A 108196-nucleotide genomic window follows, 5' to 3' on the forward strand; every position below is an offset into this window, starting at 1 on the left:
GATACAGTATGAATATACTTCATATATATAATATGTAAATACGTGACTTTCTTATCCAGCACCGAACAGATAAGGTTTGTGTGTGTGTGTGTGTGTGTGTGTGTGTGTGTGTGTGTGTGTGTGTGTGTGTGTGTGTGTGTGTGTGTGTGTGTGTGTGTGTGTGTGTGTCTGAATGATCAGAGTGGTTTCCTGCAGCAGCTCAGCTCTCTGGTGAGTGTGCACACGGCTCCCTCTGCTGGTCAGGAGGAGGAAACTACGTCAACGTTTATAATTTAGGGACCGTAGAGGTAATTTATTTAGATTATTGTTAATAAGAATACGTTTCTGTTACTCCATCCTGCTGATGTTTAATATTCTACTTGATTCAATGCATTAGAGAGGAACTGGAAATGTATATTTTGACAGTAAAGCCAATGAAGTATTCATAGATTACACAGTTGATGAAATATGAATATCAATGACGGATCAGTGACGAAGGCACACACTAGATACTGTGTGTACGTGTAACCTACTGTAGCCCAAATCTAACACATTAGTTTTGTTTCCTAAACTTAATCAAACTGCGACTGAAAACTGGAAATAATAATTTAAAAAACTGAAAATAGTGCAAAAAGAGTCTTCTCTGGATTCAAACCCCAATCTCCTGGATTAAAGACGTGTTTATCCACCACAACCTCCTCCGTACTCGTGCATTATCCCTCCTTATACTACTGATACTATTATTAATACTAAATCATGTATATTTTGCCTAAATCTAACCAAGAAGTTTTGTTTCCTAAAATTAACCAAACCAGGACAGAAAACTAAAAATGATAATAATCGAATAAAACAGAAAATAATAAGTCAAACGTCAGTCTTTGACCCGTTCATCAACCACCACCTACTACACACACATTTATGTATATTTCACCACAACATAACCAAATAGTTTGGTTTCTTCAACCTACCCAAACTGCAACTGAAATAATAATAATAATAATAATAATAAGAGAAAATAACAAGTAAACTGAGTGTAAAAATAAGCTTTTCTCTGGATTTAAACGTCAGTCTTCTGGGTTTGAGTCCTGAGTTTGACGCGTTCATCAACCACAACCTATTCCCTGCTTCTCTTTATACTACTGCTATATTACTACTACTAAATTATGTATATTTATCCTCAACTAAAGTTAAGCAAATAGTTCTGTTGCCTAAATCTAACCAAGCTGCAACTGAAAATACGAATAATTGAAAAACTAAAACAGGTTTCTCTTGGGATTGAAACTTCAGGCTCTAGTTTAACTCATTCATCAACAGCACCTGCTCCCTACACATGGATTATCTCTGTTTATACGAGTACTACCATCACTAACACTAACCCTTCCAGTCGGCTCGCTTACTATTGCTAAATTAAGCACATTCGACTTGGCCGGCTGTAAATAGCCGATTAGCTGCAACTAGACACTCCGATGAGCGGATAACTCAAAACCTTTCTTTCTGAATATCAAAACATTTTCCAGCGCCGTCCAGTTAATGTATTATTATTTTCTTTGCTCTTCACAGTCTGCTGAGGGGAGTCGGCTTCTCATGGGCTGACGAACCTGAGATTGAGCCTGAAGTCACCATTCTCAGGTCGGACAGTCCTGGAAAAGAACCGCTCAAAGAGCCAAAGCTGGACTTTATGTGACGTTCAGGGTGCTCCGGGATCCTCAGCACTCAGCGTCCACACATCTGCTTTAAATAAAACAAAAAAAGATAAAAACACTCCATTAAACGCTTGTAATGTCTGTTTGAGGACAAACTCAGGAAGTAAAATGTTCAGATGCACAAAGGTGCACTTTTTAAACCTTAAACGTATCCGTTCAGATAAGCTGTACTCTATGTTTTAGATTTTTATTTGTTATTAAAGCGTTTAAATTACAGGCTAACACAATGCAGCTTCCATACTGTAAAATCATTCCGATGGACGGTTGGGATTTTGGCGCGAAACGAAATTCATCATCTGAGAAAATACACCAAAAAAAACCAAAGTTACAAAAGTGATTTTATAATTTCACTTCCTTTTTAAAAAGAGTTTTGTCGCTCTGTCTTTGTGTTCGTAGGATAAAATAATCCTATATATATATATTTACATTATTACCCACATAGTGGGTAGTGCAAACAAGATACATTGTAAAAACAAGTATTATAAATAAGAAATAAAACTGTAAAGAATATTAAAAAAGTAGAAAATCCACAATGACTGAAATATTATATACAGACAGAATAATTGTGTTGCACAGATTGTTAGTGTTATGTGATCTACATCACTTTTAATCTAATGACAATGATGCATCTGAACAACACATCATGACTGTGTGCAAATGTTCCCATTCAGAGAACAACACATCTGGCTCTCTGAGAGCGATGAAACAGTCCAGAGGAGCTTAATGCACGAACCGAACACACCTCAATCACTCGGCCTGACTTCACGAGGACAGGCCGGTCTCTCAGAGACGGTCCTCTCGTGATAAACTGTGCAGGAACGAGGAAAGAGACGATACTTCTTCAACTGACTCATCCTAACCCTCATCTCATGATTCACAAATACTCCACCGTCTGAATTATTCATCCATCAACTGTCTGCTGCTCACGTCCTCATGGCTTCATTCAGAACGCAGACACACTCACGGACAGACTGCACATTAAGCAAACAAATAGATACATAGTTTCTCTCCATTCCTTTCATCTCCGAGGGTTCCGTGGTAAGTTTGTTTAAGTCGCTTTAAAAGACTTTAAAAGCTTTTAAAATCTCCCCCTTCCTCCCTCCTTCCTCCCCCATGCTTACCCCCTCGGCAGACTCCTCCAGGCCCAGGCGAGGCAGACTTTTGGGGGGAAAACTGATCTCTATCACTGTGAAGACGTGACCCAAAAAAAGAGACGAGGGCAGAGCGACCTGGAGACAAGATAGAAGAAAAAGGCCACTCCTGCTGTGTTTTTACTCAGCTGTGACCTCATCGTGCTCTGTGCTACCAATGGGGATGCAACACAGGCACACACACACACAGGCACACACACACACACACACACACACACACAGCACCTTCCTGTTTGTCAGTGCTGGTGGTAAACTTTCCACTGACACCTTCATTCAAAAGGACCAATATGAAGTTTTCATGCATTTTGACATTTAGGGAAATAAAAAATAAAAAATGCGTCTGCATCGAATTTGAATACTATTTAGGGAAATCTCGTCATGCAATATAAGGTGTGTGTGTGTGTGTGGTTTGTCAAGTTCAAAATCAAGCCAGTTTAACAGATTTCAATAAAGATTTTATGTTAAATGTTTAAGACATGCGTGTTTAACTCAACAGTAGGAGGAACACATGCCGCTGCTGATGTTCCTGATATTCTTAGCTCTTGCACGTCTTTTGACTGTCCTTCTCACGCCCCCCCCCTCTAAAAAAAGATGCCTCTTGTGGGTCAGTATCTGCCGGTTTGTGATTGTCCGTCAGCCTCATCAAACGCCTGTCAATCAAACGTCTTGACAGCTGTCAGGGTGATAATTATGGAAAGTGATGGAAGATTTCAAAGGGTTTTTTTTGCCATGAGAAGAGGACAACCACCACATCCTTCCTGTTCATCGTTTTAAAAGTGTAGAAGAAGTCTGGGTGGTTTTATCAAGGAACAGAACAGGCAGCTGATGGTTTACGTTCTGTGCTTTAATAAAGATGTGACCTCTGTTTAACTGATGAGTAACACCATGACGTACATTAAATAACACACTCAGACACTTAAAAGCTTGACTGCACTTTTATTTAACAAGTAAATATATATATTATATATAAAAGAACACGCAGCAGCAGTGGCAAACACAAAGCAGCACGCAGTCAAACACAACTGGATGTTCAGCTCAGTGACTCACTAACAGGACTCAGCAGCTCGTGTACCGCACGGTAACGGCTGAACAAAGTACCGGAGAGACAACGGCAGTAAGTTTGTTTTTACCTTAATGTTGTGTATTTTAGATTCTTTCAATATGTAAAAAAGTATGTGTGTGTGTGTGTGTGTATATATATATATATCTATGTATATATAAACACACACACATATATATATATATTTTCTTTTACAAATGATCCGTTACAATCTGTATAGTTCAACTTGTTGAAGAGAACGTCCTGTTAAATAAACTGTATAATAAACTCAAAATGAACATTGAGCAGCTGTGATGTTTGGCTGCATTAGCTGACGTGAGCGTAACATGGAGGAGACACCAAACATCTGGCTCACTCTCTAAAGAACAACAAGGCCAGAATAAATAGGCACCAACTTTAACCGACGGATCTCATTCATTTCAGTGCTGACACCGTTTATAAACACCAGGAACCAGCTGTGTGAACACGTTAACATCCAGATGTTCTGAGTTCATGTGTCCTCCACTCAACAGCCCTTTAAATACAAACAGAAGAAGAAGAAGAGCATCTGATGGGGACTGAGATAAACTCTCAATCTACGTTTGTTGAATGCAGATGAGCCGTTTTCTTGGCTGCATAACTATGGAAATGAAGAACACGCTGCATAAATATACACCACGAGTGCATACTCTGAGCTGTATAATGAAAGAGAAGCGGTTTAACACTCGTTTTAACTGGTTCGGTCAGCGTCCACAGAAAGGAAGAGGGTGAACCAGAGAGCTCAGAGAGACGGATACACCCACACACTTCCCGACTAACTGGTCCTTCACAAAGTGCTCGTGGCGATGGAGTGTTGAGCAACACGAGTTCATGTTCTGATTTTTACTTTTGTGAAAGTTGTGAGGAAGGTATACGCGGTGAAACAACAACCTTAAAAGCTTGACGTCTTCTTCTTTTTGCGGCGCGTTTAAATTCCCATTCGGTCGTGTCGTCCACAGCTTAAGGCTTAAAGCAACATGCCTGCTAACGTCAGAGATCGTCACAATTCAAACAATAAAATACAAATAGCATACTGTATATATAAAAATATTTCATACTTCATAAACTTCCCATGAGAGCATTTACATGATATTAAATAATACACGCAGAATGACTGTACAGTTGATTCCTCTGGGCTCCTTGTTTCCTACAGCGTGTACTCGTATCGTCCTCCGAAAGGGGGGCGGAGCCCCGAATCGCCCGATCAGTCGCCGATAGTTCCATCAGTAACTGGGCTCATCCATCTCTTCGTCGCTCCAGTTGGGCGGTGCGTCTGTTCCAAAGTATCGGTCCCCGAAGTTTCCTACAAGAGCCAAAAAACAGCAGTTAAAAGTGACAAACAGTTGAAGCGGTAGAAACACTAAATGTCTGTTGAGTCCCGATCGATCGCTGAAGGAGGTAACACAGCGGTGACTGAGCTCAAAGGAAAGTATTGCAGTATTGCAGTATTTGCAGTATTATGAGGACAGACACCTCGAACATGAGCTTATATCTTTTAAACACTGTGTGGGTTTTTTTTTCTACGTTATCGAAGCTCCTCAAAGTTCTCAGTCTCCTCCGTCCATCAGCGTCTGCGCTGTGAGAAAATGTGGGATGTTTACTCACCGATGCCGGGGATGATGTGAAAGAGGTTGTTGACCTTCTTGTCCACGGCGGTGGTGATGATTTTGACCTGTGGGAACGCGTAGGCCACTGAGTGAACTCCCATTTCTGCCATGAGCAGAGACACCAGCAGGATCTTCTCCTCCTGAACGTCATGGTCCTGCAAATGAACAACACACGCATGAATACGGGCGACATGAGGGGAACCATCGCGGGCTTTTCGTGGACTTGCGGCGCACCCACCAGCAGGACTCGAACGGCCATCATGGCGGCGGCTCCGGTGGACACGGTGCAGTCCATCAGGATCACGTGATCTTCACCGATGTCTTTCGGGAGACGCAGGTAGTGAAGCTGATGACATTTAGAGACGAGATGTTTAACGCCAACATGTCACGTACATGACCGGTACCATCCTGTAGCTGTAGCAGAGTAGTAATGAACTTAAATCCACACCTCTGGTTCTCCCGTGTCCTGGTTGGTCTGGATCAGGATCTTGCCGATGCGGACGTCTTTGCACACGGCCCTCAGAGCCGGCTCCATGGTCTCCCCGGCTCGCAAGATGGACACGCCTGTGATCTGAAGAAAAACAACAAGAAGAAGAAGAAAATAATTCAAACAGAGGTTAATTACATCTGTTTCAGGAGAGAGACGGAAATCCGTCCGAATGAAGAAAGACGGCGTGAAGTAAATGGAGTTCACTCACCCTCTTCCCGTGGAAACTCCTGCCTTCATAATCCTCTCCCTGGGGGGTCTGGACTACGTGGACCTGAGACGATATTAAAGATCACAACAGTGTGACTGTGTGTGTGTGTATATATATATATATATGTATATATATGTACAGTGCTGCGCTGTAGTGTACTATAGGACTTTCAGTCACATGTGTGTGTGTGTGTGTGTGTGTGTAATGCAAAGCCTGTATCTTATGATTCAGGTATGGAAACTTTCCACTGTGGTGACTCGGTAAGTTTCCGTGCTCATGCAGCATCTGATTATCTTTTTTAGCAAATACAAGTGCGTACTACTTTCTTTTTCCTTTCATCTTTATCTCTCTCCGTTTCAAGGCCTCATAATGTATCAGCGTCTGTCTGTCACGCGCTCCTCCTCCTGCAGGTATCTAATGGTTCAGAGTCAATGTCCTACTTCAAACAGAGGGACTACAGAGCATCAATGCAGAGCATGTGCATTCAGTCACGGTGTATCTGTGGCACCTGCGAGGGGAGGAAGGAGAGCGCCCGCTCGATCAGCAGACGCATCAGCCTCTTGGAGTAGAAGATGAACTCGTCCCGGCTGGTCTCCTTGTTCCTACACGAGGCCGAATGGAGGATAAAGAAAGATGCTTCTGTTAGATGCCGGCTAACAGGTTGTCGTGGTGGACGTGGTGAGGATCGTACCTGATGATGGTGTGCATGCCCATGACCTGAGGCGTGCTCTCCAGAACACTGAGCGTCTGGGGGAGGGGATGGGCCTGGTGTGCAGAAGCCAGGGCTGCCCTGTAACCACGGCAACAAATAGCGGAGCGGGGGGCGGGGGCGGGGGAGACGCATGAATACGACTCACAAGCAACGGTTCTCTGCACGCAGTGACGGGCTTTAGTCTGATGAGATGGCCGTTAAGAGGCAGAACAAAGCTCAGCAATGATGTTCATGTTCTGGTTGAAGAACGTTGTGTGGTTAAGTTGACAGATGTTGCGACACACACACACACACCTTTATGTTGCACAGCCTCGTCATTCCAGCAAACCCTGACAGATCCCAGCCAAAGTAAATAAATACATTCGTTAAAGATGCGCCGAGGATCGTTATGATCGTTGTCGGCTGATATTCAGCGAGGATATGCGATCTATAGATTGTCACTGGCTGATCTCTGATCACTTTAAACTGTGAACAACAAATCAGAGCTAGTAATGTTAGCATCACCGGAGCTAACTGCTCCATTATGATGCCTTCAGGCTCTGTAATACAAACATGAGTACTGGGTGAAGGTACATCATAACGCTGTCATGATGTGTTCAATGTAATCTTGTAAAACTTTTGTTTTCACAGCAACATGAAATAGATCTTAGAGAGGAATGATGAGCTGTACCTACAGGAGCTCTAAGCTGCTTAAAATATTACACTACTGACAAGATTTGATTTCCAGATCATTTCAGTTGTGTAGTTTTTCTGTTGCAAATAACCGCTATAGATGACTACAACAAAGTAAAAGGATAAACTCTGACTTCAGTATCTTTGACGGTTGGCATTTCAAAAGCGTGATCAGGGATCTTAATAAGTTGTATTTGTAGTTTTATAATCTGTTAGTTTTTGTAGTCCATTTCCTCAATTCATCAACACATCCACTCTCTGGTTCTGCACACATGTAGACGAAGCCTCTGCCAGCTTTCACACCAAATTTAAGTATATATATCACAATGAGTACATTTTAAGTCTTAAATCTTTTAAGATTTATGCTTAATATGTGTTTTGTAAATTAGCGCTATGTGTCTGCTTTCACAACTTGAAACAGCAAACGCTGTGAATTTAAGAATTTTTATGAAATTCAGTTCAGGTGCATCGTCTCCACTCGGCCGAGCTTTATTTAGTGTCACAACTTCTGTCAATTTAACAACGTTTGTAGCAAAATATTTTTAGACAACAATCCATTCCGTGTGAAGGAGACGAAAAGGAAAGTGTGAAAAACACGATAGTGCTTTGCTCTACTTCCACTACGGGTACATCTAGATGTTGGGTGCCCTCCCACCAGCCTATATGTGCAGATTTACACACAAGCTGTGCACTCACACACTGTACTGTATGCACATTCAGTAAACACACACACACACACACACACAGACGTGTAAGTACGTGCAGAAAAAAGAATACACCACAAATAATTTTTTAGCAGTAGTTAAAGCAAAGTTGATTATGGTCGTGTGCAACCGCTGTTGCTTTGGGGGGAAACGAAGCAGACGCACAGAATTTGCAAAGCACACGGTGCCAGTGTTGAGTATTCAGAGGAACGATTACAGCACAGAGACCACCATGATGGAAAACACCGCGTTTAACACTAATATATATATATATATATATATGGGTTTGAAATGCTGTGTCAAATAAATGCACGCTGCTTATTTTCCATGATAGGTCTCTACTACTTGTAGTGACTCCACACATTAGGGTTGAGTTAGCCTAGCCTCCGTTAGCCTAGCCTGGGCTCTAGAGGAACAGACACAGATGCAGTCGTGTTGACACTACAGTCTCCACCACGTCTCCGTTAGCCAGATGCAGAGAAACAAAGAGAAATCATAGCAGATCTGCTCACATATCCCAGCGAAGTTTCCTCTAAAGAGAGAGGTGTTGTTTTTGTTTGAAACGCAACCACGACAGAAAGGACACACAGAAAGACGACAAACAGATAAGAGGAGGGGGGGGGGGGGGGAGAAAAAACAACATTAGGTGGATGAGGAGATGAAGGGATCATCACACACACACACACACACACACGCGGGGGAGAAAGGGTGACAGCTTTGGGCCTCCAACTGTCAGAGAAAGGTCATTTTAAGTAGAATAGCTGGTTATCACGTATGATCCAGAGGGAGAAGCAGAGTAGCGGGCTGTAAGGGAGCTTTACAAATATTAGATTATCTTTCTAGATCGGATTCATACACAAACCATTGTGTGTGTGTTAGCGTGTTAGCGTGGGAGGTGCGGCTGTCACTCTTTCACCGTGTAGAAACAGCCGAGGTTGGTATTTCAGCTCACAGGCCTCGGCACATCCTGTGTCTAAAGACAGGCACCGAGCTCACTTCCTCTCTCTCTCTCTCTCTCTCTCTCTCTGTGTCTCTCTCTCTGTCTCAGCACTGTGGCCGACATTCAATGGAAAAACTCAGCGCTTTGTAGTAGTAGGGTATTGGAAACTTTCTCTGTGGCTGAGGTATGCGATAGTCAACAATAGCTTCCTCCCGCTCTCTCTCTTCCTCCCTCTCTCTCTCTCTCTCTTTCTGTTCTCTCTCTCTCTCTCTCTGAAAGGAGGGGTCAGCGACTCCGACTCATTGGTGTATCTTTAGACACAGAAGGCATGAAGAGTGTAAGTTGTCATTTCTCTACGAGGTAGAGAGAAGGAACGTCTTTACATGAAAATGCTGGCTGCACCACACCATGTTCATCTTAGCGGCTTGTGTGCATGTTTTTATTTAAATATATATTTCACGCTAGTGTGGACGAAGTCTTTTTGGAGTCTTAACGACTCTTGATCGCCAATTAGCCACATTAGCGCTACAACAGTGCCGCCTGGTGATGTGCCGCGGCAGCCAGCAGATCAGTGGAAGGTAGAGGTCGTTGGTTTTTTCTGGCCTCTTTTTTTCCTCTCTCTCTCCCTCCCAGTAAGAAGCTGGAGCAGTCAGGTGGGAGGTGTGGGGGGGGGGGGGGGCACTGGACAGATGGCGAGAGGAGAGAATGATAGACAGGATAAAGGCCACTCTACCTGACGCTGAGCTCACGCTGTGGGCCGTGGAGGAAGTGGGGTGAGAAAGCAGTCCATCAGGTGTGTGTGTGTGTGTGTGTGTGTGTGTGTGTGTGTGTGTGTGTGTGTCTTTGTTTATACTCGCGTGTGGCACTGTAGCGCGTTTGTTACATTATTTTACGAAACGCCAGAAGGTGAACTAACAAAAATGAACTGTGAAGGATCAAAAAGACGACGAGTGTAACCGGCAAAAAACGCCATAAACCGACCTCCTCACTGCTGAGGAGGGATTGTAACTAACCGTTAACTCATACCTCATATTCATGGACTACTTTATCAGCCCGGTAGAGAAACAAGTCAAGTATTAAATGCATTATAAAGAAACAAAAGGTTGAAGTTGTAAAAAATTGTAGAAGTTTATGAGCAAGACACCCCCCCCCCCCGACCACTTCGCTCACGACACGCCGGCTGTGATTACGTCATTTTCTGCCATGCAAACCATGCTACGGCGAGTATAAACCAAGCTTAAGTGTGTGTGTGTGTGGTGGAGAGAAAAACAGAACTGCATTGTGTCACAAAGTTCCCCCCCCCTTCTGAGAAAACAATCAGTGACACTTGGTGCATGTTGCGCAACAAATCCAAAAGTCCAAACTGAACAGTCTTATTCTGGAGAGGAAGCAGGATGAACCTGTGATGGGGGGTTATTGTTATTAAGGACGTGCAATTATTCATCAATATTAAATGCTATGTGATATTTTGAATTCACCTGAAAACATACACTTATAAGTCTAAATAAAATAGTTGAAATTGAGTTCGATATAGATGAATATCAACCAGGCGTTAATACAAATGTTATTAAAATCAATAATCAAATGTCTGGAGACTCTTCATCAATCTACTTGTTTATTTCCTGTTAAATGTCTGACACAACGGCAGCATTCTCACCCCAAAAATGATCCTTTGTATATTAATTACTCATCATTGTTATTGTCTCATGCCTCCACGTTGAACAGAGAATCCAATAAACAGGCGCTGCTCGTTAGTGTGATGGTTTATTTCAATGGTGAGGTTTTAGCTACGACGCATGATTTTGAGAAGCAGTGAGCGTACAGCTGCACAGATGAGACTCAGATTAAACTGCACGAGTTGTGTGAGAGTTTGTAAACAGATGTTTGGCCTCCGTTCAGCGTGGAGGCATGATGGAGGAACGAGGGTGAGCAATTAATATACAAAGGATCATTTTAGGGATTCCGTTAAGAAGGACAAGCAGAGAAACTCTAGAAAGATGAATTTTGAGAAGATTTAAATAATTACCAAAGTAAAACTGAAACATTTCAGATTCAGACTCTTACTGGATGATAACCATCAAGTATATATTCTATGTTAGGGCTTAAACTCGGAGTAATACATTAATAACATGCTAATATTAGACCTCAATATGACAGAGTGAAATGTATAGTTTGCTACTTTCCACCAAATAAGTTTTTTTTTTACTGAAACAAATATAAGACAACAATCCTATATTTCTATCTTCTATCTCTCTGCTCACACTAACGAGCCCAGTTCATTCATGCACATTCATCCTGCTGTTATAATCTGTGCAGTGCGTCTTCTCTCCACTAGAGGGAGCGATGGAGCCTTTAAATGACTGACAGTAAGAGTTAAGGGACGGTTGCAGCTGATCATTCCAACGGTATTCTAAAAATGCTTCAACCACACAGAAAACTAACACCAGGAGGGATGAATGAAGGGCCATAACACTCCACTAATATGTTTAGTGTGTGTGTGTGTGTGTAGGTCTGTAATACCTCCTCCAGCTGACTGTGGACATGCTGCACGATCAAATCGATGGCCACCATGTTGAAACCGCCTGACGACAAACAGGAAAACAAAGCGACGTGATGTTAACGTAGAATCATGGGAGTTATTCAGGTTGACAGCAGTGCAATGCAAGAAAAAGACTTCATTACAAACACAAAACAATCTTGTGTCATAGTCGTAGTAACCTGTATACTGTGTGTAAACATGTGTGTATGTGGAGTATGAACGCACCACGGGGCACCACGATGTCGGCCAGGCGCATGGTGGGTTCGATGTACTGCTCGAACGCCGGCTTGACGAACTTGTTGTACTGTTTGATGACGCCATCGATGTCCCGGCCCCGGTCCGTGATGTCCCTCCTCAACCGACGCACCAGCCGGATGTCGGAGTCCGTGTCCACGAAAATCTTCATGTCCAGCAGCTGTCGGGGGGAACGTGACACATGAGAGATATAAATGTCAGGGTTAGTGCTGCAGGAACGAGTCCTAAAACCAGGAAGTGAGTCAGCGTAAATGAGAAGACTAAACGTCCTCACTGGAACACTCGTCCTCCTTTAGCTTAGTGCTGGAGACGTGAAGTCACGTGACCGCGGTGGAGTTCCTTTATAGACTAACGTGAAGTCACGTGACCGTGGTGGAGTTCCTTTATAGACTAACGTGAACTCACGTGACCGTGGTGGAGTTCCTTTATAGACTAACGTGAAGTCACGTGACCGTGGTGGAGTTCCTTTATAGACTAACGTGAAGTCACGTGACCGCGGTGGAGCTCCTTTATAGACTAACGTGAAGTCACGTGACCGCGGTGGAGCTCCTTTATAGACTAACGTGAAGTCACGTGACCGCGGTGGAGTTCCTCTATAGACTAACGTGAAGTCACGTGACCGTGGTGGAGTTCCTCTATAGACTAACGTGAAGTCACGTGACCGTGGTGGAGTTCCTCTATAGACTAACATGAAGTCACGTGACCGTGGTGGAGTTCCTCTATAGACTAACGTGAAGTCACGTGACCGTGGTGGAGTTCCTCTATAGACTAACGTGAAGTCACGTGACCGTGGTGGAGTTCCTTTATAGACTAACGTGAAGTCACGTGACCGTGGTGGAGTTCCTCTATAGACTAACGTGAAGTCACGTGACCGTGGTGGAGCTCCTTTATAGACTAACGTGAAGTCACGTGACCGTGGTGGAGCTCCTTTATAGACTAACGTGAAGTCACGTGACCGTGGTGGAGTTCCTCTATAGACTAACGTGAAGTCACGTGACCGTGGTGGAGTTCCTCTATAGACTAACGTGAAGTCACGTGACCGTGGTGGAGCTCCTTTATAGACTAACGTGAAGTCACGTGACCGTGGTGGAGTTCCTCTATAGACTAACATGAAGTCACGTGACCGTGGTGGAGTTCCTCTATAGACTAACATGAAGTCACGTGACCGTGGTGGAGCTCCTTTATAGACTAACGTGAAGTCACGTGACCGCGGTGGAGTTCCTTTATAGACTAACGTGAAGTCACGTGACCGTGGTGGAGTTCCTTTATAGACTAACGTGAAGTCACGTGACCGCGGTGGAGTTCCTTTATAGACTAACGTGAAGTCACGTGACCGCGGTGGAGTTCCTCTATAGACTAACGTGAAGTCACGTGACCGTGGTGGAGTTCCTCTATAGACTAACGTGAAGTCACGTGACCGTGGTGGAGTTCCTTTATAGACTAACGTGAAGTCACGTGACCGTGGTGGAGTTCCTCTATAGACTAACGTGAAGTCACGTGACCGTGGTGGAGTTCCTCTATAGACTAACGTGAAGTCACGTGACCGTGGTGGAGTTCCTCTATAGACTAACGTGAAGTCACGTGACCGTGGTGGAGTTCCTCTATAGACTAACGTGAAGTCACGTGACCGTGGTGGAGTTCCTTTATAGACTAACGTGAAGTCACGTGACCGTGGTGGAGTTCCTTTATAGACTAACGTGAAGTCACGTGACCGTGGTGGAGTTCCTCTATAGACTAACGTGAAGTCACGTGACCGTGGTGGAGCTCCTTTATAGACTAACGTGAAGTCACGTGACCGTGGTGGAGCTCCTTTATAGACTAACGTGAAGTCACGTGACCGTGGTGGAGTTCCTCTATAGACTAACGTGAAGTCACGTGACCGTGGTGGAGTTCGTCTATAGACTAACGTGAAGTCACGTGACCGTGGTGGAGCTCCTTTATAGACTAACGTGAAGTCACGTGACCGTGGTGGAGTTCCTCTATAGACTAACATGAAGTCACGTGACCGTGGTGGAGTTCCTCTATAGACTAACGTGAAGTCACGTGACCGTGGTGGAGCTCCTTTATAGACTAACGTGAAGTCACGTGACCGGGGTGGAGCTCCTTTATAGACTAACGTGAAGTCACGTGACCGTGGTGGAGCTCCTTTATAGACTAACGTGAAGTCACGTGACCGTGGTGGAGCTCCTTTATAGACTAACGTGAAGTCACGTGACCGTGGTGGAGTTCCTCTATAGACTAACGTGAAGTCACGTGACCGTGGTGGAGTTCCTTTATAGACTAACGTGAAGTCACGTGACCGTGGTGGAGTTCCTTTATAGACTAACGTGAAGTCACGTGACCGTGGTGGAGTTCCTCTATAGACTAACGTGAAGTCACGTGACCGTGGTGGAGCTCCTTTATAGACTAACGTGAAGTCACGTGACCGTGGTGGAGTTCCTCTATAGACTAACGTGAAGTCACGTGACCGTGGTGGAGTTCCTCTATAGACTAACGTGAAGTCACGTGACCGCGGTGGAGTTCCTTATCTTGATGAATAAGTATAATAAACATCTGTTTGCCAAAGAGATTATTTTTTAATTATTTGCAATGGGAGTGTTGTGTATTTACACTCCGAGAAAAATGTTTAACTTTGGTTAAACCGCTGTGCTCGTCACTGTCACTTTTTACTCAGCCGTCCAATCACAACAGAGGAGAGGCGGGACAAATACCACAAAGACCAACCGTCACATTACACATTCCTACTGAATGACAACAATGGAGGATAAATTAATCTGTCCTCTCTTTCTCTGCATCTCTCTCTCTCTCTCTCTCTCTCTCTCTCTCTCTCTCAGAAACGCTGCGCCTCGTTCTGCATTTAACAATAAACAAGTATTTAATTAGTTTTCAAACTGTCATCTTTGTCATTCTTGAAAAGGATAATTGAAGTAATTCATTTTCCAAAAAGAAACAGAAAATAAAACAGCAGATCCTGCGGTTGAGCCAATCATTATCACCACGGGGGAAACTCCTTCACCACAGCAGCGTTATGCTTCATATTATAAGACACATTCACACTTAGACGACATGAAAACAATGACGAGCTAAATATACCGTCTTCATTCTATTTGTGCTGATTTAAGCTCAAACTCTAGAGCGTCATTTTGATAATGGAATCGCTGTAAATTTGTTTAAAAGTTCACTGTGCTTTTTCTCAACAATCTGTGTGAAATAATCACACAAAACACTGTCTCTATAAATAAATGATCAGATTGATAATTCATCTTTATAATTGATTCTGTTTTTATATTTTTGTTTTATAGCTTTGTACTGAATGTAAGATTAAAGGGTCAATGAGTTTTAATTAATATCAGCTATAATCACATTAATAAGTGCAGTATCTTTCTCAATAGACAGACTTGAAGATGAAAAATATGTTTTTAAACTCATAATTATTAAAACAAAAACATTTAAGAACCTGAAAGCATTAACTTTGTTGTATTAGTCTGTGTATAAAAAGTTAAGTAAGTGACATTTTACAGTTGAATATGAATCTTGTCACTTTAAACATTTCTGTGCGCGGCACATTTCAGTAAACATTACAAGCATATACATATAGAAGTAATATGAATCCTAATCCAGTGTTTTGAAGTTACATTTCAAGACAATCCTGTTTTTGCAAAGACGACACTGGTCGGTGTGAGTGAATTTAAAATAAGTTCCCTCCCACATTACGCACAGAAACAACATGTTTTGACTCCATGCACACAAACATAAAGCTGACATCAGCACGATAACCTCGCCCTACCTGCAGGAGCTTCTTATCAGCAAAGGACATGATTCCCTCGAAGATGATGACGCTGGCTCCGTACAGGGTTTTCTGTGGAGGACACAACGTTGCATGAGTTGTTACACACGGACATACAGGCAGCACGTCACCATCAATCCTAATTAGACCGCTGAGAGAAAGTCCGAACTGTGAAAAGTACGAGAACGAGCAATCACAACAACGGCTTGTCGGAGGCCATCTGGAGAAGCGGATTTGCGATGTGACTCTGAAGCTCTGGCGGAGGGAGATTAAAAACCTCTTAGGTAATCGAGAGAAAAACTGAGAGTGCACCGCCGTGCGTGTTTCATCCTCACCCACTCCTTCTGCCTCCCGTGGGTCGTGAAGTCGTACACGGGGATCTTCACGCTCTTGCCCTGTTTGAGTTTGTGCAGCGTGTGCGTCAGCAGGTCGAAGTCGAAGGCGTCGGGGTGGTCGAAGTTGTAGTCGTTGCTGGCGGCCAGAGTCTGCTGGTCTGGGGTCAGCACCTGCAGGATCGCCACAACGCCGGGATTATTAAACAACAGCAAAAGACTTTCTGTGCAAAATATTTCATCTGTCTGTTTCTTGATTTTGCCAAGACTCTCACATTAAAGTTTGCATATCAACAGTTTTACACGAATGCATTGTAATAAAAACAAGCACACAGGCTCAGATCGTGGTTTTACGTATCGTTAAACACGAGCTTGTGCAAAAACATTTAGAGACCGTTCAAGAGCAGTCGAAGTTAGGGGACCTACATTTAGGAAGAACATCATGCGCCACTGTGACGTCTGCACCATGTGGTGTGTGTGTGTGCCCTTAGGGTAGCCCAGCATTACAACCTCAGACTTGGAATGTTGGATGATTTAGAAGAGCAACACTAATCCAGTGAACTCATTACACACTTAGTGTGATGAACTGGTGTAACAGGCTCAACACGAGGAAACCCAAACGGGAGATATGAATTCATGTCTGGTGTTGCAGAGTGCAAACTGGCCACTTGGCCACTGGTAAACCCGGGATTACATAACCGCAGAGCGGCAAGAACGCTCCATTTCATTCCACCACTCTTCCCCCCCCAATTCGCTCACCGCTGTGCTTTGACTCTTCTAATATTTGATCCGTTCTGTCTCCTTCCTCTCCTCTTGTCCTCATTTCCCCCTCTGGGGTCCAACGGATCCTAAATCTAACACCTCTGTCTTTTCCTTCAGGCCACTGGAGGGTTAGTTCAAATGTAACTACTACAAAACACCATGAAACTTCCCCAGTTCATTACTGACATCAAGACAAGTTTTATCTGAAATGTTGTGTTTAAATATGTAAATGAGGCATTATGTAAAGGTAACTTTTGGTGAATTTAGTAGTAAAATAAACACCTGAATGTGTGTTTAGGATGTTTTCTTTAGACTAGTCTGACAGAAGACGTGTTATTGAACACACACCTGTTTATGAATGTTGTGATGTGAGGTTGTGTGCAAATGGACACACACACACAATCATTACTTGAGCTGCACCATTATGGCCAAAATGATAATTAATTGATTTTAATTAAGGAACAAAATATTTGTATTGCTCCTCTACGTTTAAATAAACCGAGCACTGCTTTCACTTCCATGTTGAGCTACGTTACTGCTAATAAACCAATCTTTGCATCAAAATAAAATAAGTGTTTTTTCTTCACCTGAATTGTTTTTGTTTTTTGCTTTAATGGCTAAAGAATGAGTGCGGCCCGCATTTTAATAAAACGTCAACATCGCAGGCGATCGTGTTCATGTGACTGTGGGAAGCCAAACATGTATGTGATTGGTGCTTGTTTAGTAAATACACACTGCACACACATGCACACCTTGTAAAAGGAGTCCATGGAGAGCAACACGACCCACGGCACGTCCAGAGCTTCGATGATTTTCCGAGCTACCGTCGTCTTTCCTGAAGCGCTGCCGCCGCACAGACCTGTGACACAACATGAGACACCTGTCAGGCTGCAAAAGTAATAAAAAAATACCTTTGCTTGGTGGGAACGCACTGTGCAAGCGCTAGCTTGACGAGGCACCCTAATAACATGCGTGCTGAGAGCGCTGTAGGCTATCGTTGGCATGCAGGGACGCAGGCTGAAACAGATACCAGAGCTCTCTTCAAGGTAAAGCAGAGACACTTCTAACTCTGTTACAATGTCAATAACAATGTGAAAGAGCTCGTCGATACACATTAGCAGTAAATACAGTGTTCACTTATTACTGTAAAAAACACTTCTTATCTGCTTGTAGAGGGTATCAATACAAAATGACCTTTAAATTCAACAGTGTCCTAGTAGAGGTACTCAGTTCTTTAGACTCAGACTTTAGATTTAGACTCAGTTCTTTAGATTTAGACTCTTACTCAGACTTTAGATTCAGACTTGGAGAACGTACTCCTAAAAGGAAAGAAAACACGAGTCCTACCGATGACGAAGGCCTCTTTGGACTGCGCTCCGTGCTCGTTGTACCACGGCGGGCGGCCCGCGGTGTAGATGGTTCGTTTGGAGGTGCGCAGAAGAGGAGGCTCGGACTTGCACTGACTGGTGGTCCTCTTCCTCGGGGAGAGGCCGGTGCTGACTGTGGGGAGAAGCCGGTCCAGAGACCCCTCGCTGCCTCCGCTGCAACGCAACAGAACATGTCGTCACCGTTTGTTTTGTTGCTCAAATTACTGGTTTTGCGTACAATTCTCTAACTCTCGCAATTTCTCATTGTTTTATTGCGCAGACATGAGCTAAATCACCCTCATTACAAACAGTGACATGTAATCAGGGTTTGTAATCTGCAGGATTGCCTTTGAGCAAAGCTCCTTCCTGTGACACAAACAAACACAAACGGTCAGCTCGTCTTTGGGATGGAATACAGATGAACTTCAGAGAACAGTGACCTCGTTAGCCTCCTGTGGGTTAATGTTTAACAGGTGAGTTTTGTCTGATCGTGTACAGTAAACTGCTGCAGATACCAAAGTGCACTATATGTTACTACCTCTGTGGAAAAAAATTATGTTGACTCGATAAAACTACAGCAACTACGGCCCCTCCCACTCATGCAACTGAATCATGCAGCACTGAGAGAGTTGCAGTGACTAAGACCTTTGTGATGAAGTGTTTTGACAGATAAAAAGTGACGAGTCGTTCAAAGCAGGTACGAGAGTCTCGTAGGAAGCAGGCACAATGAATTTGCATTCACTATTCAAACCAAACATGTTGGTGGATCAACATATTCTACACAACACCGATACTTCTTCCACTCAGAGAACTTCATGTACGACTCACCTGTATTTCAACACGCACACTTCTGTAACAGAATCTGGCAACCGAGCGCTCAGAGTTTAATTGAGTGGCACGTCGAGAGGACGGTGAAGAAGAATGAGTTAGTTTATGGTCGTGACTAATTAAGATTAGGTAAGAACTGGTCTGACCCGTTGCTGAGTACAGTAACCTGCTCCCCCTCGGATGAAGTCTGTGGTGCTGTACAACATATTATAGCCTGAAGAAAAGACTGCTTGGACATAATCTTAATCACTGATGTCATAAATAATCACCAATGTCTTTGAGCCAGAAGTCTTGAAACAATACTCACTGCAGTATTCTAGACATCCGCACTTCACCCAGTGAAGATTGTAAAACGCCAGATGCCATAACTACAGTACGTTGTGTAAGAGAGCTCCTAGATGTAACCTTTAGTCTCTTTCTCTGTTATTCAGGAGAGACAGAGACAGCGAGAGAGAGAGAGAGAGAGAGAGAGAGAGAGAGAGACAGAGACAGAGAGAGAGAGATTCTGCTGGTTATCAGTAAAAAGTCAAACCAGGGTGCCATAAAAGATAAGCCTGTTGGACTGTGCGGAATCACTCCCTTGTGCAATCTATCAATGATTAGGTTAGGTTAACTTCTAAACCCCCCCGACAGTCAATGGAGGTGTGGAGGTATTTTCCATTTTTAAAGATACATCCCATCATGAACGGTTCTGCATCGATGTGGTGACGAAACAAAACATAATCGAGAGTTTGGTTTCATTTCAGCTCAGTGTGAGTCCTCTGTGTTTCATCGAGGGCGGAGCCAAGAGACGGCTAACTGGTTGCGCTCGCTAACAATGTTAGCTGCTCGCCTTCAACAATGTTGGGCGGAATAAAGAATTTTAAAAACCTGTGCACGCAGGCTGAAAGAGATGCAGTGACTTCAAACCAAGTAATAGTAGAAGAGCTTTAGGTTTGTATTAGCTGTGAGTTACTATCAGTAATTAAAGTCCGCTAGTCGTCTTAGAGCTGCTATGTGAAAAGCTTTATTTTTTGTAAACAATGAGGGAGTTCAGATTTACCGAACCGCTTGAAAAAGTAAACATAGCAAAATTGCAAATAGCGGATGAGATGCATTGGGACTTGTTGGAGGCCTCTAGTGGTCGATGATAACAGCAGCAGTACATAAGACGGAGGGTTAAACTACATCTTGAGTCTTTTTCCCTCCATAGAAACCTCTCTACGTTGTGGAGGATCTTATGGATTAAAGGCAACACATGGCATTCATTGAGAAAAACCCAACCATAAATCTACTGAGCATGACTACAACTCCTCAGTGCAGCTTGGGTTATGAGGAAAACAATCCAATGAAGTGAGAATATTTCTTCAGCTAAAGACATATTTCTGAAAGACTAAATATTAAATAATTAAATGTATTTGTCGAAACAAACAGTACAAAACTCCTCACACACTGAAGCAACTCTTTACTTTTTTTTTTACTCTTTACAAGTTGTGTCGAATCATTAATTTCTCCATCAGAGATGTGTAAAACAACAACACGATATGAACGTAATCGTCACGATATTTCGACGAAACCACAAAAAAACACCAGTGTAGTCACTCATTTTCAACCCGACATGTTACTAAGTGACAGATGTAAAGTTTGCCAAAGCAGTTCAACAAGAACCTGATATCAAAGACAGCAGCCGTCTCTCCTGTTCATCCACAAAAAAACAGAAGCTCCGGAGACAAAATATCCACAAATCCATAAATAAAATGCACTTACCTGCCATCAGATCTCAGATTCCAACAGCCAGATATTCTAGCTCCTGAGTAGGATGGTAGAGAGTTCATGACTGGAGGAAAACACAAGGGAGGCTCCCACTGTGCGTACTCCACAAGTTGTGTTTTAATCCCAAATTACTGCCAACAAGTACACTCCAAGTGTATGTATACACACACACACACACACCCGCACAGTAAAGTTAATGGCCGTGCCCTCTGGTACAACACATCCAGAGGGCAAAATATAGAGAGGGGGGAGTCAGATTAGATGAGAAACTAAACTTTAAAGCATCTGTTCAGCTTTCTGTTTCTTCCATTCAGTGGAGCAATATAGAAAGAGAGACAGAGAAACAAAGAGAGAGCGAGAGAGAGAGAGAAAGAGAGACAGGAGGCACTGCAGCTCGATGTGGAAATTCAGCAGCTTTTTCCCTCCCCTTTCTCTCGCTCCACTCCTCCCCTCAGCCGCCCGGCCAACAAATGTAAGAGGATAACCTCCCCTTCAGATTATGTTCATTAGGTGGTATTAATAGCATCAGGTTAGAGCCGGCCCTTCCCACTCCTGACACACACACACACACACACACATATGTATGAACACACACATGCCACGCTCGGGTCATCTGCTTTTGACAGTCGGTGTCGCAATATAGTGACTGGAGCTGCAAGAGGGACGAGAAGAGGCACCAATAAACAAACTTGAAAGAAACTCCTCCTCTTCTTCAAGTTTGTGTTGAGGAAGCGACAGAAAGGGAAGGGCAGAGTGGAGGCTCCCCCCCCCCCCGCTGGGACTTGCTATGTGTCTCTTAAACCGAGTACACCAGAGCCTGGAGACGTCAGCACGACAGCAAACACACACACATGTGTTCCCTCCCTAACTTCACTGGAGGTGGAGGGTGGGGAGTAAACAGCATGATGAAACCCAACACTACCGCTACTATCAGCTGACAGAGGAACCACCCAAGGCAATGCACACATACGACACATAAACACACGCATGCACTCGCACCAGACAAACAAATCATTATTCTCAGAGATCAGAGGAGACAGACGAGGCAAATTGTTTCCAAAACCCTAAACTCAGCAGGCCAACAGCTCACTAACCCACACTGCTTAAGGGGAAGTTAAACCAACATTTAGAGCAATATTTGTTAAAAAACCCACAGGGGAGAGGCACAGATGCAGTGTTTATCCCTCCAATGTTCACTGTAGTTTTCGGGACTGTTGCTTTAAAAGCTGCAGCCAGAAGACAGCTGCTGTAGCAAGAAAGCCACATGGAAACAAGAAGCCTGAACCGGTTACTATGCCAAACATCCAGCTGTCTGTCTCTCTGTGGCTGCAGACAGACAGACAGACAGACAGGTCAGCGGACACAACTCAAGTCACATTAACTAATACTGTAAGTACAGCGAGAGACATGTGTAACTACTACTTATTAAACTTCTCATTTAAACTTTGATAATTTCATCATTAAAGAAAATGAATGTCTCTAAATTAAAAAAAGTCACATTTCACAAGAGGCCATAACGATATTTCAACATGATCCAAAGTCCACACGCTTTATTCTTATCTATTTAAGAAACTAGGACAGAGTTATGTAAGCAGATACTATATATACATTAAGGTATATATGTAAATACTATATGTACATTACGATATATATATAGTATATACAAAATAACTGACCATAGCCATGCAGCTAAATACATTTTTTTTTTGAGGCTGTAGTTTTCTGGTACTTGTGAGCTGTACCTGAGTTATCTTTTTGCAGCAATAGCAGTGCCAACAAGGCTTTGGCATGTTCTATTTAATCACGTGAGTCTACCAAAAACAAGGAAGAAACCCCCTCAGCGGATAAACCAATGCAGCAACACCCTCTGGTGGCTCAGTAGGGGAACCAAGTGGAACCTGTGAGACAGCTGACTAACACAGCATGACACCATGTATATTCAGATCAGAGCATTAGCCACCTAGCTAAATAATATGTTATTCTGTAGCCTTGTATTTCATCAATCAATCAAACTTTATTTCAGACTCAGTGTCCATATAAGACAAATACTCAAAATGACATACAAGAACAAGTACAAAAGCCTATCAATGCCTTACAAAGAGACAGCTGTACCAATGTCTCCACAGCTGGACTGGTAGCTGTGTCTCTTTAGTAGTATCATCATGGCGTCATTTTAAGCTACTTGAAGCTTTTATTTTTTGTAATTTGACCACAAGTGTGTGTGCAATATGCTGTGAACAGACATCTTCACTCCATCTGTACACGTACACTATTCATCCTGAGAGGAGGGCATTTTTTGTTTGTCAGAAATCAGCATTTTAATCAGCAGAAAAGAAAGCCCATGCTTCTCTTCTCTGTCTTTTTCCTGCTTTATTCGAGCTATGAATGTCTCTCTTTAAGCTAATGCTAACGCTACTCCAGTCACATGTCGCATATTTTAGGAGACATTAAATATACCTGTTTTTTTATTTTTTTTTATTCTAGTTTTGAGGATGATGACAGTGAAGCTAAAGCTATGTCAGGGGGGCACCGCGTGTGAAATATGTTGAAAACCAAGTGAGACAGTTTGGGGCAAAACACTGCGGTCATGTGGTCCGTCATCCGCGGAACCTCGGTCACGTCAGCCGGCACTTGAAATGTAATGCTCGTCTATTCGAGGTGCTACGGTACGGGTGCTTATAGCCCAAAAAGCCCCGAAATAGACCTTTATTTCATCAATAATTTGTCCAATTTGATATAACAAGTCAAAAACAACGTCATTTTGTACATTAAGTGAAATATAACAATAATAAAATCTGAAATTACACTGCTGTATAATCTTTAATTGAAAAAGGGCTCGAAAATTATAATATTACCTAATAATCATCTTTGATCTCTAAAAAAAACATTTCCTTCATTGGTTAAGGATTCATTTTTATAAAATGTCAAATATAGGGAAATTATGAATATCAAAATGTCATTTGAGCTGACTTTACATCTAATTTTCTCAAAAACTGTACATTAATATTTTATGACAATATTCATGTACATAGTGAGGGTCGTCATTAACAAGAATCCAGTGAAATATTGACATAACCTCTTAAGGATTCATTTTTATAAAATGTCAAATACAGGGAAATTATGAATATCAAAATGTAATTTGAGCTGACTTTACATCTAATTTTCTCAAAAACTGTACAGTAATATTACATTACATTTGACATGGAGATACATGGGGTCATCATGAACATAACTCCAACAGAAATTTTAGCTAACCAATGAAGAAAATGTTTTTTTTAGAGATCAAAGATGATTATTAGGTAATATTATAATTTTCGAACCCTTTTTCAATTAAAGATTATACAGCAGTGTAATTTCAGATTTTATTATTGTTATATTTCACTTAATGTACAAAATTACGTTGTTTTTGACTTGTTATATCAAATTGGACAAATTATTGATGAAATAAAGGTCTATTTCGGGGCTTTTTGGGCTATCCAAGCACCCGTACCGTAGCACCTCGAATAGACGAGCATTACATTTCAAGTGCCGGCTGACGTGACCGAGCTTCCACGGATGACGGACCACATGACCGCAGTTGCAAAACGACGGTTTGAAAGTACGATGTGACATTTTTGTAATAAACGGTTAACGTCGTTACGGTGTAATTAACGTCCCGCCTTCCGTAATAGCGACACGTTAACTACTTTTACATAAAAGATGACGTTACTTGAGTGACGGGTCGTGTTTCACGTAAAGATGCTTAAACCAACTGACAGTTTTAAATGTCAAAAAAAAAGTCCCCTTCCAAAAACAAAAACCGTTTTATGAAGTCCGTGATTTCCGTTTTAAAAAAAAAGACAACGTTTTACCTGGTCGACACAGAGGAAGCTCTCTCTTCGGTCTCCATCTTTGAGAGCCGTTCTTCCCTGCTAACGGCGGACATTGCTTCTCTGTTGACAATTAGGTGTTGAGAGTAGAGCGAGCGTCAACGTTTTCAGGCATCATGGGACTTGTAGGCGCATCGTATTTCACTGTCGCGACGTTACAACTCCTCCCCAGACGGACTTCAAGACCCAGAATGCACGCGGCTGCCGTCAGCCTATACAGCCGTGTGCATGTGTGGGATTTTACATCTGAATACTGTATGTATTACATACATAGATATATTTTATTACACGTGTGTGTGGTTCAGTTATGTATATTATAATTATAAATAGATAAGATAATAATAGAAAAAACTTTAGATAACACAATACAAAAGTAAATTACAACTGACAAGAATATAGGACAATACATGTGTTAACACAATTACTAACTGCTGTTACAAATTGCACGTATAGATCTAAATCGTTGTAATATTAATAATAATCATTATTACTTGATAGTAATCATGTTAATAATAATAAGTATTATATATGTGTGTGTATATAAGTATATATATATGTGTTATATATATATACACACATTTATATTAAAAGCTGACAGTTAACACCGTTTTAGTCAACAAACTTTTATTAATTAGTTGAGGGATACTAATGCACAGGTAATACAACAAGTTTGGGAGAAAGAATGTAACAGCTCGGACTCGGTGGAGGCGCTGATGCCTCCTACGTTAGGTTCTATACAGCTTAACTTCAGATACATCTTTAACACACCATTAGTCTCATTTCACCTGTTACCTAAATATCATAACCACGTGTGAGCTACAACATCGCCTCTTAAAACCCTCAACGGTTTTAAAGTAGGTAGCATACAAAACGAACCATTGTTCTTTTTGTCCAAATAAAAGGGTGAAATCCTCAGGCTGTCTTGGGGGCGTTTCTAAGGTTTTTGGAAATAACATCGCTGACAGAGGGAAGACACTTGAGCCTGCTGCTTTTCCCTGGGTACAAAAGTCACACCACACACAGTCAGGGTAACTAGAAAGCTCCAACAACACTCCTATGTCAAGCCTATTTCATGGTATAGTAAGTGCACTAAATACAGAAACAAACACACATACATATGCCTTGTTGTCCCATATTGAGTAGATAATAACAAAGGACTCTCTCACTGTGTTTGTCATCGTGTACTGAAAAAGAAAAGCTCAAGTCATGTGCAATCGTCAGAATGGATAAAATAACAGTGGAGCCGACACACGGGCCGACAATGTTTGTGGTCTACAAATGTTTTTAATCAACTTTTTTTTAAAAACTTTTTAGATTTCATAATGTGTAAAAAGCATTTTTCAAAGCAAACAAATAAAAGTAGGGGGTGTGAAAAAAAAGAAAAGCCGTACAATTTTTGAGAAGACAATATCAAAATATCAGCAAGCCAACAAAACCAGCTGAACATGGTGTATTGCTGTTACTCTCTAATACACATTGTTGCAGTCAGCTCACACTGCGGGATAGATATGTGTGTTTTCCACATCGTAGGAAGACGGATAGTAAAGGGTGTGATAAAATATAAAATACCCACTGTCATAAAAGCAGTGCCTAGAACTATCATATTGCAACACCGAAGCTTGTCAGGTAAACACGGTCAATGTGACGTCATTGATGAAACGAGTAACAAGCAGCTGATGAACCCTTTCTGTGCCAACGCTGACATCCAGTCTTTTACAAAGGTGCTAACTGTTTATCACACACACGCACGCACGCACACCCACACACACACACACAAGGTCTGGACAACTCCATATCGAGGTCCACAGACCGATCAGTGCTTGTCTAACTCGTCCCGTCGGTCAGTTTGAACCTGGATAGAAGATAAAAGGTCCATCAGAGACGGAACACATGCATAATCATCCCCACCTGAACTTAAGCTCCATCAGTTGATTAATGATGGAGTGAATTCAGCTCCAATCTTTGCTCTACAATATAAAAAAAGTCGGTCACGGCGTAGGGATGACACCACCTGGGACACATATTATTCTTTTTAAATGTTCTGCTGACATCAGTGCTCGATTTTTAATTTTTTTTAAATATTTTTGTTTAAATGATGACATTGACATTTGTTGGTGCAAAAAATTCAGACGACGTTGCCAGTGAGGAGCAGACGGCAGGATGGATTATCGGACTTCAGGTCCATTAAGGTAGAGTGGCAGATGAAGCACCCTTTGTTATCTCACCAGGACATCCCCACATCACAGCCGTGTCCACAGCTATCAGATTGCTATATCTGGGTAACACACACGAGAGAATATAAAATAGATTTATGATCTGTCAGGTTTTTATTTTACGCAAGCAAGTCATTATTTCTATGGACATAGACTCCAAATATAAATCAAATATTTGTATCCATTTGCACGAATCGTTAATATAACTGTGGTTTCAAGTACTTTAAACACGTTAAAGTGAAAATATTCTCTGATTGCACACATTTTAGATGTTAAAATTAATTTAATAATAATGGATTTCTATTATTTTTTAAATATCTGAAGCTAAACTAACTCGGAGCAGTTATGGCTTTGTGTGGCGAGTCATAATTATTACAGATTCTATCTAGAGAGAGTTCAGCGTCATCCATGTAAAGAGAAATTTAGTTATTTTTTAATTCTCTAGAGTAAAATATTACTCCTGGAGTGCAAAAATACAAGAGGGGAGCGAGAGGGGTTAAGGGTTAAAGTGCAAGGCGGTAACTTTGAGCATCCAGGAATTAATTCATAAACATCGTAATAAGTGAATCTTCATTTGCGATTATTTTTTTAATAAAAGATTATTTCCCCTCAACCTCTCTATAAAAAGATATTCTCTCCTCAGCTCTTTGATTCAAGCTAAAGCAGAAGCCCAAACATGGCCTCCTTTTTAAAATGGTGTCGCATCTTTTTTCTTTTGATTGTGCTGCGACGGTGCAACAAGCTTTCAAGCTTTTTTAGGGGGAAGGGGGTGTCCCACTTATTAACTTAAGCGTAAAAGAACTGTGGAAATAATCTTTTGACACTTCGTCAAAAAACCAGATACCTTTCATCGTCATGTGATGCAGATTAAAAAACAAAATCAAATGTCATAGCTGCAGGAAAAACAGACGGGAATTTGATTAAGAACTGACCAACATTTTAGCTTATGTGACATTTGCTTACTTGAAACATGAAAAGTTAAAAAAAACAAGAAAAGTAAAACCAGAAAGAAATTCGGAAAATCAAGTTCATTGCACTACAGCACACACTGCAAAAAGAAATAGAATCTGACTGCTCATGATCCGATTGGACGTGTCAGGCTTTAAAAAGGACAGATGGCATCATTGCTTTGAGTATATAGATATATAGATATATATATTGTTTATGTACACAGTACAGTATATCTGTGGAAGAAAAGAAGGAAGTGAAAACACTAGCTATCATTAAATGACTTCACCATGCTAATAGAATATCCTTTTCTTTTTTAAAACCTCTCAAACACAACATGAACATCGCAGAGAGAATCTGCATCCGTTTAGAAACCGCTGCCATCTTTGATTTACTACCGACGCCCCCCCGCTGTGAGTGCAGAAACCCAAATGTGAGCCTTTAAAAAAATAAAAATAAAAATAAAAAAAAGGAGACAAAAGCGGAATGAAGAAATAAAACGCTACCGTTACAAGAGCGTTGTTTATAACGGTAGACACTCTGGAAAAAGTCAGTACTAAATGTTTTACTTCTTAAGGGTTGATTTAGCTTCTCGGTGCCGAGTCCCTGCGGAGGTACAAAGGTCTTTTTGAGCTTCCTGTCACCACATTTACAGCGAGCGTCCTCTCTGACAACAGCGCCCTCTAGGGTTTGCTTCGTCTGGCAGCGCAGAGCACGGGCTGTCTGTTTGGGCCCGGATTGGCACCGTCCGTTGGGTCGGGGATCCGGGCGGGGGACTGTGAGGGGGTCACGGCGGGGGTTGAGTTTTGAGTGGCGGGCGACGCTTCAGTTTGTGTGTGGAGAGGCTCGGCCACAGGGGGGCGCTCTTTGGGCTTACGGCCCCTCTTCTTGCCGGTGGTGGTGGCGCCGTTCCTCACCTCGGCTTTGAGCCCGTTGTTCTCCAGCGCTTTGCTCTTCGTGCTGGAGGCCACTTGGCTGGCCGCTGCTCGAAACCAGTTCTGAGGAGATAGAACTCACAAGTCAGGCCGGTCTCATCCAGAATACAACCGCCGTTTGTTCCTCGTGTGAAACGAGAAGTCAATCGGTGTGTTTGTCACGTAACTTGCGTACTTCAGTAACGGCACTTACCGTGGTTATTTTAACCCATAAGACGATCTTTTCCTCACCCTAAGCAAGTATTTTTGTTGCCTAAACCTGACTGAGTTTCCTGTGAAGACGGAAGTATATTTTGAAAAGACCGCATGCGTTTAACGAGCAGAAATTGACACGTGTTGTTGGTTTTCGTGGGGAAACGCACCAAAAAGGAGGATAGCACTGGTCCACCTTAAGGGTCAGGCCACCTTAAGTGCACCTGTAAGTTGTTGCTAACTTCTGGGCTAACCCCTTCCAGCCGTCTAGTTGGTCAACTGTTAACGATCAGTTAAGGAGGGTCGTCTATCGATCAGAATATAAAATAAAATTAGCATCCCAAATATAACTATAACTTTTCTACTGTGTCTACCTTTAGCTAAGCCCCGCCCCCACTGCTACTCTATCAAGCTGTCAGAGCTACGTTACCATGGAGCCCACACTGTAACTAACTTCACTTTGAATAAATATTATCTACATTTTCGGGAAAAAAGCGATTTTAGAGAGACGCAGACAGAAGGATATGTCCATTCAGTACAATGTCAGTAGCTAGCGTTAGCATAGAAATGCTAACGCTAGCTGCTAATCTTAGCTACACGATGTTTTACGTGGAAACGTAACGTTTTTAGAAACGTATATCGGACCCTGGTCACAGCTGGCTGATGCTGCGCTATGATTGGCCAGTCTGCATCCAAGGGGCGGGGCATAGCGAAGAGTCCATTAGTTGGGGTAAGCCACCTCGTCTGAATACAGTAATATGAAGCCCCATAAGACGTTAATCATTTCAGATTTTAAACATTTTGGGCACCAGGCTTTTATGTGTGGGAATTTTTAGTGGCAACAAAATGTGTGTATCAACAAAACAAATTATTGTTTTACACATATTTCTGATGTGTTGACAAGATCTGTGTGAATTTGTTCCCACAAGTAATGCACTTGTTTGCACAACACAGGCGTAACACCTTGTTATCTATCTATAGACCAACTTCTGTAGGGTTTTATTTTATGTTAACAGAAATATGCCCATGAGAGAATACTTTCAGTAATCATAAATAATATAGAGGTTTGCCGCTGAGGCTGACCCACCTGTGAGTGTGTCTTGCTGATGTGGTACTTCACACCGCTCTCCGAGCTAAAGTCCTTCTGACAGATCAGACACGTGTACTTTCCCAGTTCTCCACCACCCTGCAACACAGACACACACGCACGCACACACACACACACACACACAGTATATATACGTGTTATGTAGCTCAGAACAACGTCTACATCACTACATGCTTTTGTGAATCTGCAGCCATTATATAACATTTTTCTCGTACATTTTAGTTTGTATTGCTTTCATGTGTTGGTGCAATAATAACAACATTTTCAGCTATTTTAAATATATAGTTTTCCCGAATCAGGTGAGAGAAGTCTGTAACGTCCTTTATGCCTCTTCTAAATAACTCATATTTATATGAGTTTATTTATATAAATGTGGGTTAAAGTTCTATGTGTATGTGCGTGTTGTTATTTCTACTACAGTAGACACAGAGACAAATGTAACCCGGTTGGTGGGTTTTATACCTGGCTGCAGTTGGCAAGGTGTGCTTTTAGTCCCGATACACTGGAATACACCGCTTCACAGTTCTGAGACAAAACAAACAGAAATAACACGAGAGAACAAACTCAATCCACAGTCCTGTGAGATCAACCGGAATATCATGAACCTGGTGCTCAATATCAAGACAAATCTCTGAATCTGGATTTAGGAGACGCGTTAAAACAGCCGGTGTTCTTACTTCGTTGATGCAGCAGATGAAGCCCTTCTCCTTCACTTGGTTCTTCCAGGTCTCTAGAAGCTCCTGGCTGAAGTTGGGGAGGCCGGGACGGGTGTAGTTTAACTACACACAAAAGAAAAACATATATATATATATATACATATACATATATACATATACATATATATATACATATACATATACATATACATATACACATACACATACACATACACACATACATATATATATATATATATATACATATATATATACATATATATATCAGTATTCCTGGTAGTCGTATGCTGTCAAAGTACGGATATAAATTAAAAAGGGCCGCCACATTTACATCTGTTTTTTTTCTTTGTGGAACCTCCTCATGGAAATGTTGGCTTTGATTCGTAGCGATGTATAACCCAGGCGGCAACCTCTCGTGCTGCCGATGCTTCATGTGTTAAAGCTGCATTCTCTCTAGTGTCCACCAGGGGGCGACTCCTCTGGTTGTATAGAAGTCTATGAGAACATGACTCTACTTCTCTCTTGATTTATTACCTCAGTAAACATTGTAAACATGAGTTTATGGTCTCAATCTCTAGTTTCAAGTCTTCTTCAATACAGCATGATGTTCATTTAGTACATTATGGTCCATTTAGAGTCAAACAGACCATAAAGCAGGGGATGCTTTAGGGCGGGGCTACACGGTGATTGACAGATCGCTGCCGCTACCAGATACCTATACATATATATTCATGTTTACTCATCTTGGTTTGTTGTGTTAAAAGTCTGAACAGGAACTAAAATGACACGTATCATTTTCCCCCCTTTTGTTTCGGACCAGATTTGCACATAACCTCTGCATTATTTACAGACTATCAGAAGATCAGGATCATGTCGACTATGTTCAAGTCTGCACGTGATGTGGACTACGTGTGCTTCATGGATCCGCCCTCCGTCCTCACCCTCTTGCTGTCCGGCACCAGGTCGTCCTTGATGCGGCGCTTGGTGCCCCAGTCTTTGGCCAGCTCGTCCTCGGCGATCTCCTGCAGGTGGAACACCGCCACCTGAGCCGACCGGCGCCTCACTCTGCCGCTCGGCGTCCGTTCAAAGTCGTCCCCCGGGCTGGCGGTCTGCGGCGCTCTGTCTCTGACTCGCTCCCTCTCCTTGTCCTTGTCCGCCCCGGCTTCTCTTTCCCTGTCCCTCGGCTGGCCGGGCGGGGCACTCTCCTGCCAGTCCTTCTTCTCCGGCTGGCTCGGCTCCTTCTTCCCCAATGATGGAGACTCCACAGACACCACCTGGGGGAGCAGTAGCACACTTCTTTGAGTGGGAAGTGTTTGTAAACTAGTTATTACAAGAGATGCACCGATACCAACGCTGATATCGGTCCGATACCGAAGAAGACAATTTAATTGTTACTAAAATGTCTTTTAAAAGCTTAATAATGTCCATAAAAAACATTTATTCACAAATATGAATAGTGAGTACAAGAGACGATTTTCAACCATAAACCACAGCCAGCCAGAGCCTCAACAGGTCGCACGAAGCGAGCCGGTCTTCAGCTCTGTTTGTGGACCTAAGCGGGCCCCCTTTGGACAAAGTTGATCCAGTGCCTTGTTCTTAAGAACCTGGATTAAAGCATGACATCGTCTCTCCTCTTCTAGGAAGAAGCCGAGCCGAGGTCCGTGTGTGTCGGTTAAAGAGAGAGGCGAGTGTGTGTACGTGTGAGTGGCCTTATGGCGTGTTAACGTGTGTACAGCCTAGTTGTCTTGGCTTGCATCCATAAAATCTTGCATATTGTGTATCGAGTCTGTGTAGGACTTCAGCCCATCGGGCTTCGTTTTCAGTTTCAGTCCCGGAACAGAAAGAGTCTGCTCGGGCCATCCCTATTTATTACAGTAAAATCAAGTTTAAAAAATGCTTCATCAGTGGGGAACTGAAAAAAGGCCCGTCTCCTACAACAAAGACCGTCTCCCAGGATGATCTTACCCTCTCTTTGCCAGTGTTGTTGTTGGTGTCGGTGGTAATGTCCCTGTTGTTGGCGGCCGTCACGGCGGCGGCGGTGTTGACGATGGCCGGAGAGTGTTCGGTACGCACGTGGTAATCCCTGCCAGCCTTGGAGTGGTAGGTTTTCCCACAGTGCTGGCACAGAAACACAGGCTTCTCAACGTCAGAGAACTCTCTCCCACAACGTTTCTGGTGGTACTGGTAGCCCATCAGGCTGGAAAAGTGGGCCGAACAGCCCTGCATGTGTGTGTGTGTGTGTGTGCACACATAATGTTTGTGTGATCGAGTGGGGCCAGTGACAGAAATGAGACAGAATGAAAAACACACATTAAGCAGGAAACTGGGTTAGTGTGACGGCATGTAGGTGTAATGGAACAATATTACAGGAAACTGCTCATTCATCAGCGTGAGGACACGTCACAGGAGAGGAGAGAGTCTATTTATTTCTTCCTCTCTGTCTTTTTGCACTCTAGTGTGAGTAAAGTGTTGATGTGGTTTTGGGCAACAAGTCAAGAACGAGGCATGAAGGAAAAAAGGAGAGAGAGAGAGAGAGAGAGAGAGAGAGAGAGAGAGAGAGAGAGAGAGAGAGAAATAAAATCCAAACAGACAGATGAGGAGAGTAAGAGTGCCCCCCCCCCCGTCCTGAAACTCGGTTCTAAACAGGAACTGGTTCTAAATTAGTAAAAACACGGAGTATCGTTGCAGTCCGGAGTTATCGGTTCTGCTATCGGTACTTTTTTAGTTCCTGAGTGAGACGTCTCGTCTCAAACGTCCTCTCTCTGTCTCTCTGTCTCTTTGTCTCTCTGTGTCTCTGTCTCCTCTCAGTATAGCGTGAGACTCACATCATGATCAGAGAGAAGGAAACATTGTAGAACTCTGGTCGTCTCAAACACAATAAAACCCTCATAAGTAAGTTCATCACAACATGTGACCAACAAGCAGAACATCAGTCTGTCTGTGGAGCAGCCAGCAGGTAACGGCAGTGATGTCATACGTTAGTGATGTCATACGGAGTTTGATCAGAAGAACAGGATCATCAATGAAAGATGATCACTGAGCTCATTGTTTAGCTGAGATTGTAGTTTAAAGATTTTGGGACATATTTTCTTAATTAATTGTCTTTTTTTCTCACAAAATAACCATAAAGAACCGATAAAAGTATCGATAATAGTACTAATATCAATAAAATCCTAACGATACCCGAGAGGAGAGAGTAACATGTGACATGAAAGACAGAAAAGTTGGACGAAGGAAGCAAAGAATGGGAGAAAGAGAAAAGGACACGAGGAGACAAACAGAGTGTGTACCTCGCTAGGACACTTGATTCGTCCCATCTGTTTGAGAACTCGCCGCAGACGTTCTCTCTCCTCGTGCTTGTCGCCCATCTGGCCTTCGCTTCCCGAGGGCTGAGGAGACAAACACAACGTCGCATTAGAGCATCCCATCACAACAACACCCCCCCCTCTGCCTCTCTACCCCTTGTTTTAAAAAGAAACAACAAAAATGGTGACGAAAATGTGTTTTCCATCTCGGCAAACGCACAGCGCCAGGATCATTGAACGTTTTCATGGCGAGGCCGTTACTGAAGGCATATTTCTAACAACTGTCAAACTCGTGTTTTCACTCGAGTGCTGGCTGGTAACGACAGAACGCCGCAGCCAAGACCAGAACAACAGATGGCGGCGCTGCCAGGAGAGAGTCTCACCGAGGAGTCCCAGAGGAGCAAAACCTCGTGTGTTTCCTCCCGTGTTAACGCTCGGAGAAACAATTGAGATGACTTGAGAACACGAGCGTAGCTCTCCGGGAAGGTGAGAAGGAGATGAGATATGCCGCCAAACGTGCTTCGCTTAAAATCCCGCTCAGCCACTGATTTACACCGGCGGGAGCAGAGAGCACGACACTGCATCGGCATGTATTCTTAATGCCGCCATCAGAGACAGAGAGCAACAAAAAAGAAAAAGAGAAAACACGAGAGAAAGAGGAGTGAGAGGAAGAGGAGGCGGTGTCGCTGCAGCGATGCCAACAACAAGGTCAAACCCGGTGGGTGACCCCTGTCCCTCTGTTAGCCCGGGGCACCTGGGGGGGGGGGGGGGGGTGTATATAAGATAAACAACAATAAATAGCATGATTTATTGTATATCTGTTAACTAGATATACAGGCATCAGAGGTACGGGTGTGTCTTAATATTCTGTAACTCTGATTCCTTCTCATTCTTTGATTTTTGAATTTACTCCCGTTGAAAGTTTTCTTTTAGATAGAAAAACGAAGAAAGAAAAAGAAGCAGTGTGACACGAGTCAAACCTGCACATGATGCTGAGTCTGGAGCACAATCACAGCTCAGCACAGCTTGTCACAAAAGTTTTAATTATCTAATCTGAAGAAAATGTTGCGGGAAAGTTTGCCGACGAAGAGAAACCTCTGAGCATCACACACACACACACATCGTGCTGCATGCTGTTTCCACATAAACATGCATGTTCATATACTGTATGTATATCATATACTATGTTCTCACACAAGAACACAAAAACGCTACAAGGTTTGCCGCACGCACATCCATTCATCAATCTTTCACGATACTTTTTTTGAACCGGGCATCGCTGAATTATTTAGCACACTTTCATAGCCGTGCCGTCGCTCTAATGCAGGAGTGTCACGATACTTTCCTAATGAAGCTCTCTGCTGTCACGAGTGAAGACAGCTGCAGAGAAGAAATGTGAGCGCTTCAAGGACGAGAACACCATCGGCAGTTCAAACGCATGATCGTCTACAGACATTCAATTTATTTTCGAGACGGGCGCGGCGGGCCGACAGTGAATATGCAACACATAGGATGTGATGTAGCTCACGAGGGAAGATGCGGGTTTTTTTGCCTGTGGATGCATACCTATCAGGGAACATGTGTACATGCAGGACACCGCTCACCAAACACAGGGAAAGCTGACACTAGCAAAGTGTAAGTCTGACCGCCTCCTGAATGGGTGTTGTGCTTTGGTGTCTATTAATAACTAACTACCCTGTTCAGTGGGTCAGCGTGACAGCAGTGAAACATTAGATCCCCAAACGCATCCTCATCCGGACTACCGAGTGATGGTTTAAGGGGCAAAGACCAGTTTTAAACAAAGTCAGACAGCAGAGTTGGGTCGGCTGGTTCCGGTTTTGCCTGTTGTTCCTGGCGTACAAGCTTAAAACCGGTTTGATTTTGTGCAAACTGGCTAAATGTCCCTCATGACACGTAATTTAAAATGTAGCCCACATCAGCAACCGTGTTCCAACGGCTTTAACTTTTACTGCATTAGTAATTTATTGGCAACCGAGATGAAAGAGATCAAGTTTCAGTAGAGTGAGGAGAGGGAAGATGTGCACGCTGCACCGACTGTGTTTGTTTACTAGGAAGTTCACGAGTTCTTTTGGGGTGACGCGACTCCTCTGGTTGTATAGAAGTCTATGAGAAAATGACTCTACTTCTCTCTTGATTTATTACCTCAGTAAACATTGTAAACATGAGTTTATGGTCTCAATCTCTAGTTTCAAGTCTTCTTCAATACAGCATGATGTTCATTTAGTACATTATGGTCCATTTAGAGTCAAACAGACCATAAAGCAGGGGATGCTTTAGGGCGGGGCTACACGGTGATTGACAGGTCGCTACCAGAGACGTCACGATGACTACGTCCACTTCTTAAATACAGTCTACGCTACAGAGCCTCCGTGTTGTTGTACGTACTGAATATGACATCGCTCTTTCGCCTCGTAAAATTCGCGTTCTGAGTCAACATACACATGAAAAAACCCAAAATAAATCGGACAAATTGTTACGTGGTGGCGCTGCAGTAGTGGCATTACCGTGGACTGACTTAATGGACTGGAGTCGCCACACTGTCGTTCATGGTCTCGCACGTGAGCGCTCCTCTGAGGATGTACCTTGGTGCTGTGCTCAGCCATGGTGTGGTAGTTGAGGCCGGCCTTGGACCTGAACTGTTTGTGGCACTGCTGGCACTTCAGGGCATCCTGGAGCTGCAAGGGGTTAAAGGCCAAAGAGAAGATCAAATAACATTTCTATTAACAAGTAACCCAACTATCGCTGGCTGTGCTCTTTATTGGCTCCATCAATAAAGCACTCTACTGCTGTAACCCAATAGAGTTTGTTATTAGTGCGCAATTCTGGTGGAAACAAAAAGGACAAAGGCCACGTCAAGCAACTTTTGGGAAGCAGAAAAGCCAATTCAACACCAATTTAACACTTTTTTGTAGATGACCCTCCTCGCCTCAGTATTGATTTGGAGACAGAGGTGTTTCGACGGTGACTGACCCGGTGGTAATGCGGTGATTCTGCCATTGCTTTACGGCAGACTGTCACCTTAATAGAGTCACACGGGTCTCTGGGCCAAGCAGCCATTAACACAGCTGTAGGAACACGTCTGTCCGAAGGGCCCGGAGGCTGCTGCACCGCTCCGGCTGGTTTGTCCTCGAGAACGCTCAATATAACGGTCACCACGACCTCGTTTATTGCTGCTATTCACCACAATCGAGTCCAATGGAAACAAAACCGCAGGAGTGCACAGTGTCCTTTCCCTTGATCCATTTCCACTGATATTAGCTTTCAAAGCGGCGCAGATGAGTGAATGATATTACACGAGAACGCTGCACCGCCTGATGTTATTTCTACAGCCGTCTAATCGATATCATTACTGTAAAGGCTCCCTGGACTCTGCACAGTGGAGTCCTCAGGGAGAGGTGTCCAATAACGTTGAAGTGAAAGTTACAATCCAATGTGGAAATGACAGCTCTGGGTCCAGAGAGCTTTATTTCATAGAAAGAAAAGCATTGTGGTTCACAATTTGTAAACTGTATTTTGAAATAAAGTTTTACTGACAATCATTCTCCTCCAATATTCAGTAGAACATGCGTTTCTAGTCTCTGATCTCTGATCATGTTTCATTGTAAACAACCAATCAGTGTTTAAACCAACAGGAGGAGAGCTAGTAACGTTAGCAGCACCGCTAATGGCTAACCAACAGGAGGAGAGCTAGTAACGTTAGCACCACCGCTAACGGCTAACCAACAGGAGGAGCGCTAGTAACGTAAGCAGCACCGCTAACGGCTAACCAACAGGAGGAGAGCTAGTAACGTTAGCAGCACCGCTAACGGCTAACCAACAGGAGGAGAGCTAGTAACGTTAGCACCACCGCTAACGGCTAACCAACAGGAGGAGAGCTAGTAACGTTAGCAGCACCGCTAACGGCTAACCAACAGGAGGAGAGCTAGTAACGTTAGCACCACCGCTAACGGCTAACCAACGGAGGTTCACTAGGTACATTATGATGCCTTCAGGCTCTGCTCAGTGAAAATGAGTACTAGATGAATGAATTATGAATTATGAGCTGTTTACAAAACCTCTAATAACACATCATTAAAACTACTAAGTTAATGACAAGATTTGTTTTAATTTACCTTTGCCCAATGCCCATTTTTAGTGTTTGGAGCTTGAACTGAATGGAACTTCCGTACATTAGCTGTTAGCTTCTTTATTAGCAGTACTGTGCTGTGATTAATCTGAACAGTATTCATGGTAATGAATTACAATATAAAGTGCCTAAGTGTCTGATTAGGTTAGTTTTTTCCAAATGTTGCTATGCTGTTAGCTCATTTAGCTAAGCGAAACTGCTAAAAGCTAACTTTAACTAGCTCATCTCGTTCTTTTACAATGTAACATTATCAGGGATCCACAAGTACAAAGAATCAACTAGTCTGATAGGAAAACCTTCAGACAAGCTCCATCAGAAGTTCCAGTCTGATGGACATCTGCTTCGCCCACTGACCTTCTGGCAAATCTCCATGTGTTTCTTGAGGCCGTGGATTGTTTTCCTGGTGACGATGGAGCAGGTGGGACACACCACCTCACCTCGCTCGTGGATCGCTCGCTGCCATTGGGTGTCGGCCCCTTAGAAAACATGTGGAAACAAGTGTTACTCCGTCAGATGGCCCTCTGAGGGGTATAACATTTCCATTTGTGTACTTAGTGTTCATGTTTACCTCACAGGTTCATTCAATCCTTGTGTTCACAAGTGATAATGTGTTGGGATGTAAAAGACTCCCTGCTAGGATGAAGCCTAAAAAGAGGTTCTTGATAGTCTGGAACAGGCTTATTTGTGTATATAGTGGCCATTTACTTATCAAACATATTTATAATTTCACAAAATAATGTCTTCTTATTATTTTTGGGGTCATAAATTGCTATCTCTGTTTGGCACAAGGTGTCAGCATTTTAACCAGGACATCCAGCAGGTATCACATGTCATCTTGAATTACACTAAACATCACTTTGGTTCATCAAACCGCGATACTGTTAGTTGCAGACCAAACCTTTTCCATAGTACCAAGTATTAAAACAGTCAGCTGCGGAAAGTTGGGGCTTGTTAAGTTATTCTTAGACAAATATCATAATAACAACAACAACGGTAACAATTAGTCGATTAATCCATTAGCTGATAAGCAGAAAATAGATTTTAAACAATTTTGATGGTAAAATGTACAATACAAGTGTTTTAAATTGGTAAATATTCATTGGTCTCATTTATCAAATGTGAGGTTTTGTTGCTGTTTCATTAAATAATAATACATTTTAATTAATTCAATTTGGACTTTTTGTTAGACAAAACAAGAACAATAATCATATTGGGCTCTTAGAAATTATGGGACATTTTTTACTATTTTCTGAAATTTGTTATACTAAATGATTGATTGACAAAATAAAAGAAACATTGTTCAATAATGAAAATAATTACGGTTTAGTCCTATCTCACTATTTTGTTTATCATACATCCTATTTAGGCATAAGAAAAGGAAGGCAACATGACATCATCCATGAGTGATGGATTTGAGTTAAAAACTGGGTTTTGTAGAGAAATGACCAGATATTTGTACTGGTATCACTGGTAACAATACCAAGATCTAAAACTCTGCATTTATATTTGTGAATTGATTTATTTAAAAGATCTAGGTGTTCACCAGAGCTGGTTGCAGCTGGATCTTTCTTGGAGGACTGACTTGAAGTCGGTCTTCTCTGGGGCTCCTCACTGAACCCACTCCCTTCTGACCTCTTCACACGACCCGCCTTCAGCTTCTCCTCCACCTTAGTCATACCTGCAACACACACACACACACGGGCGTGGAAGTAATTAATACTTCCATTGAACGTATTTAAGGTAAAGTGAGCGATACAAGCAGAGAGGGACAGATGGAGGAGAGGGCTGAACAAGAGAAAGTTGATACTGGATATGAAAAAAGAGGTAGTAACTGAGAAGAGGAAGTTGTTTTGAGTTATACTGAATCAGTGACAGATGCACTGAGAGAGAAGAGAGTCCTGCAATCTGTGGTTGGATTGTTTGATACGTGGTGATAAGTAGTTTACAGCGCCGCTATATGAGTCATGAGACATTTTCAGCATATGAATGAGACAGAAAGAGAAAGAGAGATGCTGGGAAAGCTGTGTGTACGTGATGTCTGCTCGGTGCGTTCAAAGACCAGCACCATTGATCGGCAGCAGTGGGGAATCACTCGTAATCCCTCACAGAGCCCATTACACGATGTTCTTCAGTTCTTCTGAACGCCTCAAACCTCTCCATATGTAGGTATGAAGGGCTCATTCTAAGCTAAGCAAAACAAAACAACTCGTACACCGATGGACCCGTGGCTATGAATGGACTTGATTAGAGTCTCCAACATCGGCCAAGCGTTTCAGAGATGGAGAGAAAACATTGCTAATAGTTTAGCTTAGCCTTCCGCTAACCACCTCAACCGGGAGATGAAGAGATGGCCTGCTGTTGGGCTTATTTTTGGTAACCAGTGTGAAACCATTGGTGGAATTAGTGATGTAGCGCGCTAACTAGCCAGCAGCCAAATGGGTCAAATTAAACAACTTGCTTCATCCACAAAGCACATTGCTATCGCCAGTGTTTTCATATTTTCTGTAACCAGTGTAGCACAAAAGTATGGCGGCATTACCAAGCGTCATCATGTTCACCTCCAGAAAAGGAGTCTATACTATATTCCATTTCTGCCAATAGATCCCCCTAAATCCTACACGCCGGCCATTTAATATCACACCCACAGGAGATTACTTGATTACATCATTTACCATCATTTACCTTTCAATCCAAATGTTCCGGATATGGAAGGCTGCTCTCCGGTGAACTTCTTCGGTGTTTTCTGCTTCCGTCCTGGCTCAAGAGACGGAACGGTCAAACACACACAGGCGTATAACGAGAACACGTGGTCCATCACGAAAAAGATATGTTGTAATCTTACTGTGCCTCATTCGCTCCGGGTCTTCGTCGGGGAAAGAAGTGGGGATGCTGTCCCCTTCGCTGTCGCTGCCCTCCCCATCGGACGACCCGCTGTGGGACTGCTGGGACTGAGGCTGGACCGGCTGGGACTGGTGAATCTGCTGCGAAGGCTGGCTGTGGCTGTGCAGTTTCCTCTCACTCTTCTGGTGGGCCAGCTCTCCGTTGTGGGAGGGCGTGGACACCTCGTGGGTCTTTTTCACTTTGAAGAACACGGGAGAGGGGGGACTGTTCTCCATGGGCCTGAAAGATTTTGGGCGGTCAGCATTACGACGTCACTATAGCACCAATTATGTGGGTGGGAATTTGAGCTCTAAATCCCATGTCACCTTTTCTTGGTGTTGGACTTGACGGGGGCCTTTTGAAGCTTAGGCTGCTCGTCCTTGGGCTCCACGCCGGCCCTGTCCGGGTGGTTCCACAGCTTGTGCTTCTGCAGGCGCACCTTGGTGGCAAACACTGCCTCACAGTAGGGACAGCCATGACTCAGCTTCTCGGCTACGGTGGCCTGATAAGACACGAGGAGAGGGGATTTAAAGTGAGCTCACTCCCTTACGCAACATAAAACCACAGTGGGAAGCTGTTACTGGAAGGATCCTGAAACAGCCATGGAGGGGCAATGACTACGTTTACCTGCACACTCATATTCCACTATTATTCCGAATCCGACAACATTCTGAATTTGATGAGGCTCGTGTCAACATCATATTCCAAATGGAGCATTTTCTGGCTAAGACATGTGAGATATGCCGATATTATTCAGGTTTTAGGAGCATGTTTTGGACATGTATACAGCTCATTCAGAATATGCAAAATGGCACAAGCGGCTCCTGTCGTTCCACTTTTCGATATTGTGACGTGATCGAGCAACATGTTAGGACATCGACCCATCAGACACATCCGAGAATGGAGCCGTTTTACGTTAATCTGAATATGCACGGCTGCGTGTAAACGGGATTATTAGTGGAATATTACTTTTCATTAGCCTTGTAAACCAAAAAAAAGCAAAATATTTGGTGCATGTAAACGTAGTCAATGACCCCTAAATATTTAAGGTGTGCGTATTTTGAATTATCTGGAAGTTTTAAACCCTGATTTAAACTAACCTTACGGGTAATTTGATCTTTTTTACTGTGATCAAGACTACTCTGAAGCACAAGGTGGAAACATCCGCATAACAGGAAAGAACAGAGGTTAGTGACTCACCCCCTGGCAGCGTTGATAGTGGTACTTGACGCCATAGATGCTGGGAAACTCTAACCAGCAGCCCGAACATGGACACTTAACCCTGGAGCGGCGCTTAAACTCTTCCTTCCATTGTACTATCATATGGGCCTGCTCAAGGGGTGAGGAGGAGAGAGTTCAATGCATGCACGGATTATCGCTAGAACTGTACTGTATATGTCGTGCATATTCATGGGGAGCTGCCTACTCTGCAGAAAATAAATAAATAAATGAAACCCACTTCAAAACACCCACTCAGTTCAAAGAGAGATACTCACAGGGATGCTTCTCAGTTCCTGCACTTCTGCTTTAGGGCGACCTTTCCTCTTCCCCTCTGCTGGCTCATCACACACCGGACCTGGTATAATAAGAGAGGGAGAGAGAGAGAAACATTTCTCAGTTAGTACCGCAATGGCTTCATATTCATGGCAGATAAATATGAATTCATTCTAACTTTGTATACAACTTTCTAGATATGTTTCTTGACATTTTCGGGAGCGACACAAATCAGAATCAGCTTTACTGGCCCTGTATGCGTACGCATACATGGAATGTGACATACACAGAATATACAAAATAAACAAAAAAGATAAAAACAAAAACAAGGTAGATGCAAATACCCAAACTTCAGTAAAATACATTTTCTTCAAAACCCCTGAATCCACTCGCATATTCAAGCTAAATACGGACATGAACACGTACGATGAAAACAGACGTATACGGCTGTGGTGATGGGTTTGAATATTGAGAAGATGTCAGGTGTGATTGTGGCATAAACAGAGGAAGATAAAGTAGAGAGGGCAGTGTGGGTGAAGGCCTTCTGTTGAGCCAAATGGATCCGCTATAAATCGCTAGCGGCCTGTGTGAACCTCTGACACAGCACTCATCTCTCTCTCTCTCTCTCTCTCTCTCTCTCTCTCTCTCTCTCTCTCTCTCTCTCTCTCTCTCTCTCTCTCTCTCTCTCTCTCTCTCTCTCTCTCTCTCTCTCTCTCTCTCTCTCTCTCTCTCTCTCTCTCTCTCTCTCTCTCTCTCTCTCTCTCTCTCTCTCTCTCTCTCTCTCTCTCTCTCTCTCTCTCTCTCTCTACCTCATGTCTCTTTATCTTGCCTTTTCCCCTCCAAACACCCTTCCCGATCTTTCTCCATGCGAACTTCGCAGGCCATGCTCATTACTCTCTTCTCTGCTACAATTAGACCTCTGCACTACTATCCGCCCTGCGCTCTATTTCCTCTGTACAGCGCTGCTTGAGAGAGAGAGAGAGAGAGGGAGGGAAAGATGGAGGGAGCTGAGGACAAGTGTATGCATGTGGAGGAAGAGGAGGGAGGGGTGGAGAGAGGATGGTGAGGGAGAGAGGAGAGAATTGCAGAGGCAGAGGACTTCGTCATCTGACCAAGCAGAATTGTGAATGACGGTGCTGCAGGTCGGAGCTGAGGCTGTTCTCTCTGCTCCTTTTGAGTGATGTATCTTTACATCCTCGACTCCCCGGTATTGATCCGGCAAGACCGGATAGCGGCAGCAGAGACGTGGCAGGCAGGAGACGGAGGCGCCGCTTCAGTCATATCAGATGTAGAAAATGTCAAAGGGAAACTCCTTGAAGTAGACGTGACAGTCGTTTGCTGTGAAGTGCGGCAGTGGATTACTTTCAATATACATACTACCATACTATGGCAGGAAACGATTTAGTATGTCTCAATACATAGTGTGTCACATGCAGTATGCCAAAAATACCAGGATGTCCTGCTGCATCTGGTTGTATTTTGCAGTAGGCAAGCCAGCATGCTTTTCTGGCTAAACTGACCCACAATCCTTTGCATAACAGATATATGAGCAAGAGAGTCAAAGCTCAAGTTGCAATGTTATGATCAGGCTGCAAACTCCGGTTCTGAAAAGTGAAGCCAAAGCTTCACGCCTTAAACCTGCATTCTCTCTAGTGTCCATCAGGGGGCGACTCCTCTGGCCATAAACTCATGTTTACAATGTTTACTGAGGTAATAAATCAAGAGAGAAGTAGAGTCATTTTCTCATAGACTTCTATACAACCAGAGGAGTCGCCCCCTGGTGGACACTAGAGAGAATGCAGCTTTAAGACACTTCCGCATTAGCTTCACTTTTCAGAACTTGCCACCTGGTCCCAGTTGAATGCATTACTGCATGCATCAGTGCGTACTTTGTAAAGGCAGCTGTAGTTTGCACTAAAAGTGAAAAAGTATGTGCTTTTGGAACGCAGCTCGTGTCTGCCGACTGCTTTCTCCTCATTGACAAGCAGCGACAGGATGCACACAAGCTTGCTGCTGGTGGCGGATCAGAGCACTCAGTATAATCCTTGTAGGGATTTTTTTTCATCAAATAAATGAACTGACTTCCTGCCATCGTCGCTCAAAAAAAGGATGGCCTTCAACCCCAAAAACCCATCTCTCTCTGTCAGTGACGTTAATGTGTATAAAAATGCAATCCAGGCCTAACCTGCCGTGACCTCCCCGTCTCGTTCTCCTCTGTTTTTTTATTACACAGTATCAACTTTCCCCTTCTCCTCTCATTTGTCTTCTTTTTGTTACTCACTGGAGACACAAACACATGACCGACGGGATTACACGTAATCTTTTACTTCAGCGTCACCACAATAAGGTAGAAGGGAGAATAAGGCCGGGCTGAAGAAGACTCAATGAGAAGTAGTAGCACAGTATTGCTGGACCGTGTTTCGGGGAACAGCTCAAGACAAAAACACACACCGAAACGCACAAACAAGTACACAAAACCCTTACCAGTTTGTGTGATAATGTGTGTGCATAGATATGAGTGTATTAATATTCTGCAGGCGGCAGAGCATTTCTCTATTAGCTGTCTGGGTAGCAGCTGGGGAGGTGATGCAGTCGGCGGTGCAGCTCTTGTGCTGAGGAGGAAATTGAGCATGCATTCTAATTCCTGTCTGAGAAAATAAAGGTCTCGCAAAAGAAAAAGGCGTAATTAATGAATTCTGCTCTTGGGAAAGATATGTTCTTGTTGCTATGGGAATAAGACCCACTTGTCTTAGTTACCATTATCAGAGGCTTCAAGCAGGCGGGACTATTAGTCCGGCACACACACCTACACACACACACACACACACACACACACACACACACACACACACACACACACACACGCGTACACGTACACACAAGAGCTAAGGAAGCACAGGTGCCCATTTAACTGTAAAAAAAATGAAATATATAACAACAGAGTTGTCTTTCCTGGGGTGAAGTATGCAAACGCAATTTAATGTGTTCAGTATCTTTTACTTTGCTCTGATTGCTTGAATATAGGGAAGCTCACAGGAGGCAACCTGCAGGTCTGAAATGTGTAGTTCCGTAAAGCTGCATTCTCTCTAATGTCCATCAGGGGGGACTCCTCTGGTTACAAAACAAACGTGTTATTGTATAGAGGTCTATGAGAAAGTTACCTTACTTTTCACTTTGTTATATAGAGAGCTGCTGTGATGATGCATTTTTGACAAAAATCCAATGAGATTTTTCTATTGGATTTTGGATTCTTGCAGAAAATATTCTATGTGGCAAACACAAGTTTATGATACTTACAAGTTTTGTTCAGCAAAATAATCTTCACAAATGGACAACACTTGTATTACTTTTGAAGCATAAATGCTTAAATAGGCAGAAGTAAAAAGCCAACGTTAGGTTATAAAGGAACTCCACCACGGTTGCATGAACACGAGTATAAACACAACGAGGCTGTGAAGGCGGACTAGTCGGCGTGATGACGTTTTGTTGTTTCATTTTGACACTTTCGTTCGCAACCGACTATTATAAGACACGTTAAAGCTTCAAAACTCACCAGAGGGGTGTTTACAAAATGAAGTGCAAAAATGCTGAGTCATTTATCGCTTTTTCGGACTCATTCCTGCAGCACTCTAATGGTCATCAGGAGGAGACTCATCTGGTTGTATAGAAGTCTATGAGAAAATGAGTTGTACATTGCTCCAACCTCTCGTGTCACTTCTGGTTGCAAAAAAAAACAACAAGATGGCAACAACCAAAATGCCAAACTTCCACTCCTTATATACAGTCCATGGTGGCAAAAATTCTGGCGCCCAGCAATCGCAACCATTGTCTTGGTATGAAACAAAGCCGGCCCATTGTGTCAGATCTAAACCTCGGTTACTCAGCCACAGAGGCCACGGGGATAAAACAGCTGTTCAATAATGTCAAACTATGACTCGCTCCCAGCTGTCTGCAACTGTTGCTCCACACAGAAGAGAAGACGAAGAGAAGAAGAAGAAGAAGAAGAAGAAGAGTCGGGACCCAGGAGTGCTGGCAGCTGCCGAGTGATCTCAAATAACCTCCAACTTCTCCTAGCTACGCCTGCAACCGCTCCCCCTGAGTGCAAGGGTGCACACACACACACACACACACACACACACACACACACACACACACACACACACACACACACACACACACACACACACACACACACACACACACACACACACACAGAGAGAACAGTCATTTGTTTTCCTCAACAAACACTCACACAGGAGCCTTTGTCTGCGCCTGCACAGCGGGGTTCGCACATACTGTAGATTAGAGAGAGACGACGCACACAGACACAAACACCACTCGCCACTGACAACTCCACGGGAAAGAAGACACTACTTCACTACTTCCTCAATCTCAACAGACAACGGGGGGAGAATTTGATACGGCCGGAGTGTAACCACCTCTTTTAATGTGTTAAGCTAGAGTGGTTTACAGTGAGAGCAAGCACCGGACCTCACTGACGCCTCTACTGTTTTTCTTTTCTTTAAAGTTCATCCATTGTGTGTTTTACTTCTTCACAACTTTCCTTTTTCACACATTCTGTTTAGTGTAACGTCAGCTCTTTCGCACACACACACCTCCTACTACATCCTATTTTCCTACATGTTATTTGTCATCCTGTGATCTTATTCTCTCTCACACACACACACACACACACAGTACAAACCTTCCCATCACATACGCACCTCTCTTTGACGATGTCCCCATAATTCCCTCCCAGTCGGGCCTGGTTCCAGACAGTGAGTAAGTAGAAGGAGAAGGAGAGAGGGGTGGAGTAGCACCAGAACAGTCTTCTGACCTAGAGACTGACTAACTGAAAGAAAACCTCAGTGAGGCTGGCTCTCTCTCACTCTCTCTCTCTGTTTTTCCTCTCTCTCTCTTGCTTCACTCTCTCTCTCTCTCTCTTTTTGTATAACTGTGTATCTATGCAAATCTCTTACACAAATACACTTGTTGACAACCCATGCAAACATGTTTTGACTAATTAATTTTCATATTCTTTGTATTTTTTCTAATGATCCCATGCCGGCCACAGCTGTGGCCGGAGGCATTTTTGGGTTGTCTGTAAATCGATCCGTCCCACAGACTGTATATAAGAAGTGGACGTAGTCATCGTGATGTCACCTATTGGTTTGTGGACTGATGTTTGGAAGCCTCGAGTTTGGCGTTTTGGCAGTCGCCATCTTGGCTTTTTGCAACCAGGGAACGGAAGAGACCATATTTTGACTGAGGAGGAGTGACGTAGAGACGCCGTTACGTCTCTGGTAGAAACCTGTCAATCACTGTGTAGCCCCGCCCTAAAGCATACCCTGCTTTATGGTCCGTTTGACTCTAAATGGACCATAATGTACTAAATGAACATCATGCTGTATTGAAGAAGACTTGAAACTAGAGATTGAGACCATGAACTCATGTTTACAATGTTTACTGAGGTAATAAATCAAGAGAGAAGTAGAGTCATTTTCTCATAGACTTCTATACAACCAGAGGAGTCGCCCCCTGGTGGACATTAGAAAAAATGCAAGTTTATGACACTTTACATTACATTACATTACAGTCATTTAGCAGACGCTTTTATCCAAAGCGACTTACAATAAGTGTATTCAACATCGGTATTCAAGAGAACTGCTATAGTCACCAGAAGTCATAAGTGCATCTCCTTTTTTAAACAAGCATCTAAGAGCATAAACCAGAGCATAAGTACAGTGCAGAAACAAACTAGTATGAATACAATAAGTGCTAAGTGGAAGGCTCAGGGTAGTACTTCTTGAAGAGGTGAGTTTTTAGCCTGATGAAAGATGGGCAGCGACTCTGCTGTCCTGACGTCAGTGGGGAGTTCATTCCACCACTGTGCGGCCAGGACAGAAAACAGCCGTGAGCGGGTCGATCGGCCGTAGGGACCTCTGAGCGACGGGGCAACCAATCGCCCCGAGGCAGCAGAGCGAAGTGGTCGGGCGGGGGTGTAGGGCTTGACCATGGCCTGGAGATAGGAAGGAGCTGTTCCTTTCACTGCCCTGTAGGCTAGCACCAGAGTCTTACACTGGATGCGAGCTCTTACAGGGAGCCAGTGTAGAGAACGGAGAAGGGAAGTTGTGTGGGAGAACTTGGGGCTATTGAACACCAGGCGAGCTGCAGCTTTCTGGACAAGCTCCAGAGGTCTGATGGCCGACGCCGGGGCTCCGGCAAGAAGAGAGTTGCAGTAGTCCAGGCAGGAGATGACAAGAGCCTGGATTAGCACCTGCGCCGTCTCGTCAGCATTGGCTTCACTCTTCAGAACTAGATACACCCCCTGGTCTGTCCGCCCGTCCTATTCTTTTGAACGTGATATCTCTGGAGGGAATCTCCAGGGCTCTCAGATTAACTGATTATATTTTGGTGGTCAAAGGGCACTGTAATTTACCAAAGCAAGTTTTTGGCCAAGAATTCCTATGCTAATTATGACAATTTCACAGAAATGTCGAACAGATGACATTTTGGACAAACATGGATGATGAGGCAGTTATTCTAGTTCTGAAAACTACAAAATACATTTTGTTTGCCATTACACTTCCACTTCTAATCTCTATAAACAGATTCATTCGCCAACTCTTTAGGCAACGGGACAAGATTTTGGTATTTTAAGCGTTCTGGTTTCTGTTTGTGGTCCGAGTAGCATTGACCAATCGTGTTGGAGCAGGCTTTGTTTTAATGCACGTAAACAGTTCAGGTTGGAGAGCAAAAAAGGCAGAACGCATTGGCCGAAATGCAATCTGGGAACCCACCGGCTATCGTCTGACAACGATTCACAGTCAAACTGATTTAAAGGTTTGTACTACTAACAGACTTGGAGCAGGAGATATTCTTACTAAATAACAGGTATTTAGTGTCCAGTCCAAGAAGTGTGAGTGTCCTAAATAAAAACGATGCGGTGTGAACTACTGAACAGGGAATCACTTTGTGTAAGAGGCCAGGAATCACCACACAGACCTGTAAACTGCCCTCACACAGAGCATAGTCATAGGAAAACAATATGCAACCGAGGACTGAAACGCTAACAAAGCTAGCTTAAATCAAAGGATTATTTTAGCACCCTATGTCTACTATCAGCATGACGATGGGACATGTTAGCTGTTAGCTAGCTAATGTTAGCTATGTGTTAGCAAGCTACTGTAGGGAGCAAAGGCACTTGCAAACATAATACTGCATAGCTTTTTGATTTATCGACATTCCACTGTAACACAAGTTGCATAGAGTCAAAATGCGTTAGCTTAAACAGTAATAACAGAAATATAGTTAGCCTAAAACTGACTTTTGGACAAAATGCTTGCTGCACACGTAGGACATACTGAGTGTCAGGAGCCCACAGTTTTCCCATTCTTCCTGCTGATGCTTGTATAACATAGAAATGAAATAGGAGTAGAACAGACATTCGCATTCAAATTTATGTTGCAAGATCTTCAGAGGGGCGACCGTTTTTATGTGTACAGTTTCCATTGTGACCGCTGTAGCGTGCTAATTTCCAAATCAACTAAACAGACTCGCGGACTCACTGAGGTGAGGTTTTGCAGTAACGACTAATACGAGCAGTGGAGTAGTAACGTTACGAAGCATAGAGAGCCAGAGTAAATGAGTAAACTTTAACAACTTAATGTTTCATCCACACATTGCTTTCAACAGATGAGTGACAACTTTGTTCTGTAACGAGTGTAGCATTAAAGCATGGTGGAATTATCAAGCTAGCTAACTAGAGGACAGCTGGCATGGTTAGCTGGACAGCTGGCTGGTTAGCTAGACTGCTAATTCCACCGTGCTCAAATGCTACACTGGTTACAGAAAATGAGTCAAACAGCTTTGCCTTGCTGTAAGTGCATCCCACCACACAGACACATTTAGGTATTTTTCTGATGTTTGCTACCAGACAAAAGTGACAATCTTCACATAATGCGAAGCCAATGGAGACTTAAATATGCTCTTTCTATATGCCAACAGGAACATTGTATCCTGGGATAAGGTATGGTAGGAGGGAAGGATAATCACACACACACACACACACACACACACACACACACACACACGCCTAGAGTCCACTCATTTATGCTTGCATTAATGTTTGCAGAAAGGAGCCTAATTTCAGGGCTTGCCTAAAGCATTTGGCAGAGCAGCATTAGTTCTGTCCAAATACTTTCACTGAAGGTTGTTTAACAGCTCAGACTGCTGGTGGAGGGGGAAGAAATGACAAAACCAGAGCTCTAATAAGATGTTAATGTAAAACAAATGTGAGAGCAAGAAAGAAATAGAGAGACAAAGACGAGAGCAAGTCACCCTCAAGGACCACATCCTTTCCTGCCAGTTGTCTGGTGTGGCGATGTGACAGCTCAACCGCACCACTTCAGGAAAAGCAAACACACAAACCGGATTTGCAGCGTTCTTCGTTTCTATGCATAACATCACAGAGGGGGTTTTCAGGAAACCACAAAAAAAAACAAGAAGTCGAGGATTTTCTTCATGGTTACATGGAAGGACAAATCGATCAGCGCGAGTACTGATAATACAACGAGGTGGGAAAAGTCCAAACTTTCCATGAACATGGGATAACGAAATGAAACACGAGCAGCGGGAAGAGGGAAGATAATGCGTTACCTGGTTATCTGAAGAGCACACTGTGTACAACGGACATAGAAAAAACCTCCACAGGGAGCCTTGGATATTGATGTCTTTGTTTCCCCAAACCGAGACTCGCAGCCCCCCTCTTGGGATAGACAAGCTAGCGCCAGGCTCATTATGATTAGCACCGTAGCATTTGTCCTCATCATTAGCTACAGGGAGCTCAAGCCAAACACTGATGATTAATAAGCAAAGGAGGCCAGATTTGAAAAGGTTGTTTGAAGAGGTAACGATATTTTGGATGTAGACGGAGTCGATGTTTGTAAGCTGGAGGGAACTGCAGAAAATTAATATATTTTAGCCTCAACTACATCTGAGTGAATCACAGCAGTTATGGTGTTGGTGGTTAGGGAATTACAAATGTCACCGTGATCCAGTGCCCTTCTTGAGAAGAAAATGTAAAAAATTCCTCATGCTCTGCTTCGTCTAAATCAATTCCTACAGTTACTGTTTCCCCTCAAGGTCGCTGGATGTTCTTAGAGAATCTTAAAACCTCATCACGTAAAACTCCAACCAAGACCAACTAAGCCTCTCCAAAGGCAAAGGAAACCCCAGGTAACGTTCTAGATATCACAAACTTTTTTCTTCGACTACAACACAATGGTATTGTAGATTTCTATCTTGTGCAATCAAATTGTGCTGGAAGCTTTCCTTACCACAGACTTGCAAAAACAACAAAAAAACACTGATATAATTACTGCACCGGTATTTTTTGAGCAGCTCCACTTTAATGAGAGTCAAAGCGGATCAACTGTGGGAAAGGAAAACGAAACAAGACGAGCAGAAACGGCAAAGTCTTAAGTTACCAGAAAAAGTCCCGTAAAAACCAGGACCAAGCCTGTTACCTGTGAAAGCATTGTCCACACACACACACACACACACACACACACACACACACACACACACACACACACACACACACACACACACACACACACACACACACACACACACACACACACACACACACACACACACACACACACACACACACACACACACACACACACAGTACTCATTAGTGAATCTCAGCCAAGTGTGTGTCTCTCGTTTCTACCCTCCAGTCTCAAAACTATCAGCTCAAAGCCCACTATAAACTTCACACTGATTGATTTAAGCACATCTTGTTCATTGAGTAATAAAGTGTAAAAAAAAAAATCAATAAAACATAACACACAGAGGCTGCGGAGAAAAACCCTGTCATTCAAACACACGCCGTTCTGCTGGAATCAATTCTTTAGTAGCCAAACAGCCCATCAGTCGGCCGCCTGTAAACAATGAGGAGTTAAAAAACCAATACTGTGAGTTAGTGCTGGAGAGACGCAAAGTCCCGCCCCTTCCCGTGTGACCTAATGGGACCTCATTTCAGAGAGAAATGTGTACGCTAGTCAACGACGAGAGACAAATAATGTTCTGATCCCATTTGAATCGTGACATGAATTAAACATGTGATGGTCGTCAATTCAAAAGATCATTTTTGGGCGTCGAGAAAGTCGCATTTTGTCGTAGATTTGTCGTGAAACCGCTCAGTGAACTACGTCTCTCGTCTCGCACAATGTGCATCACCAACACACAGACGTTAGCTTGTCTTGCTAGCGAGCTAGCTAACTTAATTACATTCCGCTCACAAATGTAGCGTTATCTTACGTGATGCGTTTTCTATCCAGTGAGAGAAAGATGTGTTAGAACATCCTCGTAGGAAACACACCGGCGTCGTAGCTTCAGAGAGAGAGACGTCACTTACGCCACTTTTGGGTGTCTTTCTAACTACGTATTTTCAGTCTTACACTTCATAAATCTTACGACAAACTGATTGTCTTCACTAGCAAAATGATCTGTCCCTCGCTATTGACTACTGTGACTTGACTACTAAAATGAGGTCCTGTGGTGGTCCACGAACGAGCCTCTCTAAACTGCCAACTATTAGAAGATTAAGCAGATTCCCCGCTCCGCTCTGTCTCGCAAAAATAATCTCTGTATTACTGTCCACAGCGGGCAACACACACACACACACACACACACACACACACACACACACACACACACACACACACACACACACACACACACACACACACACACACACACACACACACACACACACACACACACACACACACACACACACACACACACACACACACACACACACGCAGCCCCGGCCTTCAGGGCTGAATATTAATATGGAAAGAAAACAAATCCAAGCACCTAGTCCTGTGCTGTGTGTGTGTGTGCTGTGTGTGTATGTGTGTGTGTGTGTGTGCTGTGTCTGGGAATGAGAGCTATTTCGTAGCAACCAAAACAACTGGGTCATACTAGAGCAGCTCCAGTTTTCCAGGTCCAAGACTCTATTAACAAAGTCCTGATGATCTGCCGGGTCCTGGATTGGAACATAATTCCCTAGCCTGGCTCTCTCTCTTTTCCAAAATCTTCCATCCATCTCCACCCAGATGGCTCGGAGTTTTCACTAATGTCAGTGCTTGGCAATACTTTGTCTGTTTGGTTTTTTTCTCACTGTAAAGGCGGTCTGGGGGAAAAGAATGCTGTAGTTTCCAGGCCCTTCTGTGGTTGAGAGGAGTAAAATTATATCGAGGCTGGGGACCCATTGATTCTTGGTAAAATATAACCCGTTGGAACAAAAACAAAAAAAGCAACAGAGACAGTTCATGTCATTAGTAGTTTTAATGATGTATTATAAGCAGCTTAGAGCTATCGGTAGGAAGTTAAAAAGGTCATAATTCTCTCATATTTATTTTATATTGCTGTGAAAACATCTCCGAAGTGTCGTGCCTAAACCTACATTTTACAAGATTACATCATGATAACGTTATAGTTTACCTTCGCCCGATACTCATTTTTACTGAGCAGAGCCTGAACGCATCGTAATGGGACTAAATGGAACCTCCGATCGTTAGCTGTTAGCTCCGGTGCTGCTAACGTAACTAGCTCTCCTCCTGCAGATTTGAGCATTATCAGGAATCAGCGACTATTAATGTCGATCACCTCACATCATATTTTTATTGACTATTGTCCGATAACCATCAGCAGTAAAACTATTTCATACTATGACGGTAAAACTTTGTAATGAATCCGCGGTTCACATACTGTAGGAAATTTGGGTTTAGAACTGTGTTTAATGATTCATAAATAAGAAATCATAATTAGAAGTGTCTTGGAATACATAATTAGAAGATTCATAATTGTAGAAGTGTTTTAGGATTTGTAGTTTTAGAATTTGTAGTTAGAAGTGTATCTTAGTAGCACCTTTATATTTGCTTGTGAAACTTGTGAAGGTTTTTGCCAAAAGTTGCAAATCCTTATCTTTATATATAATGTTTACCATAGAAGTGTTAAGCCATAAAAGACAGTCATTGAATGTTTTAAACTGTAAAGAATAGTATGTTGGGAGTAAGGGACAGATCGATTTCTAGACAGGCAATTACAGGTCATACCCGTGCGAGGGTCCTGCGAGGAGGAGGAGCCAACTGGATTTAGCCAATAGGAACTACGGACATTATGGGAGGTTTTTTGAACTATGTAAGGCGGGAGAGAAAGAAATTCCGGCCTCTTGCTCCTGTACCACTGGGTGGGTGGTAACGACTTTTGGGGTGAGCAGGTCATATTCGGTGTAACTGTAAATAATGTACTCCACTATGCAATTGTTTTAGCATGAGAGGTATTAAATGCTTTGTTTATAATTGAAACCGGTTCTCTTTGTGTAAGAGGCTGGATTACATGCGGTTTCCACACAGTCTAGAGGTTCCATGAACCTAACAATACGGATCAACGACGGTCCGTTACACCACTATTATTTATCAAAATTCTCATAGTGCATATATTTTATGAAAGTACAAAGGTTCATCCCCACAATATCGTTGCAATATCGATATTGAGTATGTATTAATGTCGTGTATTAATGTTGAGAGCTTTTCTTGGTTCACACATTTAAAAGGACCTGTGAGAAGAACACTCACTGTGTTTGCTGTGGTTTTCCGGGCCTGCTGTGGTCCTGACCGGCTCCTGGGGATGTCCATGTTTGGGGGTCCGGCCCCTTGGCAGCCCCGATGAAGACAGCTTCCCAAGCCTGGGACCACTTGGGCTCTCCATGCCTGAGGGGGGGAAACAAGAACACACAGGAGAGATCATTGTTTTTGCACTTCAGGTTTCCTTCGTCTCGAAGTCAGTGTGTTTTTTTTTTTGTTCTTGCTTAGATGTCTGAAATAAGGTTTGTGTTTAACAAAAGCTGAAGAGATTTTTAAGTATAGTTCTACGATATAAAACATGTCAGTAGATACCTCTCTGGTGGATTTAGATAAAAGCTTCTACGTGTCTTAAAAAAAAAAGAGTCTAAATGAGACGACTAAGCGTCCTCACTAGAACACTCGTCCTCCTTTAGCCTAGTGGTGGAGACGTGAAGTCATGTGACCGTGGTGGAGTTCCTTTATAGCCTAACAATAGCTATTTACTTCTGCTGATTGTATTCCTCGTCCTGTCTTTTTGTCCTGACTCCTCGTCCTGTCTCCTCGTCCTGTCTCCTCGTCCTGACTCCTCGTCCTGACTCCTCGTCCTGTCTCCTCGTCCTGACTCCTCGTCCTGTCTCCTCGTCCTGATGTCTAAATGAGACGACTAAACGTCCTCACTAGAACACTCGTCCTCCTTTAGCCTAGTGGTGGAGACGTGAAGTCATGTGAACGTGGTGGAGTTCCTTTATAGCCTAACAATAGCTATTTACTTCTGCTGATTGTATTCCTCGTCCTGTCTTTTTGTCCTGACTCCTCGTCCTGTCTCCTCGTCCTGACTCCTCGTCCTGACTCCTCGTCCTGACTCCTCGTCCTGACTCCTCGTCCTGTCTCCTCGTCCTGACTCCTCGTCCTGTCTCCTCGTCCTGACTCCTCGTCCTGACTCCTCGTCCTGATGTCTAAATGAGACGACTAAACGTCCTCACTAGAACACTCGTCCTCCTTTAGCCTAGTGGTGGAGACGTGAAGTCATGTGAACGTGGTGGAGTTCCTTTATAGCCTAACAATAGCTATTTACTTCTGCTGATTGTATTCCTCGTCCTGTCTTTTTGTCCTGACTCCCCGTCCTGTCTTTTTGTCCTGACTCCTCGTCCTGTCTCCTCGTCCTGTCTCCTCGTCCTGACTCCTCGCCCTGTCTCCTCGCCCTGTCTCCTCGCCCTGCCTCCTCGTCCTGATGTCTAAATGAGACGACTAAACGTCCTCACTAGAACACTCGTCCTCCTTTATCTTGGTGGTGGAGACATGAAGTCATGTGACCGTGGTGGAGTTCCTTTATAGACTAACGTTAGCTTTTTACTTTACACTTCAAACATCATAAAAGTGGAGTTCACTTGTGAAGATTATCTTGATGAACTAAACGTTTAAGTATCATAAACTTGTGTTTCCCTCAGAGATTACTGTCTGAAATAGAGGGATGGAACCAGTGCGACGCTAACTTCCTGTTTCTCCCTGCAGCCCTCTATAGAGATGTTTTCTGATGCTCATTAATTTAACTGCTTGTCTAACTGTTGTTAGCGTCGTCCACCGTGAGGACGCCGTCCCCTTCACTTTACACTTCCTTCACCGCCGGTGCTGTTGGACTGAAGGTTGTCTGAGTGGAGGCGCACACACATCGTCTGCGCCGGTAATGAGGGCGCGACCTTCCATGTTTCATTTCAAAATCAATATGCTCACTTACACGCTAACTCCATGCTCTGCCCATTAGACAAAAGGTGAGTCAAGGGGAGGGAGAGGGAGGGGGACGAAGGTACTTTCCTGCCTTCTTTCTTTATTATAAAAACAAGTGATGCGTCCCTCGCTCGGGTCACGTGATCAGCAGCAAAACTAGTTTTGCTTTCAGCGACAGTTCATCTTTATTTATTGACTGCTAGATACGATTACACAGCTTAGCCTACCATTTAATAGAGAGGCAAAGTCCCACCATGGGAAAAAATAAATATGTACGGTAGTCAACGGTGAGAGACAAATATTTATTTGTTCCTGTTTGAATTGTGCCATGAATTACACGTTTGTCAATTTAAAAGGTGATTTTGCTTGTTTGTCGTAGTGCCGTTTAGTTTAAACCGCTCAGTGAATTACGTCTCTTCTCTCGCGCAATGTGCGTCACCAACATGGCCGATAGCTTGGCCCGCTAGCGAGCTAGCTAACTTAGCTACGTTCCACGCACGAATGTAACATTATCTTACGTGATGTGTTTTTTATCCAGCGACTCTTTTTAATCAGCCGGGAAGAGAAAGAACGAGCGAGACCTCGTTGTTGTAGTACGAAACACACCGGCATCGTAGCTTCAGAGAGAGACGACACTTACGATACTTTTGCGTGTTAAATCTGTGTAATTACGTATTTTCATGGTCTTATACTCAGAAAGAGACTTATTAGACAAACTTCAGATTCATATTTTAGGGCAAAAATTCAAACAAACAGTCACCGTTGACTATTTTTTCCGAAATAAAGTCCAACAGTGCTCCACCAGAAAGGGGCGGGACGATAACCATTACCCACAGTAACCCTGCTTTATGTCAGTTTTGGGGGGCTCTTTGTAGATGAACCTCTAAAAGTGGGACTGCTTTACGATCCAGCATGCTTTTTCTCTCTTTGCACACATTCACGGCACTCTCCTGATGAATTACAACACACAAAAAGGGTCACTCGTCATGGGGGGGGGGCATTTAATTCCTGTTTACACGCCACGCTACTCGCTCGGCTCATCCGTCAACACGCTCGGTTTGTGATGAGTTGTTGCAGAAGTGTTGCATGCGCCCGACACAAAACACCTTCCTGTTCCTGTGTGAAAGAACTACAGACGGAGCTTTAACTTCTTAAAGACACAGAAAGATGTTAACTTAATGAAATGCCTTTAATGTCCTTTAGAGAACATCGTACGCTGGCTTAATACTTCTGAGTTTCTAGAGTGAACTCTGCTTTTTCTTTTTAAACTTGGGCATTCCTACAATATTCTGTAGGGAAACAAAACATCACAACACTTTCTAGTTTTGCTCTGGCATTTGTTCAGCAATGTTTAAAAACAACAACATTGCAGCTGGTGTTTTCATATACAACATTGTTTCCACATTACCATGCATTTGAGCTAGACACAACAAAACCTGGCTGACACCCACTCACATCTCTCTCCTCACACACAATTCTGCTGACAAACCAAACCTGGAAGAAGTATTCTAGCTCCGCACGTGGCACTCTGCCATGAGTGTGTGTGTGTGTGTGTGTGTGTGTGTGTCAACCACAACAAGGTTACATAGTTGCCTATTTATGTGGTTAAAAGACTCTTTTGTCGGCCACACCTACCTGAGCTGTCGGCACCAAGAGGGCCACCCGGGGTCACCCACGTGAGGGAGGAACGGGGGCACCGAAGTGGGCGTTTTTTTCCACCAATGTTATGTTACATGGCAATCACACCTGCTGTGCGTCAAGGACCGGTCAGACTGGGCTCTTTTTGGGGAGGGTAGGGGGGGGGGGGGGGTTGAGGAAGCAGACAGCAGTCCTGTCCCCCCACTCTGCGGACCGACGACGAGGCGGAAGAAAACAAGAGCAGAGCGGTTCGGTCTGCACATGAAAAAGCAACAAAACAGCAACAATCCTGGACACTTTCTCCTTTTTATTCCCAGTTTTCTCCAGCAGCCTGTGCCCCCCCCTCCTCCTCCTCCTCCTCCTCCGCCACCTTCCTCCTCCTCCTCCTCTCCTGCATTAACATGTAGGCTGAACACCACGAGGCACTTTCTTCATTCACCCTCTTCTTCTTCGTTAAAGCCGCTCCGCAAATAGAAGAAATAGAGCCAGGAGAAAAAAAAAAAAAAAAGATAGGTCCCAACCTCGACTCCTTGGAGGTAAAAAAAAATATTAGAATACGGGATGGTTTATATAGGCAGTGAAGCAAAATGGCGACTTTATTACGAAGGAGGAGTAAAAAAAAAAAAAGAAAAAAAATAGAAATCCTTGCGCGTGCTGGACCTAAAAGGAGGCACAGAAATAAATGAAGTGCAGAAATGTCGACGGAGGAGAAACACTTTGGAAGAGAAGCGGAAGCGAAGGAAAACGTGCAGGAAAAAGAAACGTCTAAACCTCGGCTGTGTTCGGCTCCTCGGGATTATTTCGGCTTTTTTTTTCATACGGATATTATCTCTGCGGCCGTGTACAGTATTACAGTAATGTGTGTTGGGTCATGCGCGTATCCACTCCACCTTTTGACAGTTGCAACTACAGTCTTGGAGGCAACTTGCAAACTCTCGCGTTATTATTATTATTATCTATATCGAGCAGATTCATATTGGGGGGGAGGTTGTTTTTATTCTCACCTCTCCTCCCTCCCTCCCTCCTTCCATGTCTAAATAAAAACTCGCTGCTCTTCCGACGTAACGACGCTCGTTCCTGACGAAATACAAATAAAATAAATAAATTAAAGGGTCAGGGCTGAGAATTCCTCAAATCAACCTTCTCCAAGTGTTTTTGTAAATCTGCCAGATCCGAAGCAGCGGAACCAGAAGATGATCCTCGTTCAGTTCATTTACCTCTCTGTAGTCCAGTCACTGCAAGTAGCACCTCTCCAAAACCACTGGAATATTCAACATGTCTGCTAAATGGAGTTTATCTGCTACATCAGCATTATAATACAGACTTTTATAATAATAAATACCCCCCAAAAATATCAGTATTAAATGTGTTAATCATACAACACAAACACTACAGGCAATACAATATTGGATTTTTGTGAATTTTTAAAAAAGTATATGAACATTTACTCCCATTTCAATGAGGTAATAATAACTGTTACTTGATCACATCCTCCTTGTGTCACAGCTCACTGAATGAATCATTCGCGGCATCGTTGCTACCTCAGAGGAGCCTCTCTTAGTCTGTGATTGGTGCCAGTCGTCATGACCTAATATTTCCTATTAGCTGAAAAATCATCTGAAACCCATGATGTAATGTATGTTAAAATAATAAAATGTTTGAAGCACCACCAGTGGAGGGCAGCAGAGCCTCATTTATTTTGTACCAAGTTTGCTGTGACATATCACACCCAAGGTATTACAAGAGCTTAAATAATAACTTTATTTATTTAGAGTTCACAAAGTGATTTGACAGACAAAGTCAACATAACAACAGAAAGCTCAACGAAAGCAAAATAAACTAAGGTCAAATAGAAACCCTGGTTAAACAGATGCAACAATAAAAAACAATTGTTAAAATAAGGACAAACAAAAATACATAAATAAAATATAACAATGATAAAATAAAGCAAGAGAAAGACGACATCACATAAAGCCAGTCTGTAAAAATGAGTTTATAGAAGTTATTCAAAAGAGATTACTGGAATAACTTACATGTTTATTTTGTTACTTTTAAAACACATTATAAAGTGTTTACACTTTGTAAAACAATGACACTATACGAGCTACATGGAAAGTATGAAAGACTTTTTCATATTAAATGTCCAGTCGATGGTTTGTATTCTCTAGTCCTCCACTAGGGGGCAATGCTGTCCTGTGAGTTATCCAGAGCAGCTCCTAACCAGGTGGCAAGTTTCTGAAAAGTGAAGCCGATGCGGAAGTGTCTTAAACCTGCATTATCTTTACTGTCCACCAGGGGGCGACTCCTCTGGTTGTATAGAAGTCTATGAGAAAATTACTCTAGTTCTCTCTTGATTTATTACCTCAGTAAACATTGTAAACACGAGTTTATGGTCTCAATCTCTAGTTTCAAGTCTTCTTCAATACAGCATGATGTTCATTTAGTACATTATGGTCCATTTAGAGTCAAACAGACCATAAAGCAGGGGATGCTTTAGGGTGGGGCTACACGGTGATTGACAGGTCTCTACCTCAGCGTTGTCCTGTCTGTTAGTTGTCCGTGTTTTCGTCTCACAACTTTAACTCTTTCACAGTTTGTTTTCACTTAATTTAAAAATTTCGGTTGCCTAAAAATGTCTCTTTCAGCATTCGGTTATGCTTAGCTCCGCCCCCTCTCGTGTCACTTCTGGTTGCAAAAAACCAAGATGGCGACTGCCAAAATGCCGAACTCAAGGCTTTAAAAACGTCAGTCTACAAACCAACAGGTGACGTCATAGTGACTTAGTCCACTTCTTATATACAGTCTACAACGTATCCTCATACAACGGTTCCTATGATATCTTGCGAAAAGTTCCTCCTAATTTTTCGTTCGTTTTCCAACAAAAGTCCAGCAACACGATGCCGATATTTGCTCGTTACATCCATACGGTATTTTCAAAATACTTCCGTCTTCACAGGAAACAACTTAGTTAGGTTCAAGCAACTAAACAACTTAGTTAGGTTCAAGTAACTAAACAACTTAATTAGGTTTAAACAACTAAACAACTTAGTTAGGTTTAAGCAACTAAACAACTTAATTAGGTTTAAACAACTAAACAACTTAGTTATGTTTAAGCAACTAAACAACTTAGTTAAGTCTAAGCAACTAAACAACTTAGTTCAGTTTAAGCAACAACACACTGAGTCTTCTGGATGTTTCGCTCTCTCCACTGAGTGACAAACTGCCATTTTTCCTGTAACCGTCTGCCCAACTCATAGACTTAAATCTTTAATGGCCGCTGGTGAGTACTTCATGAAGGGGCCTTGTTTGACCGCTGATTAATCCTTTTACCGTGGCAATGATTAATGTTCCCACTCCTCCTCTGCTGAGCAAGCAAAAGCCTACTTAATATATATATTTTTTTCACCATGGTGCAGTCGTCTGCGCCCCTTAAAAGGCTCTTGAAGAGTCCATCCAGTTGATTGTGTTATTCATCTTGTGACCTTTTACCAGGGAAAGATGAAGCTCTTCTCTCTCCCTTGATTTGCGTTGTAGTGGGTTATCCTGAATATTAACACTTGGGCGCTGGCCAGAGAAACAAAAGCACACTCTTCAGCTGTTTGCGGCACCGAGCGAGCGGCTCCACCGGAGCAGCTGCTTACGGGCCGCTCAACAGAAGCTGATGAGAGCGTTTCTCATCGTGCTTCAGTGCTGTCAGACGACTCCAGATCCGGCTGATCAAAGACACGAGCAGATAACAATAAACAAGCTGGATGGAGTAGCCTCGGAGTTTGGTTTTTTAGAGAATGATGACGAAAGACGAACTTTGAAAAGGAGAAGACACTTAAACAGTAACCAATTAACTGCAATGTCCGACCATCTGTTCCCCCGGATTTAATTCTCTGTCGGGGGGTTGAGAAGGCCACTGTTCACTGAATCTGTTTATCATACGTGTGTGTGTGTGCCTTGTTATCAACTGGTGAGATGCTTCATGTGTCTCAGTAATTGGATCCCAGTGTGTGTGTGTGTGTGTGTGTGTGTGTGTGTGTGTGTGAGAGCTGGAGACAGACTAGGTGTGTCTCTTTAGGGAGGCAGTGCAGCACTTTGCATTTATTTTAGAGTCGTGACCCTGAGTGACTGTCGGAGCACAGGTGCAAGTTTGAGATATGCTCACGCTAATGAATATAATTCCATTTTTATATTCAGTTTAGGATTCATTTTCTTTCTTCATAGTTTAGCCTATTAACAACGTTTCTCTCCATCTCACGAATCATTTAGTCTTCTGAGGAGGTTAGCAGAATGCTACGCTAAACTATCAGCAACATTTCTCTCCATCACTTTAACGCGTTTTCGATATTGTAGCTCGCTCGAGCCTCGAATCCCAGTTCATCATCTCAAATGTATACGGGTGCGGTTGACTTTTTATTTATTTATGTTGGCAAACATTCATACTTACTTCTGCTGAGGGTATCTTGTTGTGTTGATGCTACAAGAATAAAAGAAACAATAAAACATTCTAATACAACGTGAAAATAAGGACCAACACTGAATCTCAATTAGTTTATTCTAAAAAGACAGCGTTCATCATGTTCCATACCATATGTCTTCATATCTGTAAAGCAGATACAATATGTGTTTTTCATTTTTCCCTTTCTTGCATTTCAAACAGCACATCAGTCATCAGACAGAGTAAACCAAAAGTGTTCATATTTACAGTACATCAGGTAATCCAAAAATAATACAGTGAGCTTTTCCTCCCTTTTAACAGTCAAGTACTTACGTTGCCCAAAGACTCCTTGTCAAGGGACATATGGAGGGATGTTGGCAGGGGGAGGTTGTTTGTTTGTTTGATTTATTCATGTATGTGACTTTAACATCTTCCTCATACATAGCTGTCTGCGGCTGTCTGGAGTGACACCAAAGGACGCTCACTTGAGTTGCGCTGGGACTCTTGCATCTGGGTATAGCTGTCATTTTGACTTGTGAGCATTTGAAATCACCGTGTCACACTAGGGGAAGAAAGTGGGTAGGAAACGACAGAGGCCATGTCCTATTTCTTAGTATTTGCGTGCGAGAGATGACGTACAGTGTAGAGTAGAGCGCACACAAAGGACCGAAGCTGCGAGGCTGGCAAACGCTGCCTCGCTGGTAACAGGCAAAATGGACATTTCCCTCAGCAGATACTCGTACTCGCATCTCAAATTATTTCTCCTCTTCACCTTTTATCATTTAAAGTATTGCTTCATCAAGCATAGACAGCCAGTGGTTATCACATTAACTCTGTGCCCTCTGGATCCATTCCATTAATAAAAAGACTACTGTTACAGTAAACGCAGATTTACAGTGACTGTTATTCTACAACGCTCATACTGTATATATTCATATATTTCTATTATTTCTTGCTGACATACTGCAGATCAGTTTTTGCAAAACAAAAAGACTGATTGTTGGAATGACATTCGGCTTAAATTGTTATTATTGATCCTCTGAAACCTATAATTCCAAAACTGAAGTCCTGAGAGGAGATGAAGAGTTGATCAGGATCGTATCGGCATTAGTGGAGACCAGGTCTGAGTCCTCGTGGAACAGGCTCAGTGTTAGACCTTCAAAGGGAAATCAGGATTTCTACACTCCTCGATCCAGTGGCCAAAATGGTGGCACTTGGTTGTATAAAACCATGCCGCAGAGTTGTCCGTGTGATGACCTTGTACAGACGAATCCTGGTTGTGCACATGTAAAAAAAAAAAAAAGTCAAAATAAGTGTTCTGATCCGAACGAGACAGGAAACCAAACAGGAGATTTGCTGCGATCAAGCATATGCCAGTGACAGGCCTACATCATCACTAGGGTTGTGAATGTTACATCTTATCGCTATGTTACAGTGGGTTCCCCTGCCTTGAGCTGGGGGGGGGGGGAGGGTTCTTTGTCGCCGTTTCAGCATCTTGTGAACCAGATTGGCCGCATTGAATGAAAGTCTTCCAGACCGGTTGGCATGTAATCTATAGGCTCGTCGATTCTCCGCTCACATATCTGAAGACGGCAGCTCTTCCATGGCTGCTGGAGATGTATTGTGTCAGGGGGACGAGGGAAAGGGATGCCAAATGGTTCCAGAGAGATGAGCTAAGAGAAGTTTCCAAAAGAGGCTGCAGAAAGAGGGGAGAGAAAGGAGGAAGGGGGGGGGGGGGGGGGGGGGGGGGGTACATAGTTAGGATTCACTTGTCTAAAAGCAAAAGTTTAAGTTGCTACAACAAGCTTTTAACTGGTTATGATACAGTCTCACTTTAAAACGGATGTTTCTATATAACCTGTAAGCAAACAAGACCATCGGCGAGATTATTGTCTGTTTCTATGAAACCTTAATGTTTGTCCTCGGGTCTGATTCCTGCTAAAACCAGAGGAAATGATTCGGGGCACGCAAGTTCACCACAAACTCTTTCACCTCAGACTCCGCTGGGGTGCCGGATTGTTCGTTGGCATGAAAGGAGGCACTAAAGAACCAGAACCAGGTCTACACGGGGCAGACCGTCAGACCCTGCTGCAGTAAAATTAGAGGTTTTCTAAAGCTCCATCACGACTACGTTTTCATTTTAAAACACGTAACTTTGGCTCCATTTTTGCTCTAACATGGATCACAAATGAGAGGCGTGGTTGACCTTGTTTTCTATGCTAGCAGCTGATGCGCTGTTAAATTCTGTAGTTTATAATGCTACTACTGCCTACAAGTACAGCTGCTGTTTTAGCGCACGTGCAGGCCCAGTGTACGTGAATGGTCATGTGATATGCGTTTTTCTTTTAAAAGGTCACTTTGAATGAAAACTTAGTAGTGTGGATAAAGGACTCTGGTGCTCAGAAGCACTGCCGCTATCGTTCCTCGTCGTAGCTTTGAAGTGTAGAAATATTGAGCTCTCACATCATCCCTCATTGTAGCCTCAGTGCACGGTCAAAAGTACATTTCTCTCCATTGGACTGTCTCTGTTAATGCACCATGAAGCAGACACATCCTGCCTTGAAATGCCGTATTTAGTATGGGGCTTACAGACCTTCCTGATTCAGTATGTGACTCCCCCAAACCTCTGAATTATCAAGTAAAGAGGCTGGCCTCTCCTCATGTAACACACTGCACTCAATCACAGATCTACAACAAGTAAGAGAGTCATGGTGGTGCATGGAGATTGTCCCCAGTGTAGGTGGACACAAACTGTGAAAGGAAAATACTGAAAACATAAAACGTCAGAGGACATGTGTACAGCTAGAGTTATAACACAAATCTGAATATTTCTACTCTATCATTCTACTGTGCTGTTTCTCTGGCATGTAATATAGTTTAGGGCAGAAATGATGGCATTAAGCTAATCAGCATGTAATAAAAAGACGTATGTTCGGTGGTTTCCCTGACAGCCAGTTTGCTCTATCCTGAGATGACACCAGGGAAGGCAGCCTTTCCTCTCCCAGACTGTTGGCATTTCAGCTCTAAGCCCTCCTCTGCTCTCTGCTCTCTGGTCTCTAGACAACGCACGGATGTAACGCCGGCGCTGGAGTGAACCTGAACCAGGAAACGACGGAGAGGCAATTGATACGACTTGGGGTTTCTACAGACAGAGAAAACCCACCTCTTTGATAGAAACACTTTTATTTTTAGAATCAGCTCCCGATGGAGTCGTTGGTGCAGCAGGAGGAGGAGAGGCGGAAACAAATGACATGTGCCTTCTTTTTCTCTGTCTATCAAGCTCAAGAGTTTCATTCTTATTCCAATTTGGTGCTAAAGTTCGTTCGGCAGACCACACAGAGCTCTTCAGTAAAGCTCCGTGAGGATGGGTAACCATCGCAAGGTTACAGAGACAACACAGTCTTTAGATTTGAGGCAGTTGGGGGGGGGGGGGGGGGGGGGGGGGAGTGTTGGTCATCCTGTTTCAGCTAATTACCACCGAATCCGAAACGTGGCAGATGGCTAAACACAACGGCATAGACCGACTTTGATGAAAATTTGATGTGCTGAGAAGGAAAGAGGGACTGCACAAAGATAAGACAACAACCAGAGGCTGAGGCGAAGAAGAAGAAGAAGAAGAAGAAGAAGGGCAGATCCCCGACTGGGCTCTGATCTGAAGCCTCCCTCACAGATCTTCCCAGATGTTCCCACAACCCCTGCATGCTTCACACTACCCACCAGAGAGCTGTGGCTCCGGGCTGTGGAAGACATCATCCTTACCTTCCACTGACTGACTGATGTATTCAGCCAGCTGGAAATACATGAAATACTGAAGTTTTATGCACAAAAAATAGCAACGGAATAGCTTTCACAACCATGAAAGGGTTATGTACAGGAGGAAAGAACATACTGTGTAGTAATAATATGCAAACTTGAAGTGGTGGATGGGCCTTTATGCTGTATGTACATTCAACTTAGATTTGAATTTCCACTCTGCAGGCATTTCAGCTGTTAGCGACTTGATGATTTGAATAACTTTATTTTTCACCATGACCTGAATCTTTGCCCTGAGTTTGAAGTGTTGCTAAACAGTTTCAAACACTCCAGCTTCTGTAGACTTGAGAGGTGGCTGTAAGAAGTTTAGAGCTTTGTTGGAGTTACGAGTAGCAAAAGTTCATCAGTTAAAATGCACTCCAGTGTAGATCAGAGCTGAAGTTTGACAGTTTCTTTACTCAGTGAATGGTGGAAGAAGAGATGAGTGATTGATATTAAAAATATATTGAGTGCAGTAAAAGTTGAACCAACAGCAACAGTAGTAGGGTCTCCTGAGGCGACGTGGTCCCAGGTAGAGTTGGTGCAGCGGAGGCTCGTAGGGTCAAACCCCAAAAAATACTGGCTCCTACAATCCCCATAATGCAACTCAACAGCAGCTCCACACTTTCAGTTTGCAACGCAGGTTTTCTGTTTTATATGTTGAGTCTCGAGCCTAACTCCAGACAACCTTGAGGACCTGTAAAACACGTTACAACTGTTTTTACAGGCGTATTAGTCCTCCCCATGACGGGTAACCTTCATGGGAAACATTGCAACGTATCCTCATACAGCTGTTCGTATGATGTCCTACAGAAAGTTACTCCTCATTTTTTGTGCGTTTTCCTACAAAAGTGTAGCAACACGTGTCAATTTCCTCTCGTTACATGAATACGGTCTTTTCAAAATAGACTTTGAGTTCTCGTTTTACTCGCTGATAGATCGCCGTTTGTTGGACCCATCCAGCTCCCCTCCCGCCTGCCCTGTGGGATTTAGCTGTCTTTATACGTACTCGTTTAAGATAACGTGGATAACATATTCAATTACGCCGCATTGTTATTCGTAGGTACAGCTACGAATGATGGACGAGACCTGCTTGAACATTGGTGTAGTTCCTCTAAAATACAAATGCAACTATGTTGTTTAAATCCTTCTCCTGCAATTCTATTTACTAATCAAAAGTCAAATATAGGACTCATCTACGAATAGGCGACACCTTTTCCATATTTTCTCTTTCAGTCACATGCATTTCTTTGAATTCATGTTTTTCTTCCTTTGGTTATCGAGTGGAGACCAACATTTTCAACATTCATTTGAAGCAGAAGTAATGTGGTTCCATGTTAAGTTTGAAATGCTGTTAAAGAAGTGAGCCTGCTGCAGACGTATATTAGCATGGAGCGGAGAGCGCCGGGGCCCCACAGCCGGGGAATGAAAGTCCTATCAGCCCAAGCTCTCATTCGCTATCCGTGTTCTTTCATTAACCTCTTACCGCGTCTCATTTCTTTATCTCTGTGATCTGTCACCCCCCCCCTGTATTTCTCTCTATCCGTTAAACATCTCACCTCTAATCGCAGCTCCGTGTCCTCTTTATTTTCTGCTCGCTTAACTTCCTTTTCTTCTGCTCTCCACATTCAAATCCCTCAGGTGTTTCCGTCCTCTTTTCTCTCTCATTTCTCCTTTTTAATTTTTGCTTCACATATTTTATATTCAAAAGGAGTTGGAGAGACACCGAGCGAGCACTCATTTGCTTGTGAAGGTGTAAGAGATCACCGAAGTGTGCAATTTTTACAAAGTTGCTGACATGAATGAGTGTGAGAGTCCTGTAACGGTCGCGGTAAATCGTGCCATCACGGCTCGGATCAGAGACAAACTTCCCTTCACACTCCAGCTTATTTTGTATTTTCATCCTCTTTTCAACATTTATTGTGAGATCAATATTTAATCTTTGGTGAATCCATTGCAGATGAATCAGACCTGACAGGCGGTACGACTCAAGGCTCCGCTAAATCACAGCAGAATTGTAAATGTATCTGGAGAACCGCTCAGGGAGAATAGCTGAAAGTGTGTGTTGGTTGTGTGGAGTGCAGCGGGAACCAAAACCGCCTGCAGGTGCATCAGCTGCTGTTCAACAAGTCTGGCTCTTTCTTTCTTTCTCACCTCCAGCCCTTTATTCTTTAAACCTCACCTTCACCATTGCTTCTCCACACACATCACTTGCTCGTCGAAACTTTGGCATCTTTTCCCTCCAACACATATCAGTCTCTTTTAAAAGTCCCCTTTCTCGCTTGTAGCTCTATGAGGCTGCTAAACGATAGCATCTGCATGCTAACATGCACACAAAGACAACGTTAACGTGACGGTATTCACGAAGAATAATGCGCCATAATTCGTAGGTATCCCACGAAATCTGTCGTATGTTATGCACGTAATGCACAGGAGTGGAGGTGGATGTGTCCAACAAACAGCGATCTATCAGCCAGGAGACGCTGTTACGTTCCCCGTGAGAAACCAGAAGTCAAAGTTCATTGTCACGGAACTTGTGCACCTCAGTAACGGCACTTTCAGTCATCTTAACCCAAACGTGATCTTTTCCTAAACCAAACTAAGTGGTGTTGTTGCCTAAACCTAACTGAGTTGTTTCCTTTTAAAGAACGGAGGCTTATTTTGAAAGGACCACATGTATGTAACAAGCTGAAATTGGCACGTGTTGCTGGCTTTCATAGGAAGATGACAAATGAGGAGTAACTTTTCGTAAGATATCATGCAAACCGTTATCTGAGGATGGGTTGACCATCGTTTAGCACGTTAGCATACTAACAGTTTCTAATCAGCACTAAACACAGATAACCGCTTGAGCACATGGGACCTGTTTTAGTTTTACAGATATTTGTTTAAAAACTATTGTTCAAATTTAAACTTTGACCTAACGATGGCGCTGTCACGACAATTCACAACGATAGTGTTCATCCTGCGGGGAACATGAATGCATTCATGAATGCATATTCATCCCGATACTTTCTCTCAAAAACCCCAAAAACTATCAACCTCATGGTGGCGATAGAAGAAATGTAAAGGGATCACAAACGTCTGCATGCTTCAACCTCTGGGGACCACGAGTGAGAGAATGAGAGGATGAATTATGTGATCTTATGCGCCTCCATGTTGAGAACCACTGCTGTAGATAATGACAGGACGAGTCATTTCATGGTAAACTGTTTTTTTTAATGTGATGTTCCAGTCCTCGCTCAGACCTTTAGCACCTCTGCCCACATCTACTACCTTATTACCACCTCATCTCACTTAGCACTGAAACAAGCCCCATTATCACCCCTTCAGCTGCTTCCCACCCCGTCCTACTTCTGTCACCTCTGAATACCCTCCAACCCTGTGAACCTCAGGTGTTTTATAAGGCCGCCAAATTAGCCTGCCCTTATAGCTCAGAGTCCGCTGAACTGGCAAATTACATTTGCATCACTCTATTAATAGAAAGCGTCCAACAGCAATTAAATTCTTTGTCCTTGCCAATCAATTGTATTCCATCCCTCAATTTAATTCAGTTTGATTCAATTCATGCTTAATTGGCGTGCGTGTCATATGAAAACAATTTGCACTAAGTGTCTAAGAGGAATGAGCTGGAATGATAAAGAGAGGAAACATTAAATTAGTGAGTTTGGGTTAGAGGTCGACAGATAGAACGTTCTGCAAGCTGTCGTTATCGGTGGAAATGAGCTCCGTTAGAGGCCGATGGCTGACAACCTCCGGTTCTGACGAGTGAAGCCAATGCAGAAGGATGTGTCATAAAGCTGCATTCTCTCTACTGTCCAGCAGGGGGCGACTCCTCTGGTTGTATAGAAGTCTATGAAAAAATGACTCTACTTCTCTCTTGAATTATTACCTCAGTAAACATTGTAAACATGAGTTTATGGTCTCAATCTCTAGTTTCAAGTCTTCTTCAATACAGCATGATGTTCATTTAGTAAATTATGGTCCATTTAGAGTCAAACAGACCATAAAGCAGGGGATGCTTTAGGGCGGGGCTACACAGTGATTGACAGGTCTCTACCAGAGACCTTTACGGCGTCTCTATATTACTCCTCCTCAGTCTAAATATGGTCGCTTCGGGTTCACTGGTTGCAAAAAAGCGAAGATGGCAACGACTGTAATCCAAGATGGCGACGATTGAGTCGCCAACTCGAGGCTTCAAAACGTCCACAAACCAATGGGTGACGTCACGATGACGACGTCCACTTCTTATATACAGTCTATGGTTTCACATCGAGGCTCCATGAACATAATGACATAATCACCTTTTTCCTGCTCCAAACGATGGCTATCATATCGGTTGACCTCTAGTTTGACGTCTGTTATCCTGGTGCTCCGCTGGTTTAAGGCGCATGCGGCTGGTTTGAGTCGGGCCAGAGATTCGTCCCCATTTCTCCTTCGTGATGTTTTTCTGTCACTCTCTTGTGAAACTTCAAAGCCAAATGCTGAAAGATGATCTCAAAAAGTCGGTTCAAGCTGAGGTAATCAGTTTACATACTGATCTTTTGAATCGTTGTTTAGAATATACATGCATTCATAACGGTCTTTGTTAATTATAATTGACTAGCAGCTGAGTTTAGTGCTTTGGCTTCTTCTGTGAGTGCTCCTCCTGTGCTGCTGATCACTTTTACTTTGTCAGTTCAAGAATCAATACCTCGTCTTTTATGTGTTTTCATTCGTCATTCAGACAAGATAAGGTTTGTTTTTTCAATTCAAGTTTGTCATTTCCCTTAATGTGTTTTTGAAAAATGCTTTGTTAAAACTATTCTATATCTATATTCTATATTCAGTGTCTGCAGATGAACTGATTACTTTTCTAAACGTCGTCTCACAGTCGGGAGTTTCTATGACTCGCTTGGTCTCTAGATCACAGGGTTGCAGCACGATGCTCCTTATCTTTTATATCACATCTACCTCTTTACTGTCTCACTCTCTGTAACACACACACACACACACACACACACACACACACACACACACACACACACACACACACACACACACACACACACACACACACACACACACACACACACACACACACACACACACACAGATGTGGGGGTTGTGGAGCTCACCCAAAATCTCTGGTTTCCGAACGCAGTGGACGTTGCGTCTACAAAAACACTCTCAGGTCCCACGGGTGGGTCATGGATAGATTGAAATGTGCATCAAAACCCAGAATTGTTTATATAATTTCCGTCAAGCTCTGACGTCAAAGCAGACTGAGGAGTGAAAAAAATAAAGTAACAGCATGAGCGTTGAGCAGCATGAATGATCAGAAAGCGAGAGTGTTTCAAAGACTTCCTGTACTTGTGTGACTGAAACTGCTGATTGTTAAATGCCATCCGTTCACAATGATGAACGTCACTGCTCTGCACGACACACACTCCATTCTGGTCAAACGCACTTACGTCAAGGGAGATCGGACCATTCAGAGAAAATGTTTATGCAGTTATTTTCATTTTCATTTTTGCAGAAATGCTTCTGCTCTCCAACAGCGCTCCATTAATGAGGAGAGATGTCAAAACCTCCAGACGTTAAAAACTAAATGTTTAGCTCCTTTGGAATACTGAGTTACTGAAGCACGTTGGAAAGCAACAAGCATTTTACAATTCAACTCCAATGCTGCTCGATCTCCAAGGCTGTGGTGCGTGAGGGAAACAGCTGGAAGGTGCTCAGTGCATTTAAATAAGAATATCTCGGAAAATGAAAAAACAAACTACGTCTCTTCTTTCTATTTATAAAATATACGTTTGCAGTTGAATTTAAGTGACTTTTTCTGCAAGCGATAGTTAACTGTAGTATCTGGAACCTACGGGGAACATTTAGTTGCACACCTGGAAGATTTAAGCAATCTCCATTAGACCATTTTGTAAATCCAGTTCCAGAAAAACGTAAATTGTGTGAACAATGTGACTTTGACGACTCGTAGCCACGAGTGAACACAGGAGGCGACCACCCACAACAACAGCCGGAGAACAGGCGCGTCCACAGAGCTGAATCCAGGTCAGCAGTGATTGACTGAGGCAGCTTATTGATGGACCGGATAATAAAAGTGTTTACCAAAGCCTTCATTCAGAGGCAGGGCAGCAAATCAGGAGCTCCCCGTCAATAAAACCACACGCAGCCACGAACAACACTTCGATTCGTCCAACTTCACGCATGTGACAGCAGGCATGCGTGGCCTCAGACTGCCTCCTCCCAATTTAGCCGCCCTCCTCTTCCTTTATGTTTCCAGTCTCTCTCTCTTTCAAAAACACAATCACTCACAGAGGTACACAGAAACATGGCCGCTCTCACACACACACACACACACACACCTTCTAGTTACTTACTTCGACTGAGGAGCTGCAGGTTGCGGACCTCCTCTCTGACCTGCAGCTGGAGGACTTGTTGGAGGACCTCCTGCCTCAGAGTCTCCTGGACGATTCCCATCCTCTCCAGCTTCTCCCCGTTCAGACGCAGCAACGCCCGTCCTGCCATGGAGGACGAGGGGATTTAGTTTCTCTGCTAATCTTTCCACACAATTATTATTCCAATTAGAGCCGAGTCATTTCACCAATAAACAAAGCTTTTTCTTTAACCTCTGAACCCCAACAATCGCCAAAACTACACCATTTATCAGAGCCAGAAGCTGTAAAAAATGACATAATTTTCATTTTTTCGAGGGTCCTTAAACATATCATGTGTGACGAAAACTTCCGTCAGAAAAAAAAAAGTGTCCACATTTTTGTAATTGGGTTTTTGGAATAGGGTTTTGGTTATATGTCTGAAATAAGGTCTGTGTTCAACACAAGCTCAAGAGATTTTAATGTTCTCGTTCTACGCTATAAAATGCATCAGTAAATTTCCCTCGTGTGAATTCTGAAGCTTCTACGTTTCATAAAAAAGGCGGTTTGCAAACAAGCATCTCAATGAGATGACCTAATGTCAACACGCCGACTAGACGGTTTTCGTTGTGTTTTTCCTCACGCTCGTGTGATGGTGGTGTAGTTTGTTTTATAGCCTCACGTTAGCTTTTCACTCATTTTATTCAAGCTTCAAAAACCATAAACGTGGTGCGAGGATTATCTCGCTGAACAAAACGGTTGTTTGCCACGGACAAAAATCCCGCTGTCTTTTTGTCGAGGGAACCAGATTGACGCTAATTTCCTGGTTGGCCTACAAAAGTACGTCATCCATTGCAGCGCTCTATAAAGAGGCGGACTCCGGCTGACTGGAGTTTAACTAGAGTATGGAAGTTAACCCTGGGGGACATAACACATTTAACATGCCATTACCCACAGTAAACAGCTTTTACAACCAAGCTGCACTCACACAAACACAAAGGCAAGATAAGAAACTTTCATAATACAGGTACACACACACACACACACACACACACACACACACACACACACACACACACACACACACACACACACACACACACACACACACACACACACACACACACACACACACACACACACACACACACACACACACACACACACACACACACACACACACACACACACATTACTATGGGTAGGGGAGCCATGTCCTTCGCTGGTGCAGACCGTAGAGGAATCCATCATACCTGCAGCAGCTCTGTACGATGCCCAAATCATAATTAGACTCATTACTCACGCAGCTCACTCTCCACATCACTCCATTCATTCTTATTTCCCTCCCGAAGACATCAATATATCCTCTGTTTCTGTCATGAACGGTGTCTTTCTCATCTCTCCCTCTAAGACACGAACATCTACAGACTCAAAATGAAGATTGTAATGCTACACAATCATGAAAGCGTGTTTGTTGTGCAAGAGAGAGAAATTCAGTCCGATTGCCCCGAGAGACGAGGACCTCTGGGAATGATGAGGATCAATGACGACACTCGTTTGTACTTGTCCCGTTCTTTGATCTACAGAGATTGAGGAAACTCTTTTGTTAATAAAGTTTTATTGAAGTTAAGCGATTGATGCTTTGTGGGCAGCGGACTGAACTACTGAACCTTATATCAGGAAGCAGCAGGATTAAGAGTTTCTTTTTCACATCCCAACTCTTTGAGACACAGCAGCTCTCAGTGCTAAATGAGGGCAGCGCTGTCATCCAGCTCCTGCCTTACACTCTGAAATAAGGGTTCCAAACGGGTTCCACCAAGACGATCAAACAACCCTGTTTGGGTCAGCCCTCTAGGGTTCTAGATGAAACCCTTGGAATATAATAGGGTTCTCTGTAGAACCCTTTTGGTGGGTCCGAGATGAAACCCTTGTTAGCACGCTTAGAAGGTGGAACAGTTCTGGATAGGACCGCCACAGAGGGTTCTCGGTGGAACCATAATGTCATAACAGGGGTCACAAACCGTTTTGAGAACGAAAGCTTGCGGAAGGGTAGAGAGTAATATGGATGCTTAATATAATATACTGTATATATATATATATAAACCTTTATATAAGATTCTCCCAGGAACCAAAAAGGGGTCTTCTATGAGGACAAGCGGAAGAACCCTTTATGGTTCTAGTCAGAACCCTTATTTCTAAGAGTGACACAGTCAGATGGAATAATACAGACAGTAGCTCCTCTCCCCGGGAGAGGAAACCATGACAAACCAGTTAGCTTTCATCATGGGTTAATGGATGTGTCTGTGTGTCTGTGTGTCTGTGTGTGTCTGTGTGTGTTTCTGTGTGTGTGCACGCAAGTGGTTTAAAGGCAGATTATTTACTTCTCCTCAGAGTCCAGGTGCTCCAGCACATAGAGAGACGAACAACCCATTTTGTGTGTCTGAGCGCAACTGTCTTGGGGATACAACAACCATGATTCTCCATTTATTTTGTGAGTAGTTTCTGTTTAGTTTTTTTTTTTTTTTTTTTACACACACACACACACACACACAAACACACACACACACACACACACACACACACACACACACACACACACACACACACACACTCATCAACCTCTGCGAACCGTCTCCCCAACAGCCCTCTGGTGTGTGCTTGCCAAACAGCAGTGCCAGTATGTCCTAGAAAAACCACTGCCCTTGGTCTATGTGTGTGTGTGTGTGTGTGTGTGTGTGTGTGTGTGTGTGTGTGTGTGTGTGTGTGTGTGTGTGTGTGTGTGTGTGCGTGTGTGTACACAAACGAGACACAGCAGATGAATGGAGCTCAAATCAATTCCCCTCAGACAGGCTTAATACAGCTCCTAATAATTGCCCGCAGATAGGGAAAGTAGGGCTGTCAAAGAGAGAAAAGACACAACGAAAACAAAAGCCGTTTCAATGGAGATCGTTTCTCTCAATTTGGCTTCGAAATAAATTGCTTATTAACGACGTCTGTGGGCAAGTGGGAGGCAGTTCTGCCCGGGCTATAGGGCAATAATGACACTTAGAAAAGCGTCTGAAAAGCAATCCGAAGGGGAGAGGAAGGTAAAGACTTCCTTATGAAAGGACAACCTTTAGATGGCGGAGCAATTTAGTCCACGCGGTCCCCTGAAGGCCTGGGCTGTATTACATGTCTCTCACCTTGTGTACACACAGCAGCACCAAGGTAAGTGCAGCCAGGAGTCACATTTATTAATATCCGCTATTCTTTTGTTCTGTCGGCTCCTTCTACAGTCTCCATCCTGTCTGCTTCAACTGCAATTCACACGAACATTCTGACCTGCATCCACATATACGACCGCGATAAGGAAAGAATATCACTGCAAGGTGTGAATTCATGCAGCAGCTGGAATATAATCCGGTCTGCAAGGCCTCACATCTGGAGGTGGTCTAGCTTATCTTTTTTCTTGACGTCTGTAAACACTAAATCTAAATCCTGAGAAAGGATCCGAGCCTCGCTGACCGACAAGTTGACGACAACAAAATAAAATCATAAAATATAAAAGCACCTGGTTCGGATGGACGACGCGTCATCGGGTGTCATTATTCTGAGAACGGATCGAGTTACAGAGTCACAGTATTGAAACCGGGTGAAAACAGAGTCTCAGTCACTAAATCCCACCGACGCCACCGTGTTCACTGCCGGGTTATTAAACTTTTACAATCTGCCAATATAGAGCGCTGCAGGAATGAGTCCTGAAACCCAGAAATGAGTCAGCATTTTTTGCACTTCCTGCTCCCTCGTATCAAAGTCAATGTGATATTTGAATGTGTTTTTTGCCTGAAATAAAGTCTGTGTTTAACGTTTAGTTCTACGATATATAACAGGTCAGTAAAAACCCCTCTGGTGAGTTTAGAATCTTCTTTATGTGTCTTTAAAAAAGAGTGTAAAGGAGGCTAAACGTCCTCACTAGAACACTCGTCCTCCTTTAGCTTAGTGGAGGAGACGTGAAGTCATGTGACCGTGGTGGAGCTCCTTTATAGTCGTAATGTTCAACAATATCATAAAAGTTGTGTTCATTTGTTTGTTCATTGTCTTGATGAACCAATCGTGGTCAACTTGTTTTGCAACAGAGGCAATTTTCTGCAAGTATCTAAAATCTAATAGATAAATCTCATTGGCTTTTCATTGTTTTTTTGATTGTTTTTTTGATGCTAACTTCTACGGTTGGCCTACAGAAAGACATCACCCTTCTAGCACTCTATTGAGTGTCATCTGACGCATTACTGCTGGAACGAATACCCCAAAAAATGCTTTGTGATAAGGAAGACAGCGTCTTAAAAGTAGTTATTACGCTGAAAAGCCCCTTTCAGAAACAAACGACTTCACCACACGGATGATATATGATTCTGTAGAGTATTTACAACCAATCACAGCTTATATTCAGCATGAAAAACCTTAATCGGCAAATAACTATTAACTACAGCTGTCAAGTAAATAGTGAAGTACTTTTCTCTCTGACAAGAAGAATAAAGTAAAGTTGCTCAAACTCAATTATTCAAATAAAGTGCAAATGCCTCAAAAATGAGGAAGGGATTCTGCTGCACACAAAAAGCCAGATCAGGCGTGCCCGTCAACCTAGAAGCAATCACAGTGTGTGATATCGGGAACTCAATTCATCACCAGCTCCACATACATCACAGTGTGGGGGAACAGAATCATAATCACACTGCACACAAAGTCCGACAATCTATTTCTCACCGTATCTAAATCTTGTCTACTCCCACCAACAATAAAACAGGCGGGATAATAAAAAACGGCCGCGATGAAATTAATAAAAGTCCGACAGAAGATGGAAGCACGAATCTTCACACACACACACACACACACACACACACACACACACACACACACACACACACACACACACACACACACACACACACACACACACACACACACACACACACACACACACACACACACACACACACACACACACACACACAGGGAAAACACACATGAGAAAGCAAGCGACGCTGAAGAAGCTACACTCATCTCCTCAGGCAGCTTGTTGCACTGTAATTGCGCCTTCGCTGAGAGAGACGCAATTACTTTTGGGTCACTGAACTAAGATGATAGGGACTCGGCTGTTGGTGAGATCCAACATCCTTCTGTTCATTGTATGCCGTGTATGCATCAACGACATATTCACCCGACATTTGCACAACAAAACGCAGGAGCTAATAACTCCGGGAAAATGAAATCCAGCTGGACAAGTGAATGCCTGATGATAATTGGATCTAAGCCTCTCTGTCTCTCTGCCTCTCTCTCAGTTTGAGAATACATAAATAAAAATGATCAGATCAGAGCTGCTGTAACTGTGACGCTGGCAGCATTGTTAACCCTGAAGACAGTGTGTGTGTGTGTGTGTGTGTGTGTGTGTGTGTGTGTGTGTGTGTGTGTGTGCGTGGTTGACCCCACGGCGCAGAACAGCAATCTGTTCTCTGTAAGAAGCTAAAAAAGAAACCACTCTGCCGTCTGCTCGGCCAATGCGTGTGAATAAATGTGTGCACATTTGCACGTACCTGTGCATGCGTGTCTGTTGGGTTTTTGTGCACATGCCCTTGTGTGTGTGTGGGTGGAGGTGTTGTTTGAGCTCGATACACGATAACCCACCATTATTTTCCTGCAGCTTTCCCCTTTCTACTCCAAAAATAGGCCGCACTCCTTTTCCGTTACCTCACATGAATGAAAGCCTTTTAAATCTCCTTTTGGAAGAGATTTGAGTGTAAACCTGTTTCCAGTTGAAAAAGCTAAGCCGTGGAACCACGAACCTAAAAATACAACTTTGTGTGACATTTGCTAAGCCTTTTATGGCATTCGGTTCTACAATGTCTTAGTCTTCACTGCTGGGCTTATTAAAAGGAGCAGAGGTCAATGGACAAGGTCTGCTTCAACGACTCCATTTCTGCACGTTTAACAGTTGCAAAAGTGCAAATTAGCTTTTTCATTTCAACAAAATAATCACTATCAGACATGTAGGATCTCAGTGACGCTACAACTTCTTACTGTACCTGTGATGGCGTGATGGGAGAAGGCCTCTACGTAGGTCAGGTAGTTGTGAGGACAGTGTTTCTTAAGCCACTTGCAGACGTCCTGCTGAGTCCACAGCACCACTGGTTTGGACAGACTGGACAGTGTAGGACTGGTGTGATACACAGTGAAGGCTTCGCCCGGACGCAGCTGGAACACACAAGAAGCAGACAACGTTATGGTCAAGGTGCTGAATAAGAGGTCGGGAGCATTTCTGTTGCATCTCAACGTGGCGACGGCTGAGCCGGCGGTTTGCAGCTAACGGCGCTGAGGGGCCGAACACACCGAGACACGTCGCTAGCAAACGCAAACCCATAGAACTGACCACTCAAAGCGCTTTGACACTACATGTCATCATTCACCCATTCACACACTGATGGCAGGGGATACAAGGTGCCACCTGCCCATCAGGACTCCAGCTAATCATTTATACCCATTCATTTTGGAGTTAAGTGTCTTGGTACCGTATTAGCATGACAGAGTCGTGTGGGTGTATATTAGTATTTTAATTTCCTGGTGGTAGAATGTGACGCAAGCTGGAACGTTGCTTTTTATTGCTTTTTTTTCAGATAATCACATTGTAATTGTTCTAGTTTACTTATATATGAAACATGCTGGATTTTCTCATTAATGTGAAATTAGCCGGGCTGATGTGTTCTAATGCAGTTTGTGATAAAAGCCCTTCTGGTAGTAAAATCGTAAATCACAACGTAGAAAACGCAGTCTGGAGTTTGAGTTTAGAGACGACGCGTGTGACTAGAAACAGAAACCAGAACGCTCCCGATGACCAAAACCCTGTCCCGTTACCGACACGTGAATCTGTTATCAGAGATTATTTACAAACTCAACCCAACATTATTCATATGGCAGCTTTCATACAATCTCACAGCCCAAAGTGCTGCACAGAGCAACAGATTTATAAATGAATAACATTATATTTATAATAGGCTCGGGATAGAATGGTATGAAAACACAAGATTAAGTAGAAGGCATTACATGGCATTTCACATAATGAGCACAAATTTAACCTAAATTAACAGCAAACATAAAGTGTAGAAGCTTGTAAGCATCTAAAGGCAAACAGATGTCGTTCTTTTGATTAAAAGGAGCACTTAGGTTTTTTATTGCCTTTCAGCCCCCAAGTGTAAAAGTGCTATCACCATATTCTCTTTAACATTCTGCACAATGTGGCACTTCACCCCTCTGTCAACAACATATCTTGATATGGTAATTACGTTCCATATATTATTTCTACCAGCATTGGCTGTGTAGAGTCGTGGTTGCTGTGGTGTTTTTTTCTGCGGTAATTTTGTTTTTGTGACGCAACCGACTCCATTAGTGAGATTCTGTCATATTTATCTGTGTGTCTTTATTCCTCTCGGACTCAATTTCTCTCTGTCTTCACATGAAAACACAATGAAAGGGTTGTAAGACGAAAACCAGACAACGCTCTGGTAGAGACCTGTCAATCACAGTAAGCCCCGCCCTAAAGCATCCCCTGCTTTATGGTCTGTGTGACTCTAAATGGACCATAATGTACTAAATGAACATCATGCTGTATTGAAGAAGACTTGAAACTAGAGATTGAGACCATAAACTCATGTTTACAATGTTTACTGAGGTAATAAATCAAGAGAGAAGTAGAGTCATTTTCTCATAGACTTCTATACAACCAGAGGAGTCGCCCCCTGGTGGTCATTAGAGAGAAAGCAGCTTTAACACATTTCAACTTTCGCTTCATTTTTTTAGACCCGTAGGTTGTCGCTTTCTTGCCCCGTAAGATGTAAAGCTTATCTTTGTGTATCACGGCTTTGTGCGGGGAATTAAAATGGACTTTAATAAAGTCACAACCAGGAAACACAACCTCCCTCTCTCTCTCTCTCTCTCTCTCTCTCTCTCTCTCTCTCTCTCTCTCTTTTGTGTGATTTAGGCTCATATCTAATCCATTCATTCATGCTCTGACTGAGCCAACTCCACAACAAAGGCTTTGGCTGATTTTCAACAGGGAAAAACACAGAACTGCTGCCAAACGTTCCACTCACATAACTGACTGCATTTAATGGGATTATGTATGCTGAAATTTCATACACACACAAATGCAACTTGCTCGCACTCTTGTAGCTCAATACCTAATGTTCTTCCTCGTTAATGACACAAAGACCAGCTCCCAGAACACCTTCGCATGACAATAAGTGACGGACGCAGGTTCATATTCACATCTTCGCCTGCTGCTGTAATGGGTTCTCCTCCTGTCAATTTAAGCACCAAGCAGCCCTATCAAGTCGTGGCTGGTCTACCAGCTAAGTGCGTTCTGCTTTGTAGGCCTTAATTGAAAACAACTCCATTGCTCCGCTCCAGTGTATTTGCTCATTTGCTAATTACACACATACTTCTAGCCCGACTCAATGGAGCGCTGAGGCCATTTTAATAACCCAAATTTACGGCTCGCCTTCCCATTCATTAATTGAGATTGAGTTGGGAGAGGTGTGGAAATGCTCTCTGTCTCTCTTTTGACGATGAATGAATGTGGACGGGGGGGGGGGGGGGGGCATCATTTCTGTAATCGTCATTAGTTGAGTAAATATTGGATCAATCATTAATTATGCTAAACGTAAGGACTTTACACACCACGGGGGCGTTTTCCTTCCTGCAATTCATTTGCATGTCAAGATATTTTTTTGAATTGTTGGTTCTTTTCAGAAAAAAAGGCGTAATTCTGTTGTTTTTTTTTAGCAGCTTTCACACGACAAATAAAGGCATCGACCAATTACGCTGTGCGGAACGGACACATTGTAAATGTACACTATAGTGTACAACCAAGACATCAAACTTTATTACTCCTTCTAACCTCGACAAAGGCAGAGCAGACCAGATCCACTCCTTCAAAATAAAAATAAAAACAGTCTGGACATGGAAATGAAGAGAATTGTGTTGCTTTAACGTTGGTAAAGTTGTGTATAAAATTAAACAGGATCCCAGTAACACACACCAGCCGCCGCTCCTGAACTCAGTTCTACCTCAATCATTACTGTTGTGCCGATGTGTAATGTTGCACTTATGACTGGAGAGCAGAGCAGATTTCCCTGCTGGCTGCACAACCCTTAACATTATAGCATACAGTAAATCAACACCTCCACTAATAGTGCAGGTAACGATTCAGCGGGCAGATTCATTATAATCCAGGGACCGACGTGTATGAGAAGAGACATTTTAATAAACACTGAATATACGCTCCCCAAGAGATGACCCAACAGCCTGTAAACACTTCTCTTAAATAGTGACAATGGCATTTGCAGCTTCACGGGCGTTTATTGAGGCTTCAAGTCACTTTATTATGGTTTAATATGTTTTCAGGCGTGAAAGTAAATGTTTAGATTCCAAATATGTGATCAGTTTATCGAAAATCTACTGCGACGTTTTAAGTGACGTAGCCGCTGGCGGAGTTGCCTTTAGAGGGCCCGGCCCTCCCTTCAGCATGCTTCAGTGTGAACAGTCCACTGGTGAATAATCAATCATTCTGTTAGTAGGTAGTGTTCCGTACATACTGATTGAGTATCAGCATGCAGTAGCTACGTTCGTATGTGACTTCAAACGGTCGGCAGGCAGCCGATGGCTTTGAGAACGTGAGCGTCACCGCAACCACGAGAGGTTCGTAACCGGCCACGCAAAACATTATGCAGTCCGCTGCAGCAGAATAAGAGATAAGTTGTGGACAGACACGGAGATGCACACTCACGCACGCATAGACTGACTCACCTGGCGGAGATAATAATAAAATAAAAGACTTTAGATCCACTGAGGCATCATTTAAAGCCCGTAACCATTCTGGTGAACAGATGCAGATGTTTGTGATTTAGTTATTGAATATATATCACAACTCACATTTGACACTTATTTAACTGTCATTAAAAACTACTAAAAAGAAAAGAGAAGGATGACGGTCAGACAGAGAGGGTGAACAAGGAGCAACAAAAAGAGAGCGAGCAGACCGGCGCTCTTTAGTGTGAGTAATGGCCTTCATCATCATCGAGAAGCCAGACGGAAAGGAATCGTCATCGCTCCTTCTCTCTTCTTCTTCCCTCGCTTTTTTTTTTCTTCTTCCACCGCTCCTCTTCGACCAACCATCAGACCGTATCTCCTCTGTGTCGTCCCCGTTCACCCCCCCCCCCCAACTCCTCCCGAGACCTACTTCTGTCCAGCGGGAGGAGCTCCTTCATTCATTACCCACAGGAAGGGAGGTGGGGGAGAGATATGGAGCTGGAAGGGGGGGGGGGGGGGAGGGGAGGCTGTATATGGAGCGGAAGTCTAATGAGAGGAGGAGGACGGAGAGGAAGAGGAGGATGATAATAGATATGTAGAGTAGTGGGGATTTTTTACTTGGCCTTCACACACAATACAATAAATATAGCCCACATAAAATCTAGTAATATGAATGAAAAGGCAGAAGCATAATGCTTATACATGCCTGACCTACATTATTATCAGTTAAGCTACCCTCAAGAAAATAAAATATTAAGGTTGATGTAGTTAGATGTGTTTTTCAACGTATCCTCACACGACGGTTCGTATGATATCTTACAAAAAGTTACTCCTCATTTTTCCTACGAAAGTCCAGCAGCACTCTGCTAAACATAAACTTTCGTCCTCACAGGAAACAACTTAGTTAAGTTCATGCAACAAAACTACTTAGTTAGGTTTAGGAAAATATCGTGATGTACTTATTTAGGTTTAAGTAAAGATGGTGAAATACTTAGTTAGTCTCCTGGGTAATAGACCTGGGTTTGGTTGCCCTGTGTGTGTTTTTGCGGCCTTTAAACTTTAATAAATACGTGGATTATATACGAATAGATTAATAGGATATCTATGAATTCCAGCGCTTTAGATTTCGTAGGTATAGCTACGAACGCTGTATGAGAACAGCCTGGAGTCATATTAAGTGTACAAATATGAGAATCAATCTTCTCATATGACTTAGTTATTGAGCCTTTAATTTAAACTATCACTTAAAATTGACAAATGACTTATAATAAACTAATATACTATTTTTAGGAGTCTCAATATCTTCAACAAGGTGAGATTTGTCTCTGTGTTATTCCCCGTCTTCATGCTTCCTCTCATCCACATGCTCTTGACTTTGGTCTCTGCACTTCTCTATTGATCATTCTGTTTGTATCCTCCCAACAGCGTATTTGTCCTTCCCTGCTTACTTTGTTCTATCATGTCTCTTACCCCCCCCCCCCTCTACTTGCTCCTCATAAATTGTATCCTCTGCCTGCCTGACATCCTCCCTCTTGTTTCCTTCCTTCCATCTTTCTTCTGCCTTCACTTCTGCACACAGAGACACATTTTGCCTCTCAGGGGGACAAAAAAATTGATACGTTGTTGCATTTTACTTCCTGTTCACACTTTTTACAAACAAAACAAGAGGAGAAAACATGAAGTTATACAGACCGACAGGTGACTCGTCATCATCAGGACCCACGAGGGGGAAATCAAATTTGTTTCACATCATTGTCGCAAAGCTAACAAAGAAATAACAGATTACTAGTATTTTAAAAATGACTTGATGTGAACGTCGGGGAGCGCACGGACACGTGCACGTGGCGTATTACCGTGGCATCCAGGAGGTAACCTCCGGTTCTGCCGAGTGAAGCCGATGCTTCATGTCTTAAAGCTGCATTCTCTCTAGTGTCCACCAGGGGGCGACTCCTCTGGTTGTATCACACACTTTTTAATGGACTTAATGAACTGACAGTACGTAGAGTCGGATTCAAGCACAGCAGTTTTAACAGCTTTTGACCGACGTATAAATCAGAGAAAAGTACCCGCGCTGACGTTCATACATGTTGATTTATATACATGACCATAAATACAGATCAATAAGATCGCTTGCTGAACAGATTTCACAATCAAGACAGTGATTTATTAGTAGTTTGACATTTTTTAAATCCTGCTAAAATCAGATATCTGCTTTCTTAAAATCCTGTGGTTGGTTTGTTTGCTTTCACACCAGAAACAAAGTCCAGAGACCTTTTACAGGCGGTTCTTTGGTTCCCCCAGCAGGGTTCGACTGACTGCCTTCACACCATGCCCAAAAAGAACCGGACTTAACCGAGCAAAACGGACCTGAGCTTGTTTTAACCGAAGCAAACACTTGTTTGGCGTGAAAGCACCTTCAGTGTGAACGAATCGGGGGATTAGCCGAAAGTCAGAGGAGCGTGGGGAAGTCACTGGTTCTGTCCTTCTGACGTGGATCAATGATCCGACACCAATTAGCAAAGTGGATCCATGTTGTATCTCACACACCTGCCTCTCCCCTCTCTGTGCTGTCACTTCGTCTCTCCACAGGTTACTAAACACTCCTCCATCTTTCCCCGTATGCTCTGCTGTCCGACCCTAACAGCTCTCTCTCTCTCTCTTTCTGTCTCTCATCCACCGGGCCGATCCGTCTCTCGCTCTGCCTTTCTGCCAAAAACCCTGACAGATCCTGACACACGATTCTTCATATCTCCCTCTCACTCCTCTCATTTCATTTTCCTCTCCTCTCAGTAACACTGAATCCCCCCCCCCCCCCCCTTTTTGTCCCTGGCAGCTTTCTGTTGCATCATTTAGCACCCCCGCCCATGTCTCCCACCGCTCAGTCTAGCCTTGTGCATATGTGTGTTTGAATGCGTCGCTGTGATTGCGAACATGTTTATGTGTGAGCGTTTTTCTGAGTGTCTATTTGTGTAAACTGTCAGCCTCCGTTAGCTCCGCCTTTGGTCGTCCGCGGGACTCGGGGGTTTTGTGAATGTCTTCCTCTCAGCGGGGAGGACAAAGGGCCAGATGGGATTTTTCCACAAAGCTCTCTATTTAGCATGAGTCAAACATGTGTCTCGTACACAGCAACGCATCACTGAGTGGAGGGACGAGGACAATACAGGCCCGAGCGTTTCTGCCTCACTGCCCGGCAGCTCTCTACTGTGTCTTTCAAACTTGCATCGTCACTAACATGACAACTAGCAAGTGACATGTTGACACTTACAAGAACCATGCATATGAGGGTTGTCTGGTCTGCCACATTAAAGGCCCTCTCACAGCCGCGGCGTGACGAATAAATTACACGAAAATGCGGAAAAAACGCGTATCCCAACTATTCAACCCGGCAGTGATGTGAATTTGCAAACAGTTGCAACGCGATAAAAGGAACATGTTGTCTTTCAAGTGTTGGACGACAGCAAGTGGACTTTCCAGGGTTCAGACCTTTAAATCCACCCAATTCCACCGAGTTTGAGTGGACTGACTCATGTGCTGACATGTATGGAACAGAGCGGTACAGGACAACATGCTGACATTGAGTGTCACAATACATCACAGCAGCAGTGCACATTCAGCGAAGTTTGACATTAGTTTAATGCCGTCGTTCAGAGAGTAGCTAACGGTGGATTGGTGGCTAAAATAATGAGCTCGACTGGAGACGACGACCCTAAAAAATCCAGACTGTTTTTCTCAATCATGTAATAAGGAGCGGTCCAAGTCGGGATGCTTTGTGTGGTATATTGAGAAGGTCAGCCACTGTGTTCCGTAACGAAGAGGGAAAAATAATCACAGACCGGTCCTCTCTCTGGCAAAGTAGTGAATAAGGGCCTCGCTGCCTGAACCAGGTTCTGATAAGGCGGAGAGAAGGCACATGTGGCTGCTTTCACTTCCTAAATTGTGTCTCTGTTATTCCACCTATTCCCCCGTCTCATCTAAGGGTTCACCCGCCGGCTGTGTGTCAGACAGCTAAATGAGCCACCCACTACCCCCCCCCCCCCCCATCCGGCTTCCCAAACAACAGCCGATTCAAGGATGCCACAGACGCCGCGCCAAGTACACAATGAGTCATTATTTGGAAAAATCCTATTAGCCGATAGGCCTGCATACAGGTCCACCTGCAGCGATGTACATGTAACAACACAAATTAGTTCATAACCTTTATTCTAACAAACCATTTATGCCATCGTGGACTCGGTGGCTGCAGGTGTGGGTCGACATTATTATTTCACAAATTAATGGTGCAGAATACGAGATTGGGAACATTTTTATTGCCTCTCAATGGCTCTCAACATGTGGGTGACTGAGTCAGCGTCTTGCAGCTAATGGTGCTAACAGCGCTAACAGTGCAAACTGCAGCAAAAGTGCTGACAAAACTAACAGCGTCTACCTTGCACACATCTCATACGCCTCTATCTTTACATAGCAAATAGTTGTTTGCTGCTATCCTCGTAATCACTTTAACTTTTTTCTGCACCTTAAGTGCAGCAATCAGCTTTGTTTCAAGAAACTCACTTTCATTTCCAGAAAATTACTGAAAAACGGACCACAGTTTAGAGAATAAATGAAATGATCCCACCTCGCTGGTATGTTTTCCTTATTGTTTCAAGTAAAATAAGGGATAAATGCTGAGTAGTACATTGAGAATGACAGTATATATATATATATATATATATATATATATTTTGTATGTATGTACTTTGGGAACAGGTACTTGGGAACATCTTGTCAGCCATGCTTGTGAAAGCGTAAACGATATTTATCTAAGATTTCTATCGTTTCGGGTGTTTCTATCTCTTGACTCCACTGACTGGTCTGCATCAACATATTTGTGTGTGTGTGTGTGTGTGCACATGTTTGCATTGGAGTGCATAATGTGTTATATTAGCTTTGTTAAACAGATAAGGAAGATTACCCAGGTCCCACCTTTATATACAGAAGCTGTGCTGTGTTTCACTGAACTGGCTTCCTCATTACAGCTGATGTGTGCACAACGAGGGAATAATGTAATCATCACTCCTGAGAGAGAACTGGACGCACGGACGCCAATCTACACACACGCACACGCACGCACACACACACACACACACACACACACACACACACACACACACTTATTCTTGAAACTAGAAATTGTTGTGGATGCACCAGATAGAGCTGGACTGCTCTCCCAGTTGTTGAATAATGCATGACGAGCCTTGTTGCCATGAGGAAATGATAAGCCTTCCTTCTCATGGTATAGAGGAGGTTTAATTACCCAGTCTCTGCGTAATCACATGGAAACAGCTTCCCACTCGTCTTATATTAAGCCTTTTATAGCTGAGGGGGCAGTCTTTTATGAATTATTGAACAATCTTGCAGTGCATACGTACATCTCACACAGTCTCACAGTGCAGCCGGGCAAACTTTCTTTAAAGGCAGTAGGGGGAGACCAAATAAATGACCTCCAATGGGCTATCGGCTCTCTTTCATGTGAGGACTTGGAGCCAAATGTGTCCAATGCTTTTGCCTTTGTGTGGAAGTAAATTGCTCTGGCTGCTGTTTTCACATTATGCCGCTGAGACTATAGAAACAGAATCAGAGTAGAACAGACATTTCCGTTCAAATCAATGCAGCAGGATGGTCAGACCGGTGGCCATTTGTTTTATCTGTGCCGTTGCTATCGCGGGCTAACTTCTGTACAGACTAAACCGACAAGTCGCAGATTCACCGAGGTGAGGTTCTGCAGTAAGAACTCAAACGAGCAGTGGATGCAGAGGCAAATGTAGTCGCAAAATCGGAAGTCGATAAGAGGTGAGATCAAGACGAGACTTGTACATTTGCAAGAGCAGTTTTTTTTGACAATACGTGTACTCTTGTGTAACGTTTGGCTGAAGCTAAATGCTACCTAATATGGTGAGATATTGCCCGTGTGCGGTTCTTGGCTCCACTAAATGTTAACTGACATGGTGGCGCTAGAGAGCCAGAGTAAATGAGTACAATTAAACAACTTAATGCTTCATGCACACACACTTGTGTAGGAAAGCTCATTGCTATCGCCAGATGAGACAACTTCATTCGGTTAATGCTACACTGGTTACAGGTGGTGGTCAGCGGCAGCGCTGGGTCTAATGGTCCCTCTGCCTCACTTCCCTTCGCTCTGGAGAAGGACAAGCTAGCCATCCGTCTCCAGAGCTGCAACAACACCTTCTGCTTTACGGACGTGTGTCGTCACCATAACTACTCACTTCTGCTTTTTCTTTTGTACTAGTCAAATGTACTATAACTATAACTGTAACTGTTTAATGTCCGTTGTACTCCTATTCTATTTCTACGGCTGAGACATTGAGCCACCAAGCAGACATTCCTCACCAGACATTCAGTTCTGTTAAAACTGTTGCTGAGCTTTGGGGGGAAAAAACATGCATATGTGGAATAAACTAGATTTTTAAACACATGGGACATACAGTGCTATTTCTGAGTCCATTTTCTACTGTACGTGCTCCCTTGTACAAGCACTGTTACATCACAAGTAGTGCGGTAACAGTTCTCGTAGCACTCCTCTGTTAGTAGTTTCTCTCCGGTGGTATCAAGCACAGGCTCAGGTGAGACCAGCCAACATCATGTACAAGATAAAACCATTAGACTTCCTGCAGCTGGAGATGCAACACTGATGGTGACACACTAACGCTCTCGCTTGTCTCTCTTGATGGTTACAGATTATCTCTGTACGTATGTGTACTTTTTACCCTCCCAAGTCAGGGACGCTTCATTACACTACTTTAAAAATAAATAGCTTTGAGCTCCCAGTTAATTCACACAGGACGATATTAAACTATGGCAAAGCTTACTTCGAGGGAAATAATATTTTCTGAATTTAACTACTGAAAAAAACGACTTTATTAAAGTATTCGATCTACTACTGTCATGTAGTTCAATACAAAATGATACAAGTGAACAATAAGAGATAATTATCATTTTTCTGTTTGTGTGTTTCTCTTGCAAATTATGCATTGAAATGACAAAACAATACACCACTTAAAACACTATATGTGGAATTGGCTGAACTGAACCCAAGCTACTATAGAATGTGATTAGAATGGATCTCTTGAAATCTTTAGGTTTTATTATGACAAAGAGCATCTTTTCTTTTCCTAAACTGCTGTGATGGCCCAGTGGCTAGAATTTATTCCCTCTAAAAAAAAAATCTAAGTTCACTAGTGAAACCAAGTAAGTTTTCCTTCTCCTTCCATGTTTGTTATTGTCCAACCTGAACCACCTCTCAGCTGTCCCTCGTTGCCTGAACGACTCATTCAATCTGTAAACTGTTTTTTTCGTGAGCAAAAGTTATTCACATGCAGTGAAAACACTCCTGCACGCTGCCTCCGGTCCTTTTTGCACGTCTTTGTTTGTCTCTATACCTGGATGCCCTCTGTGCCGGGCTGCTGCAGCAGTTTGACGGTGCGCGTGTGCGCCGTCGTCCTCTGGCCGCGGCCGTCGTGCCAGGTCAGGTTGCTGCCTCCGGCGCGACGCGGCAGCTGGTAGCTCAGCTCCTCAGCAGACACCGTGTGCTCCAGGGAGGCACGGCAAAAGCTGAAGCTGGACGCCGCTGAGAGGAGAGAGAGAGAGAGAGAGAGAAAGGAAGAAGAGGAGACAGAAAAAACACCGATAAGCACTCACTTTGTATTGTCTTTGCTTATTAAGGGGCTTGCGTACACATTGTCTATGGACTAAGCGAAAGGGAACACCTAAAACAAACAAAATAAAAAGGATTCACTGCCTTCACTCCCGATGACTTGCTTTGTGTGCTGACTCTCATACAGCTACAAACAGATGGCTGTTTTGGTGATGGTGGTCGGCAGCAGCCAGTGCTACTCCACTGTGATCTCCAATTATGTTGAGAGCATATTCACAGAGCAAGCGCATGATTGTTTTTTGGGGAATTGTGTCTCTCTTGCTAGATTAATCCATGATTATTTTAATCCTGCATCATGACTATATATTTGTTTATTCTTCCCTCTCTCTCTCTGTCTGTCCTTCCCTTCCTTCCTTCCCTCTCAGGAGTAGGGTGTTAGCTGTGAGACAGCGGAGCAGACAAGTTGTCAATGCAGGGTCAGAGTACAGCTCTGCAGGAGCCATAGGGCATCTCCGGCATCAAGTTGAACAGGCTTCTGTAGTGTGGTCGGTCGTCTGTGACAGTGGGTTCATTTTGAAAGGGGAAGAATACCGAGACACCAATGTATTAGTCATGTGAACGATAAAAGAGGATCTGACGGCACGTCGGCCAGACCCAACAGAGAGGAGACAGTGGAAAGGGGGCAGGAAAAGGTCAAGAGAACGCATGACGGAGTCAGCTTCATGGAGTCACCTGATATTTAAACGCCATGTAAAGAGAAACCCGGTTAACACACAGCTAGATTTGGGCCTGATATTTGGTATATCATGTTTACACTTGAATAAACTAGAAAGGTGCACCCAGTAGAGTGCACTGCTATAGTGTGTGATTGAATTAAGACAAACAACAATTGGCTAACCCCCCCCCCCCCCCCCCCCGTAAAGTGTCGTAAAACTCACTTCATTCAAACTCAAAATGTAATGTGATGTATGCTGTCAATCGGCTTAAAGTCATCGTATACTACACTTCATACAGTACAAAACAAAATTAAACTCACCAAGCACACGTAGCAGTAGCAGCTAAGTCGCGGTGAGGTACTCAGCAGTGGGTGTACTGGTAGTTCTCGTTAGCTATTAGCTGTTAGCTGTTAGCCAAACACACCGTCCAAAACAATAAAAGCAAGCAAACAGTTTCATCCCACTGTGTCTCTGGACACAGAGTAGTGATTGGGGGGGTCACTGGCAGCCAATGGCAGTATATAACAGGCAGTACAATGTGTTTTGAGAAAGTGTGAGTGAGTCACCGCAACCGCGAGAGGACCATGCATCCATAACTGGACACCCAAACTATTTTGCAGTTTGCTGCCGCAGAGTGAGAGATTAGCTGTGGACGGACACAAAGCTTCACACTCACTCACTCACTCATGGATGCACGCACATATACACAATCGATTGCATGATTGTTCTGGTGGAATTAATAAAGTACAAATACTGCATCATAGGCATTGATATACGTTGAATACGCCAGTTTGTTCATGTTATAACAGAATTCTTGACTCATGTAAACGCAGCTTTGCAGTGCATGTGAAGCAGACTCCCATGTTGTGTGTCAACTGGATTTCACTCTCAAATCCCCCGATTCGTGTGTGCGCGTGTAAAAGCAATCATTGAGAAGGAGACAGAATTACTGATGAAGGGGCTAAAAGTGGAAGAAGGCATAATAAATGTTGCATTCATTACTTTTAAATATGAGAAGAAAAAGTCTCTTAAGAGCAGAAAAATGTCAGAGCATTCTTTGAATGAATTCTTAATTTCATTTCCTCCCTCTTCTCTGAGGACCGGATTTAAAACAAAAAGGAGAGATTGGATTTATTTGAATGTGTTATATAAGTTATACGTTATATAAGGTCTTTCCAGTGTGTCTTTGTTATGTTGCTTTCTTTAGGTGATATTTTTATTTTTATCATCCCACACCTGGTAAATAGGTCACCAACAACAAGCCATCCTGGACAATTGACCCTTCGCTAAGCCCCGCCCCCCTTCTGCTACTCCGCCAAGCTGTCAGAGCCACGTTACCACAGAGCCCACACTGTCACTAACTGCACTCCATGAGGAAATAGTATCAAATTTGGAAAAAAGGAAAAGGGGAATTCAGAGAGAAGCAGACAGAAGGGTTTACATACAATATGTGTTTGAAGGATGTAAAACTGATTCATCAGTGAAAACAGGTTAAAAAGACAAAGATAGAAGCTAAAGCTACAGATCACAGAGTAACAGTGAACCAACACATCACCTGGGGATCCAGACAGAAGACAGTGAAACTAAAGAACAACCCTGTTCCTCTTTATTCACTGTTACGATCATTAAAAAGATAAAGCAGCATGTGTACAGTAGCATATAAGTGCTAACGCTAGTTAATGATGTGCTAACACGCTCTGCTGTTAGCTCCACAGGTTATGAGGTAAAAACGTGGCGTTTCAGAAAGGTATATCTCCTTCCAGCCTCTCTGGTTAACGAGTATCACTGTTACACAACGTTTAAACAGGACGAGCTCCAAATCCACTAAACCAGCCTGAAGATGAAGAACATCTGAAACCATAGAATGAGAGTCTGTGGAGCAGAGCCCGGTGGTTATCGGACCCTGGTCAGAGCTGGACGATGCTACGCTATGATTAGCCAATCTGTGTTCCCACTTCAGAATGATCAGACCGCTGAGAGCTGCTGTGTTACAGCTGTGGCTTGTGGGAAGCTCCTGGTTGCAGCTGAGATAAGTGGAGGGGAGGGGGGGGGGGGGGTGGTGCACTTTTTCTCAACCCAAAGTCAGCGATGAATGCAGAGTTCACACTAGACATGATGGAGGAATAAAAAAAAAAAAAAGAGGTTGAGATGAAAAAACAAGAAAAGGCCCGACAGGAATCACTGATGTGTAACCTTCTCTCCCCTCGTACGCCGCTTTCCACATTTCTATATGCTGCTACTTCTCTATCTTCTCATGCAGCAGTATCTTTTTATGTTGCCCTTCTTCTCTCTCCCTCTCTCTCTCTCTCTCTCTTTGTTTCTGTCTGCTTGTCAGGTCTTTGTGGTCGTCGGGACAAACCGAGCCCAGCCCTGATGTAATTACTGCCAGTCAGACTAAGGGGGAAGGAGGAGACGGGAGGAAGGAACGTGGGAAGCTAAGCGCCTTGTGACCCTAAAGACCTGCCAATCTCCCCGAAAAGAGACAAGAAAGAGAGAGGGAGAGGGAGAGAGAGAGGGAGAGCGGCACTGTAAATTAGCACTGGATCCATGCGCACTGACAGTACGCTGATCAAACTGTGGCGAAGTGAAAGAAGCTCAAGAGAACCTTCGGCGGTCATAAAAACGAAGACGGAGCGTCTGTTCCTCGAGCTTCTTTGGACTCAGGTCGACTTGACCTCCTGACACAAAACGTGGTGAAATGAAGCTCAAGCGTGAGTTGAGTCAGGGAGACTGTTGTTGTGTAAGTTTAGGCCTGAGGTTTGACAGGTGTGAACGGAAGCATTATGTTTTCAGGTTGTCCGTCCGTCCGGTTCATTCTCGTGAAATCTCAGGAACGCCTGGAGGGAATTTCTTCTACTCATGCCCAGAACGTTACTTCTCCCTCTGAACCCTAATCCCGGTGGGATGGTAAAGCATGTTTTCTATAATAACAATCGCCAAAACTAAACCGTTTATCACAGCCAGAAGTTATCAAAACTCTCATAATCTCTCTTTCTACTTCTATCCATGATATCACTGTTTCCATAGAGGAGCAGCACTTTTATACTGAAGTGAAAATCAAAAGCCACAGAGAGACAAATGTGACAAGAGCGAAAAACGCCCCGAAACTGCTTTAGGGTTCAGAGGTTAATAGGTTGCTCGAGAAAGAAAATTTCTTCAAATTTGAGGATGAACTGAGAAGAATTCAGTGGTCAAATGTTAAAAATCAAGGTCATTGTGACCTCACGTTGTGAATGTGATATCTCAGGAACTAGAGATTCATATTTTTCTGTTAAAATTAAACTATCACGGGAAATTGAGTTGTTTTTAAGCTGTAACTCCAGCTCCAGTAAAAGCTCTTTGTGCATATTACAAACACTTAATGCAACAAGGATAAAGATGCATAAACCGACCGCTTCAGTGTATCATTTGGTGGCAATAATAATCATTAAAGCAAAAGTAAACTGTTTGTCAACATCAGAATGAGCCGTGGTGTCCTTTGTTTCACTGAGACTCGGCTGCAGAGCGCCGCTCAAGCAGGTGAGTCTTTCTTCTGTGTCTGGTGGAGCAGAGACTCCGGCGGGAGGTAATAAGGAGGCTGGTGCTCATGATGAATAATGCACCAGTTGAAGGAGCTGACAGGGGGGGGGGGGGGGGGGGGGGGGGGGGTTGCGTTTCACTGGAGTTGGACAAATAAATTGATTGATTGATAACATAAAGTTTTGCACGCAGGTTGAACTTCGCTATAGCCGCGATGAATAAGTCACGAGATGTGGTCTGTCTGCTGAGAACAGCCTTGAGGAAGATGTACGTGACAATTCTGGCTTTGTATAAGAAGACTGGATTTTTTTTCAGGCATTTGGCATTTGAGTCTACTTCTCTCTTGATTTATTACCTCAGTAAACATTGTAAACATGAGTTTATGGTCTCAATCTCTAGTTTCAAGTCTTATTCAACACAGCATGATGTTCATTTAGTATATTATGGTCCATTTAGAGTCAAACAGACCATAAAGCAGGGGATGCGTATACTTTACGGCGTCTCTACGTCACTCCTCCGCATTCAAAATATGGTAACTTTTGTTCATTGGCTTCATAATGGCAGTCTACAAACCAATGTGTGACGTCACGGTGACGTCTTATATACAGTCTGTGGTTTTAGGCCATAACTTATGAACTCATGTGCTAATTATGACGATTTCACACAAATATAATATGATAAAATGAAGAATTGAAAGCATTCTGGACAGGCGATGCAAAGCTGGATGCCGGGGGGATAATTCTAGTTTGTCATTGCCATTCACTCCTCACGCATGCGTCATGCGTCATTATTTCCTTGCTAACATTGTTTGGGGATGTCGATCGTTTCATCAGCTGATCGCATCCGTCCAATCACACACAGCGACACGCCTTCACTGTTAGCTTATCATCTTGCTACTGTCTCTTTAAATTAATTAATCATGCTGCTGCTACGAGCTCCTCTCCATCACATCGTCACCGCCCAGTCTTCATCAATTCATCAGCCAAACAGCGTCTGGACTCCACGGGGGGGGGGGGGGGGGGGGCTCGAAGCACCAAAGACTTTCTGTCACGACTTTATTATCATCTCCTCTAATGAACGATTATCATTCACTTCCTCTCTACTGATTGAAACGTTCATACTTTCCAATTTACGTCTCTTTTAAAATGACATTTCATCTGCCGGATGCTTTTACGATCGCAGAGCTTTGGGAAAATGCAACGTATTCTAAACGAGGCTGAAGGAGATGAGGTAGTGTCTCTAAATGGATCTTTGATTGCCATCCTGTTATCAGTCACCTTTCTCCGTCTCAACATGCTTTTTGATCGGCCGGGACAACCACCACGTCTCCTCGGTCCTATTTGTCACTAACTGCTGTCGTGTTATTTTCTCGCTGTCCTTGCCGGTGACTTTTTATCACCTCCGGTCGCGGAAAGGCAGAGGAGACAAAGGATGATGGAGGGGAGGCATGGCGTGATACGCGTTTCCTGAGTCAGTAAATAAGAATAAATAAGAAGACGTGATGTAGTGCGACTTTGAAAAAGCTCAGGAATCTGTGGCGTCGGAGGGAAAAGGTGGAGGGAGAAAGAGAGAGCTGTTGGTGGTTAGAGGTGTCAAAACCAAGGGCAGAGTGTCGGACAGGTGTTTATGTGTGTGTGTCAGTGTGTGTGTGTGTGTGTGCGCAGAGGGTAGGTAGGTCAATACGACTCAGCCCAGTGAAGTGTAACTTCATATCACCTCCTCCTGACTGAGCAGCATATCTGCTGCACAGAGCGGCCGCTAAATCTCGGAGGTATTCCCTCTTGAGAAGGTAATTAAGCTGTTAGGTACAGAACCCTGGAAGGTCGTTCCGAGCCAAATCCCACAGTAGATTAACATGGCATCACTGGACATTACTGATTTGACTCTAAAAGCGACCATCTAGATTAGTCCGTGTGGAATGTTTTTTTGCTGAGTGGGCTTTTTTCCATAAGTTTGATTTTATTATTTTTTGCATAACCTTGGCATCGACTTCAGGGTGCATGTGAGAGGTGGGGTCCCTCCCCTTCCGGTGGACTACCATGGGACCTCATTTAAAATATATATAAAATGTAGAGTAAATATTCATTTAGATCCCATTTGAATTGTTCCATGAATAACTTATATATTTGTCCATTTAAAAGATGATTTTGCAAGTCAAGAAAGTCTCAGTTTGTCGTAGATTTGTCGTGGTACCAGTGAACTACATCTCGTCTCACATGATAAACGTCACCAACACGGCCGTTAGCTTGGCTTGCTAGCTAGCGAGCTAACTTAGCTACGTTCCACGCAGAAATGTAACTTTATATATCACCTGATGTGCAGCTTCAGAGAGAGACGTCACTTTAGCAACTTTTGGTGTGAAGTCTTTCTATTTACGTATTTTCACAGTTTTACGACAAAATGTGACTTTCAAATGGGATAAAATGAGTTTTTTGCTGTTGACTCGCGTGGACGATTGTTCTGAAGTAAGGTCCCATGGTGGGACTTCGCTTTTCTATCCTCTCAGCAGGAGGTTGAGGAAAGTGTTCTGACTAATCCACTTTATTTCAGGGATCACGGAGAGGGTGCTGTGGTTTATTTCAGCAGCGCGATATTGACATCAACTCCCTCCCTACCGAGCGCTTCTTATTCAAATCAAAGATAAGATTTCTATTTGCAGCTTTATGCGAAAGAGGAGAGGAAAAACAAAATCCCAGTTTCCCTCATTCCTCTGTAATCTGCAAGGGGGGTTGAAACTTCATCATGCAGTGATTTCATGCCTGTGTTACACATTAAAACTTAAGTCCTGAATATAGCATTCAACAGACTCTGCAAAACTCCCACTATGTCCAGATCCACCAGTGATCCAGATTTGTTGGTCCTATATATGGTATGTTTGGATGTTGGGAGGTGAAGCGAGAGGCTGTTTACAAATCTTCCACTCCACCAGACCTGGTCTTAACCCCAGGAATGAGCCATGAAATTACTCCATTTTGAAAGAGCAGAGGGGGGGGGGGGGGAGAATAATTCTGGTTGCGGCTAAAAATAAATATAAAACCCAGGAACCCAGAGGGCATTTCCCATGATGCATTGCAGTCTATTACCCACTCTGACATGAGACACTGGGGCTGAGGTCTCCCTCTCACAAACCATCAGTGTCACGGGAACACGCAGACGCAGAAACGGGAGTAAACAATGGACATCACACCAACTCTCATCGGGACACTAACGAGGGAAACACCGGCTAAATCTGTGGGTATGATTGTGTGTGTGTGTCGGCGAATGCCAGGACGCGCCAATGCATACGTGAATGTGACTCATGATGCCAGCATGAGGATCCGCATATCCACACATCTGTGTAATCCCTGTCTTCTTCAGTTTAGGCCAGCGGATCGGAATAAAGCTACAGAGAGTCTGTATATGCAGCCATGTGGATGGAGGCTGAATTCTGGATATAAACTGCAGGGCAATTATGGCTCACGATGCTGGTCGCTGTAGAAGTCCATCTAGTCTGCACCCTGAGAGCACAAAGAAGAACAAAGCCGAGCGCCTTGGCTTCCTCTTTTTAGGCAAGAAAAACTTGAGTTTCCGTGTCACGATTGTGTCATGTTGTCTGTCCAAAATGTCATCACTTTATCTATTTATCCTATTTGACGTTTGTGTAAAATTGTCATAATTAGCGTAAAAAGTGTCTTAAAGCTGCATTCTCTCTAGTGTCCATCAGGGGGCGACTCCTCTGGTTGTATAGAAGTCTATGAGAAAATGACTCTACTTCTCTCTTGATTTATTACCTCAGTAAACATTGTAAACATGAGTTTATGGTCTCAATCTCTAGTTTCAAGTCTTCTTCAATACAGCATGATGTTCATTTAGTACATTATGGTCCATTTAGAGTCAAACAGACCATAAAGCAGGGGATGCTTTAGGGCGGGGCTACACGGTGATTGACAGGTCGCTACCACGTCTGGGAGGTGTCTATGTTTTCATCTTACAAATTGAACCCTTTCAAAGTGTGTTGTAACATGTTGGTCGCCTACAAAGTTCTTATTCAGCGTTCGGTTGGGCTAAATTTGAAGAAATTCCCTCTCGGCGATCCTAAGATATTGCATTCATCAGAACGGATTTGATGGACGGACAACCCTCCAGCCTTCCGGTTGTCGCCGGCCCGGAGGCATAAAAGAACTGGAGGTTCCGGCGTTGAGGACAACATGACTTTTACTCTCTTAACTCCCCACTCCGCCCCCCCCCCCCCAACCGAGACAGACAGAACTATTGATTACCCATCACTGTGTGAGAGAACATACAATTACAGATCACTTTAGATAAAACACACAAACTCAGTCCACCTCGCTCCTCCACCCGAGGACACTGGCCGTCATATCCACTCCGGCTCAGAGCACCTCAGAGCATGTCTCGAGCAAGAGGAGGAGGAAGGCAGAATGTCACGGAGGAGGAGACGGGATACAGAGGTCTGACATGGTCGTGCCCTCTTAAGGAGGACGAAGGATGAAGAAAGACAGGAAGATGGTGTGAAGACGACACCTCGCAGAGCAGCGAATGGATGGAAGATTAAGAACGTTAATATCAATTGCTTCAGGAATTCAACGATGAGCAGATGAGATCATGTGATTGTTTTCTCTCCCCTTCACAGCCAGGCCTTGGTGTGACGACACGGGAGGACAGATTAGATCTCGCTGACGATCGATAACTCAGAGCAAATGAATGTCAAAAGCAGAAGCCAGGAGGAGGTTGAGTGATAGAATGTGAGGTGTGATCAGGCTGTGTTCATACGCCGTGCGTACCTGCGAAAAGGAATGCGCTGTAATTTGTGGATATGCCACGAAATTGCGTACTTCAGTAACGGCACTTCCGTTGTTATTTCAAACCAAACCACCATCTTTAATTAAACCTAACTTAGTATTTCACCGACAGATTTTTGTGGTGAATTGTCCCTTTAAGCCCCTTTTCAATTGTAAAGCAGCAATAAGTGATATTTCTCTTCACATCTCTGCAACTAAAACCCACTCTGCATTTTCAGGAGAAAAATTGAAATTCATGTACAAACTACTGCACTCATATGTTGCAAATTTTGACCCTGACACCGTCCACATACAGCTCCTGTTTGCTGCATTTGCATAATGAATCCATTGTAAAAAACATAAGACGCTTTAAACTGCCAGAGCTCTTCAAGGGCGCACGCCATCCGTGTCCATTTGCATGATGTTGTTAATGAGATATTGAATTATTATTCGACAAGCCAGCCTAACTTTGAGCGGTAATCAGATGATCAATCCTCTTCACACGCTGCCACTACTGCGTTGTCATTCACAGCCTATGAGATCCACAGATCCATTTAAATTAGCCTGCTTAGGACTTCCAAATGGATCGTTGCGCCAGATGAGATGGAGCACAAAAATTGGGGGAAATTAGATTTAAAAAGGTCAAGCAGGCAGAGCACATGTTAAACTCACATGATATCCACAAGCAAGCATTGTAAAAGGTTAAGATGATTCGTTAAATTATTTAATATCGCGAAAGGTCAAACGCAAGAGATCGAACATCAGAGTCAGCATCAAAGTCCAAAGGTTTACACGTTGACTTGCAGATTCGCATGATTTCCGATGTTTCAGTGCAGAGGAAGTAGAAGAGAACGTCGGCATTATGTTCTCCTGAACATGTCGAATTACAGTCATTTCAGCCGTCGCATAAGAATAACACATTATTCCTCAGCTTTCAAATCTCCACTCATGCTGAGATCTAAACTGTCTTCTCAGTTCATCCGTCACGATCGACGTCCTCCTCTGCAGCTCTACTCAAAAAGAATCTAAAAACGACGCGGGGGATACGAAGTGAACACAAAGCGCACTCACAAACGTCTCGGCTTTGACAAGATTGGCTTTTTAAATATTTAGTGTTTGTTTACAGCTGTTTCATCCCCCAAGGTGGCAAAATGTTCTGCCTGAGGGGGAATTAACAGATGTTTGGGTACAAAAAGTATTAAAATACTCCATTTCCATGTTAACTCCTGTCCTCGATGAAGGCACAACACTGAATAACCAGCAGGAAGTCATTAAGCACAAAAAAAAAACAGTCTGCACGCGTTTCAATATCAAAACATAATCTTTTTGTTTTTCAAGTGCAGTTTGAGCTGATCATTTGGAACCAAACAGCCATGAGCCAGATGGACTGCTAATGAACTCTAAAGTGATTCAAGCAATCAGACAAACAGGTTTTTGCCATTATCTCTTCTTTTTTTTTTGTCTAAACTGGGATTACGGAAGCATTTCACTCACACGCACAACGTGGCATTCTGGATCCTTGAGTTCACAAATACCTTCGGTGAGAGCCTGCAGGGCCGTCCGGCAGGGATCCACCACGCCGAGCACGCCGGCTCCTTACACTCTTTACACGAGGCCGCCGCCATGTGCAGGAAGGATCGACTGCACCGCAGCGGAGCCGAGTGGAGAGTCTGAATGGACTCTGGCTCGTTTTGATTGTCACATGCGGTCTGTGAATCGATGCGGTGCACTCACACTGTGGCCTGGTGAGACCGAGACCGTAGAGGGGGGGGTCCAGGGCTCAATACTTTATTGAATCTCCATGAAAATCACACAAGCACTCTGCTTTGTTTGCACATGTGTGTTGCTGCTCAGAGACGGAACGTCTGAGCAGCGTAGCGTGGAGACAAAAAAACAAGCCAGTCGATTGGCACAAAATGTACACAAACACAAAAGGTTATTGAGCACCGAGGGGTTCGCAAACAATGAAATGAATAAATGACCGTTGTGAGTTGGCTGATAATCTGCTCGACACCATCCCTGCATCCACACAAAGGCGGCCGGGACGAGGGGATGAAAGAAAATAAAGAGGAATGAAAAAGAAAGGGCTTATAGAATGGACAGGGAGGGGGGGGGGGGGGTTAACTGGTGGAGGAAAAAGAAAAGATAAAAGTTAATGCTCCACAGACGCTGAGAGGTAAACAGAGAGAGAGAGAAAAGAGGGCGGGAGAGAGAAGGGAAATGTGCCGATGAATTTGAAGCTGAGATAGACAGGGAGTGAGTTTGTAGATCCGTAAGCTGCATAAATGATGAGAAACAGCAGCTCGGCGGCGTCGGAGGTGGAGGTGCTTCTTCTCTCAGCCGACTGAAATGTAACATCGGAGCTTTGAAGTTTTAAAAAGTTTGTTGTGCTCCTGTGTGATGAGATCCAGGAGGCTGCCTCTAATCTGTCCCGGAGGGAAAGGAGAGAGAGAGAGAGAGAGAGAGAGAGAGAGGAAAAGTGGGTAGCAGATGCAAAGGTTGTGGCAGGGGGACATACACAGAGGGAGGGGGGGGGGGGAATAGGCAACATGGAGACAGGTGAGCGGGGAACTGCAGCACTACTCTACTGCTCTACTTCCTCCAAACCTGAAACTTTGCCGGCAAAATATGGAAAAGATGCGACAAAAACCACAGACTGTATATAATATTTGGGATATTTGTCACAAGCATCCACTTGGACTCAAGGATGAACCGATTGTGACCTCATGTCCAAAGATTCCTGTGATATCTTGGGAACGCCTTGTGCATATTTCTTCATGTTTGGTATGTAGACTGCTGTCGAGCTCGCCATTTAGTTTTTTTCTGCAACCAGAAGTGACACGAGAGGGCGGAGCTAAGCTCAACCATTCGCTGAATGAGAATGTTACAATTTACTTTCATGAAGTGAGAAACAGTGTGAAAGAGTTAAAGTTGTAAAACAAAAACACGGACAACTACCAGACCGGACAACGTCTCTGGTAGAGACCTGTCAATCACTGTGTAGCCCCGCCCTAAAGCATCCCCTGCTTTATGGTCTGTGTGACTCTAAATGGACCATAATGTACTAAATGAACATCATGCTGTATTGAAGAAGACTTGAAACTAGAGATTGAGACCATAAACTCATGTTTACAATGTTTACTGAGGTAATAAATCAAGAGAGAAGTAGAGTCATTTTCTCATAGACTTCTATACAACCAGAGGAGTCGCCCCCTGGTGGACAGTAGAGAGAATGCAGCTTTAAGGCGCTTTACTTTTCATAACTGGAGGTTGCCGCCTGGACAAAACCCTGTTTCTCTCAACAGCAGACGTCCTCAGTGGGAGACGTCTGTGTGCACAATTCAGTCAGACGTGTTTGGTACAGGCCCTTCAGGAGCTTCCCTGTTCTCAGTCTTAACAGCGAGACAAATTAGCTTAAACCTGGGGGGGGGGGGGGGCACTCGCCCCTCTGTATCCGCTCCCTGCAGTCCCACCTGTCTCTGTGGGACTCTGCGGCATGCTGTGCAGATTTGGGGGTCTGTCCTTCTCGGCTTAATTGCCGTGTTATCATGTCTTCTCCTGCACTGCCACTTTGTCCAGTCCTTTCAATCAGATGGACATGCCAATTATCCCTCCACACACACACACACACACACACACACACACACACACACACACACACACACACACACACACACACACACACACACACACACACACACACACACACACACACACACACACACACACACACACACACACACACACACACACACACACACACACACACACACACACGGTTTCCAGAGGCTGTGCTGTCAGGTAACATAGAGGACAGCAGCTGGTACAAAGCGGGCAGTTTGGGATGAAACAGGGAGAAGAATCAAAGCCAGTCTTTATGCACACATGCAGGCAAATACACACATCAATGCACATAAAGTCCCAGCAGGAGCTTCTTCATCATACAGACATGAGAGTGTTATTAAACAAACTTTTCGAAGGTCGCAATTAAATACAAAGTGAATACAAAGACGTGAACAGACGTGTTTGCATGAGTTGAAATATATTAACTCGATGTATATAAACCATAGACTGTCTATGTTTTAGTATAGTCGCTGCTGTATTTATGTCTAGATGTTGTTATTTTGAGTGTTGATGGAGCAGCTGTCGGCAGCCTCGCAGCAAGAGATCCAAACTCCATTCAGAAAACAAGCATTAGAGGTTAACCTCTTAAGAGGTTAACAAGAGGTTAAAATCTCTTTGCTTGTCGACCTGAAAAACCACAAATTCAGACTTTTTACAAATCAGCATCATAGTTATTTCAGCATCCTTTTTGATCGGTTTGTTATCATTTAATCACAGCAAAATCTGTTTTAACCTGCCCACGTTCGATTTCGGGGACTTCCACAACATGTGCGAAGCAGCAATCGTTGGTTATTTTCAGCCGAGGCAAAAATGATCTTTGTGTTGGTGTCAAAACACCAAAACAATCTCACTTATTAGTGTGATTGAACCGGCTTCCATCCACAGCTGCAATAGTAAATGTCTTTAAAAACAATCGCTACACTAATAGTCAACGTAATTAGGTAATTTGGAAACTACTTCCTTCTCCCATTTGCTGAGGCAAATACATCAGAGCGCACCATCGATGTCAGGTCTTCAAACACTATTAGCTCTCCATTGATAACTCCCCTGATGGTGACTTCTAATGACGCCAGATGTTTCTACAGTGAAGTAGAGACTCTTCTTAGCGACCCACCAATTAGTCCTCTTCAGTGTGTGTGTGTGTGTGTGTGTCCATGTCAATGTGTGTGTGCACTTGCTCATTATCAGGGAGACTTTTTATGGTGTGTGTGTGTGTCACAGTGATTTCAGTAATTCTGTTCCAAACCAGATCTCACCCCTTCTCTCTATTCCAGTGACTGTCAAAGTGGCTCTCTGTGAGGGGGGGGGGGGGGGGGGGGGGTCCATGAAATGATTTGCTATAAATTACAAAATTATGCTGTGTCATTAAAAAGTGCAAATGTACAGATGGGGAACATTTGCGCCGATAAAACGAGCATATTGTGTCCATAACGTTAGCTTTGGGCCAAAAGAAACTCTGATATGATTGTGTTCAGTTTGAAAGCACTTACTGAAAGTCAGCTTTAAATAAGAACGTTAAATATATGGGTTAATTATGCTTTATTGTTTATTATGGATTTATTCAGTTACTTGAAATGTAGGTTTTGTCCAAATGCAATTTGAATAAAATCAACTATCTGTCGACGGTATATAAGTGGCATTAAAGTCCCAATGAGACTTATAAAGGATTGTCTCATCTTATTTGAACATGTTTCAACGTATCCTTGGACAACGGTTCGTATATCTTACGAAAAGTTACGCCTCATTTTTCGTCCATGCAACACGAGTCAATGACCGCTCGTTACATGGAGACGGTCTTTTCAAAATAGTTAGTCAGGTTTCGGAAAAGATCGTGGTTTGGAAGTGCCGTTACTGGAGTTACGTGACAAAAACATAAACGTCAATGAACCCCCCCCCCCCCACACACACACACTCTCTATTCAACTCTGCTGAACCATTTCCTTATTATTATTCACCCGGCTCCTGAAACACACACACTCCAATTATCCCTCACAGACATCGTGTTAACAATGGGGCACTAATAGCACATGTGTGAGCGACCTGGTTCACTTTCTCTTTAAGTCACACACACACACACACACACACACACACACACACACACACACACACACACACACACACACACACACACACACACACACACACACACACACACACACACACACACACACACACACACACACACACACACACACACACACACACACACACACACACACACACACACACGTCTGAGCCATTACATCTACACTCGTGTTAACTGAGGCATTTTAACTTTAGATGAAAGAGGACAAGAGAGAGGAGCTTTATTATGCAACCCTTTAATTACATCACTTTCAGCCAAATTAGGTGCACCTCATCCAACCAGACTTTCCAACTTTCCTCTGCTGTCACCCACCACAGAGGCTTCTAAAGAAGCTTGTAAAGTTTAAGAAAGATCCGTCTCTGGGGATCCTTTTTTTGTAAAAACATTTATTCCATCTTTTGATGACGCAGAGATTCTTGCAAACTTAGAATACTTGATTTGTGTCAGTTTTTATTCCTTTTGTCTCCATCTGCGAGTGCATGAACTGTATGCATGTAGCTTGAGTTTATAAGTGTGTGTGTGTGTGTGTGTGTGTGTGTGTGTGTGTGTGTGTGTTTGCTTGCTCATGCCAACACCCAAAGCCTGCAGAGCACCAGTGACCTGATATGTAGGGCGAGACCGAGACGTCGGGGTGACAGCTTAGAGCCCGCCCCCACTGACTCTGACTGACGGCCCCTGTAACCTCGGCTGCCTCCCGCGACAATGGTTTGGTTTTGTTTCCACTTTCAGCGTCTGTCATTCAGAGCTCAGTGGAAAAAAAAAAGAAATAATCTATTTCTGGGGCAAACCTCTGTAAAAACAACAACATTGTAACAGGACTGGAGGACAAGACAAAGCCAGATGAAGTGGAATGAGAGGAAACTGCTTTCAGGGCGATATATTGGGACGCAAACTGATGGCTGTTTATTCCTCAAAGCAACTGTCAGGATGTGCAAAAGTCTTACATTGCCCCCGGGTGCGTGTACAGAGTGAAAATGTACATGGCTGCACATGTATCGCTGCAGGAGTCTTTTTCTTTCTGTTTTTCCAGCCTCACGGCCTTTTGTGACCAACGCAGCACTTAGGCAATCACGTCCCGCTGCTTCTGTCTCCCACTTTTACGGGACAAATCCCTCCTAATCTACGGATAAGGCACAACAGCCACATGTCTCAGTGGATTTCCAACAAAATCAGGTCAAAAGGGTGCAGACGCTCTAAAGAGCATTATTCTACACAAAGAGTGCACGGCCAGTTCTTTCCACCGACACACGATGTAAATGGAAGCAAAGGACCAAAGTGAAGGATTAAAACATCCAAACATCTGAAGAAAACAGGGGTGGAAAAGAAAAACAATGACACCAAGGAAGAAGAACTCCAGCTACCGGTCTGGGATTCCAAAGCTAAATACAGACCAAAGTAAAATATTATTTCTCTTTGTAAAATATAACCTAGATGTTGTATAAGCGACGGTCTCCAGCATTGTATCGTCTTTCTGAGAATGAATGAATCATAAGAAGGGGGCACATGAGGTAGTGGGTTACATTCAGCCTCCAGGACATTTCCTGGGCTGTGACATTAAGAAAATCAGAGTGGAGAAAATCAGAGTGGGTTCTTATTTGACTGGCTGAGAGGCAGAAAATCTGATTATATGTACACGCAAACAGAAACCTGCATGTCACATTAAACTACTCTAATATCTATGTAGCTCGAGCACGTTATAAATCTCTGCTATATATTTTTGACAAGGCGTGAGGTAATTCTTCAGAGTGCCATATGGCTTTTATATATCGCAGCCGGAGATTCCTCTGGGCTCAGAGAGTTCAAAGGGAAAAAGGGGGAAACGTTCGCTAAGTGAAAATCTTGTTTTGTCAATGAGCACGCAAGAGATTGTGGGATTTGACGTTATTGGAAAGAGGCTTCTTTTAATGTAACTCCAGAGGGATGCTATAGGTGGGTGACAAGAGAGAGAGAGAGAGAGAGAGAGAGAGAGGTGAGAATAAAGTGCAACATGAAAAACATTCAAACAAAAGCAGTGAATGTGTGAGAAAAAGGGAGTAATGTAGGAAAAATACATTAAGATTCAAGATTCTTTATCGACATTATGCAAGCTGTCTGCAGGCGTAGCAGTGGCCGAGTGGGGACGATGCACTCAACAGTGTGTGCACTCGTAGTTCCGTTAGCTGTTAGCCAAACAAACCGCCCAAAACAATAAAAGTGTGCGCACTCAGCTGTGTTATCACTAGCGGCCCCGCTACCGGCCGGTTAAGAGTGGTGAGTGAGGAGTCAGCAGGCAGTCGATTGCATTATAAAACAGGCAATAAAGGGTGTTGTGAGAAAGTGTGAATCACCGCAACCACGAGAGGTCTTTGAGCACGCAGCCTTAACTGTGCAACCGCGAAATATGATCCGGTTTGCTGCAGCAGAATGTGAGATTAGCCGCGGACAGACGCAGAGGTGCACACTCACTCGCACATGGGTGATCCTCCAGGCGGAGATAACGAGTGTGCAAAGCAGCAGCAATAAGTTCAGAGAGTCACAGAGAGTTGAGCTGCATTTAAACAACTCTTTCTCACCTCCTCAGCTGTGGAGCTGCCACTCGGCCGCACATCGACACGGGAAATGTAAGGGTCCATTCGAGCAGCACTGTGACAGCCATACACTCTGTCAGAGCTGTATATATATTCACATATTCACCATTACAACACACATCAGGGGACACGGCAGGACAGGACAGAGAGAGAGAGAGAGACAGTAGAATATGCAGCAAGAAATATGC

The 108196-nt window shown here is 43.5% G+C and overlaps 3 protein-coding genes across 9 annotated transcripts; all 3 read right to left on the reverse strand.

The window, feature by feature from the left end:
- Positions 1–3749: 3749 nt before the first annotated feature.
- On the reverse strand, positions 3750–24875 carry uckl1b (uridine-cytidine kinase 1-like 1b). Of its 2 annotated transcripts, none has more exons than XM_076101010.1 (15): positions 24718–24875; positions 18267–18460; positions 17672–17778; positions 16161–16331; positions 15826–15897; positions 12009–12198; positions 11765–11826; positions 8817–8836; positions 6908–7006; positions 6725–6818; positions 6217–6279; positions 5967–6089; positions 5757–5864; positions 5517–5673; positions 3750–5214 (listed from the first exon to the last, which is right to left on the reverse strand). In XM_076101010.1, the coding sequence occupies exons 1-15, from the start codon at positions 24789–24791 to the stop codon at positions 5135–5137; spliced, it is 1614 nt and encodes a 537-aa protein (XP_075957125.1). In that variant the 5' UTR covers positions 24792–24875; the 3' UTR covers positions 3750–5134. The 2 variants fall into 2 exon arrangements, with proteins under 2 accessions (XP_075957125.1, XP_075957133.1); XM_076101018.1 differs by lacking the exon at positions 8817–8836 and adding an exon at positions 9978–9994.
- Positions 24876–25342: 467 nt separating this feature from the next.
- Positions 25343–59878, reverse strand: znf512b (zinc finger protein 512B). 6 transcript variants are annotated; one of them, XM_076101030.1, is made up of 17 exons: positions 58639–59877; positions 55291–55425; positions 42637–42716; positions 42341–42469; positions 41467–41642; positions 41103–41380; positions 40943–41014; positions 39804–39938; positions 38615–38736; positions 36639–36809; positions 34099–34197; positions 32774–33028; positions 31750–32082; positions 30809–30910; positions 30594–30656; positions 30111–30209; positions 25343–28894 (listed from the first exon to the last, which is right to left on the reverse strand). In XM_076101030.1, the coding sequence occupies exons 2-17, from the start codon at positions 55421–55423 to the stop codon at positions 28580–28582; spliced, it is 2562 nt and encodes an 853-aa protein (XP_075957145.1). In that variant the 5' UTR covers positions 55424–55425; positions 58639–59877; the 3' UTR covers positions 25343–28579. The 6 variants fall into 6 exon arrangements, with proteins under 6 accessions (XP_075957145.1, XP_075957161.1, XP_075957167.1 ...); XM_076101046.1 differs by having other exon boundaries at positions 36717–36809; positions 58639–59876; XM_076101052.1 differs by having other exon boundaries at positions 32774–32926; positions 58639–59875.
- A 4862-nt stretch (positions 59879–64740) lies between these two features.
- samd10b (sterile alpha motif domain containing 10b) lies at positions 64741–90701 on the reverse strand (the record flags this gene model as incomplete). The annotated part of the gene is made up of 4 exons (XM_076092368.1): positions 64741–64763; positions 73237–73377; positions 79290–79458; positions 90504–90701. Coding segments are annotated over 4 exons (531 nt in total), but the record flags the coding sequence as incomplete, so codon positions are not given.
- Positions 90702–108196: the final 17495 nt, after the last annotated feature.

The sequence above is a fragment of the Anarhichas minor genome, unplaced genomic scaffold, assembly GCF_050575085.1.
Source record: "Anarhichas minor isolate MPS153535 unplaced genomic scaffold, ASM5057508v1 ptg000003l, whole genome shotgun sequence".
In the NCBI taxonomy this organism is placed as follows: Eukaryota; Metazoa; Chordata; class Actinopteri; order Perciformes; family Anarhichadidae; genus Anarhichas; species Anarhichas minor.

Bases quoted from the DNA above. Each gene is read 5' to 3' on its own strand.
- znf512b (XM_076101030.1), bottom strand. From the start codon at position 55,423: ATGGAGAGCCCAAGTGGTCCCAGGCTTGGGAAGCTGTCTTCATCGGGG. The intron at 41,381-41,466 runs GTGACATGGGAT...AAAATCTTTCAG, and splicing joins AAGTCCAACACCAAGAAAAG to GCCCATGGAGAACAGTCCCC. The intron at 41,015-41,102 runs GTAAGATTACAA...CTCTTGAGCCAG, and splicing joins CCCGGAGCGAATGAGGCACA to GACGGAAGCAGAAAACACCG.
- uckl1b (XM_076101010.1), bottom strand. From the start codon at position 24,791: ATGTCCGCCGTTAGCAGGGAAGAACGGCTCTCAAAGATGGAGACCGAA. The intron at 8,837-11,764 runs GTATTACAGACC...CTCTCTCTTTAG, and splicing joins TCCACAGTCAGCTGGAGGAG to AGGAAACTTCGCTGGGATAT. The intron at 5,865-5,966 runs GTGTGGATTTAA...AAATGTCATCAG, and splicing joins AGGACACGGGAGAACCAGAG to CTTCACTACCTGCGTCTCCC.